The 144179-nt window shown below is 30.2% G+C and overlaps 6 protein-coding genes across 13 annotated transcripts in view; all 6 read left to right on the forward strand.

Annotated features, from left to right (window-relative positions):
* Positions 1-11169: 11169 nt before the first annotated feature.
* LOC122504079 lies at positions 11170-18831 on the forward strand. Of its 2 annotated transcripts, XR_006301802.1 has the most exons (3): positions 11170-11295; positions 14881-17234; positions 18705-18831. XR_006301802.1 is itself a non-coding variant. In XM_043614976.1 (2 exons), exon 2 carries the CDS (start codon positions 14902-14904, stop codon positions 17179-17181), a length of 2280 nt encoding a protein of 759 aa, XP_043470911.1. In that variant the 5' UTR covers positions 11170-11295; positions 14881-14901; the 3' UTR covers positions 17182-17316. The 2 variants fall into 2 exon arrangements, 1 of the variants encoding a protein (XP_043470911.1); XM_043614976.1 differs by lacking the exon at positions 18705-18831 and having other exon boundaries at positions 14881-17316.
* Positions 18832-26141: 7310 nt separating this feature from the next.
* Positions 26142-46030, forward strand: LOC122504080. The gene is made up of 2 exons (XM_043614977.1): positions 26142-27942; positions 45899-46030. Exon 1 carries the CDS (start codon positions 26347-26349, stop codon positions 27775-27777), a length of 1431 nt encoding a protein of 476 aa, XP_043470912.1. The 5' UTR covers positions 26142-26346; the 3' UTR covers positions 27778-27942; positions 45899-46030.
* A 1234-nt stretch (positions 46031-47264) lies between these two features.
* LOC122504081 lies at positions 47265-51712 on the forward strand. The gene is made up of 3 exons (XM_043614978.1): positions 47265-47322; positions 49540-49699; positions 51298-51712. Exons 2-3 carry the CDS (start codon positions 49597-49599, stop codon positions 51555-51557), a joined length of 363 nt encoding a protein of 120 aa, XP_043470913.1. The 5' UTR covers positions 47265-47322; positions 49540-49596; the 3' UTR covers positions 51558-51712.
* A 2511-nt stretch (positions 51713-54223) lies between these two features.
* On the forward strand, positions 54224-73407 carry LOC122504106 (replication protein A 70 kDa DNA-binding subunit-like). The gene is made up of 13 exons (XM_043615004.1): positions 54224-54432; positions 54518-54568; positions 60852-61030; positions 61186-61304; positions 61391-61535; positions 61832-61994; positions 67635-67839; positions 68361-68473; positions 68599-68765; positions 69097-69328; positions 69473-69556; positions 71443-71640; positions 72924-73407. Exons 1-13 carry the CDS (start codon positions 54403-54405, stop codon positions 73035-73037), a joined length of 1800 nt encoding a protein of 599 aa, XP_043470939.1. The 5' UTR covers positions 54224-54402; the 3' UTR covers positions 73038-73407.
* Positions 73408-86883: 13476 nt separating this feature from the next.
* LOC122504107 (replication protein A 70 kDa DNA-binding subunit-like) lies at positions 86884-100074 on the forward strand. The gene is made up of 12 exons (XM_043615005.1): positions 86884-87055; positions 87129-87176; positions 87523-87719; positions 87980-88119; positions 88202-88292; positions 88387-88549; positions 96208-96409; positions 96703-96982; positions 97428-97656; positions 99148-99231; positions 99324-99518; positions 99725-100074. The coding sequence occupies exons 1-12, from the start codon at positions 87026-87028 to the stop codon at positions 99836-99838; spliced, it is 1773 nt and encodes a 590-aa protein (XP_043470940.1). The 5' UTR covers positions 86884-87025; the 3' UTR covers positions 99839-100074.
* A 4785-nt stretch (positions 100075-104859) lies between these two features.
* Positions 104860-144179, forward strand: part of LOC122504074 (mucin-17-like) — a 1014141-nt gene continuing 974821 nt past the window's right edge. For 3 of the 7 annotated variants that reach the window (XM_043614969.1, XM_043614971.1, XM_043614970.1), the window contains exons 1-2: positions 104865-105866; positions 128693-130132. In XM_043614969.1, the coding sequence (XP_043470904.1) occupies positions 128787-130132 (1346 nt within the window). In that variant the 5' untranslated portion in view covers positions 104865-105866; positions 128693-128786. Of the gene's footprint in view, positions 105867-128692; positions 130133-144179 lie in introns of all 7 variants that reach the window. The other 4 variants (XM_043614967.1, XM_043614968.1, XM_043614972.1 and 1 more) reach the window with 3 other exon arrangements.

Here is a 144179-nt window from a genome sequence, read left to right on the forward strand (position 1 = left end):
CTTTCCATTTCTATCAAATTTTTTAAACAGGGTAGCCTTCTTGGTTTTATTAATACGAGAACGATCGCGCGCTGCCGCGCGCGCGTTTTTTCTCTTGCATTTTTATTCTTTAAATTACAGTCTTTTGTTTGTTAAGGTATCAATTTGAGTGACAGTTTCTGATAATAGGAATTTTTAAATATTATTCAATTTAATAAAATAATAGCCTATGTTGTGCGTAAAACAATTTTTTATACCTTTACAATTCTAGTTCTGTTTTTATCTATTTCTAAATGTATCATTTCTAAACACTGTAAAAAAATCTGGTGTAAAATAACACAAAACTTGTAATTCCACACATCAAAATTATAGGTTGTACGTAGTAAATTTATTTCGTTCCAAAAGTAGTTTTAATATTTTTAATAATTTTACATTATACGACTATGTAATTTAATAGTTTTGTGTAAATTTACTACGTCCGACGTAGGAAAATTTGATCACTATGTCCGACGTGGTATTTTTACATTGCGTGTATTTCTACACTTTGACGTAATATTACGTCGCACGATCTGTACAATTACATGGCGAATGTAATTTTCTTATTCCTTTAAGATTTTCGAAAAATTTTCAAGTTTTTATAAATAACTCTAAAAAAGTGTATATAATGTACATTTATAGAAAGTATATGCTAATTCATAAGTAAATAATAATATTACAAAAAGTTTTGGGCTATATTTCATAAATACAAAAAGTTACGACTGAAAATATTATTTCAAAAAATATTTGCAGGTTATGTAGATTACAGTCGGCGTGTAAAAATACCACGTCGGACATAGTGACCAAACTTTCCAACGTCGGACATAGTAAATTTACACCAGATTTTTTTACAGTGAAGTTTATGGTTTTGATAAAAAAAACAACACTTTTCTTTGCTTAAAGAAAAGCGTATATTTCAAGAATGGCACATTTTATCAAAAGTTTTGTACGATGAAGTTATAGAAAACCTTTTTATAATCAAAGTAATCTATTTGTTAATTAAATTTTGTAGCATTTAAAATCTTCCATAGTAAATTTATATTTTAAAAAATAGTGATGAAAGAAAAACGTTACTAAATAAACAATTTTTAACTATTTTTCACTTAGCTAGCAAAAAAACATCTCTATTGTCAAAGAAAGCCATAAACAGAGGATATTAAATTAAAAATTTACTTTTGTTTCTTAAAATCGTTCCTACTTTTGCTATAAAAAAGAAATATAAGTGTGGTTTCTGTAAATATTATACAAAAAATGTAAGTACTCCGTCATTTCGAAGAAAATAATTTATTTCAATATATGCTTTTCTATAAGATTCATACGATGCAAAATTTCGTTAATAATCTTGAGAAATATTATCTTTAAACTTTTTTCAAAGTGCATTTGGATGAACTGGTTGGCAGTACATTAAAATACGTACAAATAAGTGTCTTAATTATCTGAAGTTTGAACTATTATTTGAAATTAGGAAATTAAAACGTCTTTGACCAATTGATAAGAAAGAAACGTGTAAAGAAATCTTACGTGTGAATCTTATTACAAAAAAATGACGTAATTTACCAATAAGAAGCGTCGAAGAAAGTCTTACGCGTAAAGACAGCCATACTGAGACACACTCCTTTTTTAAGAAAAAAAATATATAACGACTCAGACATTTTTATAGAAAAAATATTTACTTTTATTTCAATAATTCAGTGTAAACATAATTCTTGATTAGTAAATTAGGTCTTTGATTTCCTAAATATATAATTAATGATTCCCAAGATTTAACTCGTGAAAATGCAACATATACTTGCCCATGATTAAATACATTTTTACGAAGGTCTACACCAATCTTGTCAAAAGTTTGTCCTTGGCTTTTATTTATTGTTATTGCGAATGCTAATTTTATAGGAAATTGCTGTCGTTTGAAAGTAAAAGGATAAATATCTTCACAATACAGCGTAATACGATTTATAAATACAATATCTCCAACCTTATCACCTGTTAAAATACGACAACGTAGCAGATTGTTTGATAGTTCTAATACCTGCATTCGCGTTCCATTACATAAACCTTCATTAATACTAAGATTTCGAAGTAGCATGACAATACAATTGGCTCTTAATCGTAATTCATAAGGCGGGAAATTTGATGGATTTAAAGTATTCAAATACTCTGGTAAAATAGCATCATTTATACTTCCATTATCACAATTTTCGGTACTATCAACACTTGTATAAATTCGCTCACTTTTATTATCAAACAGTTCGAGTACCTTGTTGTTAATTTCATCAACATCAACATTTCGAGCAGACAATATTGCTACTTTTGCTAAATCATCGTATTTATTATTGATAATTAATTCTCCAAATATTTTATGAATGATATCACCATTTTCTACACATTGCTCTGGTGCTAGTATATTATTATCATTATCATTTAAAGTACCATTTCCAACTGATAATAAATATTCTGAAAATTCTTTTTCACCAGGTAAAGTTCTCATATTTTCTGTTAATGATATCACCTTAAAATGACTCCATAATGTGCTAGATTTAATAGATAAATTAACTAATTTGCTTCTAGTAGCATTAACTTTAACAGGCAATAATTGTCTAAAATCACCACCCAAAAGCATAGTTTTTCCACCAAATGGCATATCAACATTCATAAAATCGCGTAATGTTCTATCAATTAATTCCATAGCATATCTTGGCGCCATTGGAGCTTCATCCCAAATAAAGACATCAACCTCTTTCAAAAATGTAGCTTCCTTAGATTGACTTTTAATATTTGATGTAGAATCATAGAACAATGGAACAGGCATCCCAAATGTTTTATGTACAGTTTTACCACGGGGAAGTAATATTGCGGCAATGCCTGTAAATGCCATAGTACAAACACATTTTCCTTTACTTCTTAACCCCTTCAGTGTGTAGCTAAAATATAACAAAATGGTCCCAAAATGTGTAAGACCTTCTTGTAAATAAATTTTCATGACAATAGGTACTAAGGGGTTTTTGGGGTCGCTGATTACGATTCCGGTGTTAGTTTTCAAAAATTCAAAATGGCGGATCCAAAATGGCGGACACGATTTTGAAAAATTCATTGGATTCGCTTAAAAATCGTTACTCGGGGATTTTCGTGGTCGCTGATTACGAATCTGACATTAGTTTTTTAAAATTTAAAATGGCGGATCCAAAATGGCGGACACGATTTTGAAAAATTCATTGAATACGCTTAAAATTCGTTATTCGGGGGTTTTCGGGGTCGCTGATTACGAATCTGTTATTAGCTTTTCAAAGTTTAAATGGTAAGAATTGTTAAAAGAATTTATCCACTTTTAAAATTTTTCAAAATTTTTGGCGACCATTTTAGATGAAAAATTATTTGTTTCTAAAATCTTACTTCAGATTCGTGATCAGCGACCCCAAAAACCCCCGAGTAAAAATTTTTAAAAGAATTTATCCACTTTTGAAATTTTTCAAAATTTTTGGCGGCCATTTTGGATGAAAAATGATTTATTTTGAAAATCTGACTTCAAAATCGTGATCAGCGACCCCAAAAACCCCCGAGTAAGAATTTCTAAAATAATTTATCTACTTTTGAAATTTTTCAAAATTTTTGGCGGACATTTTGGATGAAAAATGATTTATTTTGAAAATCTGACTTCAGAATCGTGATCAGCGACCCCAAAAACCCCCGAGTAAAAATTTTTGCGAATATACGTTAAGATGTTTTCTTGTTCGGGCCATGACGTGTATACACGTCATCCACAGTCAAGGGGTTAACAAATGGTATAAAGTTGTATAAACAAAAGTTTTTCCGGATCCACCTGGTCCATCAATGTAATAACATGAAGAAGATGGTATTCTTTTATCTTGAATAACTACATTTAATACTTCATCAACAATATCCTTCTGTTTGGAATTCAGTTTCACATATTGCATTTCACCAATCTCTTTATGTTGTTGCAATGACATTTCGTTGTTCGTTTGATTTTCTGTTTCAATACTTATTTCATTTAACTGTATCATTTCAGGAAAATTGCGAATATTTGATCCTTCATGCAACAGAAAGTTAATTATATCATTATATGCTCTTTTATGAGCTTCATTAGATGGATAATTTTTCTGATAATCTTCAGACATAGCCTCTTTAAACTTTTCCCAAAGTTCGTTTGGATGAACTGGATGGCAATAAATTAAAATACGCGCAAATAAACGTCTTAATTGTTGTGGCATCATCCATACTTCTCCTTCTGTCAAAGCACGTTCCCATTCTCCATCATCTTCAATAAGGCCTAATGCTAAACATGCACTACGAAAAATGTCATGTACAATATTGTTGACAGTTCGCAGATGATCATAACTTGTAGCGCCTTTAACTACTATTAAAAGTAATCTAAGATGAAACAGTTCTGATTGACTGGGCGAAATTGAATACATCCGTCCAATGACATTAAATGACCCTTTACGCTTCACCCATTTTAATGCATTTTCACCACGTTCTTTCTTAAAAACATAATAACATGGAATTTCTGCATATGTATATTGTCTAGCTTGTGGATCACGCCTATTTAAATCGAAATATTCTAATAACATAGTCCGTTTCTGTAAAGCTTCATTTATAGCATCATCATTTGCTTCTTCACTAATGGTTACAGTATGCCGATTAATTAAATGAACAGGTAATCGGAGAATAGAATGACTTTTACTCTGTAATGGTCTACCAAATATTCTATCACATGCTTCAACAGGACTAACATATCGAGTTTCAATAAAGTTTTTTATTTCATCATATTCTAAAGAACTTGTATTATTACTACTATCGGTAATTACTACAGCAGCATCATGTCCCTTAAAAATATATTTATACAAATATTTTACGGATTTAATACTTGAAACTACTTCTACATTAATATGACAATTAAATAACTGAAGTAATGTAGGATTGTATGGAACAACGTATTGATTATCTGTAGTTCCTCCATTTAGGCGATCGTATTGTCCTGTATTAAAGCAGCGATACGTTGGGTATCCGTTTTTATCCATTATTGTCTCAGAACAGAATTGTTTTGGGAAACCTTTCAAACATTTACTATTATTATCTTTACACCAATTTCCACATGGGCCATGAATCATATTTTTCATAACGATGTCATGAAGTATAACATTTTCTGATTGACTTGGAATTTCTGCCGAAATATATTTGTGTACAATCTCGGGTGTTGTTATTTTATAATTTTGTTTCAAAGTCACTAATAAATGCATATGCGGCAATCCACGTTTTTGATATTCAATGACATACACATAAGCAATCACTTCGCCAAATAATTGTTCCTTTACAATAGTATTAATAAGTTTATCTTTTTTTATGGTAAAAACACGCGATACAATATCTGGTCTGTCAAAGGCAGTTTGGTTAGGTAATAAATTTTCCTTTACTTCACGCCAGTTTGGATTACACGTCATCGTAATAAAAAGATCAGGTTTACCAAATTTTTTCACAATAGCCATTGCATCTTGGTAATGCTGTAACATATTTCTCGGAGAACCTGTGAAAGATGATGGAAGTATTACAATTTTCCCAACTTCATTGTTCGAATCATCAGCTCTTCTTTGTAAATGATCAATTAGACCTTCGTAAGTATGTGCACGAAGTTTCTTTTGATTATTTCGACAGAAATTTGTCCTACCTTTTTAATTTTCACATAACTGTCGACAATCCATTGCTGAAATAATCTACCACCCTTTAAAAATACATTGTTGTCCCTAGAAGCCATTCTATGCCTGATGTATGCAGCTCTTGATACACGTTTATTTGTATTAGCGCAGGTCAGATTTTTATCCCAACCTCTTGTTCCATGTGGATAAAATAAAGGATATATCCATGGCTCAACATTGGGATTCATAGAACTTATATATTGTAAACTTTTTGTATTCTTATTATATACGGTAACATATGATTCTGGAATATCACCATCAGCAGTTGTAGTAAAAATTGCTGCAACTTCATTGACACTTTGTAAATTATAACGTCTACTATCCATCCCAGGCTTTAATGAAAATAATAATTGCATCTCAGGCTAAATTTCTGCATTATTTTCAGTCATTGTTTTTTTAATTTTTTCATGCATCATACGGTAGGACTGTGCAAATAGGTTACAATCCCGAAGGGCTGTTTCAATTCCATCAACAATATCTCGGTTTAATTGAACATTATTCTTACAACAAATTTCGGAAGCTTCGTTTTGATCAACAATAAATAACTGTCCAAATGAAGGAGTATCCTTTCTGCATACAAAGATGTATTCATTTGATAATAAACCTGACCATGTATTTTGAAACAATATGGTCCTGGTCGTCTATTGTTAAAATTAACTAAGTTAGCGTTGAAAGAACCAAAACCAAATGAATTATTGTAAGGTCGTATATTATGAAAAAAATGCCCAGATAATTCGTGGGTGCCATCAAATAAATTTTGTAATATGAGTGGAGGAGCAGGTAGATCTTCAAGAATGACTTCGCCATGTTTACAACAATCATGAAATGAATTTTTTTTATTAGATACTCTTTCTGCTTTGAAATGTTTAGCATTACAATGCTCACATGAAATGTTCATCGCACCAGCAAAATGTTCTTCTATATGCGAGACTGAAATACTGTCAGAGAAATTTTGATTCTGTGCAAAATCCCGTTTTTTTGGCTATGAGTTTTTTGATAAGCTACATTTTTTTGACGACCGGAAATATTAGTATTTGCTAAATTTGCTGTAACAGTTACATTATCTTTTGCCAAAGATGTAGTAACAGTTGTAGAGGATTTTTCTGAATTTATATTTGATTTTGACACTGTAATAATACTGTCCTTTGTTTGAAGTGATTGAGGGTTAAGAATTCTATTATTCTCTTGTTTTTTTGTCGAAACTTTCTTTGATAAGCAGCTTTCTTTTGACGTTTCATGACTTGATGTTGTTCTTCTTCCTCTAAAGAACGTATTATTGATCTTTTTTACTTGATTTTCATTTTTTAAATTAGTATATTTTGTAACATTTCTTGAATCATTACAATCATCATTAGTTTTTGATTTTATAAATAATTCACTGTTAACTTTATGTTCACAAAGTTTTACATAAGAATGATCACGTGTAATGTTCATTTCATTACAATATAACCTATCTCTATATGTGACTTTGAAATAATATCAGACTGATTTTGTTTTTGAACAGAAGTATGTTTATTTTGTCGAGAGGTGCGCTTGTAAGTAACACTTCTGTCACGAATTGACGTTTTAACTTTAGAAGTAGAAATATTTTCTTCTGCTGATGATAAAGCTGTAGATGTGCTTTGGGGCCTCGTATTTAAAGTTTGCTCTGCACTAATGAATTCATTAGAATCCAATGATTCAGAGCGAACAATTTTATTATTTTCTCGCTTTTTCTGTCGATATTTTTTTTGATAAGCAGCTTTTTTTTGACGTTTTATGATTTATATTTTCCTCTTCTTTAGAAAAATGAACCATAGCTATTTTTTCTCCTTGCTTCTCAGTTATTATTAATCTTATATCTTTCATTCCATTGCTTGAATCAATAGAAATATTATTAACATCATTTGCTGCAATTAAAGGCAAATCTTCTAAACAACTATCAACAAAATTTTTTTTACAAACATTGCTGGTTGAATTCAGCGATGATAAATTATTGTCAACAATTTTATTTTCTTCATTTTGGAAACTTTTTTCTCTAGCTCGATTCCTAAGAAGACACTCCCAATTATATTCAACAGTCATAGTTCTAATATTAGTCGACCTTACTGACGGAAATTTACTTAAACGATTGTTTTTGAACATTAACATTAAATGATTTCTCATGTTATAATAATAGTAATTGACAGAGTGGGGCATAATATTAAAAAATATCGATGTTGCGAATGCTATTGCATATATTCCACAAGCAAGACTATTGTTTGGTTGTTGATCAACAGTTGTGAAAACTACTGGAGGTTTAAAAGGATATAATCTACTTAAATATTTCCTTTGATCTTCATTTAAACATCCTTCATTAAGACTATCATAAATATAAAGTCTCATTCCATCATAATAAGTGCAAATCCAATGACCTTTCTTGATAGGTCCACTAAAAAGTATTTGAATATGCTTTTTACCTTTTTCAATCGGACTAATAAATTCAAGCGTATAAAAATACAAAGTGCTTTGCATGCTAAAAGCAGAATTTGATTCCCTTCTCAATAATTTTTCGAATTCATCAATATGAGTATCATTTAACATTGCTCCTTTAGTAAGTATAATATTAAAATCTGTAACACTATTAAATTAACAGTTCCTTCTTTGTTCGACATGATTTCTTTCAATTTATTGAAAAGATATCGCTTCTAAAAAATAGTTTTTCATAAAATTAATTAATTCAGAACACATGTAAATAATGTTACTATTGTCACATTTAACAGTAACTGGAATTTTTATCTTATCCTTTCTTATTAAAGATTATTAAGAATGTAAAGAATGTATCTTCATCTATTAATATTATTAATATTATTAAATATAAGTATATTTTTGGTAAATTTTTCTGTTTTGTATCTGTTAATCTAGTATCTGTTAATAGAGTATTTGTTAATCTAGTACCTCTTGACTAAATCTCTGTTTATCAAGTATCTGGTATCTCGTAATCACATGTTATTTTTAGTACATCTTTAATATTCATAAAGTTTTTTCCAAAATAATAACTAACTACCAAAATGTTAAAAAACAAAATGTTAAAAAATCAATAATTAAGATTTAAAAAAACAAATATTAATCAATATTAAATAATAATTATTACCACTATAATATAATTATGTACAAACATCAGAATTTAAAAAATTAATATTCTACATTTAGAAATCAAAATAACAGGCAAATGTCCTTTATTCCTTTAAACTTTAACTTTAAAACTTTAACTTTAATTAAATTAATGTATTTAACTTTAACCTTTAACTTTAATTAATAAAATTAATTAAATCCTTTAAATTAATAAATCAAATAATTCACACATTATATTTACAAACTCTTCCTAATAAATATATATATACAAATAATATTAACAAAGAATTTAATTTGTATTTACATGTATTTTAATTTTAATACTTACGTACGTAACGTATGCAATGTACTTTAACTTTTTTCAAATGTACAAAACCTAGGGAGGGATTCCCTCTACGGTTTCAGTATTTTTTAAATAACTTTTGTTTTCCTCATTGCAAAATAAAATCAGTTTCTATACCTTTCGACAATTTACTCCTCAACACATTTCTAAAAAAACATTTAGTTTAAACATAATTATAATATTTAATTATGAAGCTTCAAAGCCAGAAGAAACTCGAAAAAGTGAGGTTATGTTAAATAAAAAAATCAAGTTTTAAAAACGTTTTTTGTTCCACTGTTGGTTGATGACAAAATTATATTATAAATATAATTAACCACTTCACTGGCGGGGCGTTCCAAATGGCGTTTCACGCGCCGAGGCCCAGACTGGCAAAAACACCGAAATGGCGTTCCTAATAAAACTTTATTTTTAAAGAGTGTACACTACTTTTTACTACTACAAAACAATATTTCTATAGTTTAGACATCAGGGAACAAGATTATCACAATGAAAATTTCAGTTTTTGAGATTTTCAATGTTTCTTCGAACGTTGAAATAGTCGATTTTTAACACTTTTTAACAAATGGCGTTCCACTTTTGTTATTATTAATAATTATTATATTTTATTTATTAATTATTTATATTTATTTTTTACTTATTACATTATTATATTATAATGTTTTGTATGTAAATATATTTTTTAAATAAAAAATATGAGTTTTACTGCGTAAAAATTGAAAAAAAGTGGAACGCCATTTGGTGAAAAGTGGTAAAAATTGACTATTTCAACGTTTGAAAAAACATTAAAAATCCCAAAAACTGAAATTTTCATTGTGATAATCTTGTTCCCTGATGTCTAAACTATAGAAATATTGCTTTGTATAAGTTAAAAGTAGTGTACACTCTTTAAAAATAAAGTTTTATTAGGAACGCCATTTCGGTGTTTTTGCCAGTCTGGGCCTCGGCGCGTGGAACGCCATTTGGAACGCCCCGTCAGTGAAGTGGTTAAAATAAATTGTTTAATGATTTTTTTGCTTATTTGTTAATGTTACATTATTTTTACATGTCGAGTGGAATTTCTTTGAAGATGTGCATTCGTGTAATTAATTTTTATTTTTGAGACCGAAAATTAATTTGATTAATTTTATAATTTAGAATAACCCAGATAACAATCGTGCGTCGCACGTACTCGCATCCAGCATGCGAGTCACCGAATTCACTCACGCAACCTTCACGTAGCCTTCACGCAAGATGAAAAAAATGTGTGCCTGCGTATTGAGTGGCACAGGGGTAGCACTTGTGATACCGTAGTTCATCGCATGCGTGAAGGCGTGGTGTGTGGTGTAACACCCTACAATCGCGTTCTTGTAATAATAAATATTATATTTTTATTAATAATATAATTATTTATAAATAATATATCTTTATATTATTTATAATTTATATATTATAATTTATTTATATTATAATTATTATTATTATTTTATTTATATTATAATTTATTTATTTATTTATTTATAGTATTTATAATTTTTTATTAATATATTTTTTTAAATATTTATATTACAATATTAAACAATACATTTTTAGGTAAATGAAAACAAATAAAACATTTTTAAAAATCAAAAAAACAAATTTTTTTTCTTGGAAAAATTTTTCTGAATAAAATACATCTATATTTTACTTAAGTATTAATTTTTTTAAATAAATAAAATAGTGCAAAGTAAATTTTAATATAATTATATATTTTTATACTAAAAATTTGTATTATTTTTAATGTAATATTATTTCGAACTCATAAAAAGATAAACAGTATGTAAACCCTATACAATTTTTTTTGTGAATAAATACAAAAAATATTTAATAAATTTTTATTAACTCATAAAAATTATAAAAGTGTATTTGTTCGTTTCAAAATGTGCGCAATTTTAATCATGTGATTTTTGTGTGAATTCTGCGCATGTGTCATAGAAGTCGGGCCTCAGTGGTATATATTGCGAGATTGAGTACCTAGCCAAACCTGGACGTGTTTGTTGCAACGTTTTAGACGGCGTCGGTTATCAACAATTATCTAAATTATTTTGAAAAAAAAACATTCCGACTAGACAGAAGTGCAAGTTAATGCGGATTTTTTTTCTACTCAGCTGAGTGTTTCTTTTGGTAAGTCATCATTATATTATAGATTAATCACATTTTATCAAACCTAACCCTAAAAATTTTGCTTCCGGATTTTCTTTCATTTTAGTGAAAAAGATTTTTTCTTTTATTTTATTTGCATCACAAAAAGCATGACATTAAATATAATTTTATATAATTTTCTAAATTGTTTTTATATTCCGGACATGGTTTTAATTATATTTTGTTTGTAATTTCACTATTTCTTTTATTCAGTAGAACCTGTCCGGATTTTCACAAAATTAATTTTTAGTGTTTGTGTTGTTTTAATGGCCTCTTGTATATACATGTAGCATGTACAGGGTTTCCACAGGTCAGGGAAATCAGGGAAAGTAAAATTGGCCAGAGATTTTTAGTTAAAAGTACTGGAAAAAATTGAATTTTTAAAATTCATGAGAAAACTCTGAATTTTGATGTTTTTTTTGTTTGCCTCGTAAACTATGAAATTACTACGAATTTTAATACAAAGCCTTCATTTTTTTCTATTTCTGGCTATAATTTCTTTTTAAATAACTTAATTTTTCAAGAATAATTTTTACAATTTTCATAAATATGTACTAGATTGATAGAAGAATTTTAGTTCAAAATACTAAACAAATTGGATTTTGGAAAAGTTATGATCCTAAAGTTCTGAACGTTCAAATGAACGAAATTTATTTATTTCTTCTTCCAATTAAATTTGTATTGCAATAATTTTGAATTGCAGTAAAAAAGAAATAATTAACTAAAATTTCGGAATGTAAAATTTTAATTTTTAATTTTTACTGCAATTTTTATTGCAAAACTTATGAAAATATTCTTAATAAAAAATATTTCGTTCATTTGAACGTTTAAAACTTGCGGATCATAATGCTTCATCGAAATTCAATTATTTTAATAAATTTTTTAATAAAATTCTTGGTAAAATTTTACAGGAAGTCAATTATTTTCATAAGCAATAAAATTTTCTCAGGAATTCAATTATTTAAAATGCAAAATTTAAAAAAAAATTTTGAAAAATATGAATTTTTAAAAAAGATTTTTATAAAATTCGTCGCAAGAATTCAATTATTTATATAAATAATAAAATTCTTCACAGAAATTCAGTTATGATAAAAAAAATTCTTGTCAAAATTTTAAGTATCTTTATAAATAATAAAATTCTTTTCCAAAATTCAATTATTTTAGAAAAATTTTAATAAAATTCTTGGGAAAATTTAAATTAATTTCATGAATTATAAAACTCATCGCAGGATTATAATTATTTTTGATACAATATTTTAATCGAATTTCTCGAAAAATGTAATTATTCTTAAAAATTTTATTAAAATTTGTCAAAAGAATTGAATTATTTAAAAATTTGTTGTTAAAATTCTTTATGAGAATTGAATTTTAACAAACATTCAATTATTCAATAAATTATTTCTTTTGTAATTTAAATAATTGAATTCTTCTACAATTTTCTAATAAAAATTGTGTTAAAAATAAATTACGGAATAATCGATTTATTATTTATGAAAACAATTGAATTATTGCAATGAATTTTATATATTACATTTTTTTTAATAATTGAATTTTTTTGAGAAATTTTACTACTTGTTAAAATAATTAAATTCTTGCGAAGAATTTCTGTTAACAATTAGCTTTTTTTGAAAAATTTTATGCTAATTTAAATTGAGATTCTGCATGCAACAACTCGCCGAGCGCTTTGGTGAACTCTCTCACTGCCAGTCGAACATAGGAAATGTCAGGGAAATAAAATTAAATATTTGTGGCTACCCTGATGTACTAATTTTTACTGCGTTTCATTTCCGCATTTTCATCATGTATAATATGAAAATGTACATTTTGTATTGTCTTCTAACAGTACAGGTTTTCGTCTAGTATTCATTATAATTGTATTATCAATGAGCGTTTTCCATAATATTTTTAATTTTTGTTTTTTATATTTATAATTCAATTTTATATATTTATTTTATTATTTCTTTTTGATTTCACATTTTTTGTATTTTTTAATAAATGCTTATGTTATATAACAATTTTCGATTCATATTTAATGCCTAAGCAAAAATTTATCGAATTTTGTATATATGCGGTTTAATTTCATTGGTTCTGTAGAAAAAAGAAATGGACCCATTTTGTCGGTCCTTTGCAAAAGTATTCCGTATTTTCAAAATTGAGGGGGGGGGGATTTCAAATCGGTTGGGTTTTCATCTTTATGGTGCCCTGGACTAGAAAAATTCTTATCTTCTCTCTAAATCTGAATTAGTAAAAATGTTCACTAATTTGAATTAGTGACTGACTTTTTGCTTTTGAATTAGTAAATTTTACTAATAAATTAGAGAAATAACTATTTAATAGTAAAATTTACTAATTCAAAAAGTCAGTCACTAATTTGAATTAGTTAACATTTTTACTAATTCAAATTTAGAGAGTGAATAATAATCTTTAATCCCGTTTTTCTCAAAATGAGGTTTTTGTATTCATTTAATTATATATTGTCTATTTTATTATTATTACAAAATACATTCTAAACTTTAAAATTCTGTAACTCGTCGAATTTTTTCAATTTTGCAAGGAATTCGCCCTTCTTGATAAGTCCAATAGTGCCAAAATGGGCCCTTTTCATGTGGACGTTCACATATTTTTAAGTTAATGGTGTAAGTTGGTCGAAATATGGGAGGTTCTTGGTCGTGTGTAAAACTATCAAATAATCTAATTATGGTGAAATGTTATAATTTTTAACTTCAAGTAACTTTTTTAAGTAACTTCATTCTACTTAAACGTTTTAAGTGCTCTTTTCTAATTTTAAATATTTTTCTTACTGAAGGAAATGTAGAATAAGAAAAATTGCTTTAAAATCATGCAAGTTAATTAACTTTAAGTTATACATTAAGTATTTCAATCGGCGCTGTTAAATATGTAGTTATTTTATTTTTTATGGAAAATGAAGAAACATGTTGTTTTTCAGTGACAACTTTAATAACTTTATTTTTTATTAAAAAAACGATATTTTTTTCGTCACTTAAATGTACAATTTTAAATATATTGACCTGCATGTTTTGAAAACTGTTAAAGTTAATAAAATACTTTATATTCTATTTTGCATTATTTCAGGGTTGCCACGGGTTAAGGGAAATCACGGTAAAGCCGAAGAATATTATTGAAAGTACTAAAAAATGTCTCAGAAATTGAAATTCTTCGAAAATTTTGTGTTTTGAAAACTTTAATTCAAATGTCTACTTTTGTAAAATATTGTCCTGTTTATTAAAATTGCAAACTTTAAAAAAAAATTTGAACTTTCTTTTTAAGGTCAAATAGAAATCAACATTTGAATTGGAAATCATGGAAAAATGCAATAAAATTTTTGTGGCATCCCTGAATTTGGAAACGGCATGAAATTCACTTTTACATATTTCATTTTTTCTCCTTCTATACTCCTTGAATTAAAATTAAAATTTCTAGAATGTTTTGAGTTTTCGTGTATCTAATTGCACTATTATATTTTAGTCTATTTATGTAGAAAAATGCTTAAATCGTCACCTTAGTCTCTTCTGCTTACGTAAAACAATTTCTAATTACTGTTAACAGGATTAAATATACCGAAAAATTATGTCTGAAAAGTTTAAAGGATTGTTTGAACTTAGCCGCAGACAAAAAAGGAGAAGATTAAATACAATTATTGAGAATAAACTCAACATCGATGAACGTGCATTGCAGGATGAAGAGCAAATTATAGCAAATGATGATAATGGTTTTCATGGTGGTGGACAAGGTGTTGCAGATCAACGCGATGTTGATGATGTTGATGATGACGATGGTGATGATGTCGATGGGGGTGACGATGTCGATGGGGGTGACGATGATGATAGTGGTGATGATAGTGTTGATAACGCTGGTGATGACGATGATGATAGTGGTGATAAAAGTGTTGTTAACGATGGTGATGATTATGATGACAATAACGATGCTGAAGTTGGTGGCGATAGTGTTGATAATATTAATGAATTAAATGCTTCAGAAGATGAAAATGAAGGAAATAATTATCAGGATAATGCTGTTAATCTACAAAGAAGAGCTTTAAAAAATGCCTTTTTATCAGCAAACTTAAAGCACAGCCAAGGAAATATATTACTCACTACATTGCACCAATTCCCTTTCAACTTAATTGAACTACCGCAAGACTCGAGGACACTTTTAAACACGACGACTGTTGTTGCCAGTACAAGAATCCAAAATATATGTGGAGGTCAATATTTGCATATTGGATTCAAAAAGACTTTGATAAAAAAATTAGAAAGTATTCCTGTTAATTTGTGGCCGGAGTTTTTAGAAATTGATTTTAGCACGGATGGTGCTAAAGTAGACAAAGGCCCACAACAATTTTGGCCTCATCAGTACAGAATATTTAATATCGCTGATAAACGACCAATACTAGCAGGGATTTTTCAAGGACAACATAAACCAACTAATCCTTTTGATTTTTACGACGAATTGATCCAAGAAATTTCGGAAATACGGCGTGAAGGTGGCATACTAATAAGGAATCGACGTTTACCTTTAACATTACGATGTTTTATTGCCGATGCACCGGCAAGAGCTTTTGTCTTAAACCATTATGGACATAATTCTGCTGATCCCTGTTCTAAGTGCAAAGTAGAAGGTCGTCGATGTTTAAATGATGGTTTTCAAGGAACAATGGTTTTTCCAGGCAATGAGCACGCAGGTCGAACAGATGATGATTATAGGAATGTTACTGATGAAGATCATCAAAAAGGCAGATCTCCTTTGGCTGATGTTTTGCCTATAGTAACTCGAGTTCCATTTGAAATAATGCATTGTGTTTATCTTGGAAATGTTAAGAAATTGTTATCAGCACAAATTGAAGGAAAATTTGGATTCTGCAGACTATTAAGAAGGAAAAGGGATGTACTTGATGCAAGAATGGAAGAACTTAAATTATATTGTCCATCAGACTTTAATCGGCAACCACAAAAATTAACCAACTTCAGTAATTTCAAAGCTACAGAATTGCGACAATTTATACTTTATACTGCTCCTGCAGTTGTAAAAGATATCTTCGGTGAAGAATACTACCAGCATTTAATGATTTTGCATGCAATTATGCGTCTCTTGGAATCTGAAGAAACTCTACAAGACATGTTTCCTTTTTGCAGAGAAGGTTTAAAACAATATGTGAGTTTGTGTGAGTTGTTGTATGGTGAACAATTCCTTTCATATAACATTCATTGTTTGCTTCATCTGGTAGACGATCGTGAAGTTCTCGGCCCTTCAGAAACACATAGCGCATTTTGTTATGAAAATAATTTGCAAGAACTGCGCAAATATATACGGAAACCAGACTTAAAACTACCTCAAATTTACAAGAGAATTTCGGAAAGAGAAGATTATGCCCTAACACCTCTTGACCATAATATACGAATTCAATTATCACTCAGACATAACGATGGTCCTCTACCAGAAGACATTAATGCAAACCATTGCCAACAATTTAATAAAGTAGAAATTGGAAAATGTGTACTTTCTACAGCACTACGCAACAGCTGTTGTTTTTTACAAAATAAGAAAATATGCATTATAAGAAACATTATTCAACAAGAAAATCAAATTCGATTAATTGTCCAACAATTTCAATCAACTGGCGAGCTTTATGAAGCAGGAATATCCTCTGTCTCTGTAGATATCTATCATTGTACAAATTTACAAGATAGTTTGACAACAATTCAATTAAGAGACATTAAATGTAAAATGTATATCATGCCAAAATGGAGTAACGTAAAAGATCAAGAAGATATCGTTGTTCAAAATGAATGGATATGTGCATCATTATTATCACCGTTTCATTTACCTGACAATATAAATATACTATAAAGCCCCTCAAAACAACTTGTCGAATTCTTTAGAAGGAACATGCAATTTATGCAGTAAGTTTCTTGTTTTACCGAAGTGTAAACTAAATTTAATTTTATTGAAATTTTTTCTTAAGTAAAAAGTTATTAAACATTCTTGTTATAAAAATATCTAAAAAAAAGAAGCGTTAACTTTCGCGCTACTAACGATTTTTTATAACGCGGACTCCGATGCGGTCACCCGGAATGACCAAATATCTTTTTTATATTTTTTCATATAATAAATAAACGTTTTTATTTAAGTACTTTTATATTTTAAACCACACTAATAAATAAGTTATAAAATTTTTGTTAAGAAATATTAAAAATCATAATTTTAATCGAATATTATTCATTTCGCTGCGTATAAATTCTCAAGCTATGACATGGTTGCCACACAACCTGCAAAACCTAGAAATAGCATGGAATTTGAACGAATTTCTGGAATTTTTTTGGGTTAATGAAAAATTCCATTCAACATGTTATTTTCCTTTAAAAATGTTAACATGCAATTTTCCTTTTCCATGATATCTTCTCTTTAAATTAATTTAATTTTTTTTTAATTATTGACTAAAACTGTAAAAAATGTTGTTAAGATTGTTCTAAAAAAAGGATTTTATATCTTTATTAGTATTACGATTGTCAAAATTTTTTGTTACTAGTTGCATTTTGTTTAAGATTTTGAACAAAGTTTAAAGATAAAAATTATTTAATTCAGACATGACTTCAATGTTCTAATTATGGCTGATTCTTCTGAAAGTGAAATTTTTGATATCTCGATTACTTTTATAGAATCTACTCTCTAATAATATTATTAACCATTTTCATAGTAAAAATTTATAATTTATAATTTATGAGAGAACTAAATTTTTATGGTTTTTTTAAACTCTTAGAAATTTTTTAAAAATAGTGCCAAAAAATAAATATTTAAATTTTACATATTAGCCCGAGTAAAATTCAAAGAAAAAAGACTTTAATATATTCAAATTAATTTTGCGAAACTTAAATTCTTACTTTTGAGTATTAAATAAAGTAGTTTCAATAGAAAAAAACATATAATTTAAAAAAAAATAAATTGAAAAATCGAATATCAAAAGTATCACTTTCAGAAAAATAAACATAAAAATGACAGTGATTTTAACTGTTTAAGAGAACTTTAATTTATAATTACATAATAATGAATATTGTTAACACTGTTTTGTAAAATACTTGTTTTTTCATCACAAATAATTCATAAATTTGAACCTGGAATTTTTAATATTTTAAACCTGGAAAAAGCCTGGAATTTTGAAATCTAGATTTTGTGGCAACCGTGTATGAAGTCTAACAAGAACGTTATTAAAAATTTGTATATTATTTTGAAGACAAAAATCTATTTCAAATTCTTTCAAAGAAAAATTCCGTTTACTGCAATAAAATTTTAATAAAGAATATTAAATTTGTAGTCTACTGAAATTAAGAAATATGGGATATTTTAATTGATACAATTGTTATGTATGTATATAGACAAGATAATGGATAGATTACTGCAAAGGCGAAGCGAAAAGCATCCTCCCAAAAATTCTAGTAGTGGAAGAAGTATAAATGTCCCTTTAAGACTTGTATCGTCGTCAGATGAGGGGCCTCCAAAAAAGAAGACGAAAAAACAGTTGGAGGTTGCAGAATCGTTAAAACAAATGAAAGCACAATTACAAAATATTGAAAATCGAAGATCATTAACACTCGGAGATAAATCAAATTTCAACTTGTAAGTACAAAAAAATTAAAATTTTTAAGAAATATGTTCAAATTAATAATTTCTGAATCCATTTTTGATCTACCTTATGTGATATTAATTCTTGTTATGTTATTTCCGTAATCTGACAAATGTTATGTCTCTATCAATTTAAGAAAGTATCAAACTAATCAATTATTTATTTATCAGAGTGAATCCTAATGAGTCAAGTTTTGTTTCTCAACATCACTGTACTTCTCTCATCGTGAAAATAATAATAATAATAATAATAATAATAATCCCCGCCGATGGTTGTCCACTACCGAACATCATCGATGTCTTTGACGTACTGGGAGAAGCGGATCCACTGCCAAATATCATTGGTTTCTTTGATGTGCTGTGAGAAGTGGATCCACTGCCGAACATCATTGATTTCTTTGATGGGCTGGGAGAAGTGGGTCCGCTGCCAGACATGATTGATTTCTTTGATGAGTTGGGAGAAGTGGGTTCGCTGCCAGACACGACTGGCATCTTGGATATGTTCGGTAGACCTTGCCGTGGTGGCGGGGCTTTTCACTAAAGGACAACCAACAGGGTGGTACCCTGATTCTAAAACCAAAAAAAAAAAAAAAAATGATTATGAATCATAATATAAATGAATTACCCCAAGGAGGAACCCCGAAAGGGGACAATACTCCCGACGGTGTCTCTTCGAACACCGCCGCAGGCCCCACGGATTTTGGGGGGGGCCAAAACAATAATCAGCCGATAATATATGAGACAAATGTCTCAGACCAGTTCCTGGCTATTCCGGGAATCTTCAAAAGCTTGCGCCAGGGATTCAAGCGCCAAAAGAACGTCAGTCGGGAAATCCAGGATGGCATGACGGTTTTGGAAGGTGCGTTTGAGATAATCTGTAGGAATTTACGTTTTATCCCCAAGCCTTTCATAGACCAGGAGCCGCAACACCCAACTGTGGTAGCTCCACAGCAGACGGAGAGCACTACTGCACCTCTGAACGGCGCAAAAAAAAGTCCTAATAAGGCAAAAGGCGTTAATAAACGCCCCAGGGAAGGTACAAGCCCAGATGCGAGTCCGCGACGGGCGACTCAAGGCGGGAAGAGAATTAAGCGAAAGGAGGCTCCACAGCTTGGTTCTGAGTCGCTGGTTGGAGCAAGAGAGGCGCCCTCAAACAGTCCTGGCAAGTCGTATGCTGAGACCGTCTTGAGGGACGGAGCGGACAATGGAGACGGTTTCAAGGTTGTTAAAAACAAGGAGAAACGGACTCCAAAAGAGAAACCCTCAGGTGAGAAAAAGGAGCTTCCGAAGCCCCCTTTGAAGCTAAGGAGCACGGAAGCTGTTAAAATTACGGCAAGCGACCCAAAGTTTTATGAGGGTATCTTGCCGCTAATAAAAGCAAAGGTAAACCCAGAAGATACGGGTACCGTGATCCGGAAAATCAGGAGAACTTTTAAACAGGAGGTTCTCGTGATAGTAAAAAGGGGCGGAGAGACCTTAAAGTTTGCAGATGCACTGTCTTCGGCCCTGCATGGTAAAGCTGAGGTCACACCTCTAGTGAATAAAAGGTCTCTAGAGATTAAGGATTTGGACGAAGCCACCTCAGAGGATGAGGTAAATGCAGCACTAAGAGAAAAGCTGGGTAAACCTGACCTGAAGATGGAGTGTCGACTTTTGCCGCGCTACAGAGGAACTAAGGTTGCTCTAGTACGTCTGACAGAGGCAGAAAGTAATACTCTGCTAAAGCTTGGTAAAATAAAAATCGGATGGATAAATGCTCCAATTCGCAAGAATGTTGAAGTAGCTAGGTGCCAAAAGTGCCTAGCATACGGACACTTAACCCGAACCTGCAAAGGCCCCGACAGAAGTAAAAACTGTCGGAGATGCGGCGGAGAGGGACACCTCGCGAAGAGCTGTAAAGTTAAGCCGAAGTGCCTTACGTGCTTGGACCTGGGGAAGCCAGAGACGGATCACGATTCCGGAAAGAGAGCCTGCCCGGTTTACAGAGAAGAACTGCAAAAGATTAAAAGGGCAAATCCTTAAAATTTTTGCAGGTCAACCTGCATACAAGAAAGGATGCACAGTTGCTCCTAATGCAAACAGCAAGGGAAAATGAGGTCGATATCCTGTTCTGCAGTGAGCAGTATCAAGGAAGCGACCTCGCCCCTTGGTATCAGGATAAGGCGAAAAGAGCCGCCATAAAGCTGTGCAACCCAGAATTGCGGGTTGACAAGTTTCTGGAGACGAGCAGTGGGTTCGTGTGGATAGAGGTAGCTAATATACGTATGTATAGCTGCTACTTCTCACCCAACGACCCACTGACAAACTTCGAAGCCAATATCGAAGACCTAGAAGCGAGCCTCACAGAATCCAGGCTGGATGTCATCATCACTGGCGATTTTAACGCAAAGTCGCCAGAGTGGGGTGAGACGAGACTCGACAAGAGAGGAATTCGTATTGTAGGAATGATCTCCAGAAACGACTTATTGGCTGTAAACCGAGGCAATACATGGACTTTTAGAAGAGGTGCGATCGGATCAATTATAGATCTAACGATCGCATCGTCTAAACTATTTAGCCGCATAACCGACTGGCGGGTCTCTGAGGAATATACCGCAAGTGACCACCAGTACATTGAGTTCTCAGTCTCGATGGGAGACACACGAGGAGGAAAAAGACAGGATGTTCCTAGTCGCAAAACCTCCTCGTGGAATATGAAGAGACTCGACAAGGAAAAGTTCGGCCGGTCCCTAAGAGAAGCCCTTTTAATTGAGGACTTGGGCTGGGTGAAGAGGCCGAGCAATCTGGATGGGGAGGTGCGAGCGGTGAGGAACATGATAGTCACCGCTTGCAATGCGTCAATGCCACGCAAAGGCGCCACTCCCGTAAGAAAATCCTTGCACTGGTGGTCAGAGGAGCTAGCCTCCTTGAGAAAGGAATGCCTCAAAGCAAGAAGGACATATACCCGATCTAAGGGAGATCCCTTGCTGAAAGAGGCTTTCAAGGAGGCGAAAAAGAACCTCAAGAAAGAGATCCGGAAGTCGCGACGCCATAGCTGGAAGGACCTAATCGAGGAAGTCGATAAGGACCCATGGGGACTGGCTTTTAAAATCGTAACTAAGAAATTAGTGACGAGGCAAAAGACCCCCGGCCTGGACAATCCCGATTGGGTCAGAAAGATAATAAGTTCTTTGTTTCCTCCTGCGGAGCCATACCTTAGAAGGGACTGGAGTTTTTGCAAAGTCGAAGAGGAAGAACTATTCACACTTAGTGAACTGCAAAAAGCAGGCAAAAGATTGAAAACAGGCAAGGCGCCTGGAATCGATGGGATAAGTAACGAGATCCTAAAGTTGGTAATCGACACTTCACCCCAGATTCTGCTTCGATGCTTCAATCTTTGCCTTGAGAGAGGAGAGTTCTTCCGCGACTGGAAGCGACAGAGGTTAGTCCTCCTAAGGAAAGGTGAAAAACCTCTAGATAAGGTTTCATCGTACAGGCCTATATGCCTGCTAGATACGATGGGTAAACTTCTAGAGGATATGGTTCTGCAGAGAATGCAAAGCCACTTGACCGAAGAGAATCGTCTATCCGATCACCAATTTGGTTTCCGTAAAGGCAAGTCCACGGTTGATGCCATCCAGGCAGTTGTGGACATAGCCAAAGCAGGAAAAAACAAATTGGGACCTGGGAAAAAGAAGAGCTTCTGCGCGTTGGTAGCAATTGACATACGCAACGCGTTTAATTCCGCAAGATGGAAAGATCTCATCGAGTCGATGGAAAAGAAAAACATGCCGCCCTACTTGTTGCGGATAATGGATAATTATCTTAGCGACAGGTGGGTTATATATGAGGGAGACACCTGCACTCTCAAGGAAGAGATGCAGCGTGGGGCTCCTCAAGGCTCGAGGGTGGGTCCATTTGTATGGAATGTATCTTACGATGATTTTCTGCGAATGGATCTGCCCGAAGGTGCGGTGATCATCGGCTTTGCGGACGACGCGTTATTCGTGTGCACTGCCGAAAGTGAGGAGGCTCTTGGGACATTGGTGAACGAATGTCTGCGACTAGCAAAAAGCTGGCTGGATACCAGAGGTCTTGAAATGGCCCTGGAAAAGACCGAGGCACTGCTGGTCACAGACAGACGTGGTTATGAGCTCCCACGAATCGTGATAGACAGATTCGAGGTCAAGTGGAGTAAACAAATTAAATACCTTGGTGTGGAGTTAGATAGAAGGTTAAACTTCCACCACCACATGGCTACGGCGTCAAATAGGGCGATCGAGTGTGCGGCTAATCTTTCACGGCTAATGCCAAATGTTGGCGGACCCCGTGAACAAAAAAGAAGACTGGTGGCGAGTGTCGCCCACGCTAAAATGCTCTATGCAGCACCAGCGTGGGCCCCATCCCTGAGGAGTAAAAGATGTGTGACCATCTGTGAAAAGATACTGTCAGCGCAGAGATCGATAACAACGCGTATCATCTCTGCATATAAGACGGTATCTACGAGTGCTGTGCAGGTCCTTGCAAGTGTCCCGCCAGCAGATCTTTTGGCGAGGGAAAGGGAAGAAATGTTTCTCTTTTCTAAAGAAAGCAGTTCCTTGAATGAGGAATTAAGACCAAGCAAGGGCCTGATCCGCAAAGAAGCGAGGCACAGGCTCATAGAAAGATGGCAAGAAAGATGGGATGGTGAGGAAAAAGGTCGATGGACTTATCGCCTTATCCCGGCACTCGCCACCTGGATAAATAGGAAACACGGTCAGGTTTCCTATTACTTGACTCAGGCGTTCACAGGTCACGGGTGTTTTAACTCGTACCTGTGTCGCTTTAAATTACGCGAGAACGAGGTGTGTGCATATTGCCAGTTCCCTGAGGACAACGCGGAGCACACCCTCTTCTCATGCAAGAAATGGGACTTGGAGAGGCGGGCCATGTTCGAAGGTGTAAACAGTCAAGTTACACTGGAGAACATGGTATCGCTGATGACCCAGTCAGAGGAGAATTGGCGGCAAGTCGAGAACTTCATAATCTTGGTTATGTCGAGGAAGGATCTCGACGGCCGCCAAAAAGCGTAATTTAAACAGCTTTCAATTTATTCGTTTGTTTTTTATTAATTTATTTTGTGATTTATTTGTCCTTATACAATTTTAATTTATTCCGTTTTATGTTTTTAATATTATATACGCGTTTTTTTTTTTTTTTTTTTTATATCCGTTTGCAATTTTATCTTTTGACTGTTTACACTTGATTAAACATTTTTTTTATTATTGTTGTGCTGTTAATTCCGCTTTTATATTGAAATAGTTTTAAATTTTTAACTATTAACGCAGGATAACCGCAGAGAAAAGCAGAAAGTCGCATTAGCGACAGAGTCGGGGCGCCACCCTCGAAGGCTAAAGTCTTACGACAGTTCCGAGGGAGGGTAAAGGGCTCCAAAAGAAGGGTTACGGGTTTTAGTGGGTCGGGCTGGTAGTAGGTCGCCAGTTTGTTAAATTTATTATAACATTTATTTTTCTTTTTTTTTATATTTCTTTTTGTTTTTTTATCATACCAACCCCACATAACCTTGGAGTGCGGAATCCAAGGTATCTGTAGGCAGATTTCCCAAAAGTCCCTAAGCAAAAAAAAAAAAAAAAATAATAATAATAATAATAATAATAATAATAATAATAATAGTAATAATAATAATAATAATAATAATAATAATAATAATAATAATAATAATAATAATAATGACGTGCTGGGAGAAGCGGATCCACTGCCAAATGTCATTGATTTCTTTGATGTACTGGGAGAAGTGGACCCACTGCCGAACATCATTGATTTCTTTGATGGGCTGGGAGAAGTGGGTCCGCTGCCAGACATGATTGATTTCTTTGATGAGTTGGGAGAAGTGGGTTCGCTGACAGACACGACTGGCATCTTGGATATGTTCGGTAGACCTTGCCGTGGTGGCGGGGCTTTTCACTAAAGGACAACCAACAGGGTGGTACCCTGATTCTAAAACCAAAAAAAAAAAAAAAATGATTATGAATCATAATATAAATGAATTACCCCAAGGAGGAACCCCGAAAGGGGACAATACTCCCGACGGTGTCTCTTCGAACACCGCCGCAGGCCCCACGGATTTTGGGGGGGGCCAAAATAATAATCAGCCGATAATATACGAGACAAATGTCTCAGACCAGTTCGTGGCTATTCCGGGAATCTTCAAAAGCTTGCGCCAGGGATTCAAGCGCCAAAAGAACGTCAGTCGGGAAATCCAGGATGGCATGACGGTTTTGGAAGGTGCGTTTGAGATAATCTGTAGGAATTTACGTTTTATCCCCAAGCCTTTCATAGACCAGGAGCCGCAACACCCAACTGTGGTAGCTCCACAGCAGACGGAGAGCACTACTGCACCTCTGAACGGCGCAAAAAAAAGTCCTAATAAGGCAAAAGGCGTTAATAAACGCCCCAGGGAAGGTACAAGCCCAGATGCGAGTCCGCGACGGGCGACTCAAGGCGGGAAGAGAATTAAGCGAAAGGAGGCTCCACAGCTTGGTTCTGAGTCGCTGGTTGGAGCAAGAGAGGCGCCCTCAAACAGTCCTGGCAAGTCGTATGCTGAGACCGTCTTGAGAGACGGAGCGGACAATGGAGACGGTTTCAAGGTTGTTAAAAACAAGGAGAAACGGACTCCAAAAGAGAAACCCTCAGGTGAGAAAAAGGAGCTTCCGAAGCCCCCTTTGAAGCTAAGGAGCACGGAAGCTGTTAAAATTACGGCAAGCGACCCAAAGTTTTATGAGGGTATCTTGCAGCTAATAAAAGCAAAGGTAAACCCAGAAGATACGGGTACCGTGATCCGGAAAATCAGGAGAACTTTTAAACAGGAGGTTCTCGTGATAGTGAAAAAGGGCGGAGAGACCTTAAAATTTGCAGATGCACTGTCTTCGGCCCTGCATGGTAAAGCTGAGGTCACACCTCTAGTGAATAAAAGGTCTCTAGAGATTAAGGTTTTGGACGAAGCCACCTCAGAGGATGAGGTAAATGCAGCACTAAGAGAAAAGCTGGGTAAACCTGACCTGAAGATGGAGTGTCGACTTTTGCCGCGCTACAGAGGAACTAAGGTTGCTCTAGTACGTCTGACAGAGGCAGAAAGTAATACTCTGCTAAAGCTTGGTATAATAATAATAATAATAATAATAATAATAATAATAATAATAATAATAATAATAATTCCGTGCCCGGTTGGAACTTTTGTTCTAATTGGAACTTTTGTTCTACCCGGGGCGCATTAGAACCTGTTCTTTTGCGCGGGGTTGCTGGTCCTCTATCGGACGCGTGCCAGGTGGCGGATAGGTTAGCTTCCTAGAAATAGGTGGTATCGAGGAAATCAAATACTCGACGCGGACCAAAACCAGCAAACAAGAAACATCCATCATGAGCGATTGTAAAAACGAGGAAGAGTACCTGCGGGGTAATGCTACGGCTAAATCCCTCACTGGTTCCGATCGTCAAGCGCTTTCGAGCGTGAGGGCGGTGGCCAGTGGCCCAAGGATGCAGGAGGGCAACAACGCGTTGGTAGTGCCACAGATCATCGTGGACAGGTCGGAGAGACGAGGGAGTACGAGCAGCGTGACGAGTCAAGCCAGCTGCATTTCTGTCTTCAGTAATGCCTCGGCAAAGGACATTGCAAGCTGCAACCAAGATCGAGATGAATGCGTTAAGCTGCGGGAGGAAGAGGCAGCGAGCATTCTAGAAATGGAGGAGGAGGTCAGCAAGATGCTGAAGTCCTGTGAAGTCCAGAAGAATGTCAATAGGACAATCAAGGATGGACTCAAAAGCTTAACATCGCTCATAAGGGACGTAAAGGAGAAGCACGCAGCAGCTACGAAAAAGGACGAGAGTTTCTACCAGGGTTTGACCTGGTCTGAAGAAGCTAGACAAGATCGCAGAGCTAGACGAGATCGCTGTAACGCGATCGTGTTGAGAAACGTCGTCTTGGATGCTCAGAAGCGGAAGAGAAGTGATCCTGAGCCTGCGAAGGATCCAAAAAGGAAAAAGGAGGAGAAACCAAAAAAGACTGGAGGCAAGGGGAACAAAACGGTTCCAAAGCCAGACCAGGTCAAGAAGGGAAGAGCCACAGTGATCGTTAAAGTGGCCGAAGGAAAGACTTTCGCTGAAGTGCTGGCGAAGGTTCGAAGGGAGGCTGACCTGGAGGCCAGCCAGACAAGGGTTGTGGGAGCTTTACCCACTAAAAAGGGAGACCTTCTCATTAAAATTGGAGGGTCTTCAAACAAGAAACTGTTCACCGAGGAGGTGACAAAGGTGATCGGCGATTTGGGTAAGGTGCAGATGGCGGATCGGCGAACTACGCTGGAAATCCGCGACATGGATGCCCTTACTGAGAAGAAAGATGTTGAGGATGCCCTGGAGAAAGTTTCCACAGTTCCAGCTGGAAGCAGAAAGGTGACGGTCCTTGGGCCAAATAAGCGAGGAGTGAAACTCGCTGTTGTGGTCACCAGCCAGGAAGATGCTGATAAGCTGGAGAAGGTGGGTCACGTAAAGATTGGATTCGTGTCCTGCAGGATCAGAAGTAGAGCGATGGTCAAAAGGTGCCATAGGTGTCTTGACTATGGTCATATAGGTCGAGACTGCAATGCAGTAGATAGGTTGGCTGCGTGCTTTAAGTGCGGAGAAGCCGGCCATAAGGCAGCAGACTGTAAGAAGAGCCCATGCTGCTTCTTATGCAAGGAGAAGTTCGGCGAAAAGGAGAACATCCAACATGTCGCCGGATCAGGGAGTTGCAAGGTCTTCAGAACTGCCCTCGAGGAAGCAAAGAAGACTTTGTCAAGGACAAGGAGAAAATAAGGCCAGAACAAGAGCGGCACGGGAGAGTTGCGCCAGCGACTACATGGAACCATTCATCTACGAAGTCTGAAGCCACTAGGTAGTTCCGTAGGTGGATAGAAGGTTCGAAACCCAGGGGAAACAAGAAGAGGTTTTAGTCGGTAGGGTGACTGCCGTTAAAAGCAGGTATGTGAGGTTTCTTTTTTTTTCCTTGCATTTTGTACGAGTCCGACATACCCCAGGTAAGTGGGATCTTCCTGGGGATGCGTAAATGCATTTCCTCTTCTCCCCCGTGAATAAAAAAAAAATAATAATAATAATAATAATAATAATAATGATAATAATAATAATAATAATAATATTATAAAATATCGAAAGAAAAATAGTCTTAAAGATAATATTAAATATGTTATAAGTTATATATAAATAATAATATTTTATTCTATACCCCAGTAGCACGTAATGTTCCAGTAACATTGGCAACATTGAGGCAATATTGGTAATGCTAAGGCAGTGTTCTTAATATTGCTGTAATATTACGTGCTACTGGGGTATACTTTTATCAATAAGAAAAAAGTCAATGCGGTAAACAATTAAACGTAATGCAAATCTTATTTTCTTCATAAGATTGATAAATAATTAAAAGAAATCCTTTTACAATTTTGAAAATATTTTTAAAAAAATTGTAGTTTTTTATAACGTTTATAACTTTAGAGCAATTCCACGCCAAGTGATCATAAGAATTTTCGATGATTTTAGCAATATTAAAAATACTTTCAGAATTTGTTCCTTTTTATGCATGGAATAAAAGTGTATAAACCTGAAGATACAGGCACCGTGGTACAGAAAATCAGGAGAACTTTTAAACAGGAAGTTCTCCTGATAGTGAAAAAGGGTGGAGAGACCTTAAAATTTGCAAAAAGTCTGTCCTTGGCCCTGCATGGCAGGGCCGAGGTCATACCTCTTGTAAATAAGAGGTCTCTAGAAATCAGAGACCTGGATGAAGCCACTACAGAGAGTGAGGTGACTTCAGCATTGGAAGAAAAGCTGGGCAAGTCCGACCTGCCTATAGAGTGCAAATTACTGCCGCGCTACAAAGGAACTAAGGTTGCTCTAATCCGCTTGGCAGAAGCAGAAAGTGACATTCTGCTTATACTTGGCCGAATCAAAATCGGCTAGATAAATGCTCAAATTCGCGAGCATGTTGAAGTAGCTAGGTGCCAAAAGTGCTTAGCCTATGGACACTCTACCCGAACCTGCAAAGGCCCCGACAGAAGTAAAAACTGTCGGAGATGCGGCGGAGAGGGACACCTCGCGAAGAGCTGTAAAGTTAAGCCGAAGTGCCTTACGTGCTTGGACCTGGGGAAGCCAGAGACGGATCACGATTCCGGAAAGAGAGCCTGCCCGGTTTACAGAGAAGAACTGCAAAAGATTAAAAGGGCAAATCCTTAAAATTTTTGCAGGTCAACCTGCATACAAGTAAGGATGCACAGTTGCTCCTAATGCAAACAGCAAGGGAAAATGAGGTCGATATCCTGTTCTGCAGTGAGCAGTATCAAGGAAGCAACCTCGCCCCTTGGTATCAGGATAAGGCAAAGAGAGCCGCCATAAAGCTGTGCAACCCAGAATTGCGGGTTGACAAGTTTCTGGAGACGAGCAGTGGGTTCGTGTGGATAGAGGTGGCTAATATACGTATGTATAGCTGCTACTTCTCACCCAACGACCCACTGACAAACTACGAAGCCAATATCGAAGACCTAGAAGCAAGCCTCACAGAATCCAGGCTGGATGTCATCATCACTGGTGATTTTAACGCAAAGTCGCCAGAGTGGGGTGAGACGAGACTCGACAAGAGAGGAATTCGTATTGGCGAAATGATCTCCAGAAACGACTTATTGGCAGTAAACCGAGGCAATACATGGACTTTTAGACGAGGTGCGATCGGATCAATTATAGATCTAACAATCGCATCGTCTAAACTATTTAGCCGCATAACCGACTGGCGGGTCTCTGAGGAATATACCGCAAGTGACCACCAGTATATTGAGTTCTCAGTCTCGATGGGAGACACACGAGGAGGAAAAAGACAGGATGCTCCTAGTCGCAAAACCTCCTCGTGGAATATGAAGTGTAACGTGAATATTTTGCACGTTACATCCGAGTCAAGTTTTTTTTGAGTATAAAATTTAGAGAAATTCCAGCTCTCCTTTTGGACACTTTCTGCGAAAATCTCTGCTCCGCGACTCGACCACGATTAAATTATGATTTATTCTATTCTTGTTTACTGCCCTGCTTTATTTTTTTTTATGTTTGCCACGAGCGATTCTCTTTATGGATTTGTGCTGTGAGACCCGAAGGAGGAACGATTTTGGATTTTGAGAGACTGACTGTTCAACCTCACATTACACTGGCTGTTCGATGCTCTGTATGGCTGTTCGATGCCGCACAATTACACTTTTGACAATCTTGGCTGTTTGACGCCGACCATTTGGCTGTTTGATGCCGACCTTTTGGCTGTTTGATGCCGTACTTTGAGCAATCCACGCTCATTTTATTTTGCTGCTCGAAGCTGCATTTGGGACGTATGCCGCCCGATTTTAACCTCCAGTCGTGTCAGCTCTGTTTATTCGCTGGACACGTGGATGCTGTTTTGCGTTTGGTTTTGGACCAAGCCTTTTATTGTTTGATGTTTTGACACACACACACACTCACATTCATGTGGAAGGACACTTCCTCTGGTCACCGCCACCAATTGTCGTTGGATGTTCCAACTAATTTGTCAACTTTGACCGAGTTGGCCGTTTAAGATCGAAAGCCTTGATCTGATTGGTTCCCGTCTTTTGGAATACTGTCTCTCTTTCCAATCTATCGTTCCGCAATTAAAGAAGAGTTCCTGATCGTCGTCTTTGTAAATCGCTCGTTTAAATTCGCTTAAACTCTTTAAAAACTAATTTTGCTTTGCTTTCGCTCTAATTTTGCTTTTGTTTTGTATTTTAGTTAGTTTGAATATGCTTGCTATTTTGAAAATTTAACTTCGCGTTAACCTAATTTTACCAATTAGTTTAGTAAAATTGTTAATTTGGCATTAATTATATTAACTGTTGAGATTTTGATTTCGCTTATTTTGAGTATTGCTTTGAATCTTGTTATCGCTATTATTGTTATGTTATTTCATCGAAAATAAGATTTTCTATGTTATTTTAGAAATTTAGCTTGCTGTGCGAATATTTTGTAGAATGAAAATTAATTACTCGTAACTTTGTTAAGAATTGTAATTTTGAATTTGAATGGATTTGCCGCCGCGACGCTGCCACGAAACAATGGCGCGCGCGACCGCCGTAGGTCAGGTTAGATAGGGAACACGACGCTACCGGCGAATTAATGAGAAAACGTGACAAGCACCGGCACTTGCTTCCGAGCACTCGATAGTTGCGTTTTTCCAAAAATAATTGTAAAAAGTGTTCCGAACGAGAGGACGACCCCTTTGCCGAGACGCTTCCCGTCAACACTTCGTTTCATATAATTTGGTGAGTCGTCAGTAATATTTGGAAAGAATGCATATTCTCGATCTTTCGTTTGTTTTGATTGTCTAAATTTAGATTGTTTCGCGTAGAGAATATGTATTCTTGCTTTCTTTTCAAAATGACGCCACTTTTCGACCTCGTGGTCCTTTTCTTTGCGACAATTTTCGGTTTTGTCAATTAATGTTCAATTTAAAGTCTAATTATAAAGGCTTCATTGCGAATCTCTGTTTCAATTTTGTGATTTTACCATGCATTTCGACGAGTTTGTAAAATTTCGTAGTGCCTCGCGTTTTTCTCCCGTTATCATTTTCGTGAAAGAATAAATTCAAAATGTCGTGAAATAGTAAATTGGATTAGGATATCTAGTGTGATAAATGAGTGAATTTAAATTGAGTTAGTTATAGTTAATTTTAGATTATTTTGCGTATGATTTAAATTTTGTCGAGTAGCAGAGAATTTTTTTTTGTTTTGAAATTAAAATTTAGTCGATTTCTTATGAAGTATCTTTTATTAATTTTGTAATTTCTATCAATTTCGATATAATGTCGCGTATCAAAATTTGAAGATTTTATTTATGTTTTATTTGTCACAATATTTCTTGGAAAATCACGATGAATAGTCGAATAAATTTAGTTGGTAGTTATAGAATGTTTTTTTTATTTGTTGAAAATACTCTCTCAAAAACCCTAACCCAAATGTTCTTTATGATTTGCTAGTCGAATTATGATGTTGTAAATTTATTCCGGTAAACAATTTTCAAGCCTAATTCTGTAGATAATTAGTTATGAGTTTTATAGAATCTTGATTGACTATGATTTGGTTAATGTTAAATTTGATTTGAATTGTGATTATTGTCAGTGGATTAACCTGGTGGTCTCGTTCCATTGAAATAATGTTTTAAATATTGTTTTGCGAAGATTTTGATGCTGACGTGGTTCACCCGTGAACCTGGCGCTCAACACCCTTTTGATTTAGTCTTTTTTTGGCTTGAATTTTGTTCCGAAGGTGATCGCTAAAAATCTTATGGCAGAAAGATAGCGATATTATTTTGATTTTGCTTTTGGTCAATGAAATTGTTATACTAGTCTAAAATAATTTTATTTTGCCATTGTGAAATTAAAATATCTCACAGAAGAGACTCGACAAGGAAAAGTTCGGCCGGTCCCTAAGAGAAGCCCTTTTAATTGAGGACTTGGGCTGGGTGAAGAGGCCGAGCTGTCTGGATGCGGAGGTGCGAGCGGTGAGGAACATGATAGTCACCGCTTGCAATGCGTCAATGCCACGCAAAGGCGCTACTCCCGTAAGAAAATCCTTGCACTGGTGGTCAGAGGAGCTAGCCTCCTTGAGAAAGGAATGCCTCAAAGCAAGAAGGACATATACCCGATCTAAGGGAGATCCCTTGCTGAAAGAGGCTTTCAAGGAGGCGAAAAAGAACCTCAAGAAAGAGATCCGGAAGTCGCGACGCCATAGCTGGAAGGACCTAATCGAGGAAGTCGATAAGGACCCATGGGGCCTGGCTTTTTAAATCGTAACTAAGAAATTAGTGACGAGGCAAAAGACCCCCGGCCTGGACAATCCCGATTGGGTCAGAAAGATAATAAGTTCTTTGTTTCCTCCTGCGGAGCCATACCTTAGAAGGGACTGGAGTTTTTGCAAAGTCGAAGAAGAAGAACTCTTCACACTTAGTGAACTGCAAAAAGCAGGCAAAAGATTGAAAACAGGCAAGGCGCCTGGAATCGATGGGATAAGTAACGAGATCCTAAAGTTGGTAATCGACACTTCACCCCAGATTCTGCTTCGATGCTTCAATCTTTGCCTTGAGAGAGGAGAGTTCTTCCGCGACTGGAAGCGACAGAGGTTAATCCTCCTAAGGAAAGGTGATTAACCTCTAGATAAGGTTTCATCGTACAGGCCTATATGCCTGCTAGATACGATGGGTAAACTTCTAGAGGATATGGTTCTGCAGAGAATGCAAAGCCACTTGACCGAAGAGAATCGTCTATCCGATCACCAATTTGGTTTCCGTAAAGGCAAGTCCACGGTTGATGCCATCCAGGCAGTTGTGGACATAGCCAAAGCAGGAAAAAACAAATTGGGACCTGGGAAAAAGAAGAGCTTCTGCGCGTTGGTAGCAATTGACATACGCAACGCGTTTAATTCCGCAAGATGGAAAGATCTCATCGAGTCGATGGAAAAGAAAAACATGCCGCCCTACTTGTTGCGGATAATGGATAATTATCTTAGCGACAGGTGGGTTATATATGAGGGAGACACCTGCACTCTCAAGGAAGAGATGCAGCGTGGGGCTTCTCAAGGCTCGAGGGTGGGTCCATTTGTATGGAATGTATCTTACGATGATTTTCTGCGAATGGATCTGCCCGAAGGTGCGGTGATCATCGGCTTTGCGGACGACGCGTTATTCGTGTGCACTGCCAAAAGTGAGGAGGCTCTTGGGACATTGGTGAACGAATGTCTGCGACTAGCTAAAAGCTGGCTGGATACCAGAGGTCTTGAAATGGCCCTGGAAAAGACCGAGGCACTGCTGGTCACAGACAGACGTGGTTATGAGCTCCCACGAATCGTGATAGACGGATTCGAGGTCAAGTGGAGTAAGCAAATTAAATATCTTGGTGTGGAGTTAGATGTAAGGTTAAACTTCCACCACCACATGGCTACGGCGTCAAATAAGGCGATCGAGTGTGCGGCTAATCTTTCACGGCTAATGCCAAATGTTGGCGGACCCCGTGAACAAAAAAGAAGACTGGTGGCGAGTGTCGCCCACGCTAAAATGCTCTATGCAGCACCAGCGTGGGCCCCATCCCTGAGGAGTAAAAGATGTGTGACCATCTGTGAAAAGATACTGTCTGCGCAGAGATCGATAACAACGCGTATCATCTCTGCATATAAAACGGTAGCTACGAGTGCTGTGCAGGTCCTTGCAAGTGTCCCGCCAGCAGATCTTTTGGCGAGGGAAAGGGAAGAAATGTTTCTTTTTTCTAAAGAAAGCAGTTCCTTGAATGAGGAATTAAGACCAAGCAAGGGCCTGATCCGCAAAGAAGCGAGGCACAGGCTCATAGAAAGATGGCAGGAAAGATGGGATGGTGAGGAAAAAGGTCGATGGACTTATCGCCTTATCTCGGCACTCGCCACCTGGATGAATAGGAAACACGGTCAGGTTTCCTATTACTTGACTCAGGCGTTCACAGGTCACGGGTGTTTTAACTCGTACCTGTGTCGCTTTAAATTACGCGAGAACGAGGTGTGTGCATATTGCCAGTTCCCTGAGGACAACGCGGAGCACACCCTCTTCTCATGCAAGAATTGGGACTTGGAGAGGCGGGCCATGTTCGAAGGTGTAAACAGTCAAGTTACACCGGAGAACATGGTATCGCTGATGACCCAGTCGGAAGAGAATTGGCGGCAAGTCGAGAACTTCATAATCTCGGTTATGTCGAGGATGGATCTCGACGGCCGCCAAAAGGCGTAATTTAAACAGCTTTTAATTTTGTTCGTTGGTTTTTTATTAATTTATTTTGTGATTTATTTGTCCTTATACATTTTTTAATTGTTTGTGTTTTTTATTCATCTTTGTACAGTTTTATGTTTTTTGAATTTTTTATACGCGTTTATTTTTTTCTTTTTTTTTTTTATATATCCGTTTATAATTTTATCTTCTGACTTTTTACACTTAATTACACATTTGTTATTTTTAATTATTGTTGTGCTGTTAATTCCGCTTTATAGTGAAATAGTTTTAAATTTTTAACTATTAACGCAGGATAACCGCAGAGAAAAGCAGAAAGTCACATTAGCGACAGAGTTGGAGCGCCACCCTCGAAGGCTAAAGTCTTACGACAGTTCCGAGGGAGGGTAAAGGGCACCAGAAGAAGGGTTACGGGTTTTAGTGGGTCGGGCTGGTAGTAGGTCGCCAGTGTATTAAATTTAATTTTTTATAGATTTATTTTTCTTTTTTTTATATTTCCTTTTGTTTTATCATACCAACCCCACATAACCTTGGAGTGCGGAATCCAAGGTATCTGTAGGCAGATTTCCCAAAAGTCCCTAAGCAAAAAAAAAAAAAAAATAATAATAATAATAATAATAATAATAATAATAATAATAATAATAATATTATAAAATATCGAAAGAAAAATAGTCTTAAAGATAATATTAAATATGTTGTCCAGGACGGAATGTTGGCGTTGGGAAAGGTGCACGAGATAATTCGCAAGAACATGCGATTTATCCCCGAGCCCTTTATAATCCCAGAGCCAACAAACGCGAACTGTGTAACACCATCACACAAGCGTGCTGCGGCGGGTCAGAGCGGTGCATTTAATGATAAGAAGCGCCCAAGAAACGGGAATAGTCCGGATGCGAGTCCACATCCTGATGGCCAGTCTGAGAAGAGGAAGTGCGAGGAAGTACCTACGCAAACCCTTCCGTTGGAGCCAGGTAGTGGAGGAGCAGCCGAGAAAATAGTCAAAGAGACTCACGCTTCAGTGGTCTCAAAGGATGACAAAGTAGATGGCGACGGCTTTGCCGCTGTCATCGATAAAAAGGCAAAGGCCAAAAAGAAGGCCTTAAAAAAGAAAGAAGATAGGGAGCCCCAAAAGTATCCTTCAAAGCCGAGAAATACAGAGGCAGTAAGGATCTCAGCGAAAAACCCAAAGGCTATCGCTGAGATCGTGACTGAAATGAAACGCACTGTGAAGCCTGAAGAGTCAAATATAGAGGTTCTCAGGATCAGGAGGGCACTTAATAAAGATGTTCTCCTGGTCGTGAAAAAGGGAGGTGACACCTTAAAATTTGCGAGGGCTCTGGCCTCGGCCTCGCATGATAGGGCCGAGGTTACGGCTCTTGTAAACAAGAGGTGTCTGGAATTGAACGGCCTCGATGAAACTACGACCGAGGAGGATGTGGTTTCGGTTTTGAGGGAGAAATTGGGGAAGCCTGACACGGACATAGTGTGCAGACTTCTGCCACGTTTTAGTGGCACAAAGGTTGCGTTGGTCCGCCTGGCAGAGACTGATAGTCAGACTCTGCTGAAGATCGGCAAGGTAAGAATAGGATGGTTAAACGTCCGAGTCCGAGAGCATCTGGAAGTTGTGAGGTGCCTAAAGTGCCTTACATATGGACACGTGACCCGATCATGCAAAGGCCCCGACAGAACTAAAAACTGTCGGAGATGCGGCGGTGAGGGTCACATGGCAAAGAACTGTTCCGTCGAACAACCTAAGTGTTTAACATGCACAGATTTAGGAAAGACAGATATTGTCCATATATCCGGGAAAAGCTCTTGTCCGGTTTACAGGGAATTGCTGCAGAGGCATAAAAAGGCAAACCCTTAAAGTTTCTGCAGGTCAACCTGCACACCTGCAGGACGGCGCAGGCCCTCCTGATGCAGACGGTCAAGGAAAAAGGGATCGACATCCTGTTCTGCAGCGAGCAACACAGGAAAAAACGATCTCGCTCCCTGGTACCAGGATAAATCAGGTAGGGCCGCTGTTCAAGTGTGCAATCCTGAGCTGCGGGTTGCAAGGTATCTGGAGACGAGCAGTGGATTCGTTTGGGTAGAGGCTGCGGGCATACGTATGTACAGCTGCTACTTCTCGCCAAACGATGCACTGACGGACTTCGAAGATGACATTCAGGAACTCGAGTCGAGCCTTAGAGAATCCAAGCTGGATGTACTCGTCACCGGGGATTTTAATGCTAAGTCGCCGGAGTGGGGCGAGTCAAGGCTCAATAAAAGAGGCAGAGTGATCGGAGAAATGGTCTCCAGGAGCAATTTAACGATTGTGAACCGGGGAAGGACATGGACGTTTAGGAGGGGTGCAATTGGATCGATCATTGATCTTACGATTGCATCATCTCCTCTATTCAGACGCATTAACGAATGGCGAGTCTCTGAGGAGTATACCGCAAGTGACCACCAGTACATCGAGTTTTCAGTCTCAGTGGGAGACACAGGAAATGGTGGAAGACAGGAAGCACCGTGTCGAAAACGCCTCTCCTGGAATGTGAAGAAAATCAATAAGGAGAAATTTGTCCGATCCCTGGAAGAATCCCGCCTCATTGAGGAATTGGGTTGGGTGCAGAGGCCAAATACCCTGGATGCAGAGGTACGAGCGGTGAGGAAAACCATCACCGCTGCCTGCGATGCATCTATGCCGCGTCGCAGGTGTACCGCTTCACGAAAAAGCTCGGTGCACTGGTGGTCGGATGCTCTGGCCTCCTTGCGAAAAGCGTGCTTCAAAGCTAGAAGGAATTATACCCGTTCTAAGGGAGATCCTTTGCTAAAGGAAGTATTTAAGGAGGCCAAGAAAAGCCTGAAAAAAGAGATTCAAGCGTCACAACGCCGTTGCTGGAAAGACCTAATTGATGATGTCGAGAAGGACCCATGGGGTCTGGCTTATAAAATCGTTACTAAGAAATTAGGAACGAGGCAAAAGACCCCCGGCCTGGACAATCCCGATTGGGTCAGAAGGATTATAAAAGCTCTATTTCCTCCTGCAGAACCGTGGGTTAGGAAGGACTGGAGTACCTGCGAAGTCGGTGAGGAGGAACTCTTCACTCTTACAGAATTGAGAAATGCAGGTAGAAGATTGAAAACAGGCAAGGCGCCTGGAATCGATGGGATAAGTAACGAGATCCTAAAATTGGTTATCGACACTTCACCCCAGATTCTGCTCCGATGTTTCAATCTTTGCCTTGAGAAAGGAGAGTTCTTCCGCGACTGGAAGCGGCAGAGGCTAGTCCTCCTAAGAAAAGGCGAAAAACCTCTGGATAAAGTCTCGTCGTACAGGCCTATTTGCCTGTTAGATACGATGGGTAAACTTCTAGAGGATATGGTTCTGCAGAGAATGCAAACCCATTTGACCGGAGAGAATAGTCTATCCGATTACCAATTTGGTTTCCGCAAAGGCAGGTCCACGGTTGATGCCATTCAGGCAGTTGTGGACATAGCCAAAGCGGGAAAAAACAAATTGGGACCAAAGAAGAAGAAGGGCTTCTGCGCATTGGTGGCTATTGACATACGTAACGCGTTTAACTCCGCACGATGGAAAGATCTCATCCAGTCGATGATGGAGAAGAGAATACCGCCCTACTTGTTGCGGATAATGAATGATTATCTTAGCGACAGGTGGGTAATCTATGAGGGGGACAACTGGACTCTGAAGGAAGAGATGCAAAGTGGTGCCCCCAAGGCTCGAGGGTGGGACCATTCGTGTGGAATGTATCCTATGATAACTTCCTGCGACTGGTGGTTAGTGTTGCCCACGCTATGCTGTTTTACGCAGCAGCAGCGTGGGCTCCCTCACTTAAAACAAGAAGCAAAACCATTTGCGATAATATGCTGTCTGCGCAGAGATGTGTTACTACCCGTATCGTTTCTGCGTATAAGACGGTCTCGACGAGCGCTGTGCAAGTCCTTGCAAGTGTCCCGCCGGCAGATCTTATGGCAAGGGAAAGGGAGGAAGTATTTCTTCTTTTTAAAAGAAGAAATAATCCCGAGTACCCAGAAGAGAAAAGACCTAGCAAGGACTACATCCGCAAATACGCGAGAAACAGACTTATCGAGACATGGCAGGACAGATGGGATAGGGAGGAAAAGGGTAGATGGACCTATCGTCTGATTCCAACACTCACCACCTGGATAAACCGAAAACATGGAGAAGTCTCCTATTATTTGACTTAGGCGCTCACAGGTCACGGGTGTTTTAACTCGTACCTGTGTCGCTTTAAATTACGCGAGGACGAGGTGTGTGCATATTGCCAGTTCCCTGAGGACAACGCGGAGCACACCCTCTTCTCATGCAAGAAATGGGACTTGGAGAGGCGGGCCATGTTCGAAGGTGTAAACAGTCAAGTTACACCGGAGAACATGGTATCGCTGATGACCTAGTCAGCAGATAATTGGCGGAAAGTCGAGAACTTCATAATCTCGGTTATGTCGAGGAAGGATCTCGACGGCCGCCAAAAAGCGTAATTTAAACAGCTTTTAATTTGTTTATTTGTTTTTTATTAATTTATTTTGTGATTTATTTGTCCATATACATTTTTTAATTGTGTGTGTTTTTTTATTCATGTTTGTACAGTTTTGTTTTCAATATTTTATACGCGTTTATTTTTTCTTTTTTTTTATATATCCGTTTGCAATTTTATCTTTTGACTGTTTACACTTAATTAAACATTTGTTTTATTATTGTTGTGCTGTTAATTCCGCTTTTATATTGAAATAGTTTTAAATTTTTTAACTATTGACGCAGGAGAACCGCAGACACAGAACAAAGTCGCAGCAGCGATAGAGTTGGAGCGCCTCCCTCGAAGGCTAAAGTCTTACGACGGTTCCGAGGGAGGGTAAAAAAAAGGGAGGCTCCAAAAGAAGGGTTACGGGTTTTAGTGGGTCGGGCTGGTAGTAGGTCGCCAGTTAATTAAATTTCTTATAACATTTCTTTATTTATCTTTTTTTATATTCCCTTTTTTTTTCTTATTTTACCAACCCCACATAACCTTGGAGTGCGGAATCCAAGGTATCTGTAGGCAGATTTCCCAAAAGTCCCTAAGCAAAAAAAAAAAAAAAAAAAAAAAAAAAAAAATATTAAATATGTTATAAGTTATATATAAATAATAATATTTTATTCTATACCCCAGTAGCACGTAATGTTCCAGTAACATTGGCAACATTGAGGCAATATTGGTAATGCTAAGGCAGTGTTCTTAATATTGCTGTAATATTACGTGCTACTGGGGTATACTTTTATCAATAAGAAAAAAGTCAATGCGGTAAACAATTAAACGTAATGCAAATCTTATTTTCTTCATAAGATTGATAAATAATTAAAAGAAATCCTTTTACAATTTTGAAAATATTTTTAAAAAAATTGTAGTTTTTTATAACGTTTATAACTTTAGAGCAATTCCACGCCAAGTGATCATAAGAATTTTCGATGATTTTAGCAATATTAAAAATACTTTCAGAATTTGTTCCTTTTTATGCATGGAATAAAAGTGTATAAAAGTTTTTTTTTAATTTTCAAAATTTTTTGAGTTACCTCTTACTCAAAATTTTGGTCGGTTTTTCAAAAAATGCACATAACTTTTTTTCTTGTTAACCGATTAAGATAATTTTTTTTGGAAAATACTCATAATAAAAAGTACTTTAAAGAAAAAAAATAAAATTTAATAAAAAATTTTTTTTTGCCCGAAAAAATTTAAAAAAATTTTTTGAATTCAAATTTTGAAAAAAATATATCTTCGATTTGAAAATTTTTTTTTGGTAAATATTGTCAATTAAGTAAAGAATACTTCTTGTAAATTTAATTATGGGACAAAAATAACTTTACGAGAAAAAAATAAAGTGTGCAGCGCGGCGTGCCGGGACTTGTGCATGTATTCACTTATGGCCGCGCAAGTTTCGTTTCAAATCACACTATAGGTCACAATTCTTTACCAAAACGCTTTTTCTTTTTTTCTAAATCTTCGTAATTAAATTCTCTATGGATCTCTTGAGCCTTATTTTTGAATTTTTGTTTTTAAACATTTTTTAAATAACAGTAAGTATTAAAAAAATCATAAAATCGTAAAATATATTTTTTTTAGTTTTATTGATTAAGAAAATTATTTAAAAAACCTATTAAAATAATGTTTGATTGATAAAGAATAAATTAATTAAACACTTTTTAATTAATTAATTGTTATTTTTTATAAACTGTATACTTAGGCCTAGAAATTACTAGTTTCTTCTCAATTGTACAATTTTTCATAAGTAATATATCTACTGATGATAAAAAAACAATTATTTATTAAAACATTGTTTAAACAATTAATTGTTGCTATTTTTCATAAACTATTTATACTTAGTGTTACGTCAAAACGAGAAACCTTTTTAAATATACCTAACGTTCCTCGTTTTAAATTGGTTTCATAAATGAATCCAATTTGGGATGAGGATAAGTCAATGAGCCTACTAAATGTGAGAGAATAATTTATTTAAAAACCAACAAGAAAGAAAAGAGTTGACAAAATTACAATGAGTACAAAAATTATGAATCTTACTTAAAGAATAACGATTACTGGTGGTGTGATGATAATCTGTTGTCCGATCTCAATGGTGATGAGCGGTAGACGAAAAGGGGCCTTTTGTTTGTTGTCCTTAGTGGTTGGGTATTAGACCTCTTGTTTACACTAATGAGCCCACATAGCACAATAGTATGAGGTAAGGTTATGTTGAGTACTAATCGTAAGGCACATAAGGTTACACAATATTGCTGCGGTAGACCTGAGGTGAACTAAAAACTTCCGCCATGGAGGTAAGGTTACATGTTAGGGTGTGGTGAGTATATATGATAAGGCCATGGTAACCTTACACGTTAAGGTTAAGGTAACCTTACACGTTAAGGTTGATGTAACCTTACACGTTAAGGTTGAGGTAACGTTACATGTTAAGGTTGAGGTAAGGTTACATGTCAAGGTTGAGGTAAGGTAATTATTAAGTTGTAAGGTTGAGGTAAGGTTAAGGTAAGGTTGTGATAAATTTACCAGTTATGGAAAATATTGAAAAAATAATTAATAAATAAATATTCAATTAAAAAGTTAGTTTGTTGCTCCTCTCTATTTTGGAAACCTGACATGAAGCAGAAAATTTTGAAAACAAATTTGGGGGGACTGGGATTTGAACCCGGGATCGACGCGCATAAACCTATCATTCTAACTAACTGAGCTAAGTAGAGAACTGGTAGAAGGAAAATTAATATTGCCTTTAAGGAGTTAATCATCTTCTTGGTTCACCTTAAAGGCAACATTAATTTTCCTTCTGCCAGTTCTCTACTTAGCTCAGTTAGTTAGAATGATAGGTTTATGCGCGTCGATCCCGGGTTCAAATCCCAGTCCCCCCAAATTTGTTTTCAAAATTTTCTGCTTCATGTCAGGTTTCCAAAATAGAGAGGAGCAACAAACTAACTTTTTTATTGAATATTTATTTATTAATTATTTTTTTAATATTTTCCATAACTGGTAAATTTATCACAACCTTACCTTAACCTTACCTCAACCTTACAACTTAATAATTACCTTACCTCAACCTTGACATGTAACCTTACCTCAACCTTAACATGTAACGTTACCTCAACCTTAACGTGTAAGGTTACATCAACCTTAACGTGTAAGGTTACCTTAACCTTAACGTGTAAGGTTACCATGGCCTTATCATATATACTCACCACACCCTAACATGTAACCTTACCTCCATGGCGGAAGTTTTTAGTTCACCTCAGGTCTACCGCAGCAATATTGTGTAACCTTATGTGCCTTACGATTAGTACTCAACATAACCTTACCTCATACTATGGTGCTATGTGGGAGATAGTGTATTGTATTGTTAAAATATCTGCTTCATTCCAGACGGTTGTCGCCTCTTGAGCAAATTTCGATGGTTCGAAATTTGGAATGTGTTGTTTCAATATTAGGTCTTCGTTGATAGTTGAGATTATTTCCAATTTAATATTTTTGGAAATTGTTTAAAATTTATACTTTGCAAATTTATTATAAGAGGTTGTTTAAAGTTCACTTCTTATTTAATACTTGGGGAAATAGTTCACTTTTAATAATGTACGTTCAAAATAATACTTGGGGTTATACGTTTCACTTTCAAAGATGTACTTTTAATTCACTTGTAAACTATGCGATGTTTACTTGTAGACAATTTGATAATGACTGAGCGATGTGTACAGGTTGATTCCCAAAAAATTACTCTCTGATATCTGCAGAATTTGTATCCCTTTTATATAAAACTGTCTTCATTAATGTAATGCTTTGAAATCATTCAAGTGTGAATTTTAAGTGGGGGTCTCGGCGACGGCAATGCTGCTGCAATTCGGGGCGACTGTTGACTCTTCTACACGTGTCGATTTTGGGTAGATTTTAAGTGGGGTCTCGGCGACGGTCAATGCTGCTGCAATTCGGGGCGACTGTTGACTCTTCTACACGTGTCGATTTTGGGTAGATTTTAAGTGGGGGTGTCGGCGACTGCAATGCTTGTTTGTTTTCCTGCCTGTGGCGAAGATTTTTTGAAGGTCGTTTAACTGATGCACTATCGTTATTCTTTTTACAGGATTTAAAATATTACCCAGGCGCGAAAGACCAATGCTGACGATGGATTGAAGATTTATTGAGCCTTGAACGCCCAGCCTGGGTAACCCAGTGTTGAAGCAGTCTTTATACCACTGTCACTCAATGTTGATTCAGCATTGGACACCAATGTTCGTTCCATGCTCGATTCAAGACTCGGTCAATCTTCGTGAGTGAAGCTCAAACATCTGATCTTTATTCAAGCCTGAATCAATCTTGACAGTGTGCACTTAAAAATATTAAATATAAATATTTATAAATTAATTAATATTAAAATATTTTTTATGATAATTTTGTATACTATTTAAAAATTATTATTAATTATTATTATTAAGATATCAATTGGTAAATAAATATTAATATTTATTTAGTGTATATTATTCTTTTTTAATTATTAATTTATTAATAATAATAATAATAATAATTATTATTAGGTATAAAAAAATATTAAATTAAAAATAAATATTAAATATTATTTTTTTTATAATAATAATAATAATAATAATTATTATTATTAATTATATAAGATTTATATAAATAAAGTTAAATTATACATTATTATTTTTTTCTTGCACAGTGTCAAATAATTGTTTTCAAAGTTCAAGAGTTTCGTTTGTCTGAAAAATTTTTAGTGAAAAAATATGTTCATTAGGGTGTAATAAATATTTATGCCTAGTAGTTTTACACTAGGAATAACTGTTTAGTAAATATGTATTATCAAAAAACTATTTTTTGTCAAACGCGTGCGATTAAACACAAATAACCTTGAGACTTTAACATTGCCAACTCAAGAGTTTAACGTATGTGTTGAGTTGGTAATGCTGGAGTTTCAAGGTTATTTGTGTTTAGTCGCGCGCGTTTGACAAAAAATAGTTTTTTTGATAATATTTACTAAACAGTTAATCCTAGTGTAAAACTACTAAGCATAAATATTTATTACTACCTAATGAACATTTTTTTCACTAATAATTTTTCAGATAAACGAAACTCTTAAACTTTGAAAATAATAATTTGACACTGTACAAGAAAAAAAAATAATATATATAATTTAACTTATAAAATTATCATAAAAATATTTTAATAATAAATAATTTATAAATATTTATATTTAATATTGTTCAGTGCACACGGTAATAAAGAAAGTGAATATTGTATCAAGATTGACCGAGTCTTTAATCGAGCATGGGACGAACATTGGTGTCCCATGCTGAACAAATATTGAGTGACGCGCCGTATATACAGAATATACTGCGCTGGCATTGAAATAGTAGATTAGGCGAGGTGCCTTCCAGCCTTCTGTGGCCGAGCGGTTTAAATGCGTGCGTTTAGGACTTCCGGTATGCGTTAGGGACGGGGTGCGTGAGTTCGATCCCACATGCGAGCGAATATTTTTCATTCTTTGTTTTAAGCGTTATATAAAATAATAAAATTGTGTGTTGTGTGTTGTGAATAAAAACTTGTGAAAATGTTTGTAAATAATGTTAAAAAGTCTGCTAAAAAATCGAGAAAAAAATGTGTCGATTAACAGAAAAATTGTCTTTTTTTACTAAAATTATTTTTTTAATATTACTATTTCAAATGACATTTATTGTTAGTAATATATTATTTATATGAAAATAATATAATTATTATAATAGTAACTTATTTCCAAACAGACGCATATAACATGAATAAAAATAATATCAATAATATTCATTACTATAATAATAATAATAATAATAATAATAATAATAATAATAATAATAATAATAATAATTATTATTAAAATATTATTATTATATACAATTCATATATTCATATTATATTGAATGAGCGCGAGAGAGGCGTAAATTTTGGAACAGTGGAAGCAGCCTTGTTTCAGTCCTGCATTATAGGGTTCCGCAGCATTGATTGAACATTGAACGCCAATCTACAACAAAGACTGGAGCGTCAGTCTTAAATAAGTGTTACATTATAGCTAGAAGCAACCTTCGTTCCGCCGTCCCACCAAGGCTTGATCAATGTTGACCAAGCCTCAACGAAGGTTCCGTAAAGCCTGAATCTAGCGTCAGTTCTCGCCTGGGTACTCATCTTTCTTGAATTCATTATACTTGCAAATTGTTTAGATACATATAAGATATATAAAATATGCTAATTATAATGCAATAATATGAAATACATGGAATAATAATACAACGTATAAGTAAAATACAATATCAAAAAAAAATAGGAAATACATTCTTAAGTATCGAAGTTAAATTAGGTATATTAACAAGAAGTTACGGACGTAACGTTAGGGTAAGAAATTTATATTTGTTTCTTATGTACTTTTTTCATTTTTTCATAAGTTTCATTTGGGTTAGAAATTTCTTTTTCATGTATAAAAAGGAAGAAATTCTGAAAGTATTTTTAATATTGCTAAAATCATCGAAAATTCTTATGATCACTTGGCGTGGAATTGCTCTTTAGTAATATTAGTTATAATCATAATTGTACTTATGTTTTAGAGAAAAGAATGCTAAAAAAAAGTCTGGAAAATCCACAAATGCAGATTTAGAAAGTGATAGTTCAAAGTCTTCTAAAACAACGAGAAGAGACTTTAACTATGGCTCTGAGCCGGAGCTATCAAATGATTTGCAGTAAGTTTTATAATAATTTGTTAAAGTATTAAGAGAAAATATTTTCAAGTTTCGAAATAGATTAATACTTTATGAAAAAATACTTTATAATATTGTATATATACATTAAAATGTTAATCGAGTTAATGATATTAATATAAATAACTAACATTTTTAGAGAAAATCAAGATCACAGAATATCAGCAAAACCTGCGAATATGAACTTGGAAAATAATACTGTATCCAACTCTAGTGAAACGACCGAAAAGGGACACTCAAATTATTCCAGTAAGCCGGAAGTATCAGAAAAATACAATTATCGCAATGAGTTAGAAATGTTTGAAAAATTGGAGTAAGTTCTATATTACTTTTGTAATTACAAATTTTGATTTCCATTTGTTCAAGAATTTAAAAAATTATAAACTATATAAATATAAAACATAATTATTATTTATATTTTTTGTAATTAAAAAAAATATATCTGCTTTACAGCTTTCTCGAAGCCCAAAATATTCAGATTTTAAAACAACAGGACAAGATTTTGGGACAACTGGAAAAGATTTTAAGCCAGCAAAATTTAATGTCTGAGCAACTGACGAAACTTCAAAATCAGAATCAGAAGAATGCCTCAGAAAAATTACTATCTCCTCTAACTGGATTTCCTATAGATACGGTGGAGGAATTCTCGAAGATGGAATCTAAAGAGGGGGAAGAGATACGCAATTCACTTGTATGCATATTTATTTTTTTTAGTTTTTACTATAATCTCAGTAAGAATAAAAGTTACTGCGAAATAAGAGGAATCTTTTGACATTGTAAACTTTTTTTTTTTTTTTTTTTTTTTTTTTTTTTTTTTTTTTTTTTTTTTTTTGTTTGTTTATACTCCTGCCCTATTGGCCTTACGCACTTCGACAAGAGTCCCCGAGAAATACTTTTTTTTGGATTAAGCATAACCATTCTACTTTAGAAATTTTCTATATATTAACCTAATTTGCGTCTACAGCCGACTTTATTAGGAGTACTCGCATTGCGCCTGGACCACCCGTCAATGGGTTTTCTCGCCAGAGAAGAGGGAAACTGTAGAAAACCTCTCCTGAGTACAACCGGTTTATCGACAGTCGAGTTCTAATGGTGTGTACCGGACAATAATCGACGGTGCACATCATTATACCTCGACGTCAAACCTCCCGCTCAGATTGTCTCACGTGCCGGAAAAATACCAAGCCAAGTGGGCGCGAACCAAGGGTACTTATACCCTTGGTCCTTAAACGACCACCAACGCCAGGCATCTATCCGACTGAGCCAATCTGTCGGTTTGTAAACTTTTTTCAGTAAATTTATCAGTTCACTAAAGTTTTATCATTTAATGAAAAGTTATATTGGGAATACAGGGTTCGGATTGTGCGACTTTTTCGACTTTTCTGAAAAAATGCGACTAATCGACTTTTTGGAAATTTTTTTTTAGTAAAATGTGTCTAATCGACTTTTTTCCCATTTTTCAATTACTTTTCGACTTAAATTGTAAATGGCAGAAATATTTTTTTGTAAACAATATTGTTCACAAAATCATTCATCTCTTTGGGGGGAAAAACAACAATATTATCCCGTTTCTTAATATTTTTGTAGGAAATTCTCAATTTTCATAAGGAAATAATTTGCATAATTTCTATTTCTTAATTACAATTGCTTTAATAAAATTTAATGTTTTTAAAAAATTAATGAAAAAAAATGTTTATAAATTCTATTTGTCAATTAGAAAATGAAACTTTAAAAATTTTTAGAAAATTAAAGGAAAAAGTTTAAGTCAAAAAAATGTTTTGTTACATTTATTTACAGATTTCTTTCAAATTTTTCGAAAACATCAATAACTTCTTTTTTAAATAAATATTTAATTATTATTAAATTTGAAGAAGCTAACGTTAAAGTTAACGTTAAGTTAAAGTTTAATTATTATTATTTTTCCATAGGAATTAAAATTCTTCAAAAGATTCGAATTCAAACCTTATTGAAATTAAACAACTTAAAAAAAATTGTTATTAAACGTGAAGAAATCGATCATTTCGAGTCCTCGAATCGGAGCAATCGATGTCTTCATGTTTTATAATAATTGAAGGTGACCGAGTTTTGCAGAAGAATTTTGATATTTACAAAAATAATTGAAATTTTGAGGAGAATTTAAAAAAAAATTTGGAAAATAATTGAATTTTGCAAGGAATTTTATCAGAACTTTTAAAAATAATTAAATTTCCTTGATGAATTTTATTATTTATAAAGATAAATAAAATTTTGACAATAAAATTAAAAAAAAATTTGAAAATAATAGAATTTCTAGGATGAATTTTTTTATTTATAAAGATAATTGAAATGTTGACAAGAATTTTATTAAAATTCTTTGCAAATAATTGAATTTTAGAAAAGAATTTTATTAGATATAAAGATAATTGAAATTTTGAACAGATTTTTTCAAAAATGTTGAAAAGTAATTGAATTTTGCAGAAGAATTTTGATATTTATAAAGATAATTGAAATGTTGACAAGAATTTTATTAACATTTTTTTTAAATAATTAAATTTCGGAGAAGAATTTTATTATTTATTAAAATAATTGCCATTTTAAAGAGAATTTTTAAATAAATGTTAGAAATATCTAATTAAAAGTTTTCTATGAATTTTATTAAATTTTATTCCGGATTGTTTGATATTAAGGGGCACACCTAGTGTGAGCGCCTAAAAAAACGGTGATTTTTAGGAATTTTTTTTACCTTTATTTGTCAAAAAAACCAAAAAGATTATTAAACTAGAAGACATTTGCCGTACTATGACCCTCGGATGGAAAAAAATATTAAATTTCAAAAAAATGGCGGAGTTTTGAAAAAAATCTATAAATTTCGACTAAAAAATTCGATAGTTTTTGGCATCCCAAAATTTTATTTTTCATCCAAAAAAAAAAAAACTGGAGCCTCATAGTACGGCAAATATCTTCTAGTTTAATAATCTTTTTGGTTTTTTTTATTTCAGTCACTCAGAAGGCCGCAATAACTGCAGCAGTGGAGAAACTGGTTTTTTTTTATATAGCGAATAACTCTTTAAAAAAAAGATATTTTTCTTTGCAAAAATTACAAAATGTTCACTATTTATACAAATATACATGTACAAAACTTCAAAAAAAAATTAGATGCAATAATTTCCCTGAAAAAAATTTCTAAATATCGACGTTTTTTTCAGTCACTCACACTAGGTGTGCCCCTTACAGTATGTGTTGGCAAAAACTGTGGTTTTTTTTTACAATTTTGACAATTTCGTGTTTCCTTTTTGTACTTTTTTTCTAAAATTTCATGCGAATTTTTTCCGACTTTTTCGGCAATTTTATGCGACTTTTCGTGACTTTTGTTGTAAATTTATGCGACTAAAGTGACTTTTTCTATGTCTTAAAGACGATCCGAACCCTGGGAATGCAAAAAATTTCCAACGCTTGTATAAAATAATTAGACGACATTCTTATATATTTGTTCCGTTGCTTTTCTGATATAGATTAGCCATCTGATCAATTTGGGAGCAGCAAGTATTAGGAACTTTTTATCGACGGCAATGAAGCAAACTTTGACTGACAAATTGGTTTATTCGTTTACATGGAATGGGGGAGAAAATTCCTTAAAATTTGGTGACACAACAGTTGCCAATGCTTTCTATCGTAAGTTTTCTTATTCTCTATTTTAGAAAAAAGGACTAACGGGTTTTGCACTCAATAATTGATTTTAAAAAAGTAAAAAACGTATCTTTAAGACTGAAAAAAGTATTATAAAGTAGTTATAGAAAAATTAAATTTAACAAATAAAAACTCGTTTTAGTCGATTCCCAAAAATTTGATTTTGTATTTTCTTGACATTTGTAGATTTGCAAAAAAAAATTTGGCTAAAATTCATCAAAAATTCTATTATTATTAAAAATAATTTTTAAAGCTAAAAAAATTAATTTTTTAAATAAAGTAAATTTACTTTAATTAAATTTTGTAAAATTTTCAATGATATGTAAATTAAAATAAAAAAATTTTATTTCTACGATAATTTAACTTATTTAATATTCCAAAAATTGTATTTCATATGTTTCAAAGGATTATTTTTTTATAATTTCTAAATTCAATTATTTGTATTTGAATAATTTTTGTTAAACAAGTATATAAATACTTATTTATTTGTCCACAGGAATGAAAATTTTGAATAATTTTAATGTAAAACCATTTTGAAATTTTACTACTTATTTCTAAAAATATAATATGTATTATAACTCATTCAATATTTAATTATAATCTGAAATTTTAACTAAAATTCATTTTTAAATCTATTTTTATTAAAAAGTTCTACAAAAATTTAATTAATTATACACAATTTTCATTTTTCGACAAATTCATTAAAGTTTTATTAAAAATGATTGAAATCCGATGAAAAGTTTTGTTACTTATAAAAATAATTCAATTCTTGCATTAAATTTTATTAGAGTTTTTTAAATAATTGAATTTTTGAATCATTTCATGAATATTTAAAAAAATAATCCAATTAATTCGAAAAATTTAATTAAAATTGTATTCAAAATAATTGAATTCTTGCGATGAATTTTTTTATATGAGAAAATAATTTAATTCTTATAAATAAATGTTTTTCAAATTGTTAAAATCATTAATTTCTTTTAAACAATTTTATTATGTTTTAAATAATTGGTTTCTTTGGAATAATACTCTTGAAAATTGCATTTCAAATAATTTAATTCCTGTAAAAATTTTATTATTTATAATATTAATTGAATTTTTGCGAAGAATTTTTCTTAAATTTTTTCTAATATAATTGAATTTTTTAAAGAAATTTTATTAAAATTGTAGATATTGCAAAAAATTGAATTACAGTAAAGTATTTATTATTTGTGAAAATAATTAATTTCTTGCAAAACATTTTTTAGAATTTTTTGAAAATTTTAAAGAAAAATTTGTTTATTGCAACTATATGGAGCAGATTTTAAGTAGTGCAAATTATCACAAAATTAAAAAAGTAGCTTTTAGTGTCGAAAATTTAAAAAAAAATATCGAAATAGTGGCTAATCGTAAAAAATTAGTGAGTAGTAGGTTTTAGTAGATGAGTGTGAAGCCTGATAGTATGTTTTTTAAGGCAAAGTGTATGTATTCAACAATTTTCGAAAATTTTAAAAACATAGAATTTCTATTGATTTTAATTCATTTATTAAAAACATTCTTAATATTTAAACTTTTAAGTGTATTCAATATTTATATATATTTTTTAGTTTCGGCGAAAAAGTGTTCAAATTTTGATGGACCGGCAAATAAGGAAATTTTTAAAAGTCATATGTTGGAAGTACTGCGGCATACCAAACAAAGGTACAAAAAATATTTGAAAAAACATCTACCTGATTATTCACCAGAAGATGAAGCCGAACTAAAACAGAAAATCGCTGAATTAGAGAGTCAACAGATGATTATCTCAAACGAGAAGGACGATTTGTCGGGTGATTTGGCAGATGATTCGGCAAATGATTCATCTTAATTTTCTTTCTATTTAACTTTTCCAAATTAATAATTCAACAAGTTTTTTATATGATATTAATTTAAAATAAATATCGTCGTAGTTTTTGGTTACTTTCAAAGTAATAATTATTATTTATATCAGAGCTTTTATACAATTATTATTAAAGTTTTTATGTCAACGTACACAAAATTATAAACATTCATTATAATAAAATATTTCATTTTGGTTTTCTATAAATGATGTATGATTCTTTCCTTTTAATTTAATTCTAATAAAACTGAGATTAAAAATAAATATAAAACACGCATTTTGTCGTCACGCGTGCGACCTTCACGCGTGCGAGTCAAATGCGTAGCATTTGAGGACGCATCTGTTTGATTCAGTCATGCGTGCGAGCTTAGTGTCTGACACTGTGACCGCATTTTGTTATCTGGGAATTTACTACATATTTGTAAGTTTGTGTTAAAACTAAATTTTTGTTGATTCCTTTGTTTATGTTGTAATGTTGCTTATTTTACAATGTGGTGAGCGATTCCCTCTGAACGTGTGTAAGGTCGGAATATTTTCTCATGTGTGTGACGGAGGGTTAATGGTATTTATATTATCTAAATTTGTTTTCTTTATTTTAAATATACTATTTATCTATGACTTTCCTTTAACTTTTATTATAAATCAGTTTATCTGATAATTTAAACGATTTAAACGAAAGTCATCAGTTTATTGTACAACACATTTATGTATTTTCATACTAATTATTCAATTGTTCTATCATCTTTTATGAGTTAAAAATACAATATTATTTCTTATCGTGTATTTTTAACATCACTAACAACAAGATTTCATTATAAAAACAAATAATTTATTCGTTTCTATGATATTTTTCTATTGCTTTAGTGAATTTTGAGCGAGTGTTGAGAACAGCGCCATCACGTGTTACTTTTTGGCACATGAAAACGCAAACCACTAAGCTGACATATTTTTCCTTCAAAATACATAGGAGTCGGACTGGGGTGATAAGGCCAACGCAGAATAGATCTGTAACCGGAACCGCAATCGTAACCGTAAGCGTAAGAATGAGTTAGAGAAGGATAAGCAATATACCTATCCTTCTTTAACTCATTCTTACGGTTACGCTTACGATTGCGGTTCCGGTTACAGATCTATTCTGCGTTGGCCTATACATTCGCTTGCTTCAATTCTGCCCATAACCTAAATGAATTGTACCTAATTTTTATTTTTTATAGAAAATTACCAAAACCCCAAAACCTTAAAATTTCCTTAATTATAATTACAGATCGACTTTAAATACAAACAAAACATCTTAATTACAAGAAACATTGCAATTGATATTGTTGAAATAAATTTAAATTATATAGTTTTATTTGCTACACTGTAAAAAAATCTGGTGTAAATTTACTATGTCCGACGTTGGAAAGTTTGGTCACTATGTCCGACGTGGTATTTTTAGGCCGCAGTCCCATGGCACCGTTTTGCGTTGCGTTTTGTAACTAGGCCATGAGTGCAAATATAGCAAACATATATCTCCATCTCTCTCACACTCATTGCCTAGTTACAAAACGCAACGCAAAACGCTGCCATGGGACTTCAGCCTTACACGCCGACTGTAATCTACATAACCTGCAAATATTTTTTGAAATAATATTTTCAGTCGTAACTTTTTGTATTTATGAAATATAGCCCAAAACTTTTTGTTATATTATTATTTACTTATAAATTAGCATATACTTTCTATAAATGTACATTATATACACTTTTTTAGAGTTATTTATAAAAACTTGAAAATTTTTTGAAAATCTTAAAGGAATAAGAAAATTACATTCGCCATGTAATTGTACAGATCGTGCGACGTAATATTACGTCAAAGTGTAGAAATACACGCAATGTAAAAATACCACGTCGGACATAGTGATCAAATTTTCCTACGTCGGACGTAGTAAATTTACACAAAACTATTAAATTACATAGTCGTATAATGTAAAATTATTAAAAATAGTAAAACTACTTTTGGAACGAAATAAATTTACTACGTACAACCTATAATTTTGATGTGTGAAATTACAAGTTTCGTGTTATTTTACACCAGATTTTTTTACAGTGTATTCAAAATAATCACTTTTTACTTTGCGGTTATGTTTATGTCAAGGTATTGAATTGAAATTTTCGAGCAAACCAATGACAATATATGCAAAATAAAAGACTGGAAATTATTTTAATAAAACATAATTCGATTAGATTTATTCCAATTTCATAAATAAAATACTCAGTAACAAAATATTTTCAAAACTCTTCTGCTACAACTAGGAACGCTACTAGGCACGTAGGGAGGCACGCATCAAGGCGAGAACAGAATAGCCTACGTGAACGTGTAACGTGCTGACGTCACAATGTTAACTAAATGGGTGACGTCATACGTTTACGTTCACGTCGCTCGCGTACCCATGGATTGTGTTCTCGCCTTCAAGACGAACAGGCCGGTTCCTCTCTACCTGCCGCACAACACGAGTGAGTGCCGCATGGTGGCGCGTAGAAGCTTCCGTACTAAAGGCCTTTCTCCAATAGGTTCCCAAAACTCTGCGTCTGCGTCGGTTGCTATAGCAACACATGCTAAAATCAACGCAACGCAGTCATTCGCAGACAAACGCAGAGTTTTTGGATCCTATTGGAGAAAGGCCTTAATTTTCTATTAGGGTGCAGTCCCATGGCAGCGTAAAGAAAAAAAACATACATTTCTGTATGTTACATACAAATTTATGTGTATTTTTCATCGATATGCAATGGTAATGAATTATTTATCTAATATTTTCTTTTAGAAAAGACATTCTTTCTTTTTTCTTGAATTACAATGGAGCAACTATCAACCGGTGTTTTGAATGTGAGTTTTTTCTTGTTAATTACTTTTTGTTATAATATAAATCATGTTTTATTATTTAAATTAATATTCTTAATTTTTGCTCTAGAGAGTTATAAATGGAGAAGCAATAAATGATCCCATGTTTTTACAAATTGTGGTAAATATTTACACTCTTTCTTTCAACATATTTATTTAAAAAATTAATTTTTCCCCACTGACTTCATTTACTTGCTGTTGAGAAATAAAACAAGTTTTAAAATCTTTTCAACATTTTGTTTCTTTAATTCTGAATTTTTGTGTCTTTTTTGTTTGCCTTATAAACTATGAAATTACCACGAATTCTGATATAAAACCTTAACATTTTTTCTATTTCTGTCAATAATTTTTTAATTATTTCGAAGTGTCTATACGTCCGGCTAGTCGGACGAAATATTTCGTCTAAACGTCCGGATATACGGACATATAGCTCCCAAAATATTTCATCCGGCTATTTACTGTATGTACTGGTGATAAGCGTTTGACAGTATCCGGATAAAATAATGAACTTTATAATTCGTCCGTCTATTAGATTTTTACAAGTATAATATATTCCTTGAATGTTTTTGACATTTTTAGGTTATGAATTATAAAATTAATTTGATAACTAAATGCGAAAACATAATATGCATAATAATAGTAATAACAATTATAATTATTGTCATTCTATAATTATTATATTAATTTTTCGGAGTGTCTATTTGGCCCGTCAGCGGGCCAAATAAGTTACTTTTATTATTTGGACCGTCACCCCGGTTCCATACATTTCAAGACGGGCCAAATAAAAAAAGTAGTTTATTTGGCCCGTCAGATAACAAATTAGCTGTAATTAATAACAATAGATTATTATTATTACTATTTTTACAAATAGATTAATTTAATCACCAGGTACTATTTTTTACATGAATTTGACATGCAGGTAATGTATATTTTAACCTCAAAGTAAAGATGCAAATTATAAACATATTTAGTATACATAATATTATAAATTATATTTAAAAATAATTTTTAAAAGTAAACAATAAAATTCTTTAAAATATAAATGAATCATAAATCATAAAATATCAATGAAAATTTCCAATTTCCAATTTCATTTTTTAAAATTATTTACGGGAATTTAACTAAAAAAAATTTCAATTGCTTTTCTTGAAAAGGCTAATTTTTATTCATAGTTAAATAAATATTTAAATACTTATTTACTTTTTCAATAATTTCACTTTTTCTCACTTTAACTGTAATTATTCTAAAATTTAACTTTTTAAAAATATAAAAATTAAAATATTATTTTTACAATAATGAAAATTTCCGAAGTATACAATTTTTACATTCTCATAAAAAAATGAGAAAGTCTTGGATTTGTGCGATTTTTTTTAATTTAATTATTTCTTAAAATTTTGTTTATGAATTCTTCCAAAGGACTTTATAAAATTTTTTTAGAGTTATAATTGCTGTGAAAATTTTAATATTTATAAAAATAATTCAATGTTGGAGAAGGATTTTATTTAAATTTTTTAAAATAACTGAATTTCTGAAAATAATTTTTTTATTTATAAAAATAATTGAACTCTTGCGAAAAATGTATTTATTTATGAAAATAATTGAATTCTCACCTCACGTAGAATTTTATCAAAATTTTGTTTATAAATAATATTAAATTCTTTCGTGAAATTGTATTAAAATAGTAGATTTTTAAACTAATTGAGTTTTAGAGAATTTGATTATTTGCTAAAATAATTTATTTTTTTGTGAAAAATTCGTTTGTTTTTTAAAAATAATTCAATCGTTTCAAAGAATTTTATTAAAATTTTTAAGAAGAATTTTCTTATTACATTACCTGTCAAATTCATGTAAAAAATAGTACCTGGTGATTAAATTAATCTATTTGTAAAAATAGTAATAATAATAATCTATTGTTATTAATTACAGCTAATTTGTTATCTGACGGGCCAAATAAACTACTTTTTTTATTTGGCCCGTCTTGAAATGTATGGAACTGGGGTGACGGGCCAAATAGACACTCCGTTAATTTTTTGCTTTTTTATAAATATTTACAAAAAATATTTTATAATAAATTTTTTTCAGATAAATAAACATCAAAATATATTCTATGCAGAGTTTACAAACACATATTTGTTAAATAAATAATGTAAATAGAAGACTAACATTTATTTATGTATATATCTTTTTTTTATTTATTTATTTAAAAAATGTCTATAAATTAAGAATACAATATTTTTTAAAGATTGTAAGTCTTAAAAAAATTATTGTTCACAAAAATATTTTGGGACGCCTGTATATTTCCGGAATTTAAAAAGTTCTAATCGTAGTTTTTTCCATTTAAAAAGTTTTAAATGTTAATGAAGTGAGTTTATCATAGAATTTATTTTTCAGCAAATAAGCAAATTATCCGATTCGCATTTACTAAATAATATAATTTATTTAAGGGTAACACCATTCTAGAGCCAGAAAAAGAGACCTATATTTTTGATGATTTATTTTGAGAAAATGAAAAATAGAATTGGATTTCTTTTTGGAGGATTTATTAATTATACATATTGAAGTGTGGAAATTTTTTTTTAAAATTATATAACAAAATGGCGGCGGTAAATTTCATATTCAAAATCGACTATTTTTTATGGCCGGAAAGGTTTCTTGAAAAGTTTAAGTCCTGGAACAAAAAGTAAAGAAATTTTACAAACTAAATACTATAAACTTTGGAACTACATACAGATTTTTTAATTTGATGTAAACTTTATTTTTTATAAACAATTTACTTTTTATTACTCTTTGGCAAAAAATCGATTATTGTACCCAAAAGTGCGCGATTTTTACAAAAATTGATATATAAAAAACCCTTATGCACTTCCAAAGTTTACATGGAGAAAAATATAAAATAACTTTTACTACTTTTATAGTAAAAAATTTACCGAAAATTTTTTTCTATAAAAGTAGTAAAAGTTATTTTATATTTTTCTCCGTGTATATTATATACATCATGAAATTTCTTTGTTTTCTGTTCCAGGACTTGAACTTTTCAAAAACTCTTTCTGGACGTTTTGTTAAGAAAAAGATTAGTCGATTGTTACTATAAAATTTATCGTCGCCATTTTGTTATAAAATTTAAAATAAAAATTTTTTTCTACACTTCAATATGTATTTAACAAACCCTCCAAAAAGAAAACCTATTCCTTTTTTCATTTTCCCAAAACAAATCATCAAAAATTGGTCTTCTTTTCTGCCTCTAGAGTGGTGTTAACCCTTAAATAAAATAATTTTTTTGAAGAAGAGTAATAGTTCTATATAAATGTTACAGTTACTATAAAAGTTTAATCAAAATTATAATGTTGAATAATTTGAAATTTATTCATTTATTCAAATGCTGAATTTTTCAAAAGATAAGTTATTAAAATATTTATGATATGCAAAACTTTATTTTCTCGAACATTTATGAACTCAAATGTCCATAAAATATATTTTTTAATATTATTTTATAAATGTCATTTGACAGAATGTTTACTGTAGCAAATGTTAATTGCAAATAATGTTTTTATACTCGAATAACCAATTTTACAATGTTAAAGAATTGACTATTCTTCATTATAAAATATTATAGTCAATTATTGTAATAATAATTGGTAGTCAATTTTTTTAGATTAAAACTCCATTTGGATTTTTTAACATTGTAAAAGTGGTAATTCGAGTATAAAATAGTATATTTCGTAACGAGTGCGAGCAGTTGTCAATTTTTGAACGAGCACTTTTTTTGGAACAAACTGTAGGCGAAGCGAAGCTTCGCCTACAGTTTGTCCCAAAAAAAGTGCTCGTTCAAAAATTGGCAACTGCTAGCACTAGTTACGAACGATATTTTTCATAACAAGGTGCAAAAAAGTGCCCTTTTTTGCACCGCGTTATGAAAAAATTATTTGCAATTAACATTTGTTACAGTAAACATTATGTCATATGACATTTTTATAAACATTAAAAAATATATTTTATGGTAATTTGAGTTAATAATGGTTCGAGAAAATGAAGTTTTGCATAACATAAATATTTTAATAAGTTACCTTTTGAAAAATTCAGCATTTGAATAAATGACAACTAGATAATATAGAATATATAACAATTTTACCAGTTGAATTTTCATCTTCTTCAGGATTACACAAGTTTCAAATTATTCAACATTATAATTTTGATTAAACTTTTATAGTAACTGTAACATTTATCTATTACTCTTCTTCAAAAAAATTATTTTATTTAAATAAATTATATTTTATTACATTTAGACTTAACATATTAATGTCAGAAGCCATTTAAAAAAGTCCAAGAGGATTCAAGGCGGGGAAAGAAGTGATTTTTGTTTTTTAATTGTAATTCCGGGATTTTTGGAAAATCTACGACAAAAAATTCAAAATCACTGCTTTCCCCGCCTTAGATCCTCTTAAAATCTTTTTAAAATTGCTTCTGATATTAAAATAAATAATTATCAAAAGAAAAAAATTGCTTCCAAGTCAAGAAAATTAATTAAACTAAATAATTAAAATAAATTAACAACTTATTTGAAATTTCGGAATTTTCGTCAAATCTGTGACAAAAAAAAATTCAAATTCACTGCATTCCCTGCCTTACATCCTCTTGAAATTTTTTCTAAATGGTTTCTGACATTAAAATAGATAATCGTGAAAAGAAAAAAATTGCTTTCAAGGCAAAGAAACAATAATTTTGGTTTTAGTTGAAATTTCGTGATTTTTAGAAAATCCGTCACAAAAAAATACGAACTAATGTTTCCCCATCGTTTACATGAACAATTTTATTAAGAAAAATTTGTATCCTGAACTTTTCAGAGAAACATTTTTTCGTTGAATCAACATTGTTAACTTCAGTTTCATTTTTACTATATACAGATAAAATTTCTTTCATTAATTTATCGGGACGTTTTAGACTCTAAACATTTTATCCGGCTGACCGGCTATTTAGTTAGTATTTTACTAGCCGGACGTTTAGACCCAGCTGTGTTATGCAGCAAAACGTCCGGCTAGACAGTATCCGGACGAATTTATTGCGTCCGGCTAACAGTACCCGGACAAATTTTTTTATTCGGCTAGTCGGACGTATAGACGCAGTGTAATTATTTAATGAATAATTTTACTTAAACATTTCAAAATTAATTGAATGAATTTGATTAGAATTTTTAATGGAACTTAGATTAACCTTTAAAGTGCTAAGTGTTGAAAAATCACGCTCAGTGCTAACCCCGGTCTGTCAGACCGCTATTCCCTTTTGACAGTTTTTTAGTCATTTATAATTTTTAAAAGACAACTATTATAAATATTTTTTACTTTTTAACAAAAAAAGTCATTTCTGTATTCTGCATTTATTTATTTTATTTATTTTATAAATGCAGTCTATGAGAACTGTCAGTAGAACTAGCTGCGCGTCAAGTTGCGCAGACGTCACTCATTGGAATATACTGGAATATACTTTCACTTAAAGCTAACCCCGGTCTCACAGACCGCTATACTTCAAATATTTATTTATATTACAAAATTTAACGAATAAAAATTTTTGAAAAAGTTGTCTCCTAACAGATTTTCATAAAATATGAAGCTACTAAAAAGTTCAAGTTCTTATTATACATTGAAAAAAAGTTTCAAGCAAAGAAAATTTTAATAGCGGTCTGTCAGACCGGCATAGCACTTTAAAGGTTAAAAAATTTAAGTTCCATATATTTTCGTAGAATTTTCTAATAAAAATTGATTTAAAAATGAATTTTAGTTTAAATTTTAGATAATAATTGAATTTTGAAAATGTTTTTCTTTTTAAATATTTTCAATTTAAAAATTAATGTATTGAAAATCATTGAATTTTTGCAAAGAATTTTATCGAAAAATTTTATCAAAAATTAAAAAATAATTGAATTGTTTCAAAGGATTTATTAAAAGTTTAGAAAATAATTGAATTTTTTCGAAAAATATTATTGAAAATTAAAAAACAATTGATTTCTTTCACGAAATTGTTATTAAAATTGTATTAAAGATAATTAAATTTTTTCAAAGATTTTACTTGAATTGTTTCGAAGGATTTGTTAAAATTTTAGAAAATAATTGGATTCTTTCGTGAAATTTTATTAAAATTTTGCTGAAAATAATTGAGTTTTTGCAAAAAATTATATTTTTTTTGTTAAAATGTGGCAACCCTGATAAAGTATAATTAAACAAAATTAAATTAATTAATTAAAAATTAAATAATTATGATTCATAAGTTTAAAGATGAATTCAGAAATAATTTCATGTTTTCAAATGAAAGAATAGTCACTTCTTCCTGATAAATATTTATTTAAAAAAATAAAAATTTTTGAGGTCTTTAAGAAAAATGTGTAATAATTGTTTGTTTTTGATTTTATGAAGGGATCGAAATTACTTAAGGGCGATAAATATAGGCTATGGTTAAGCGATGGGGTTATGATGACAAACTTTGCACTTGCATTATCCAACGAAATGGAATTTCTAGAAAATGAAAATTTATCAAAATTTTCTATTTGTAAAGTTAATAGTTACGAATTGGGGACTCTTAAAAATTTGGTGAAGTAAGTTTTTATTTGAATACTCATTTATTTAAATTTTGAAAAGAAAACGATTTCTCATTGTTAATTTGCAAATGAAGAATTTATTTTTAATTATGAAATTCACTTTAAATTATTATTATATTATTAGTATTGTTATTAATAATATATTTTTTCAGTTCTGTTATTATGGTGAAGAATGTTGAAATTGTAACATCCGGTGAGCAAATTGGAAATCTCATTGGGAATCCATATACCTATGTACCGAAAGGCTTAAATATTAAAGATCAACTTCCAGGTTTTAAAGAAATTTGAATATTGAAATTTTTGAAATTTTCATTTTATTGTTGAAAAATATTTAACTGCAAAAAATTTCTCTTTTAGTTGTGGAAGAAGTTAGAGCAAATCCTGTGAATAATAATCCAGAAAGTGGACAAAATGAAACTGAAATTGTTCGAGCTAGTCAGTCTTCAGTTTATCAAAATATCTACACTGTCCCGTTAATAAATTTAAGTCCCTACTACGGAAAGTTAGTATTTAACTTTAAATTACTTTTTTAGAACTTATTTAAGTGGTAAATAGTTTCTGAAATAAATATAAAATAACTTATAGTTTAAAATTTATATATGATAATAAATTGTCAAAAAGAATTTTAAAACATAAAAAGTAAATATTAAAACATTTAGAGAAAATATTAAGAAAAAAATAAAGTAAATAAAATAAAAAATTAGAATGTAAAAATGAAATAAATAATAGAAGAAAAAGAATTAATTATTACTTGGTAAAGTTAATAGTTGTCACTCCTGGATTTTAATAATATTACAGATGGATAATAAGGGCAAGAGTTTCAGCAAAGTCTGACATTAGAACTTGGAGTAATGCACGAGGCGAAGGCAAATTATTTTCATTAGATTTGATAGACGAATCCGGAGAAATTCGTTGTACCGGATTTAATGATCAAGTCGATGCATTTTATGATCTCTTTCAAGTAAGTGAATTTTGCGGATAAATTTTATTATTTTTATACTTATTCTCGACATATTTTTTTTAAAAATGCTATTTTTTCGACTTTTCTTCCAAATATTACAACAAAAATACCACATTTTTTTAGTATAACTCTTTGCCGTACATAAGTTTTCCCCACCTCAGAAACAAGCAGTTTGACAGTTGAATCACGTGGACAATATCAGGGCCGGAAGTTAGCTTGATTTTGAGGTTATGTTTACATAGGATATTTATGTTTGATAAAAGTTTTTAACAATCAAATTTACCATTTTTAAATTGTAATAAATTGCAAATATACATTTGCACTTTACACAAAAAATTGTATTTTTAGTGATCAATTAGTATAGAGTCATTCCATTATATTTCGACTAAAGTCGTTGCTGACTAATTTTAAAAAATTGTAATATTTGGCAGGAATGATGTTAAAGATATTAGAAACACCGAACAAAAAGAATTTTTTTAAATATTTTTGATATTTATTGTAAAATAAGCATCTAAAGTATATGAAGTCGTAAAAACTGACACTTTTTCATCTATTAGAAAATATTAAAGAAAACACATAATTTACTATAAAAACGTAAAAAAATTATAATAATTTATTAAAAATGAATTGTTTTATTATTATAAATTGATAAAAACAATTATTAATAAGAAATATTAAATAAAAAATGATTTTAAAGTTCACCTGCCAAATAACCTAAATTTGCCAATTTCATTCACTAAATGTGAGAAAGAGAAATCATTAAATTGAATAAAACCTTATGAAATATAAAGTACCTGTGATTAACTTTTAGTTTTCCTTATCACTTTCTTCCTTTTTTCTTCACAAATGTGAAAAAATAAGCAATTAAAATTGGCACTTTGCTTATTTTCATGATTTTAAAATGTAAATAACTTCTGCCCAGAAAAATGAAAAATTACGAAAATTGGGCAATAATTTTTTAAAGGACGAAGTTAGCTCTTCTTGTTTAATCGTTTTGAACCAACTTCAGTTTTAAAAAAATCACATGTATTAACCTGATAAAAATAGTAAAAAGTTTAAAGTTAATTAATTCGGAAAATAGCTTCGGGACCAAAGAAAATCTTCTTCCAGTGAGTGTATCTAGTGATCAATTAATTATTGCCCAATTTTCGTAATTTTTCATTTTTCTGGGCAGAAGTTATTTACATTTTAAAATCGTGAAAATAAGCAAAGTGCCAATTTTAATTGCTTATTTTTTCACATTTGTGAAGAAAAAAGGAAGAAAGTGATAAGGAAAACTAAAAGTTAATCACGCAGGTACTTTATATTTCATAAGGTTTTATTCAATTTAATGATTTCTCTTTCTCACATTTAGTGAATGAAATTGGCAAATTTAGGTTATTTGGCAGGTGAACTTTAAAATAATTTTTTATTTAATATTTCTTATTAATAATTGTTTTTATCAATTTATAATAATAAAACAATTCATGCTTAATAAATTATTATAATTTTTTTACGTTTTTATAGTAAATTATGTGTTTTCTTTAATATTTTCGATATTTTCTAATAGATGAAAAAGTGACAGTTTTTACGACTTCATATACTTTAGATGCTTATTTTACAATAAATATCAAAAATATTTAAAAAATTCTTTTTGTTCGGTGATCCTAATATCTTTAACATCATTCCTGCCAAATATTACAATTTTTTAAAATTATTCAGCAACGACTTTAGTCGAAATATAATGGAATGACTCTATAATTAAATATAATTTATTGTAAAATATAAATCGGTTTCAATTTTGAGAAGGTACGATGCTGCAAATTTAGACACTTACATACTCACACATAACTAACTTATCAACACAAGCATAAACGCCTCTTCTCATTGGCTGTTCCCCCAAAAAGGACTCAAGACGACATTTCGTAACATATGAACGGCAAAGAGATAAAATGCAACTTATTTCGATTTTTGTAGTGTGAAAAATAACTATAGACTAATCTTTTAAAAATTATTTTAGAACAAATTTTCTAATTAAATTTTTGAAATATACAATTCAAAAGATTTTGAATAATTTAAATTTTGTTAAATTTTATTGAAAATAATTGATTTTTTCAAGTATTTTATTAAAATTTTTGAAAATCAACTTTTGAAGAATTTTAATTGCAAATTGTGGAAATAATGGAATTCTCATAAATTTTAATGAAAAATCTTCTAGCGTAAATTTAGAAATGAAAAATTAGGAAAATAGTTTCTACCTATAAAGTTATATTAAAACTAGCAAATAATACGCGCGGAACGTGTGATTCCATTTATTACTTCCTCTTAGGTATTGTAATACCAAAATTTTTCGAGTTCGATTTTTTGACATATCTTTATGTTATTCGACCTCAGGAGTTCAAAAATGACATTTTTAAAAAATGTCATTCCGTGTGTGTGTGTAAATATTACATTTTCATAAATATCTCAAGATTATGAAGAGCTTCAGGGACGAATTTTTTTTTAAATTGTAAGTCTCACGTGCGGATATAATATAAGAGTATTTTCAGCCCGATTCATAAAGTTTAACTACATTTTTTTTGGATTTTAAATTTTTCAAAAATCGTTTTTTGCCCATAACTTAAAAAAAATGTTAGGACACCTATAAATATTTTTCTCTAATTTTCTAGAATTTTCCTAGACGCATCTTTTGAGCGCTTATTCAACATTTTTTGCTTATATTATCCGGAGATATTAAACTTTTAAAAATCAAAATTTTTGGAAAATAAGACTCGTTACCAATTTGTAGAGCATTAAAAAACGCTTCGATTGGCCTATTTTTGAACCTAATTCGATCATAAATTTCGAAATTATTGGTATTTTAAAAATCAAAAATTGTGAAAAATGACACTTTTTTTTACTTTTTTGTTTGAAAAATTTTGTTTAACTATTAAATTATTATAACTATCTTGTAGGGTATTTAAAAATACATTGATTGAACAAAGATTCAATCACTTTTACCATATTTATGAAACGTTATTCATATATTTCTATTATTATTACTATTATCTCTATATGAGAAAGCAAAGTGTTCATGAAATGAGCACCAAAATTTTAATTACCTATTATTAATACATATTATTAATTAATTATTTTTATAAAAAGAACAATTTTTTGCAAAAATTCAATTGTTTTTAACAAAATTTAAATTAAATTTCAAGAAATTTGAAGAAATCCTTTGAAACAATGCAATTATTTTTATAAGTAGTAAGTAAAATTCATCGCAAGAATTCAATTACTTTCATAAATAAGAAAATTCTTCGCAAGATTAAAATATTATCATAAATAACAAAATTTTTCAAAGGAATTCAATTATTTCCATAAATAATAAAATGTTTCGGAGGAATACAATTATTTTTAAAAATATTGTTTTAATTAAATTATTTCCAGGAGTTTTAATAAAAATTCAATTATTTTCAACAATTCTGATAAAATTCTTCGAAACAATTCGATTATTTTTGTAAGTAATCAAATTCTTCTGAGAAATTCAATTATTTTCAATACAATTTTAATAAAATTTCTAGAAAAAAATGCAATTATATTCAAAATAATTTTAATAAAATTTCTCTAACAGATTCATTTATTTTTAAAAATTGTAATAAAATTTTTCTAAACAATTCAATTGTATCGAAGAACTTGTTCGACCCCAGAGGGCTTTGGGTCGTTCACTGCTCCCGACTGGTATTATCCCTTTTTTTCGCGCGTCGAGCGAGTTCATCGATACAGATCCTCAATTAATAATAAACAGGATTATTTTAAAAACTTGAAAGAAAATTTTCAGTAAAAATTATTTTAAAAAAACTACATTATTTTCAAGAAAATTGAAATAAATTCTTCAAAACAATTCAATTATTTTACGGAATTTTAATAAAAATCTTGCCAAGAATTAAATTATTGTCAATACAGTTTTAATTACATTTTCTCGAAAGAATTCAATTATTAAAAAAATTATTTCCAAATTTCCTGATAAATACTTTGCAAGAATTCAATGATTTATAGTACATTTATTTTAAAATTGAAAACAGCAAACAGCAACTAACTTCAAACTGCAAACAGATTACCGGAATACAAAGATTATTATCCAAATAATATAGATATGTTTGAAAATAGTAGGGTCATTTGGGGTAAATGTAAACGGAATATCTATTTTTCAAGAAAAACATTATTTTTTGTTAAAAGGTAAAACGGACGGATTTCTTTTGCATGAACTTGTTATTAGAGTTCCCTAGAAAAATTTGATGAGGTACAAAAAAATATTGATGCACCTGAATCGCCTAAAACTAACTGTTTACATTTACCCCGAGATTTTGAAATTTTCCTAAAATTCGGGGTAAATGTAAACACCACTGTAGTTAAGCGAGGTTTAAGAAACAAGTTATTTCAAGTATACTACTGTTTTAAGGGATGGAAAAACTGAAAAAAAATTCTTCGTTGATGTATAGTAAATCAACCAGTTGACTGATAATGTATCATATAAGATAAACAATCAACCCTTACAAAATTAGTAATGTAAAAACTTGAATAACTTGAACAAATTTTAATATATTTTCATTCAACTTAGTAAGAAGAAGTTTTTAAGGTTGCTCAATAAGAATCTAAAATCGAATTTTTAAATTTCAAAATGGTGGATTCAATATGGCGGATGAACCTAAAAATAATATTTTAAAAATTGTTCAAATTTGCTTGAATCTGGCTACTCGGGGGTTTTTGAAATCGCTGAATACGAATTTGAAGTCAAATTTTAAATTTTCAAAATGGCGGATGAACCTGAAAATATTTTTAAAAATTGATCAAATTTTCAAAAAAAATTTTTTTTTTTATCCAATTTTTTTTTTAAAGAGGACTTAATTTCCTTTTTTATGTAATTTTACATTGCCAAATTAATGAAATTGTGAAATAAAAGCAAATTTATTCAATTATTTTCTTTTAAAATGTAGCTCAACTTCTGTTTACATTTACCCCGAGTTTTCGAATTCTCGGGGTAAATGTAAACACTTAATTATTTATTAACTAAATTGACGAAAATCAAAAATCAAAGTCAATTTTTGTTAGGGCATTAATAAGGAAGAATTACATATTTTTGTTTGATTATGTATTTTTAAATTTATTTTTATGCAAATGCGAGACAAAATACTGAAACAGTAAAACATTGATTTTCAATCTTTTTTGCATTAAAAGATAACTTACACTATGGCATTGCCAATTGTCAAAAAAAATATTGGCAATACTTAGAGCATCTTGTAGGTGAGCTGAGGTAAAAATATTGACGTCGTACTTATTTTTAAATTTGTAAATTTAGCTGAAACATCTACTGTTTACATTCACCCCAAATGACCCTAATTCTTTAAATTTTTTATTCCAATTTTTTTAAATTCAATTATTTTCAATATTTTCAATTACATATTTCCAAAAAATCCAAATACATAGGTTCAAAAAATAACAACTTGAAATATTTTTAGAATCATTTTTAACATTTTGGAGAAAACAATCATGTTCGAAATTTGTAATTTAAAATCATCAAAAAAATTCTGGTATTCAAAGCTACAAAATTATAAGAATTTCTTGTAAAATATCTTATAAAATAAAAAACAATTTATACAATTTGCTTTCTTGTAATTTCAGATTGAAAGTATATATTATATTTCTAAATGTCAAGTGAAACCGGTGAACAAAAGGTACACTACAATAAAACATGAATTCGAACTTGTATTAGGTGCAGAAACATCAATTCTGAGATATGAAGGCGAAGATCTTCATATTCCAATGATACAATTTGATTTCTGTGTCATTAGTGACATCGAATTTAAAGAAAATGGTTATGCTGTTGGTAAATATATTTAAGTTTAATATTAATAAATTTAATATTAATATATTTAAGTTTAATTTTTAGTTTAATATATTTAATATATTTTTTTTGGTTTAATATATTTAATTTTTTTTAAGAAAGCTAATGCTTTTTTACATGTTTGGAAAATTAAAATATTCTGCCTAGTTAAAAATTTTAAAGATTTGAATTTAAATATTAAATATATGGATAGGTAGTGTTCCTCAAGTTCTGAACGCTCAAATCAACGAGAAATTTTTTTGTCAGTATAAATATTTTCAAATATTATTATGACTGTTACAGAAACTAAAAACAAAATTAAACATTTAGAATCTTTATAATTTATTTTTTCTATACTTGACGCAAAATTATTAAAATAAATTTTTAGTTTCAAGTAGAAATAATTAAATTTCGTTCAATTGAAAGTTCAAAACAGAAAAAATGAAAAAATTTTATTTATAAATACGAAATAAGAATAGAGGACGTATTTTGTAATTGATAATTAACATAAAATTAATCTTTAGATATTCTTGCAATTTTAAAAAATGTCGGAGAAGTTGTGAAATCTACATCACAAAGAAGCGGAGTTGATTTTGTTAAACGTAATTTACTGTTAGTTGATGACAGTAATACTATGGTAAGCATAAAATTTATTCGAACAAATTCAACTTTCGAAAAATATTTTTTTTTCTTTGTGTATTTGAAAAAGATTTGTCGTCAATGAAAAGAAAGGCAAAAAAATAACATTTTCTTTGTTTCAAGGTAACATTAACTTTATGGGGTGCACAGGCTGAAGCGTTCAGTGAAACTGAAGGTACACCACTTGCTCTTAAAAACGTAACGGTTAAAGAATTTAATGGAGATAAATCACTTTCAACAGTTTCATCAACAATCGTACAAGCTAATCCAGCAATTCCAGATGTCGACAGGTAAATTAATTAATTTCAAATCGAAGACAAATATATTTGAAAAAGTGAAAAAAGGTGAAAATTTATATTTCAAAAATTTCGAACGTTCAAATGAATGAAATATTTTTGTAAATTACTCATTAAAAAAACGAAAAACATTTATTAAAAATTTTAAAAGTTTACAAATTATTTTTTAATACGTGACTGTTATTTATAATAAAATTTAAATTTGAAAAGGAAATAAATAAACTTCGTTTCTTTGAATGATCAAAACTTTAGGGACATAAATATTAAAGCAAAGATATTATTTTTTAACTATTTTATCTAAATTTAATAATTTATGTTCTTTCAGAATAATAACGTGGTACAATGACACTGAAAAAGCTAAAACTGCCAAAATGATTTCAAATACAATAAGTGTTAGTTCTTCTAGTTTGTCATGGTTGAATTTCCTACAAGTGCAAGAACAAAACATTGGATTACAAGAAAAAAACAATATGTTTTTAACTAAAGCAGTCATTGGCTCCTTAAATCATCAAAATTGTTTATATAAAGCTTGTCCTTCTGACAATTGTAATAAAAAGGTATTTTATTTGTGAATATTAAAAGAAATTATAATTTTGTTTATATTACAAAAATATTTAATTTCTCCTTGCATACATTTTCTTTGCAATAAAAAACGTATTCTTTTTACTAAAAATATATTAAAAATGTTCTTTTTTTCATAGCTTTTGGATCCAATTAATGGAATGTACAGATGTGTTAAGTGTAATGCGGATTTTCCAAATTTTACTTACAAAATGATTATTCAGGTAATTTCTACATTATTATTAAATTATTATTAAACTAGCATAACTACGTGTAATTTTTTTCTTAGAAAATGCAGGTCGTCAAACTTGGACCAAAAAAAATTCAAAAAATTTGAAACAATCTTATTACCAGAAAAATAATTTCGAAATTCAAACGTCAATGCCTATAAGTAATTCTCATACTGTAGAAAATGACCTATAAAAAAAGGCTAAGATGATTAAAAGCGTTTATTATTTTAGAAGATATTCAAATTTTTGTAAAACATTGGAAATGACGATTTTTTTAAAATATCTAAATAAAATATTGGCCAAATGACTTCTGAAAGATCTTATTCTTTTCAAAATTTTACTATCTTTCAAAAAATAAAAAGAAAAAATTTTTAGTTTCCATAAATTTTATGTTTTTCATTCATTTGAAAATGGGTGATTTCTCAATTTTTACCGGTAGTGTACTTCTACATTTTTCAACAAAATTTTCAAAAAAGTCTTATTTTCTAAAACTTTAGATTTTTAAAAGTTTAATAACTCCGGTTAATATGGACGAAAAATGATGAATTAGTGCTCAAAAGATGCGTCTACAGGGTTGCTACAGAACCTGGAAAACCTGAAAAAGTCAGGGATTTTTTAAAAAAAGGTCTGGAATACCTGGAAAAGTCAGGGATTTTTTTAAAAATGGTCTGGAATACCTGGAAATGTCATGGAAATTTGAAATGCCTGGAATTTTATTCCACTTAATATTTTTTCCCACATTTTTTCTTTTAAAAAATGATGTCCTGGAATTCCTGGAAATGTCCTGAAATATCCTTGAATTTTCCATATTTTGCTTTTAAATATTCAATAATTTAAAAATTTTACTCAAATTTAAAAAAATAATTTTTTTGATCCATCAAAAAATAATTTTAATTTGTCGTTTGATTAAAGAATCTGATATCTATATATAATATTGATTTTGAACTCTTTTTATAATAAAATAAATATTTTTGTTCAAGTATAGATAGGTTAATTTAAATTATGTTAATCGTAATATGAAATAATATTACACATGTAAATGTCCTGGAAAAATAAAAAATCTGTCCTGGAATTTTAAGTCATATTTTCAGTAGACACCCTGTCTGTGCTTTAATAATCAAATAGAGATAATCTAACGTGAATATTTTTATAATACAGAAAAATTCTAATTTATTATTATTAGGCCAATTTTTCTTCAAAAATTGCTCTAATTTATAATGTTCAAAAGGTGACCTGGAAATTTATCAGATTTGGTACTGGAAAACCTGGAAAAGTCATGGAAATTTAAAAACAGACTTCTGCAGCAACCCTGGTCTAAAAAAACTCTACAAAATTATGGAAAACCATTTATAGGTGTCCTAACATTTTTTTAAAGTTATGGGCAAAAAACGTTTTTTTGCAAAATTAAAAAAAAAAAAAATAGTTAAACTTTATTAATCTATCTCAAAGTACTCTCATTTTATGTCCGCGCGTGAGACCTACAACTTCTGAGGTCAAATCACTTTAAGATATGTCAAAAAATCAAACTCAAAAAATTTTAGTACATATTGCAATACATCCTCTATGAGGAAGCAAAGGAAGCAATATAATATATTCTAAAATTTTGTTGCAATATTTGAATAAAAAGTCGAAAAAGTCACATTTTATTAAAAAAATTAATCGAAAAAAGACACCGTTTTGAAAATAGTCAGAAAAAGTTCAAAAAGTCATAAAAAAAGAATATGTAAAGATGGATACACTTTTGTAGATCAGGAATGAATTTAAAAAAAAATGCAGACTTGTAGTAATAACAATAAAAAACAATAAAAAATATTATTAATATTATTATATAATATGTATAAAAACATGTTTTTAATGTAAAATTTTTATTTACTTTTTAGGCATCGTTACTTGATTACACTCAGGAATTAAGAGTAACTATTTTCAACAATGAAGCGGAACAAATTCTGAATAAAAGCGCACAAGAAGTTGGAAATATTCAAGAAAATTTATCAATTGATGCTTATGGAGATATATTTGAGAATTGTAAATTAAAGTATTACAATTTCAAAATATTAATGAAACAGGAGCATTTCAATGTAAGTAATTTCCCTGTTTTTTCTTTCATATTTTTTTCATATGTAATTTCATATTTCATAAGCATGATATTCCATTTATTATTATTATGCAAATTACAAAATGTTTTTACTTTAAAATATAAATTTTTGAATTATTATTTCTTAATCAAAATTTAAAAAATCCATTTTTTAAGTACTAATTAATTTTTATTGTTTATATTTTCAAAAATTTTAATATAATTTTATTCTTCACAAGAATTAAATTATTTTCACAAATAATAACATTTTTCGGAAGAATTCAATTATTATTTTTGTAAAAAGTAAAATGTTTTGCAAAAATTAAATTGTTTTCAACAAAATTTTAATTAAATTTGACAACAAAATTCAATTATTTTCTAAAATTTTAATAATAATAAAATTTACGAAAGGATTTAATTTTTTTCTTAATTAGTTATAATATTTTTTGAAAAAATTCAATTATTTTCCAAAATTTTAATAAATTCTTCGAAGCAATTTAATTATTTTTATAAACAGTAACATTTTTTGCAAAAATTCAATTATTTTTAATACAATTTTAATAAAATTTAATAAAAAAATTTATAATATTAATAATATTTTTCGAAGAAATTCAATTATTTTATAAAATTTTAATAAATCGTTCGAAAGAATTGAAGGATTTCAATTATTTTCAGTACAATTTTAAAAAACTTCAATAATCAAATATTTAATTATAATTATTAACAGACAAGAATATTTTTAAAAAATGAAAAAAATTCTTGGTTTAATTCAATTATCTTTAAAATCTTCAATTAAAATTATTCAAGAAACTACATTTTTTTAAAAAATACTTAAAGAAATTCTTCAAAAAAATTTAATTATTTACAAAAACTCTAATAAAATTGTTTAGAAGAGTTTAATTTTGTATCAATAATTTAAATAAAATTTTAATAGTTAAATTATTAATTACAATTATTAACAAAATCGATTATATTCAATAAATGAAAGAAATTTTTTGAAAGAACTGAATTTATTATTACCAAAACCTGTAAAATTTTTCGAAAGAATTAAATTATCTCAAATCTTTTGATAAAATTTTGGCAAGAATTCAATGATTTTCGATACACTTTTTTTATTTTAAAAATTAGGAAACCCAGAGTTTTGAGTAGGAGGTAAATGTAAATGCTATTTTAAATTTAATCACCCATATATGAACATAAATTTAAAGTAATAATATAACGAAAATAGTACTATTAGTATAATTTTTTGTCCCTACAGTAAATAATAATACGTTTTTAATTTTACAGAATATATCCAAAGTTAGAGCTATCGTACAAAGTGTTACGCCAGTGAATTTCTTAGACTACAGTGCACATCTATTGAAGGAAATTAAGAACACTATGGAGAAGCCATCGGCTTGAGAAATGTGCCTTAAAAGTGTTTTTTTTGTTTCGATTACAAATGAATGTTATCAAAAACCTTGATGAAAATAATTTGTTTATAAAGGTTATTTTTCTACTTAACAATAATATTTTTATATATATTGCATATATAAATAGAAAATTTATATTTTAATATTAAGTCTCAGTATTAAGAAAATATGATTTCTTCATTTTCTTTGCACGAAATAATGCGGATTATGTCTTCAGAATTGCAAGTTTAAAAAAAAGTTTATACGATTATATATTATATTACCTACTATATATTATTACCATATTCTTATAATAATATATATTATCGAACATGTTATTGTAAAAATTAATAAATCTTTAGTTTCGATTTATAAATGAAGAATGTTTATGATTTGAAATAATTTTAGAAATTAAAGTTCATTAGTTAATTTCTTAATAAGTTAATATTTTATTATATGTATCAAATATATTATATTTCAATATTTAATGTAATAATAAATTCTAAATTTAATTACATACGTATTACAAAGATGAGAAATCAATTAAATTAATAGAAAACGATTTTTAAATTTAATTATCTTCAAATTTAAAAGTAATTTAACTAAAATTTAATAAAATTTAAAATTATAGAAAGTGAATTTATCATTCGGCAGTTAAATATTAAGAAGAAAGAAGCTATCAATTATCCGAATCAAACTTTTACTAAACAAAATTAAATATCTTAAATAAATCTCTATAAGCTCTTAGATTTCATATGTATCGACAGCACAGCTGCCCGAATACAGAAACCTCCTTAATCTGAAAAATATTTTCGAAATTAATTAATAATTTCAAAATTATCAAAGAATCCAGAAAAACGGTAGCATGGTGGGATACGAGCCCACGACCTTTCTATTGCCGCTAGACTGCTCTGACCACTGAGCTTATAGAGATTTATTTAAGATATTTAATTTTGTTTAGTAAAAGTTTGATTCGGATAATTGATAGCTTCTTTCTTCTTAATAAAATTTAAAATTGTTAAATAATATTTTATGTTTTTTCAAATATTACAAATTCTTTTTAGAGAGAGAGAGAGAGAGAGAGAGAGAGAGAGAGAGAGAGAGAGAGAGAGAGAGAGAGAACTCTCTAACTCTAAGTTAAGTTAAGTTAAGTAAATTAAGTTTAAATTAAGTTTTAAATTAAGTTTTAAATTAAGTTTTTACTCTCTAACTTTAAGTTACCGTTTTCAAGTCATCTTTTTGATAATGGAAATTGTCAACAAAAAGTTAACAAAATGTAACCATCAAATTGTTGACTTTGAAAAGTTAACGAAATGTAACCATCAAATTGTTGACTTTGAAAAGTTAACATATATTTACCGAAATCTTGTTAACAATTTGCAAAGTCGTAAAAGGTAACAAAAAGTTATTGAAAATGTGTATGTAAATTTGACAACAATTATCTGATTGATAATCCCTACTAAAAAAATAATGAGGAATCATGACAAAACATCAGAGTTCTGATTATTCGTCAGATTTTCTGATGCTTCTTCTTGACTCTGATGATTTGTCATTTTTCAGATTATTTCTGACAGAATTTTTAGAATGGATTTGATGCGTTTTGTGAGAACTCTATCAGCTTCTCACTTCACAAACCAAGCTGACCATACTTGAAGCGTATCTTTTAATTTCTTCAAAATAAAGTTTCTTAGAATAAATTTTAGATATTTGGAATCATGAAATATCACAGATTCTGAATTTTTAAATTATAAACTTCAATTAGTTAAATTAAACAAATTTCAAGTCATAAAATTTTTGTTTAAAAAATCATAAACCTTCAGAACAATGCCTTTTTTTGCCCACTCGACTCAACTCAGTCCCAATGACCAATTCGCGGTGCACCTTTCTTTAACAATAGATTTTCCGAATGTGAATGTGAAGATTTAAAAACAAGAATTTTATAACTTTAAAATTCTGCATTTTAACTAATTCAACTTTGTAACATAAAAATTTAGAATCTATGGTATTTTACGATTCCAAATATCTAAAATTTATTTTAAAAAACATTTATTAAAATAAATTATAAGGTTTGGGTGATAATTAAAAAAATGATTTTTAAAATAAATTTTAGATATTTGGAATCGTAAAATACCATAGATTCTAAATTTTTATGTTACAAAGTTGCATTAGTTAAAATGCAAAAGTTTTAAGTTATAAAATTCTTGTCTTAAAATCATCACAAAAGACTCGGAAATCTATTGTTACAGAAAGGTGCGTAGCGAATTGGTCATTGTGACTGAGTTGTGTCGAGTGGGCAAAAAAAGGCATTGTTCTGAAGGTTTATGATTGTTTAAACAAAAATTTTATGACTTGAAATTTGTTTAATTTAACTAATTGAAGTTTATAATTTAAAAATTCAGAATCTGTGATATTTCATGATTCCAAATATCTAAAATTTATTCTAAGAAACTTTATTTTGAAGAAATTATAAGCTATCTCGTGAACTATAACTGATATGTAAAAACTGATATCATTTTTGAATTTTAATCCAAGAGAGTATAAGGTATACGTAAAACAGTCTTCAAAATAATCTGAGTTTATAAACATTAAATATAATGTTGAAATGAACAAAAATGATTTTAAACATTAAAAAATGTATAATGGTTTCTCGATGGTATACCTAAGTTTTAAAAGGCGTGACGACCCTTTTACATAAAGGAACAAGAATACATCCCCAAAAAAGATTTTTTGCTGTGCTATAAAAAAATTCGGTGGCAGTCATAAAAGTTTTCATGATTCTTGGCAGTATTTTGAAGGGTTCTATTTCTTTTTCATGTTTTTGAGCTGCAATTGTAAGAAAAACTGCTCAAAAACACCAGAAATTCTGATTATTTTTCTGATGTTTTGTCATTATTTTTTTAGTAGGGATATTTTTAAGTTGACATTTTTGTGTAGTATAATAGTAATTAAAACGATAACTATTTAAAATCATCATTAGTTCAACGATCTTCAGATAACATTTTGTTAACTGTTTAAAATTATCATTAGATCAGCGATCTTTAGATAACATTTTGTTAACTTTTTTAAAGTTAACTTAATGACAGGGTTGCTACAGAACCTGGAAAACCTGCCCAGCGGGCACACTTCTCTTTTTGATAACTTCAAGTTATCGTTTTGAGTAGATATCAACATTTTAATGCCTTTTAGTTATCGTGTGCCCCTTGGGTGGAAAACCTGAAAAAGTCAGGGATTTTTTAAAAAAGGTCTGGAATACCTGGAAATGTCATGGAAATTTGAAATGCCTGGAATTTTATTCCACTTAATATTTTTCCTACATTTTTTCTTTTAAAAAATGATGTCCTGGAATTCCTGGAAATGTCCTGAAATATCCTTGAATTTTCCATATTTTGCTTTTAAATATTCAATAATTTAAAAATTTTACTCAAATTTAAAAAAATAATTTTTTTGATCCATCAAAAAATAATTTTAATTTGTCCTTTGATTAAAGAATCTGATATCTATATATAATATTGATTTTGAACTCTTTTTATAATAAAATAAATATTTTTGTTTAAGTATAGGTTAATTTAAATTATGTTAATCGTAATATGAAATAATATTACACATGTAAATGTCCTGGAAAAATAAAAAATCTGTCCTGGAATTTTAAGTCATATTTTCAGTAGACACCCTGTCTGTGCTTTAATAATCAAATAGAGATAATCGAGACGCATGATTTTCCCCTAAACGACAAATGGTCGAATGTTCAAATGGTCGAATACCAAGTAGTCGAATCGTTAACTGGTCGAATGCTAAAAACATCGAATGCTAAAAACGTCGAATGTTCAAAATATCGAATCGTCAATTTGTCGAATGATCAAAACGTCGAATTCTCAAATGGTCGAATGCTAAAAACATCGAATCGTCAAATGGTCGAATGCTCAAAAGGTCGAATCGTCAAATGGTCGAATGCTAAAAACATCGAATTCTCAAATGGTCGAATGTTCAAAACGTCGAATCGTCATTTAGTCGAATGCTAAAAACGTCGAATCGTCAAATAGTCGAATGTTCAAAAGGTCGAATCGTCAAATGGTCGAATACTCAAAAGGTCGAATCGTCAAATAGTCGAATGCTAAAAACGTCGAATTCTCAAATGGTCGAATGTTCAAAACGTCGAATTCTCAAATGGTCGAATGCTCAAAACGACGAATCCTCAAATGGTCGAATGCTCAAAACGTCGAATTCTCAAATGGTCGAATGCTCAAAACGTCGAATCATCAAAAATTCGAAAAATTTGCTTGGTTTAAGTCAACATTAACTTAAACCAAGCAAATTTTTCGAATTTTTGACGATTCGACGTTTTGAGCATTCGACCATTTGACGATTCGACGTTTTTAGCATTCGACCATTTGAGCATTCGACCTTTTGAGCATTCGACCATTTGACGATTCGATGTTTTTAGCATTCGACCATTTGAAGATTCGACGTTTTTAGCATTCGACCAAATGACGATTCGACGTTTTGAACATTCGACCATTTGAGAATTCGATGTTTTTAGCATTCGACCATTTGACGATTCGACGTTTTGAACATTCGACTATTTGAGAATTCGATGTTTTTAGCATTCGACCATTTGAGCATTCGACCTTTTGAGCATTCGACCATTTGAGCATTCGACGTATTGAGCATTCGACCATTTGACGATTCGACGTTTTTAGCATCCGACCAAATGACGATTCGACGTTTTGAACATTCGATCAATTGATGAGTCGATGTTTTGAACATTCGACGTTTTGACTATTCGATGTTTCTAGCATTCGACCAGTTAACGATTCGACTACTTGGTATTCGACGTTTTGAACATTCGACCATTTGAGAATTCGATGTTTTTAGCATTCGACCATTTGACGATTCGACGTTTTGAACATTCGACTATTTGAGAATTCGATGTTTTTAGCATTCGACCATTTGAAGATTCGACGTTTTTAGCATTCGACCAAATGACGATTCGACGTTTTGAACATTCGACCATTTGAGAATTCGATGTTTTTAGCATTCGACCATTTGACGATTCGACGTTTTGAACATTCGACTATTTGAGAATTCGATGTTTTTAGCATTCGACCATTTGAGCATTCGACCTTTTGAGCATTCGACCATTTGAGCATTCGACGTATTGAGCATTCGACCATTTGACGATTCGACGTTTTTAGCATTCGACCAAATGACGATTCGACGTTTTGAACATTCGATCAATTGATGAGTCGATGTTTTGAACATTCGACGTTTTGACTATTCGATGTTTCTAGCATTCGACCAGTTAACGATTCGACTACTTGGTATTCGACCATTTGAACATTCGACCACTTGGCGTTTAGGGGAAAATCATGCGTCTCAGATAATCTAACGTGAATATTTTTGAGACGCATGCATGAGACGCATGCATATCCCCTAATCGCCAAGTCGTCGAATGATCAAATAATCGAATGCCAAGTAATCGAATGGACAAAACGTCGAATGCTAAAAACATCGAATCGTCATTTAGTCGAATGATAAAAACATCGAATCGGCATTTAGTCGAATGTTCAAAACGTCGAATGATTAAAACGTCGAATGCTAAAAACGTCGAATCGTCAATACGACGAATGTTCAAAAAGTCGAATTATCAATTCGTCGAATGTTAAAAACATCGAATTGTCAATACGTCGAATGTTCAAAACGTCGAATGATAAAAACGTCGAATGCTAAAAACAACGAATCGTCATGTAGTCGAATGCTAAAAATATCGAATCCTCAGTTAATCGAATGCTAAAAACATCGAATTCTCAATTCGTCGAATGTTCAAAACGTCGAATGTTTAAAACGTCGAATGCTAAAAACGTCGAATGTTCAAAATGTCGAATGCTCAAAACGTCGAATGATAAAAACGTCGAATGCTAAAAACTTCGAATCGTCATTTAGTCGAATGATAAAAACATCGAATCGTCAATACTTCGAATGCTAAAAACATCGAATTGTTAATTCATCGAATGCTTAAATCATCGAATTTTTCATTCGTCGAATGTTCAAAACGTCGAATGATCAAAACGTCGAATGCTAAAAACGTCGAATTCTCAAATCGTCGAATGCTCAAATAATCGAAACGCCATCTGTTCGAAATGTCAAGTAGTAGAATGGTAAAGTAGTCGAATGGTAAAGTAGTCGAAACGCCATCTGTTCGAATTGCCAAGTAGTAGAATGGTAAAGTAGTCGAATGTTCAAAACGTCGAATGATAAAAATGTCGAATGCTCAGAACATCGAACTGTTAATTCATCGAATGCTCAAAACGTCGAATGATAAAAACGTCGAATGCTAAAAACATCGAATCGTCAAAAGTTCGAAAAAGTTCTTTGTTTTAAGTTAATGTCTACTGAAGACAAAGAACTTTTTCGAACTTTTGACGATTCGATGTTTTTAGCATTCGACGTTTTTATCATTCGACGTTTTGAGCATTCGATGAATTAACAGTTCGATGTTCTGAGCATTCGACATTTTTATCATTCGACGTTTTGAACATTCGACTACTTTACCATTCTACTACTTGGCAATTCGAACAGATGGCGTTTCGACTCCTTTACCATTCGACTACTTTACCATTCTACTACTTGACATTTCGAACAGATGGCGTTTCGATTATTTGAGCATTCGACGATTTGAGAATTCGACGTTTTTAGCATTCGACGTTTTGATCATTCGACGTTTTGAACATTCGACGAATGAAGAATTCGATGATTTAAGCATTCGATGAATTAACAATTCGATGTTTTTAGCATTCGAAGTATTGACGATTCGATGTTTTTATCATTCGACTAAATGACGATTCGAAGTTTTTAGCATTCGACGTTTTTATCATTCGACGTTTTGAGCATTCGACATTTTGAACATTCGACGTTTTTAGCATTCGACGTTTTAAACATTCGACGTTTTGAACATTCGACGAATTGAGAATTCGATGTTTTTAGCATTCGATTAAGTGAAGATTCGATATTTTTAGCATTCGACTACATGACGCTTCGATGTTTTTAGCATTCGACGTTTTTATCATTCGACGTTTTGAACATTCGACGTATTGACAATTCGATGTTTTTAACATTCGACGAATTGATAATTCGACGTTTTGAACATTCGTCGTATTGACGATTCGACGTTTTTAGCATTCGACGTTTTAATCATTCGACGTTTTGAACATTCGACTAAATGCCGATTCGATGTTTTTAGCATTCGACGTTTTGTCCATTCGATGTTTTTAGCATTCGACGTTTTGTCCATTCGATTACTTGGCATTCGACTATTTGATCATTCGACGACTTGGTGATTAGGGGATATGCATGCGTCTCGCATGCATATCCCCTAAAGGCCTTTCTCCAATAGGTTCCCAAAACTCTGTGTCTGCGTCGGTTGCTATAGCAACACATGCTAAAATCAACGCAACGCAGCCATTCGCAGACAAACGCAGAGTTTTTTGGATCCTATTGGAGAAAGGCCTTAATCGCCAAGTCGTCGAATGATCAAATAGTCGAATGCCAAGTAATCGAATGGACAAAACGTCGAATGCTAAAAACATCGAATCGGCATTTAGTCGAATGCTAAAAACATCGAATTGTCAATACGTCGAATTATCAATTAGTCGAATGTTAACAATATCGAATCGTCAATACGACAAATGTTCAAAACGTCGAATTATCAATTCGTCGAATGTTAAAAACATCGAATTGTGAATACGTCGAATGTTCAAAACGTCGAATGATAAAAACGTCGAATGCTAAAAACATCGAAGACGTTTTGTCCATTCGATTACTTGGCATTCGACTATTTGATCATTCGACGACTTGGCGATTAGGGGATATGCATGCGACTCATATTTTTATAATACAGAAAAATTCTAATTTATTATTATTAGGCCAATTTTTCTTCAAAAATTGCTCTAATTTATAATGTTCAAAAGGTGACCTGGAAATTTATCAGATTTGGTACTGGAAAACCTGGAAAAGTCATGGAAATTTAAAAACAGACTTCTGTAGCAACCCTGTAATGTAATGGAGCTCTCACAGCTCTGCCTGCCTGCGCAGGCAGTAATTGGAGTAAGAGAGAAAATCAATTAGAGTGAAAGAGATAGTAAATTCAAATTTGTATGCTGCCTACTAGCTGTGAGAGCGCCTTAAAGGTGCTAGCACAGCTCCTACTGCCTGCCTGCAGGTTGACATGGTAACACATAGGAGTAAGAGAGTAAGAAAATTCAAATTAAATGTTTTTTCTCTCTCACCTCACTACCTGCCTGCCTGCGCAGGCAGGCAGTGAGGTGAGAGTGTACCTTTATATGTAAAAAGTTAACAAAATTCATATATAACAGCGAGTCAAAAAAAAACGGTTTATATTGCCTTTTAGGCCAACGCAGAATAGATCTGTAACCGGAACCGCAATCGTAACCGTAAGCGTAAGAATGAGTTAAAGAAGGATAGGTATATTGTTTATCCTTCTCTAACTCATTCTTACGCTTACGGTTACGATTGCGGTTCCGGTTACAGATCTATTCTGCGTTGGCCTTTTCGATCAGACACTACCCCAGAGCGTTATAACCTAAAAATCGTGCAGCGTGGGTACGTACAACATATCGTCAGCACATCAGCTCGCTGGTAAAATATATTTATAGAGGTTACGTTTTGTTTTACCATTGAAAAAAAGGTACTTTTATGTATTTTCAGATCACTAATTGTACTTAAATCGGTTTTTATTTTGTTTTAATTATTTCTGTATTACTTGTAGGCAAAAAACATTTTTTGATCTGCCGAAGCGTCAGCAACTCAGCCACGTGGAAATGAGAGAAGTTTGCACGATATTAATATTTATACATGTATAAAATCTACCTATTAAGTATAATTATTAATATGTAAATATATAAAAAATGAAATTTATTAATTATTTTCAGTTTTAGGGACCAAGTTGAAGTCCACAACGTTGATCAACGAAAAAAAATTTTTCACTTAGTAAATTAATTAAAAATGACGCAGCAATATTGACACAAAAATATTTAGAAAAAAAGATTAATGTTCATATTTTGCTAATAATTATTTTACAATTAAATATTAAATTAAAAATAATACTTGAACCCTACTGAAAAAGAACGACTGTAAATACACTGAAAAAAAAAATTTATTTGATTCAAATAATTCAAATTATTTGAAAAATATTTAAGGCCAACGCAGAATAGATCTGTAACCGGAACCGCAATCGTAACCGTAAGCGTAAGATTGAGTTAGAGAAGGATAAACAATATACCTATCCTTCTTTAACTCATTCTTACGGTTACGCTTACTATTGCGGTTCCGGTTACAGATCTATTCTGCGTTGGCCTTTAATTGATTAGTTTTATTAGTTGGATCAAAAAAATATGTATTTGATTTAAATATCTGCAATTATTTGAATTATACTTATTTGAACCAAATAAATCGTACTTGATTCAAATAAATAGTTAATTGAATTGAATAAATAAATTTATTTAATACAAATATTGAATTATTTGAAACTATTCTTTCATTTATTTCACTCAAATACTTCGTTAATTTGATGCAAATAAAAATTATTTGACACAATAAATTTATTTTATTGATTCTAATAAGCGGAATTATTTGCTCCGAATAATTTATTATTCAAAGCTAACATAATATTTTATCAAGACAAATAAAAAAATATTTCAATCAATTAAATAATTATTTGAAACGAAAATAATGAATTATTTGAAACTGCTCTTTCATTTATTTTACTCAAATACTTCATTTATTTGATGCAAGTAAGAATTATTTGATTCAGTAAATTTATTTTATTGATTCTAATAGACTGAAATATTTAATCCGAATAATTCATTATTCAAAGCTAATATACATTTTATCAAGATAAATAAAAAAATATTTCAATCAATTAAATAATTATTTGAAACGAAAATAATGAGTTACTTGAAACTATTCATTCATTTATTTTACCCAAATATTTCGTTTTTTTGATGCAAATAAAAATTATTTGACACAATAAATTTATTTTATTTATAATTATTACAAATAAATTTATATTATTACTATATAAATTTATTATTATTGACATAATATTTAATATTATTAAAAAATATATAAATAAAAATATTCCAATAAGTTGATTTTTTAAAGAAATATTGAAATATATTCGTAAATATACATTGAATAAAGTATTGAAAATATAGCGGCAAAATTGTTCACTGCCTTGTAGTAATTCTACAAGTTTTATTTGAGCTAGTGACACTTGAGAGTATTTAAGATTTGAGAGTCCCATGCGAGCGTAGTATAGTGGTTAGCGTGCGTGACTTCGGTGCGTGAATATTCGGTTAGGCGTGGGTTCGTACCCCCAAGCGTTAGGATTTTTCAAATGTGTATGTAATAAAAATTGCGTTTAAGTGTATAAAAAAATGTGAAAGTGAACTATCAATGAATTGTCATCAGTATTTATCTTTTGCAATTAGTTATTTTTTTTATTAATATTTGTTGATGTTGAAATTATCAATATTGAATGAAATGATTTTCATACTTGATTCAAATAATTATTTATTACATTAAAATATTCGATTTATTTGATTAAAATAATTTGAATTTGATTTAAATAAATAGTTATTTAATACAATTAAATAAAATATTCAGGTCAAATAAATATATATATATTTGAGTTGAATATATTTTGAATTTGATTCAAATAATCATTTATTAGATTCAAATATTTTATTTATTTGATTTGTATTAGTTGTATTTGATTCAAATAAATAGTTATTTGATACAATTAAATAAAATATTCGGGTCAAATAAATATATATTTGAGTTGAATATATTTTGAATTTGATTCAAATAATCATTTATTAGATTCAAATATTCTATTTATTTGATTTGAATTAGTTGTATTTAATTCAAATAAACAATTATTTGGTGCGATAATATAAAATATTTAGTTCAAATATTTATGTATTTGGTTCAAATACACATTTATTGGATTACAACCAAATAAATAATTTATTTGAATCGAATAATTTTTATTTGATTCAAATAATTTTTTTTTCAGTGTACGAGCGTAAATATGACTGTGAATATGACCCTAAATACGAGCCTTAGAAAGGTAGTGTAATTGAAACAGCAAATACAGCCGTATTTATGCCCGTATTTAGGGTCGTATTTACGGTCATATATGAAAACCATTTTTAAAAAAAAAATATATATATACCCCCACAGCACCGAAACTTTCCTAAAAATTTATTGAATATTTACTTGTAATATTCGGCATATCTAACTGAAATGTTTAGTGAAAATTGTTCTTTACACAACTTTCAATAAACATTGCAATTACATATTCCGAACATTTCAAGTAACTGTTTAATAAATTTTTAGGAATGTTACGGTGCTGTGGGGGTATATATATATAGGTAAGTATTGAAATACGATTTATTCTTATAATAAATGCATAACAAACAAATATATAAATGTCACTTTATTTTAATCACAAACACACATATACACATGGTACAATTATTTATTAAAAATTGTAATTTTTATTATTTTTATTATAAGAGAAAAAATACTTGTACGCACAATAAAAACACTTGTACATTTTTCAACAGCTAAATAAAAACCACAAATGACGCGAATCACATGTATAAAGGCCTAAGCACAATAGGTTCGCGAAAGTCGTTCGCGAACGCAAAACATGAGTTAGAAAAGGACAGAGATATATTTGTGTCCTTGTCTATCTCATGCGTCTCGTTCGCGAACGACTTTCGCGAACTTATTGTGCGTTGGACTTGACTCTGATGTGTTACGTGCACATATGAGTTTTATGCGCAAACTCAGCGTGCTCAATTATAATTCGTTGAGTTCAAGGTTGAGTTCATACTTTGGCTGAATCCTTAAGAGGAACCGGGAATTACAAATGATAAAACAATAATATTCCGTTAAAACGGAGGGAAAAACCTCTCAAGCAGAATGGATCAATCAATAATTAATAATATTAATTATTGATGGAAATCAGTCCTCTTGAGAGTAAACCCAAATAATTTATTTAATAAAAAGTTCAAGAGTACAAAATGACTAAGGAAACAAACGAAGCAACCTTGTCAGTCAACCGTCAACTTAGATCTAACTTCTAGTCTTGTAGTTAAGGCCTAAGCACAATAGTTTCGCGAAAGTCGTTCGCGAACGCAAAGCATGAGTTAGAAAAGGAAAGAGATATATTTGTGTCCTTGTCTATCTCATGCGTCTCGTTCGCGAACGACTTTCGCGAACCTATTGTGCGTTGGACTTTATGGAGAATCCACAATATGTGCAAATATGTAGGTAGCAAGTCCAAGTGCAAGTGCGATTCCTATACATTTAGCATTGGTTCGCACTTGCACTTCTTGCCTTTTGCACCTATTGTGGACTCTCCATTATAGTCTAGCAGAGTTGTTCTCAGCTGTTAGTCCATGTTGAGGGAAGTGCGCATGTTCAAAGTGACGCGCATCCCCCACTTTACTATACACTTTTATGCACTTCACTAACACAAATACAGTCTCATACGTCATACTTATTGGTGTAGATACAGACACATTCGTCATAATAATATTATTCGTTATCTTTATCATACTATAACTCTTTCAATAATTTAATTTATATACAAATAATAAACTAGTAAATATATATCTATAATAAGCATATTTACTCTTATATACAACACACACACATACGTTTACAATTATAGTAAATATTGTATAAAATAATACAGCGCTGATAGTCATGATAGTTATAACAAATTAATTGTTAAACTATAAATCTTGAAAGTATTTTATTTACAAATGTCACCTCATTAATAATTATAATAATTGATTAAATGTTAGATTAATATAAATAGTGAAATACATAAATTGAGATTATTTATAAAATTATTAGAATGATTTTCATTTCTAAAAGTAATGTAAAATTGGGTTTTTCCAATACGTGACAATTTTTAAGGTAAAAGGATCGAAAGTTTTTAGATGTACAATTTCGGTAGTTATTACCTGAATAGAGGATCTGGTCTATAAAACTAAGCTGTTCTGATTTTATGACTTTCTAAAGGAGTATACTTTTGGGTATATTTTACAATTGTACATAGTGTTAGAAAAACAGATAATTTTGGAAGGAATCGAAGAGTTTAGATTTTATAAGAAACACATTTTTCTTAATCCAGATTAACTTTATGATGTTTTAGAAATACTTTTGGGTTTCTTAAAAGTGGAAATATTCATTCCTTAAGCTATATAAAATAACATCTGTTAAAACATGAAAATATGTTTGGGTATTTTATTATTACTATATTCTTTAGTCGTTCTCAGTCTCAGGTTTATATTTATTGAAATATAAATGGAAATATCCTTTCTTAATAATTTTGATTTCACCGCGACATACAATCGTGATTCGATTAATCTCGAAGTGTGATTCGAGCGAGATAGTAGTCGCTCGTCACACTGCCTGCAGGTTGACATGGTAACACATAAGAGTAAGAGAGTCAGAAAACTCAAATTAAATGTTTTTTCTCTCTCACTCTTATGGCGCCTGCCTGCGCAGGCAGGCAGGCAGTGAGGTGAGAATGTACCTTAAAGAGGGGAAACAACAAGGCCGATTCTCACCAATCATTAGGCAACATTAAGCCTACCGCCACAAAATGTTTGCTATGATTGGTTCACAATCGTGTTAAGTAAAAGTTTACCCAATTATTTAGGAGTTCGTTGAGAAAGGACAATTCTGATTGGTGGAAAAAATGTTATTCACTAGGAAAATTACAGGGTCCCGGCAAGTCCCGCCAATTTAGGTTTTTACCTATACAAATCGTGTTTCAGCCTGCAACTGCATCCAATTGTTTGTGGTTTTCATGCGTTTTATTTTGTGTAATCAAAATTTTTAATTCTCCTGTATTTAATAATTCTGTATAGTATTGTTGTATTTAAAAAAATCCTCACAATGTATGATTTAACAGAAGGAGCGATTATAGTGAGTATATTATTTTCCAAATTATTATTTAAAACGCTATTCTTTGTCTAATTATATACGTTTTATTTTTCAGAAAATAATGAACGGTGTAAACGTTGATAAACCGATCATTCAAGTTTTGGTAAGTTATTTATTCTGCTTTTTAATCTTTAAAACTTAATAATTAATATCTATTTCTTTGTCATTTGGTTTTTTCGTTTTTATGCGTATAGGTTATGTTTGGTACGCGTTACAAACTTTATTTGTTTTTGTGTTTACATAATATTTTACATATATTTTTCTACAATTTTATAATTTTATGTTTACTTTCCTATTTATTGAATACTTAAAAATAAAATTGTTCCTCAAGCAATTTTTTTAATAAAGGATTCTGTTTTTATGAAATGTATTTCTGAAAAAATGGAATAGAAATTTCTCTTTTACTTCGACGATATGGATTGAATATTGTAATTATTTTGCATTTTTAGGGTCAGAAGAAGCTCTCGAGTACGAGTAATGTTGAGCGATATCGTCTTCTAATTTCCGATGGAAAACATATTAATTCGTTTACAATGTTGGCCACTCAATTAAATCATTTGATCACAGATGGTACAATGACGGATTTTTCCATTTGTCGAATTACTCAATACACAATTAGCAAAGTTAACAACAATGGTCAGCAGAAGTGAGTTTTATGGAGAAAGTTTATTATTAATTTACTTATTCATTATTCAGCAAATTTTAATAATTTTAAAGAATTGTATTACAATTTTTAAAAATTTTTTTTTTGAAGAAAAATGTGAACAAAACAAATGTAAACAATTTAAAAAAAATGTTTTGAAAACAATTGAATTTTACAAAAAACTTAGAATTGAAGTTAGGTATCAGAATAAGGTAAAAATTTAACAAGTTATTAATTTATTGTTTAATGAAAAACATTTTTAGAGGTGTCATGGTAATTTTGGGAATAGAAGTATTAGTTTCCGGTTCTGAAGTAAATCAGCAAATTGGAAATCCAACACAATTCGAAAATACTGGAACTAAAATTGAGAACGCTCAATCTGAATCGAAACCATCAATGAAAAGTATGAACTTGAATATTATTTAATTTTTAATTTAATGTTTTACTTTCTTTTTTTTTTAACAAAAATTGTTTTTTTGTAATAGCGCCAGTATCGCATAATTCTGTAAATACAACAGCGAACGACAGTCAAATTATGACAAATCCAATATCAAGTCTCAGTCCTTATCAAAATAGGTATGTATTTTTTTTAATGAAAGAAATATTTTTTATTCTTCTTAAGCTCATAAATATTTGATTTTTATTGAATTAATTTATTTCTCTATTAAAGATGGGTCATTAAGGTTCGAGTTTCTAACAAATCGGATATCAGAACGTGGAATAATTCTCGCGGTGAAGGAAAACTTTTCTCAATGGATTTGGTCGATGAAAGTGGAGAAATTAGATGCACAGCTTTTAAAAATGAATGTGATAAGTTTCATTCAATGATCGAGGTATGTATTCCCTATTTATTTAGTATTAGCAGACTTACAACAATATTTTTTAAACGAAAATTACTTTTTTCATTTTTTAAATAATATTCAGGCCTTGGATATTATGACAGGGTTGCTACAGGTTAGAAAAGTCAGAAAATCAGGGAAAAGTCAGGGATTTTTATTAAAAGTACTGGAAAAAGTTAAATTTTTAGAATTTATAAGAAAAGCCTGAATTTTGGTGTCTTTTATGTTTGCCTCATAAGTTATGAAATTACCACGAATTCTAATTCAAAACCTATAATTTTCAATATTTCTGATAATAATTTCTTTTTAAATAATTTAATTCTTGAAGAACTATCAAAAAATTATTACTTAGAAATTCTTTAATAATAATTTTACTCAAACATTTAAAAAATTATTAAATATTTTATAAAAGTTGCGTTTACAATTTTCATAAATAAATAAACTTCAAACGGTTTCAATTTGAAATTTTATAAAATTTCAATTTTGAATGAATTTAATTAGATATTTTAAAGAACTTAGATTTTTGAAAAATTTTAATAATTCATATTCTTCGGAAATTAGTTAAATTTATTAATATATATTTACTTAATTATTAAAAATAATGGACGTATAGAAGAATTTTAATTAAAAACACTAAAAAAAAATTAAATTTTGGAGAACTTACAAATGATTGCAGAAATTTAATTATTTTCAAAAGTAATAAAATTCTCGTCAAAATGTCAATTATCTTTATAAATGTGTACGTCCACATGAAAAGGGCCCATATTGTCGGTTCTAGTTTTCGAGATAATCGCAATTTAGTAATTTTTGAGCAAAATCTTAATTTTTTTTTATTTTTTATTATCAATCTACATGTTTTGACAAGTCGAATCATGCGGTTTTCATTAATTTATCGATAATTTAACTGTTTGATTTCATTGGTTCTTTAGAAAAATGAAAAGGGCCCATTTTGTCGGTCATTTGCAAAAGTAATCCGTATTTTAGAAATGGAGGTGTGGAAAAATTTAAAACCTCTTGATTTTTCATCTTTAAGGTGTCATGGACTGTAAACAATTCTTATCTGAATAACTTCCCAGAAGAACCAGAGGTATTGACGTTAGAGTCTTTTTTTTCGTAATTGTCGAAATGAAAATTTGGATATTGCGTACATTTTTTCATAATAGAGACTGTCAAAAAATTTTAAATAAGTTTAATATCTATTCTTTTTCTTCAAATGACACAATGAAATTGTACCTAATCATTAATCTTGTAAAAAAAATGGTTTTTTAATAGAAAAACTGTCCTTTTTAGAAAAGGGCCCATATTGTCGATTTTTCGTATTTTCAAAATTAAGAGGGGGGATGGTTTTAAAAATTTAAAACCTGTTGGTGTTTTATCTTCAAGGTTCCCTGAACTGGAAACAATTCTTATCTGAATAACTTCCAAGAAGAACCAGAGATACAACAATTAGTTGGTATCGCAAACTTTAATTCCGTTTTTCTCGAAATGAGGTTTTTGGCGTTCTAAACTTTGAAATTCCGTAACTCAGCGAATTTTTAACCAAAAAAGTTCTAAGACCACTCAAAATTTTCCAAATTTTGCCAGGAATACGCCCATATAGATAACTCCAATAGTGCCAAAATGGGCCCTTTTCATGTGGACGTCCACAAATAATAAAATTCTTCTTCGAAATTCAATTATTTTCAAAAATTTTAATAAAATTCTTGGCAAAAATTTAATGATTTTCAAAAATTTTTCTTAATTCAATGATTTTCAATATTTACTATGTTAATAAAATTTTCCAAAATAATTCAATTATTTGAAAAAAAATGTAATAAAATTCTAAGTAAACATTTAATTATTTTAAATTCTTTTCAATCGAATTAAATTATTTTCATAAATAGTAAAACTTATCGCACAGTTTCAATTATTTTTAATACAATTTTATTCTTAAAAATTTTATTAAAAATCGTCGAAAAAATTCAATTATTTAAAAATTTGTTTAGAAAATTCTTTATGACAATTGAATTCAATTTAATAAAATTCCTCACAATAAGTTATTTTCAATACAATTTTAATTAAATTCCTCGAAAGAATTTGATTATTTTCAAAATTTTTGGCACGAAATTCTTTATAAGAATTTTATTATTTTCAATACAATTTTAACTAAATTCGTCGAAAGAATTTAAATTTTCTTCAAAATAATTATTTCCAATTATTAAACAATTATTTAACAAAATTCTTGTCGAAAATTCAATTCTTTTTCATAAATATTAAAATTTTTTAGAGGAATTAAATTATTTTCAAAAAATTTAATAACCTCTTTGGCAAGAATTCAATTATCAGCATAAATAATAAAAATTCTGCTCAAAAATTCAATTATTTTCATGAATATTAAAATTTCTCTGAGGCATTCAATTATTTTTAAAAATTGGTAGAATTCACTTATAACTAAAAATATTTAACACTAATATCAATAATATAATTTCTAATTGCAATTATTAACAAACACGATTCTTTTAAAAACTTGAAAGAAATTCTTCGTAAAATTCATAAAATTTAATTGTTTTCGAAAACTTATAAAATTCTTTGAAACAATTGAATTATTTTCAATAAAATTTGTCGACAAAATTCTATTATTTTATAAAATTTTAATTAATTTTTTCGAAAGAATTAAATTATTTCCATAAATAATAAAACTCATTGCACAGTTTCAATTATTTTTAATACAAATTCTTTTCTTAAAAATTTTATTAAAATTTGTTGATTTGTCAGTCCATTATATTTCACCTGAAGCCGTTGCGGACTATTTTTAAAAAATCTCAAAATTTGTAAAAATGATGTTTAATATTAATAGAATTCACTTTTGAGAATAATTTTATAAAATTTTTTGAATTTAACTTAGAATTTTAATTTTTAAGTTGAGTTGCACAGAAAAAAGGTTAGATTGACAGTTATGAAAATTTAATAAAGAAGCATGGAAATAATTTAGATAATACAAATTTCTTGATTGATATTTGTTAAAAATGAGCTAATTTACTTGAATAGATAGATTATTGAACAAACATACCCAAAATAATAGATCAAAATTGATTTTAAAATTTACCTATGAAATGTCAAAAGTCACTGCATTTTAATTACATTTTTCTAAAAAGTTTATAAATATTAAAAAAAATTTATTACTACATAATGTAAAGTACTTTCAATGCACTTTCATATTATGTGCTAACTTTTTAATTTTATAATAAAGAAATATGAAAAACTTTACCTTTAATATTAAGTGTTTCATGATTTTCAGTGATTTTAATCACTTATTTCTTCTCAGGTGCAAGACTAAATAATCCAATTTTTGTCTTAATATTTAAGTTTGACCTTCTTTTCCATTCTATTAAATTTTGGTGATGGAGAACGAGTACTTTTCAGTTTAAATTTAGTTTAAAAAATCTGCTGAAAAAACGAATTTGTTGGTTAAAATGCAAGTACCTAGATTTTTGCAAGACTATTGTGATAGCCAACTTCAGTTTTATAAAATTACCTGCAATTTAACCAACAAACTCGCTTTTGTAAGCAGATTTTTTAAACTAAATTTAAACTGAAAAGTATAGCTCGTTCTCCATCACCAAAATTTAATAGAATGGAAAAGAAGGTCAAACTTATAAATATTAAGACAAAAATTGGATTTTTTAGTCTTGCACCTGAGATAAAATAAGTAATTAAAATCACTGAAAATCATGAAACACTCAAAGTCAATATTATATATAAAGGTAAAATTTTTCATATTTCTATATTATAAAATTAAAAAGTTAGCACATAATATGAAAGTACATTGAAAGTACTTTACATTATGTAGTAATAAATTATTTAATATTTATAAACTTTTTAGAAAAATTTATATAAAATGCAGTGACTTTTGACATTTTATAGTTAAATTTTAAAATCAATTTTTATCTATTATTTTGGGTATGTTTACATAATAATCTATTTATTCAAGTAAATTAGCTCATTTTTAAAAAATATCATTTAAGAAATTTGTATTATCTAAATTATTTCCATGCGTTTTTATTAAATTTTCATAACTGTCAATCTAACCTTTTTTCTGTTCAACTCAACTTAAAAATTAAAATTTTATGTTAAATTCAAAAAATTTTATAAAATAATTCTCAAAAATGAATTTTATGAATATTAAACATCATTTTTACAAATTATGAGATTTTTTAAAAAATACACTGAAAGAATTTTAGGCAGGCTGCTGGCTTTTCATGTCCGAAATTAGTGCCCCTTGCACAGGGCTCGCAGCTCACCTCAAAAAAGCGAGCATCTACTCCCGAAAGGTGAGCAGCTGCCCCTGAGGAGTTGCTGCTTACTTTTCAGGAGTAGATTCTAGCCTTTTTGAGGTTAACTGCGAGCTTGAGGCAGCGAGCTCTAGCGGCACTCATGTAAAGCCTGCAGCCTGCCCAAAATTCTTTCCGTGTAGGCCGCAACGACTTTAGATGAAATAAAATGGACTGACCCTGATAAAGAATTCAATTTTAAGAAACATTCAATTATTCAATAAATTATTTATTTTTGTATTTAAATAATTGAATTCTCGTAGAATTATCTAATAAAAATTTATTTATTTAAAAATGAATTTCAGTTACAATATTAACTATAATAATCGTCGTATTCATTCATTCTGTCCAGTCTGTCCACACCTGAAGTTAGTCATGGTTATTCTTTTGTTTTTTATTCGTTTTGATAAAAAATAGAAATAAAATATGAAATAACGATTTTTCAACAAAATTCATGCTTTTGTTTTTTTATATGTTTTGATAGATAATATTACATTTCTTTATTTTGTTATTATTCTTTTAATTTAATAATATTATTTTTATTTTTTAAATAATTCAAAAATATTTTTATTAATCTAAAAAAATTATTAATATTATTATATTATTCATTATTTCCTTTGTTTCTAAAAAATTAGCATTTTGTAACAAACAGTTTAGAAAATTAACAAATGTAAAACCTGTGAAATATTTTCTTTTTTTTAATATGAAAAACTTTATTACTTGACAAAATTTTGACTTCTTCCTTGACTCTAAAGAATATTCTGATAAAAATATATACTCTTTTAGATACTCTAAAAATGATTAGATACTCCAAAAAATGTTCCATTAAATTTATTTACGAATTTCCTTAATTCTAAAATCAGTAACTTCTTTTCTAAATAAATTTTAATCATTATTATTTTCCCACAGGAATAAATTATTTTTAATAATTTTTGAAAAAAGTTCTTTGAGAATTTTAAAATCCATTTGTTTACGAAATTTAAATTATTTAGAAATTCTTTAACTAAATACGAATTAAAAAATAAATACTTCAAATAATTTCAGAAAAAAATTCAATTAAACTTTTTAAAAATAATTAATTCTACACAATTGTTAGTTATAAGTATGAAAAATACAAATTTTTAAAGAATTTGATTTGGAACCATTTTAAAATTTAATTATTTCTTAAAATTCATGCTATAATGCTTTTAATATTCAATGATTATGTAGAACTTTAACTGAAATTCATTTTTAAATAAATTTTTATTAGATAATTCAATAATTTAAATGCAAAAATAAATAATTTATTGAATAATTAAAATTTCTTAAAATTTAAGTCTGATAAAGAATTTTATCAAAACATTTTTAAATTCATTTTTTGAAGGCACAAATAAAAAATTTTATGCAAAGTTAGCAAAGCAGTGATATATTTTGTAAATTTCAATTTTTAACGAAATTTTTTTTAATTTTTGTGATTAAGTAGTTAAGTGATTAAGTAACAGTTTTTATTGTTAATAGGCATTATTATTAATTATCTATTAATACTAGGAGAAACTACACGCCCGCTTTAGCGCGCGTTTTTTTAGCTGTCACCTGTAATAATTTCAAAAGATAACATTTTTGTAATTTTTCATAAATTTTTCGAAGAATTTTTTATTGAAATTTTGTAAACATAATCGAATTTCTTTTGAGTAATGATAATAATTATAATAAATTAAATACTTTGTTTGGCGGGCGTGACATTTACTACTTATTTATATTATTTATAAAAAAATTTTAAATACAAATTTCATAAAATTCAATTATTTTTTTAATTTTTAAATAAAAAATTATTCCAAAATAATTAATAAAAAATAATTTTTTCTCGATAGTTTTTCAAAAATTAAATTATTTAAGAAAATCAATTTTAAATCTGTAAAGTCTAATTATTGTTAAAAAGAGGAAGAGTTTGAAATATATAAAATCTTTTTAATGCTGAAGAATAACATTCAGAATTTTCTTATGAATTCTTGAAATTGAATATTATTCCAGCACTTTTGACAAAATTGTCATGTGATTTTGTGTAGAATTCTTCTGAATAATTGAATTTTTGAATGTTAATGACATGAAAATAATATTAATTAATTTTGACTAGCAAAATATTAGAAACAAAATAATAACAAATAAATAATTAATTGTAATTAAATGTAATTTATTTTTGATAATTAATAAGTCAAAAATAATGTAAAGAACATATTTTTCATTATCGTCTTATTGGCATTCACGCTTTCATTAATTTTCATGTGACATGTAATGTAAAAATTACATTATTGTCATATATATATGTGTTAAAAGTGAAACAAGAAACTTCACGCGGGCTTTAGCGCGCGTTATTTGTGCTAGTTACATAATAATTGAATATTAAAAGCATTATAGCATGGATTTTTAGAAATAATTGAATTTTTAAAATCTTTAAGAATTTTTTTGAAATTATTTAAAGTTTTTATTTTCTAAATATTTATTTAATTAAAGAATTTCCAAATAATCGAAATTTCGTAAAATTGAATTGTAAACAAATGGATTTGAAAATTCAGAAATTATAAAAATAATTTTGAAGAAGTTCCATTAACAATATTCTTATAATATAAAATAATAATTTTTTCACTCGATCATCTTTAATAGTTATAAAACATGAAGAAATCAATCACTGCGAATCACTTCAACTCGGAGTGATCGATATCTTCATGTTTTATAGTAATGTTCTTAAAAGTTGTTGGATTTCAAAAAGATTTGAATTTGAAATTTTTGAAAACCTTAATTCCCATGGAAAAGGAATCAGAATCAGAATATTCTTTAGTGTCAAGTAAAGAGTCTAGATTTTGTCTCAAAATTAGGTTATAAATTATAATTTTTTTATTATATTTCCCATAGAAAAACAAATAAGAAGTATTTAAAAATTTATTTAACAAAATTATTTAATTTTTGAATAATTAAATTTAAAAATCAGTGAAAGGGGAAAATCAGGGAAATACAAATTAAAATTTTTGTTACAACACTGAATTAAATAAACGACTTTTTTTTATATTTCTAATCGACTAAAGCGACTTTCTTTACGCCTTAAAATCGATCCGAGGCCTGAATATTGTTCATTAATAATTATTATTTTGTATATGAATAAATAAAGGGGCCGTCCATAAATTACGTAAGTCACTTTTTTGGAAAATTTGACCACCCACCCTCCTTCGTAAGATTTTTTACATACATTAGCGCCATTTTTTCTACGGTTCGTAAGATTTAGCAGATCCACCCCTCCCTCCAAAATGTCTTACGTAATTTATGGACGACCCCAAATAAGAAAATATATATATATTAAAATAATTTCAGATTGGAAAAATCTATTATATTTCTCGTTGCACTTTGAAACCGGCAAATAAGCAATTCAATAATTTGAAAAATGATTACGAAATGACATTAACTGCTGATTCAGAAGTGATTCCTTGTCATGAGGAAGCCGACATTCCAATGATTAATTTCAATTTTATTCCAATATCGTCAATCGAGCAGAGAAATAAGGATGAGATAATAGGTAAATATTTTCAAAAAGAAAATTATTCACAGATTGATCATTTAAAAACGACTTGCCTTCTTTTTGTAATAATTTGGGAGATAATAATATCAGAGTAAGGAGAATCAGAATATTCTTTAGGATCAGGGAAAAAGTCAAAATTTAGCCTGGAAATCAGAAAAAGTCAGGGAAAAACAAAATTAAATTTTTGTGGCAACATTTTTGAATTTTTTTATGTTTATAATATTTGTATTCTCTATAATTTGTATAATTTTTTGAAAAGTTTATACTAAAAGAAAACTTTGTTTCCAAAGATATTTTGGGTATTGTAAAAATGTCGGGAGAACTTCAAGAATTGACGGCAAGACAGACTGGCAGACAATTGAAGAAAAGAGATCTCACAGTTGTTGATGAAAGTAATGCAGCTATCAGTTTAACTTTGTGGGGAACTCAAGCAGAGCAATTCGATAGTTCAAATGCGCCAACAATAGCAATTAAAGGTGCACGTATTGGAGAATTTAATGGGGCGAAAAATATTTCGACTCTCAGTTCGACTGTTTTGCAAATTGATCCTGACATCGAGGAAGCACACAAGTTGGTTTCTATTTGAAATTCTTTTGTCTTAGCGCAATATTTACCTATATTTCCTAAAAAACGGATGATTTATAAGTTCATAACTTTCAAAAATTTCAAATGAAGGGAATTTTTTGTCGAAATAAATATTTTCGAAAATTATTCATTGTAATAAAAAACAAAATTGTTAATTATTAAACATTTAGAGATTTGTTAATTTACTTTCTGATGCGTTAGGAATTATTATTAAAGTAAAATTTGAAGGAGAAATATTTATTTCAATTTCGTTTATTTTAACTTTAGAGAACTTTAGAGACTTAACTGATTATTTTTTACTAATTTCTCTCTTTTGATAAGAAATTTCTCTCTCTAAACTAGAAACGTTTCTAATTGTAAGTTCTTTTGTTAATTTCTTGAAATTTAATACTTGGTAAAAATTAAAATTGATGCTTTTAATTTTATGCAGATTGCGAGGTTGGTACAATTCAGGTGGAAAGGATCAGGAAGTGAAGCAAATTTCAAGATCTGCTGGTGGCGATATGAATGCACCATGGATAACGATTCAGGATTCAAAAGATTCGCAATTTGGTTATCCTGGACAACCGAATACGTATTTGGTTAAAGCGTGTATTTCAGCTGTTAAAGGCAGCAATTCAATCTATAAAGCATGTCCCAATGAGGGCTGCAAGAAAAAGGTACAAAAGTTAATAACTACAATTTATTATCTGAATGAATAATAATTTTTAAATTTGGGTAGTATGACTTTTTCAACTTTTTTTCGATTATTTTTAAAATAGACGTTTCTTTTGACTTAAATGGGTTCATACCACTTCACACGCTTGAAAATGAAGCTATTTTCTAGAATTTTTTTTACGATTCCTATGGATTAAATTAATCCGCATTTTTTTTTGTTCAATAAATACACTCTTTAACTTTATAAAAAACCTTATTTTATTTAGAAATTATTATTTGTTTATTTAAAATTAAACAATAATTTTAGACCTGCTAAAAATACCGATGCCAGCTGCGGGATTGATTTCTTAGGTTAGAAAAATCTAAAACACAAAATTCAAATTGATTTATCTTCAGTAGGACTGTGCCTATCGCCCGAATTAGAAATTTTAATTTTTATGCAAAAATAACAAAATGGCAGCAATTTAAAAAATTTTTTTCGAAAATTAAATTTTTTTTGGCAGTTTTTTGGTTTAAAAAAATAGTAAAAATTAATATTTTTAAATAATTCTAGTTCCGGCGATAGCCAACCATGTGACGAAGATTTTCGTAAAAAAATTTTGAGAATCGGTCCAGTAGTTTCCGAGAAAAACATCCCGCAGCATGGAAAAATGTGGTTTTGAGAAAAACGCGTTTAAAGTTTGTGCTTTATACTTACATAGCCGTGTACGCGCTCAAATAGCATTGAAAAAAAAAATATTTTGAGTGCTGGGATCTTTCTAAAAATTTTACACCACATTTTTGACATATTTTACTTTCGAAATCCATAATACAAAATTTTTTGCTTTTTTGAAGATGACAAAGTGGTATGAACCCTTATTTTCAAAAAATGCGACTTTTTCGACTAATCTTTTAAATTTCGCAACAAAATACCACTTTTTGGTTTAAAATCCAATGTATCTTGAACAGAATAAAATAGAATTTAATCAGGGTGTCTACTATTTTTCAGTTTTTGAATTCCCGGTTTAAGATATTAACATTTTTTTCACTACAAGTATATGATGAAGCCAATAACACCTTCAATATTAATGTATAAGTGATAATTTAATGTTAATCATAATCAACAAGTATAAAACAAAATTTTAAAGAAACTAAAAATTTATTTTTGTTTATAAAATAACACCGTTTCATTGTATACAGAATTTTATATATAATTTATTTAAATTTAATTAAAATTTTGGAGAAAAATATCATTTTAGCAATGTTTAATCAATATTCTTAAAAAAATTAAATTAATTTTTAATTGTAAAAAATTCCTTTCTGTTCATTTATTTTATTCTTAAAAACAGTTTACAATTTAATAATTTCCAAAAATAAAATTTAGAATAACAAATTTAGAAAGATTTATTTAATTTATTTATTGCTTGAAAAAAATTAATTACACATTATTTATTAAAATTATTAAAATACTATTTCCATAGATATTGAATTTTAATCAGTTCTTTATTTTTCAGGTTGTTGATCAGGATAACGGAATGTATCATTGTGAAAAATGTCAAACAGAATATCCAAACTTTAAATATCGTTTATTGGCAAATGTGAGTATACTAAATAATTAATAATTGAAATTTTTGATTAAAAATAAAATAAAAAGTATTGAATATTTTGTAATAATTTTGTTGGATTTCAGGCAAATTTGGTAGATTCCACAAGTAATCAATGGGCAACTGCATTTAATGAAGAAAGTGAAAAAATGTTGAGTTGCACTGCTCAAGAATTGGGTGAATTAAAGGACCACGATTCCAATGAATTTCAAAGAAAAATGAATGAATGCACTTATAGAAACTTCTTATTCAAAATTCGAGTCAAACAGGAAACATACATGGTTGGTTTTTGTTTTCAGAATACTCTTTTTCGCAAAAGATATTTTTAATTAATTTTTATTTTTTTAAGTCACAAAAATTCTTATCATTTGTAGATGTTCATTAAAAACTTTTTTTCATAAATATTAAAATTGTGTTAGTAAGTTTTTCATTCAATTTGTTTCAATTAAAAATAGAAATTGTATTTAATTTAATTTTTCAATTTCAGGATGAAACCAGATTGAAAGCTGTGATAATGGGCATTTCTCCCCTTGATCATAAGGTTTATGCAACACATTTGTTAAAAAAATTGAAAGAATTCACTGGTATTGGAAAAGCATAAGAACCATTTTTTTTGCCGACTGAACTTTTGTAATTATTTAAATGTTTGAGTTAAATTTACGTTCCTTGATTTTTATTTAAATATTATTATTATTATTATATCAACGAAAAGCGAACTACGAGTCAATCAACTTTAAAATTTTACATTTTTTAAATTCTCAGGATAGGTAGTATAATAATTTTGAAATTGTTTTGTTTGTAATTAATTTAAAATAAAATTTATATTATGTAACAGTTTTTACTCGCAATGACAATGTTTAAAAATAATTCAAAGCGCTTAATTACAGTACAATATTCTTTTCTATTTATAAGAAGTAAATATAATAATTGAATAAGAAAATATTTCGTGTTTATTCCTTTTTGTAAAAAAAACAGTTAAAAAAATAAAGTACAATTTTAATGCAAAAAATCACTTATCTAGTTCTACCTATTATAATAATATTTCATTTTAATAATTTAAATATTTTGTATATTAATATTTTGAATATAAATATTTTAAATATAAATGTAAATTAGAGAAAAAAATAATTTTCTCCAACACTTGCTCTGAAAGGAGTACTTTTCTTGGTAGAAAAGTGTGGCGAAAGTAGAACTTTTCTAACTGCTCTGAAGAACGTGGCGAAAGTAAAATTTGGCGTGGCGAAAGTAAATTCAGCGTGGCGAAAGTAAATTTGGCGTGGCAAAAGTAAATCATGAATTTATTCTTTTTTCTTGTTCTTTGACCGAGATTTATTTTGTATCTAACTTCTTCCCCACTCAAAACATTCGTCTTTTATTATATTAAACATAAGCAGACGTTAAATTAAAATTATACGAAACTCACGAAGAAACCTTTCCTCGCAAGGCGTTGGAGAAAACGTAGTGCACAACTCGTGGTGAAAGAATGATTTTTTTCGAGTGATTGCTGCTCTCGCTACGCTCGAGCCGCAAACTTCGCTCTCGAAAAATCACACTTTCGCCACTAGTAGTACAATGTACTATTTTTCAACTAAATATTAAACGAATAATTTATTTAAATAGTTTAATTCTTTTAATAATATGTTGTTAACCTTATGTTTCGTAAATATTATACTAATAAATATCACTTGTTAATTTTTTTAAGGCTTATAAATGCTTTCTTTTAGAAATATAAGCGAAAACGTCGCTGCCCCAGCGTGTGGGACAAAGGCATTTTTTGCATTGTTTTTAAATTTCATTAAATAATGTATTTATAATTATAATATACTAAATAACAACTATTAAAATTTCTTTTTGATTAGTTTTAGAATAATGAAAAACAAAGACCGCATAAATTAATTGATTAATTTAAAAAATATACATCGATAAATGTAAACCTAGCGCCTTTGCCCCACTCTCCCCATCAATCGATTCGTTTTCTTGTCAGGAATGTAATTTTGAGAATAATTAATAAAAATATTAACAAATAAAAAAATTATTTCAAAAAATACAAATAAAAATTTTTTCTGAATTTAAAAAAAATTGTATAAATAGAGACACATATTTTATGCAAGTCGCATAATCGCATAATGTTCTCAAACTGAGCATAATTTCTGTATTTTGTGAATTATTAAGAATTCATACAAAATAAATGTGATTTGTGATCGCATCCAATTGAGCGGATGGGAAGAAGAACTCGCCGAGCGCGCGGTTGTAAGGGATAATATCAGTCAGGTAGCAGTGAGTGCCTCTGGGCCACACACTGCTACCTGACTGGAACTATCCCTTTCGGTCGAGCGCTCGGCGAGTTCTTCTTCCCATCCGCTCAATTGCATAATTATACTTTCAGTGCATAATTTTTTTTCATTGCATAATTTAACACTATTTGCATAATCATCGCATAATTGTTAATTTTTTGTTTAAAAATACTATAAAGTATCTTTTTTATGATTTTAATAAATTTTTAAACGTTGTTACTTCCCGGTCAATGCAGAGGCTATGCTAAGTTTATATTTTTGAGACGATTTAAACCAATTTCTAGACTGATCTCGTTACTTTACTTATTTCTATAAAGAAAATTTTACATTTTAAAAAGATTAAAAGTTTTTCATAAAAAAATCAGGGACCGTTACGAAAGTTTAGTTTCGTTTTAGTTTCGGGATTGATACAAAACTAAATTAACAAACTGAGTTTAATTTTGTGTCGACTCGAAACTAAATTAACGTACTGAATTTATTTTCGTGTCGACTCGAAACTACATTATTAATTTAGTTTCGAATCGACACGAAACTAAACTAAAAAAATTAAATTTATTTCAGTGCAGATCGAAAACAAGTGTCTGAGAAACTCAATTATTTAGTTTTAATTAAAAAATCACAGCAAAAAACAAAATATTTAAAGTAATAATATTATTATAACTTTAATAATAGATATAAAGCAGTATAAAGAGACTTCAATAGAAAATAAAGTGGAAAAAGTAAATCTAACTTTCATCAATATTAAATATTGAAATATTTCGTTTTTTTAGTAATTTTTTTACTGACACTAAATATTTAAGTTTATCGGACTTTAGTTTTGAATTGACACGAAACTAAATTAAATTGAACGTAAATTTTGAATTTAGTTTCGTTTTAGAATCGGTCCCTGACAATAATATAAAATGCGTTAAAAAAGAATGTTACATTTTACTTAATTATAAAAATAACTTTATGCACGGGAAAAAAATTTTACTTGGAGCAATTACAATTTTCATTATATTAGTGAATTTTTTTATTAATTTCAGTTAAAACTTTCGCTATTCTAGAGAAAATTATCGCTGTTCCAAATGAAATTTTCTTAACTAAGAATGTAACAATTTTCCAAAATACACGATTGATGCCAAAGTTAAACTTCTATTATTGTTCATTTAATTGTTTTTAGGTTAAAAATTATTTATTAACTATATTAAAATCGTTTAAAAATTATTATATACAAATTAAACCTAACCATGCGTCATAGCATGATTTTATTTTCATCGCATAATTATTGCATAATATTTAGGTTTTTATTGCATAATTTCAAAATTTTCATTGCAACAAAATGGTGTCTCTATATGTATAAAAGAAAATTTTGTAGATATTTTCGAAAATCCTTGTGTCAGATATAAGGTATTAATGACTGCAATAAACCTGCAAAATATCAGGACAATCCATCAAAATTTGTCTGAGATAATTTGTACACAATTTTTTGTGACACACACACACACCCACACACACACACCTTGAATATACATAATTGAACTTTTTCCTAGAAATTTTATTAAAATTGTATTGAAAATAGTTGAGTTTTTCAGAAGAATTTTATTATTTACAAAAATAATTGAATTTTTGCCTAAAATTTTACAATTTATAAAAATAATTGAATTTTTAATCAAACTCTTGAAAATAATTGAATTTAAATAATATTTTAAAAAATAATTACATTTTTATTAAAATTGTATTAAAAATAATTGAACTCCTCCGAAACATTTTATTATTTATGAATATAATTGAATTCCTTTGATGAATTTTATTATTTATAAAAATATTTTACATTGCGAAAAATTTTCTTATTCATGAAAATAATTAACTTTTTTGAAGGAATTTTATTAAAAATTTTGAAAATAATGATTTTGTTAAAAGAGTTTCATCAAAATTGTTGAAAATAATTGAATTTATAATAAAATTCTTTAAAATAATCAAATTGAATTAATATTTTTAATAATATATTATTAATAAAAAAATTTGATTAATTTTAGATGTTATATTTATTTAAAATATTTTAATTTAATATTTATAACTGAGTTTCGTGATTTATTTATTATATGTAGACATAGAGATAAATAATGAGTTTTATTATACAATAATATTCAATTTAATTTAATAATTTTAATATTTTTAACCTAAATATTTAAAAATTGTTTAAATTTAAATTAAAATAACTAGGGGAGACTGGGGCGAAAAGTTAAATTTTGCATAAATGATTTTTTTTAGACAATATAATCCGCTTAGATGCAAATATTTATACATCAATATTGTAGGGCAACTTGTGCCCTACAACTTTCAATAAAAAAGTTTCTGATATTTTCGCATACAATACATGTTTTGTCCTTTTTTGAAAATTTTGTTTTTTTTAACTTTTCGCCCCATGCTGGGGCAAAAAGTTAAATTCTATTTTTAGCCAACTAAAACTATTTTCTGATAGGTGTTAAGTAGAAGATAAGTTAAAGTATACGTAAACAAGTAATTTAGTTAATAAATATCTTTGTTCACTTAACAAAAGCTTTAGAATAGTTATAAAATTAATAAATTGAAATTTCAAAAAAAAAAAAAAATTTTTTTTTGGTTTATTTCACGTGAGCGGTCTTGTTTTTTGATAGAGTACTTGCCTAATGTCAAATAAATCATTTTTAAACAAATAAACCCAAAAAAACGAAAAATAAAAAAAAAATTTTAATAACATGTAAAATACATTTACCTTTTCGCCCCAGGGTGCGTTTTTGGCTTTAACAACAAATATAAAAAATCTGACTAAAGATATTTAGCAAATACCTTTAGGTATCTCTTCAGGGGACCCAAATAATGAAGTAAAAAAATCGCGGTGAGAATAAATGCAAAAAATATACTTAAAAGTTGATATTTTCTTTTACGAAAAAATTTTCAAAAGTAGGGTGAAAAAAAAATTTAAATATGGACACCACAAAAATTAGCAGAATGTCACATAACTCCGGGCATTTATTTAGGGTGATAACACCCTTCTATAATTAAAATTGCAATGCTCTAACTATTTCCGTTCGAAAGATAATGAATTTTAAATGTTTTCACAATTTAACTTTTCGCCCCAGTCTCCCCTACCGATTGAACAAATAGAGTATTTTTATTTGAAAGTATTTCAAAAATTGTAGAAAATTTATTATTCTTCTTTATTAATTAATAATTAAAATGAAATTACCGATTGAAGAAAATTTGAAATTTTCGCGCACTTGGAGTGAAACGTAAAGTCACTTGGAGCTTAAAATGTAGACGGTGAGATGGCGCGCAAGTGCCGGTCAAAGGCTCAATTTGTCTGATGTTTTTGTGAAATGCATCATCATATAATCCACGAAAGCGAGCGAGTGAGTGAGATGCCGCAAAGGTTTCTGGGAATGTAGAGGGAGCCATATTTTTTCCAATATCAGTTACGCGAAAACAGCGTACGTTTTAACAATTACGGAAGGAATGTAGTCGTAGTATATTCAAGTGTTGTCTGTCAACCAGCGGAGAGTTAATATATTCATTGAAAACGTCTAAAAGTTGAAGTGATTGGTGGAATATTGAAATGAACATGAAATAATAGTGGGCACTCGGAAATCTTGTTGCAATCAAGTTTTGAGGTCGGTGATAATAATTGTCCATCTTGACATAGCCTGAAAGTGAGCTCCGGCGTAAAGAGGAAGAGTGTGGTGCGCGAGCCGCGCAGATGTTCAAAGTCGTTCGGTGTATAGAGGGTTAGTTAGCTTAAATCCAAGTTCATACGGTGGTCGTGCTGGCACGGGGCAACAACGGTGGTGGTGGTGGTAGTGTTGACAGTGCATTTCGAAAAAGTGGTGTTGAGTGGTCGCGTATAGTGATGATCGGTGTTCAACTGCCGTTGTAATAATATGACATACACGTCATAACAATTTGAAAAAAATAAGGTTTTGTAAAGAATTTCTTCCCCGATACGATAGTTTTTATTCTTGTCACGACATCCTTGAAAATTGACTCCCCATTATTGTGAATCGTTTCGGAAAAAATTTTTCAGAATCTGTGGAGAATCAAAAGAGAACATTGCGTGCTTAAGTTATACGAGAAAAAGGTTTCTTTTGGAGTACGGTATTTTGTATTTTAGCGGTCAATCAAGATCTTCCGACGGCGCTATTGGGATCATTTAAAGTGCTTTTTTTGAGTGCGTGTGGTGTGAATACCAGTCGGTAAATTGAGATTAAGTGTTAGTGTTTCGAATTTTTTATCGCGTGTGATGTCAATGGGATTCGCGGTTCGCGCCACAGATCGTACATATGCATCTAATGCACAGTGCTGGTCGCTACACCTTAGGTATGTAAAAACTTTTTTCTTGCATTCAATTTTATCTCTCGGTCGCCTTTAATAAGAAAACAAGAATATATACCCCAAGGACTGCAAGTCAAGGAACTTTAAAAGTTCCTAAACTAACATTTATTTCTCAATTTTTTTTTATTTACAAAAGCAAGTGAAAAGGATAAATTCTTCTTATGTGACAGTTTTTGCAATTCTCAAAAAATTGCACTTTCTTAATTCTTTCTTTTTTTTGGGGGAAATCTTGTTTTTTAAGAATATGCCACTGGTTAGTGATAAATTTTAATCGTATAATGTAAACAATATCCATCTGACTTTAAAGTGTCAAGTTACATAACCAAACAAATTCACATCGCATTCCTACATAATGTTTCGAGATAAGAATATACTTATTAAAAGTACATTACAAAGATTATTTTTCTGTTTTTTTCCCGTTCTCGTTTTTCAGTTTAAATTCACACAATTTCCGCATATTTTCTCCTCTCTTTTAAAAGACAAAAATTATTTTCTATTGATTTTTGTAATTTAATTACTTCCTATATCGTAGTTTAGAAAAAAATAGAATGGTCGTTAACGAGATAAATTTCTCTGCTTTTAAAAATTTTTTTATTAAATAATAAAGTAGAAATTTCAGGCAATTGAGTGTTAGAGAGAAAGCACTTTCATATTATAAAAACGAATATTACTCACTCGTCTCAACTTCCGAGTGAGAGATGAAAAAGCAGTTGATTTGGAAAAGCTCAGAGAGCGCATTTCTGTTTCTATTCTAGAAATATATGCAGATTTTTTTTCTTTTTTTTCCGTTTGATGCACGGATATAAAACGCCATAGAGTTTCACACTTTGACGGGAAAAAATATATTCAACATTGCACACATATATATGTATATAGGAAATATACATAATCATGTGAGATATATTCGTTGACATAAAGTGAAATGGATCTGTGTTATATAGCGCGTTTTAATTGAGTTCACGATAAACAGCTGTAGGCGTTGTTTACAATCTGTTCATGTAATGCAGTTATCAAAGTCAACTTGATACTTTGACTTAAATTAAATAATAATATAAAAAAAATATTTTTCAAGTAACATTGGTTTCCTGATACGATTACATTTCGTCAATAAGACACACATTGCACGTGCTTGTGATAAGAAATAATTTTGAGATAAGTGTTGAACAATTTCCTCTTTTGATGAAATAAAAAAAAAAGAGAGAAGAATTTTCTCTAAAATTAAAAACTTTAATAACTTTAAATAATTTTTTATTTATTTTATAATTTCTTTATTTTGTCCCAGGCAAGCCACAAAAACAATAATCAGGGTTGTCATGTCATTACTATTAATGAAGTATTTTTTAAAAAATTTTAATTTTAATTTTGTTGAAATTAATTTTAATTTTAAAAATTTTAACGCAATTCTTTAAAAGAATTCAGCTATCTTAATAAATATCAAAATTCTTTGCAGAAATTCAATTATTTCCAAAAATTTTCGTCAACATTTCAATTATCTTTAAACATTCATTGCAAAATTCAATTATTTTCATAAATAACAATATTCATTACAAGAATTCAATTTTTTTCCAAAGTAATAAAATTCAATTATTTTCAAAATTCTTTCTTAATTCAATATAATTTGTATATATCTATTATTTTACTAAAATTTTCCAAAAGAATTCAATCATTTAAAAACAATTTTGACGAAATTCTACACGAATTTCAATTATTTTCTAAAATAATGAAAATTTCACAGGAATTCAATTCTCGTAGAATTTTCTAATAAAAATTGATTTATAAATGAATTAAAAATAATTAAATAAATAGTAAAAAAATAATAATAAAATAAAAATAATTAAAAAGTTTTAGATAATTATTGTTATAATAAAACATGAAAAAATGGACCACTCCGAGTTGAAGATTTGAAGTAATCCATTTCTTCATGTTTTATAATATTCTTTTAAGTTGTTGAATATCAAAAGGTTTGAATTAGAAATTTTGAAATTCTTAGGTCCAATGGAAAAATAATATAATGATTAAATATTTTTTTAAAAATGAAGTTATTGATGTTTTAGAATAATTTTACATTTAAAGAACTTCGCAAATTAATGTAATAGAACATTTTTTTTGAGTATCTAATAATTTTTAGAGTGAATTAGAACATTCTTTAGGGTCTGGGAAAAAGTGAAAATTTTGCCTGGAAATCAGGCAAAAGAAAATTAAATATATTTGGCAACCCTGATCAGTTAAATCATTAGTAACAACACAACAGTAGTCAAAATGAGGAAAATTCAACTAAGTAACAAGTTTTATCCGAATCTCAACAGTACACTGAGAAAACTGGATAGTCAAACTTAGAGGGTTAGGTTTTGAGTGTTAAGCCTGATTTCTGGATAGTTAACTTTTCCCTCCGAGTCAGTCAAATTAATCATCGGAGTGTCTATTTATCCCTCCGAGATGGTTACGAAAAACTTAACCTCAAATATAGTCTGTTTGTCCCTCCAGATAGTTAGTTGAATACTCCAGTTTTCTCCGTGTAAGGGCACCTTTATTCCGCTTAAATTGTGATAAAGTTGCACAAACACTCTTACAAATTTAAAATTCTTATTTATAAATAAAAATTTATTAAAAAATAAAAATTTAATTTTTAAAACAGATTTATTAGCATTATTAGCGTATATATTTTTACACAGTGTATGTGTATAGAGATTAGCAATTAAGATGATTAGAGAGATATTAGAAACTCTTTTTGAGTGTCGTAATATAACCGATTTCTTTTTAGACTGCAGAAAGTAATTATTGATGATGGTACTAAATATATAAAAGTGGCTATTAGATTGGAGTTTCTCCTTTGTTTATTTATTTGTTTTGTGTACAGCACTTTTACTTTTACCTATGTCGATGTGAATTTCATACCTTGCGGGATGTGAATTTCATGCGCATACATAGAATCTTTTCAAGTATCACTCTTTGACATTTTTTTCTTTTCGTTTTTTTATTCATTCAAAAAGAATAAAATTTTTGTAAAAGAGAATTATACTTTTAAAATGCGATACTTAATTTTTTATTGCGTACGTATCTCAAAATTATTCGTGTATTTAATGTTAACATTGCCGGACAAGTAGTTATAGTGATAAGAACAGTATACTGAGAAAACTGGAGTGTCAAATTCGGAGGTTCAAAAAGTGTATGTTTCCTTTGCTTATGAAGAGAGTTGAATAGTCCTTCTAAAATAAATTTTGAATTGATAATGGAAATCTACTTGTATATCCATGGATCTGATGCGCGCGAAATTATTTTTCTGACATTTTATGTATTTAATTTAGAGGTTAGGTTGCCATATTTATTCATTTCGCGCCGGATAAGGAAGGGATTTCTCAAGATGGTTAATTTGTCCCTCTGTTATAAACTCATTTTCCCTCCAAGAGAAATGGCACGAATATCTGTCAATAGTGTATTTAAACATTTAGATTGTTATCCAATAGCTACACTGAGAGAAATGGATAGTCAGATTTTGATGTTAAAAAGATGATGTTACACGATACTATCATTATGCTACTGCCAACCATCACAGATGCTAAAAAAAATATAGTTATGCTACCCCTTACTACCAAGATGTTACTCCTGATGATATTGATGGTAACGGTGACTATCTAGATAGCTGTCTGTATACGTAGCATTAAAGATGGTCACCCTAACCACAATTATGTTACCCACTACTATAAATTTCTCTCCGTGTAACTCTCAAATATCAACGATTTGTCCCTCCAGATGTTTAGTCCATTACTCCAGTTTTCTCAGTGTAATAATATTAATAGTTTAAACACAAAATATGTTCCTTTCATCTCTTTGTGTGAAAATATTCGAAATGACGATAAAAAAAATCTACACTGAAAAAAAAGTTCTGGTTGGAATTACCAGAAAACCTGTTTTTAAATGAAACTGAAGTTACCAACGTTTGTTCGACGAAAATTATAAAACGTAACAATTTCCCCGCCTCAGATCTAATGTTTTTTCCACATTTATTATAGATACTAATATTAGAAGCCATTAGAAATTATTTTCAAGTGGAACCAGGTCGGGGAAGGCAACGATTTTGATTTTTTGGCACGGATTTTTCGGATTTTTTAAAAAATCCGCGACAAAAAATCAAAATTATTACCCTCCCCGACCTGGTTCCAGTTGAAAATAATTTCTTATGATTCCTGACATTAGTATGTTTAATAAATGTAGAAAAAAAATTGGATCTGAGGCGGGGAAATAGACATTGTTTCGAAATTTCTGAATTTTCGAAAAATCGGTAACAAAAAAAATGTCAAAATCGTTGCCCTCCCCGACCTGGTTCCACTTGAAAATAATTTCTAATGGCTTCTAATATTAGTATCTATAATAAATGTGGAAAAAAAATTGGATCTGAGGCGGGGAAATAGACATTGTTTCGAAATTTCTGAATTTTCGAAAAATCGGTAACAAAAAAATGTCAAAATCGTTGCCCTCCCTTACCTGGTTCCACTTGAAAATAATTTCTAATGGCTTCTAACATTAGTATTTTTAATAAATGTGGAAAAAAAATTGGATCTGAGGCGGGGAAATGGAAATTATTACGTATTATATTTTTCGTCGAACAAACGTTGGTAACTTCAGTTTCATTCTATTTCCCCGCCTCAGATCCAATTTTTTTTCCACATTTATTATAGATACTAATATTAGAAGCCATTAGAAATTATTTTCAAGTGGAACCAGGTCGGGGAGGGCAACGATTTTGACATTTTTTTTGTTACCGATTTTTCGAAAATTCAGAAATTTCGAAACAATGTCTATTTCCCCGCCTCAGATCCAATTTTTTTTCTACATTTATTAAACATACTAATGTCAGGAATCATAAGAAATTATTTTCAACTGGAACCAGGTCGGGGAGGGTAATAATTTTGATTTTTTGTCGCGGATTTTTTAAAAAATCCGAAAAATCCGTGCCAAAAAATCAAAATCGTTGCCTTCCCCGACCTGGTTCCACTTGAAAATAATTTCTAATGGCTTCTAATATTAGTATCTATAATAAATGTGGAAAAAAATTGGATCTGAGGCGGGGAAATTGTTACGTTTTATAATTTTCGACCCAATGGGAAGTAAACGATTGGTTCAATAATGGGCCATGCTTGGCGAACTCCGTTCCATTATTGGAACATTAATGGCAACCATCATTGGACCACCAATGGTTTAAACTTGGGATGATCACGCTACTGCCAATGATCGGTAGCCAAGCATCGGGCCAATATTAGTTGCCAAGGAATTGCCAAGAAAACAAAATCGATTTTTAAAAGCTTGATTTTTTATTGGCATCCAACAAAAAACCAAGGTTTTGAAAATTGATTTTTTTTAATTATTAATTAAAATTTATTTTCAAAAAATATATTTTTCAAAAATTAATTTAAAAAAAATATATTTTTCAAAAATATATATTTTTTTAAATTAATAGAACATATTAATTTAATTTGTCACCTCTGGTAAACCAAAGATGAAAGACTGATAAATTCCCTCACTTTATATCTTACAGTGGAGGGATAACTGTGAATGTCTTTGCGAGAGAGGAGCAGGTACTTATATAGAGCCAGTGAGAAAGGTCACAAGCGAGAAGAAATCACTAGCATGCACTCTGGCGGCGCTTGTCGGAAGTGGCGCAACGTTGGTTGCCAAGCGCTGTGTCGATAACGTCAGGATATGCATGCGCGCCAGAAAACAGTTCCGACAAGCGCCGCCAGAGTGCATGCTAGTGATTTCTTCTCGCTTGTGACCTGTTTCACTGGCTCTATATAAGTACCTGCTCCTCTCTCGCAAAGACATTCACAGTCATCCCTCCACTGTAAAATATAAAGTGAGGGAATTTATCAGTCTTTCATCTTTGTTTTACCAGAGGTGACAAATTAAATTAATATGTTCTATTAATTTAAAAAAATATATATTTTTAAAAAATAAATTTTTGAAAAATATATTTTTTAAAAATAAATTTTAATTAATAATTAAAAAAAACCAATTTTTAAAACCTTGGTTTTTTGTTGGCTGCCAATAAAAAATCAAGCTTTTGAAAATCGATTTTGTTTCCTTGGCAATTCCTTGGCAACTAATATTGGCCCGATGCTTGGCTACCGATCATTGGCAGTAGCGTGATCATCCCAAGTTTAAACCATTGGTGGTCCAATGATGGTTGCCAATTGTTTTGCCAAGAAAAAACCATTGGGTACCAAGCATGGCCCATTATTGAACCAATCGTTAACATTGGCAACTTCCCGTTGGGGACGAACAAACGTTGGTAACTTCAGTTTCATTTGGCAACTTCCCGTTGGGTAGTGCGGAAAAATCCATTTCTGCAGTTTTTAGGTTCAAAAGAGGATTTAGAAGTTTAAAGAGGCTTAAAAAAGGTTAAAAAGAGGTTTTTTGAGAACTAAAAGAGGGTCTAAATTTTGAATCGGGTAGCCGTGAACTTTTAGGATATTTTTTTTTTAAGAAATTTTGGACCTGACATTTTGAATTTTGAAAAACTGATTTTATATTCGTAATCAGTTATTTACCGATTTTTAATTTTAAAAATCTGACTTCATTTTTGCAATCACACGGAGAAAATTTATTCCTGAAATTTTACTGAATTTAGTTCGGTAAAACTGGGGTTGAAGTGTCAAAACAGTAATTTTTCAAGAACTAGACTGTAAAAGAAATTGCATTGAAAAATAATGTAAAAATCATAAAGCTCACGATAGATGTATTAGCGCTTCAGTTACAGTTCGGTAAAACGTAAGCCAAGTGCTCGCTACATTCATATTTATTGAATAGTTCGGTAAAACATAAGATAAAGTCTTCGGTAAAACTGACGAGTTGCAATTTATTGAATAGTTCGATAAAACGTAAGATAAAGTCTTCGGTGAAACTGACGAGTTGCAATTTACTGAAAGTTCGGTAAAACTTGAAGAACAAAAATAAAAAAAAATGTTACTTCAGTAGATCTATATTAATAATGCCGTAACTCTCAATTTACCTACTTCAATCACTACCTAAACCCCCTACAATTGTTTACGAACAAATACTAATTGATACACCTGCCTACAGTACATTCTAAACGCATACACTAATACATACATCGCACGCTTTACATTATTGCTTCAGAAAGTTTCAACTGTCCTTATATATTAATCTCAATTTTATTTCACCGCTTGTGAGAAAGATTATTCTCAAATTTTTGTGTTTAAAATTAAAAATATAGGGGAGAGTCTCCAGTTGTGAGACGGGTTTCATTTTTGACCCGTAAATTGTAAATGGGCAAACGAAATTGTAAATAAAATACACCGTTCGAAAGGTAACAGAAATACGCAACTTTTATTAAAAGAAAGTATAGTGTTTCGATGAACTCAAAAAATTTTACGATACATTTTCCGAGCACATCGCTTTTTTCAAAAAAAAAAAAATGTCTCCAGTTGTGAGACACTCATTAAAAATTGCTAAAATTTAATAAGTTTGACATAAAACGTTATGTTTAGTAGAAATAATTAAATATATTAATAATATATATTATTATATACTAAATAATAATATTTATTTGCCAAAATATGACTATCAAATAAACACAATTAAATAGCTTCAACCAGATCATTAAAATTGATTTCTTCTGAATCAATTGACTTTTTTCCACTTGACATGCCCAAAAATACTAGAAAAAAGAATCAAAACAACATTTAAATAGTATGCCTGCAAAGTAGTATTTTTTATGCTGCCCAGATGGGTGTTGACGCCGTCTCACAACTGGTGATATGCTGTGTCTCACACCCAGAAATTGGCGCTATTTTGAAAAAGGAAAATTAAATTATTTTGAACCGTAGATTGGAACAATGCAATGTTGCATCACAAAATATAAGGAAAACACTAAAAGAAAATGCATTACATTTACCTTTTTCAATTAATTAAATTGCAAAAAAAGTACTTTGCATTTATTGAAAAAACGCTTTTTAGTCGATTATCACACACAGTGTTGGTATTTAACAAAAACAGTTTATATATCCGCCTCGGTGTACACGAAATAGTTGGCTCATATAAAAAGAAATGTTTTTATATAAACCAATCGGCTTTTTAATATTGCATGTTAAAAAAAATTGACTGTCTCACAACTGGAGGTGTCTCACAACTGGAGACTTTCCCCTACATATTAAAAGTGCAAGTTGGAAATTATTAAATTAATAATTAGAAAATTAATCTTTCTGAAATATTAAATAATAATTGTGAGGTATTAAAAAGCGAAAAGGAAATAAGCAAGTAAGCAAATAAGGAATAAAGTAAGCAAGAAGGAAATAAGCAAGTAAGAAAGTAAGCAAATAAGAAAGTAAGTAATCAAGAAGGAAATAAGCAAGTAAGCAAAGTAAGAAAGGAGGAAATAAGCAAGTAAGCAAAGTAAGCAAGAAGGAAATAAGAAAGTAAGCAAGTAAGCATATAAGGAAGTAAGTAAGCAGAAAGAAAACAAGCAAGTAAGCAAGAAGGAAATTAGGAAGTAAGCAAATAAGTAGGTAAGCAAGTAAGCAAAGTAAGCAAGAAAGAAATAAGCAAGTAAGTATGCAAATAAGAAAGTAAGCTAGTAAGCAAGCAAGTTATTTCCTTTTTGCTTACTTGCTTACCTACTTATTTACTTACTTACATACTTACTTATATGTTTAATTGCTTACTTATTTATTTCCTTTTTGCTTACTTACTTATGTTTACTTGCTTACTTACTTGCTTTCTTGATTGCTTGCTTACTTACTTATTATTCATATTTAATTAAAATGAATAAATTATATGTTGAAAAAATAAGTATGTTATTGCCATTTTATATTTTCTTTTTACATGATTTAAAAGCATTTATTACATATTTGGCAATTAATAAGTGTTTAAAATAATTAATTAATTGAATTTTAATTTAAATAATAATAAAATGATTATTAATTAAGTCTAAATAAGTTGGAAAAATCAACTATTAGTGTGAAAGTCTTTCATTTGGCTGCGGGACACTTGAAATAAAGTATTTCAATCCAGAAAACTAAAACTTTAGGCAAGTCAAGTAAGTTTTACCGAACTATTCCTGAAAACTACACTGAGAGAAGTCCGGGAACGAATACGTCCCGTGCGAGCCTTGAGTTGTACTTTTGAATGCTTTTATGTGAACCCTCGAATCGGAACGTCTCAAGCCCCGATGCGAAACGTGGAACGTCCTGAAGCGAGATTACACAGAACTTTCAGTGTTTGCCACCAGTTGTTTTCTCACATGCGAGAACAATGTTTGACTGGATCGGGGAGTCTCAGCACCCGATTCGGAACAACTCAAACACGACAAGCAGAGTAGCTCATAGCGACGTCTAGCGGGAACTATTACGTCTCGGTCTTCTCTCAGTGTAACACTTTAGGCAAGTCAAGAAAGTTTTACCGAACTATTCCTGAAACGTTAGTGCCCATCAAGGAGGTATTTATTTAATTTACATTAAACATTCAGTTTCAATTTTTTTTCAACTTTTACAGTACTAGTTCTTAAGGAATAAAGATATCCTATTAGATTTTAAATATTGTTACCAAAAAAATAATATAAAAATTATTAAAAATTACGATTATGCTACTATATCCCAACTTTATTGAAAAATTCGGTAAAATGTAAGGAACAAATTTTCTCCGTGCAGCAACCTTGAAAACTTCTGAGTAACGATTTTCAAACGAATCCTATTTTCTTTTTCTTCTCTGAAAACTGCGAATAATACTTTTCGATAATGAGCGTCAACTTTAACTTTCAGGACTTCCTCCATATTTGATCTGCCATTTCGTTTTTGAAAATCGGACTTCATATCCGTAATCAGAGATTACGAAACTTCCGAACCGTGATTTTAAAGATAGAAGATTAATTTTTCTCCAAGTTGAAGTCTACAACGTTTATCAACGAAAAAAGTTTTTTAATAAGTCTTCAGGCTTCGAAGTGACACACTTTTCCACTTTTTTGACACTTTTTTTTGGTCAAGCCTACTTTTTGCTACTTATTTTGTCAAAAAGCTACTAAATGCTACTTTTTTCCAAAAAAGGTAAAAAAAATTTACAGAATTCAAGAATTTTAGTTTTTTTGGTGAATTTCGTAGATTTCAAAAAACCCGCCAAATGAATTAAATTTATTTATTATTGGACGCGTGATTATAATATATTATAATAATTACTAATAGTGGATGTTTATTTAATTACAACTTTTTAACGTTTCGAATTTTTCGTATCTAATTTTATTATTCTTTAAGCTTCTTAAAAAAATTAAAAACTAAATTTTCAATTTTTCACTATATAATTTAATAGTAATACCTTTTTTGACTTTAAAAAAGTTTCATCAAATATAGAAAAAGTCAATTAAGAATGAAAACTTAATTCTTTTGGTTATATAAATTGTTTGATTAAAAATCCAAAATAATTATTTATTTAACGTGATTATTTATTATATTATGTTTACAAACTTTATGTCAAATTTAAAAATATTAATTGTATTTTCAATAATACAGTGTTTTAAGTCGGTTGTTCAGTAATAAAAAAATCATTTATAAAGATTTAAGATCTATCTAGAAAAAGAATTATAATTTTTTTTATTGGAATTAAATTGCTCATAATTTATTATTGTACAAAATTATGGCTATGTGGATTCTAAAATTTAAAAAATTTATATGACTAAAAACAATCCATTTTTTCCATTTTGATAGTTGTTAGGGTGATGTGGGGTGATGTGCAACGTTTTTTTTCGTTGGACGAAAAACATGTCAAATAATTAAATTTTTAAATATTTCAAAATTAAATGACTTAGAGGCATTATAATAGAATATTTCTGCATTATTAGATTTTCAGAATTTTAAATTTTTCCTACAAATTTTTCGCTTTTTCAAAAACGTCTGTTTTTGCATTTTCCAAAAAAGTTGGAGTGATGTGCAACACCAGTAAAATTCAGGTATGTAATGCATAAACATCAATGAAAATCTCTTTAATTATTAATTTTAGGCTTTTTCAATGCAAACTAATCGAAATCTGACAAAAAAAATTTACAAAGGTATCCCAAGTGCGAAAACCAACGCGGCCCAACACTGGCCCAGTATTGGCAAAGCTGGCATCGAGACTTGGCAGACAATATTGGCCCGACTTTGCGCCGACTCTTGTGGTGTTAACAGCGGTTGGACGTCGGCAGCCAGATCTCGGCAGACATTAATGGCCCAATATTGGCCGCCAGATCTCGGCAGACATTAGTGGCCCATTATTGGCAGCCAGATCTCAGCAGACATTAATGGCCCAATATTGGCTGCCATTACTCCCCCAGTGTTGACAAAATTAGAAAAAAATAAAAATAAATTTTTTTTTATTCAATTAACTAATTAATTTATACCATTTATACGGCTTATTTCCCTAAATTAAACGCAAACTTACAAATATTTGAAAAATTCTTACCTCTCGCGGGGATCGATACCTAAACCTGACGCACCACAGCCTAACACTCTGACCACTCTGCTACTCTGACTTGAAGTCAAGGAAGCAAAAGGGTTCTTATAAGCTACACTACACTGGCCGATACTGTGCCATTCTTGGGCCGAGCTACGTCCCAATATTGGCAATTATAATTTGCCATCATAGATACAAAATGATAGGGGAGTTTGCTGCGAGTTGGTCACTACTGCGAGTTGGACACCCCTTGATATTTCGAGAATACATAAAGTTTATCCCAGAATTAAAATTGTAAAATGTTTGCCTTATTGATAAGATATATTTATATTTGTTTTGAAAAAAATACTTGCATTATTTAAGATTCTTATAAAAAAAAATTTTTTTAGTGTAAGAATTTTTTTGAGAAGTGGAAACGACGTCTTTTAAGTGTTAATAAAAAGACTACTATTCATTGTTCATAAAAATTTCGTACATGTATTTTTGGATTAATTTTCATGCTCTTTAGGATGCAAAAAGAATTAGCTCCATATATTGTTGCCAAAACTATTTTTTGTGGTCTAAAAAAATCCTGTTAATTCTGCGAGTTGGACACACCTTTTCGCTGCGAGTTGGTCATGATTTATATGCTGGAGATTTCTTTTGTTTTCAAGTTTAACCTATTTTATGTTTGTAAACATTGCAAAATATTTGATTCGAAATTTATAGTTTATAATATGTAAAATACATTATATTTTATAAAATACAAATTTTGCATACACTTTTTATTACTAGAGGTTTTATTTAATTTTTATGCTTTTTGAGTGGATTTTGTGAGGGTGTCCAACTTGCAGCAAAGAAAAAAAAAAGTCCAAAAATCATCTTTTTAGAAAATTGGCTACATTTTGAAAGTTTTTTCAAAAATTAAATTGCCGCTTTTACAGAAGTATAGGTAAGCTCTCTGGCTTTTAAACAAGACTTTAAACATGTCGATAGCTTAATTTAGTGAAAAGTTATAACCGAAAAACAAAACTATGTCCAACTCGCAGCAAACTCCCCTAGATATTAATGTGCCATTCCTGGGCCAAGCTACGTCCCAATTCTGGCAATTATAATTTGCCATCAAAGATACAAAATGTTTGCCATTCAAGTGCCAATAATGAGCCATTAATGAGCCGATCTTCGTCACATCACTGGCAATTGTCTTTTACCATTAAAGATTGATCAACTTTACCAATATTGTACCGTTATTGAGCCAAGCTACGTCCCAATACAGGCAATTATAATTTGCCATCAAAGATACAAAATGTTTGCCATTCAAGTGCCAATAATGAGCCATTAATGAGCTGATCTTCGTCACATCACTGGCAATTGTCTTTTATCATTAAAGATTGATCAACTTTGCCGTGAATGTGCCATTATTGGGCCAAGCAACGCCCCAATTCTGGCAATTATATTTTGCTATCAAAGATACAAAATTTTTGCCATTAAAGTGCCATTAATGTGCCTTTAATGGGCCAATCTTCCTCACATCATTGGCAATTTAATTTAAAAAATTTTAATATCAAAATTCAGCATGCTATGTTTTTAATATTTAATTAATATCTAAAAATTTGACTAGAATCCATTTTGAAATCAATTTTTACTAGAAAATTCTACGAGAATTGAATTATTTAAATGCAAAAATAAATAATTTATTGAATAAATTGAAAATTTCTTAATTTTTAGATAATAAAGGAAAAATTTTTTCTCAAAAAATGGTTTCTGTTACATTTATTTACGAATTTCTTTAATTGTAAAATGATTTGAAAACATTAATAACTTCTTTTTAAAATTAATACTTAATTCAACTTTTTCAAAAAAATTAATTCTTTAAAATTGACAGTTAAAAATATAGAAAATTCAAAGTTTCGAATATTTTAATTTGAATCCTTTTCAAGCTTATTCGATTATTTAAATACAAAATAAATAATTTATTGAATAACTGAATGTTTCTTAAAATTAAATTCTTATACAAAATTTTACCAAATTAAAATGCCATTAATGTACCTTTAATGGGCCGATCTTCGTCACATCACTGGCAATTGAATTTTCCCATTAAAGATTGATCAACTTTGCCGTGAATGTGCCGTTATTGGGCCAAGCTACGCCCCAATACTGGCAATTATAATTTGCCATCAAAGATACAAAATGTTTGCCATTACAGTGCCACTAATATGCCATTAATGGGCCGATCTTCGTGACATCACTGGCAATTGAATTTTGCCATTAAAGATTGATCAACTTTGCCAATATTGTGCCGTTATTGAGCCAAGCTACTCCCCAATACTGGTAATTATAATTTGCCATGAACGATACAAACTTTTTGCCATTAAAGTGCCAATAATGAGCCATTACTAGGCCGATGGTCGGCACATCACCGGCAATTGTCTTTTGCCATTAAAGATTGATAAACTTTGCTATGAATGTGCCATTATTGGGCCGAGAGCTGGCCCAGTCTTAAAAAATTTGAAATTCTGACCATCGGCGCCATCATTGGCCCAGTAATGGGACGTTTTGAACACCAATAATGGCCCATTAACTACTGCCAATTCTCGGCAGACATTACTGCACCAATGATGGGCCGTTTTTGCAGTCTTGGCATTTCGCACTTGGGATAGTTGACCTCAGAAAAGTGGACATTTCACCAAAGAAAAAAAAATTTTTTTTGTTAGTTGACAGCTGTCAACTGTCAAATTGTCAATTTAACATCATATTCGTAATCAGCGACCTCGAAAACCCTTACAAATATGTGTCACTTATTTATACTTATTGTTGCTAGTTAGAAAACTTAGATTATTTTTTCTATGTTTGGGGAGTTTGTTATTAATTTATTTAAACAATTATTAACAAAAAATTTTCATTACTTGCATGTTTTTTATTTTGATACTGTGATCCACGGTGAAGAAAATAAGCCTAACTTGATTAAAAAATATTAATATTTAAAAAAGTTACAAGGGTTTTTCTAAGTTAAACTTTAACTGCTGTTTTCTCAAAAACTTGTTTTCGCACGTAAGGTCCCTTTTCACTGTCCAGGTCACATATATTCACTTAATTTTCTTACTTAAAAAACTAATTTTACTTCATTTTTAATATGCTACTTTTTTCAATTTAGAGGACACTTTTTCTTCCAAAATGCTACTTTTTCACACTTTTTTTGACCTGCTACTAGACTTCGAAGCCTGAATAAGTGTTAATTAATAGAAAAAAAGGATAAAGCAACAATGTTGTCACAAAAATTTATTGAAAAGGGAGAGTTTTATTTATATTTTAATAATAATTGTTGTATATTTTACAAAAATGTAATATTCGAATAAATTAAAAAACCGTTTTCGTTGATCAACGTTGTGGACGAAAAATTAACGAAGTTCAAACTTCGTTAATTTTTCAAATATTCATCATGTTCTTGAAGTTAATGTCGACCGTCATTATCAAAAACTATCATTTGGGAATTTTAGAGATGAAATTGTCACTAATTTCCATTTTTTCCATTTATCTAGGTAGTTAAAAAAATGTTCACACCTTTTTTCAATCTGAAACCTTTAAAACAATTGTTTAATTCTTTTCGATTTCGTCGGATTTCGTGAAATGAATTGTTTTCGATGCTAACTTTGAGCAGATCGACGAGTGCTATAAAAATTCCTGACTAGTTTTGATTCGCTTTCACGCAATCTCCAGGAGAAAATTTACATTTATTACAAAAATTTTAGCTTTCCAGGTAAAAATGACAGTGTCACGAAAGGGTAGATACGATTTTGTGGTCGCGAAAGTGAAACCATTTAACCATATGAGGGTTACATGTTGCTTGTGGTTACTTTCAATTAGTGAACGTGTCCCTAAAAAGAATAAGAAAGTAGGGGAGAGTGGGGCAAAGGCGCTAGGTTTACATTTATCGATGTATATTTTTTAAATTAATCAATTAATTTATGCGGTCTTTGTTTTTCATTATTCTAAAACTAATCAACAAGAAATTTTAATAGTTGTTATTTAGTATATTATAATTATAATTATAAATACATTATTTAATGAAATTTAAAAACAATGCAAAAAATGCCTTTGCCCCACACGCTGGGGCAGCGACGTTTTCGCTTACATTTCTAAAGAAAGCATTTATAAGCCTTAAAAAAATTAACAAGTGATATTTATTAGTATAATATTTACGAAACATAAGGTTAACAACATATTATTAAAAGAATTAAATTATTTAAATAAAAAATAAAAACTTTTAGTGATTTTTACCTTAGGGGCCGTACACATAATACGTCACGCGATTTTTGACCATTTTTAACCCCTCCCTCCCCCTATGTCACACTTCGTCCCAAGTCTTGAACCCCCCCTCCCCCCTACGTCACGTCACACTCGTAAATTTCACTGTAAATTTTATACATTGGACAATATATATTATATCTTACACTCTAAATTATTGAATCAGTTAAAAATACCTGATTTAGAAGTAAAAAGTCAGTCACTAATTCAAATAGTAATTTTTTTTGACAATTTGTTGAAAATAACTGATGTTTCAATACAATTGTTTTTGATTGATTCAATTAGTCACGTTTAACTACCTACATAGCACCGAAACTTTCCTAAAAAGTTACTAAAGATTTACTCGCAAGCTTCGAAATATTTAAATGCAAAGTTTAGTGAAAATTGTGGAAAGATATAAATATCCCACTTCAATAAATATTTAGCGCGAAACTTTCCTGAAAATTTAACTTAAATTTTCAGGAAAATTTTCACGAAAGTATAGTCGAAAATGCAAATCAAATGTTCAGGAAAGTTTCATGCTATATTTTTAAGAAAATTTGACGATAGACATTTATTGGTGTGAGAAATTTAAATCTTTACACAATTTTAAAATAAACTTTGCAAGTAAATTTTTCGAATTATGCAAGCAAATCGTTAATATACAATATTTAGAAAAATTTCGGTGTTTTGTGGATAATTTTTCAGTTATTTTTAACTGATTCAGAAGCAAAAAGTCAGTCACTGCTGATTGTCAGTTAAAACCATGATTTTTAACTGATTCAAATTAAGAGAATATATTATTTATCATATTATAAATAATATACCAATAGATGTTAAACAGGTACATAATAGATATTAAATAGTTTAAAGCATTTTTAACTTGTTTTATTTAGAAAAAGTGACATTGTCACATATAATTTCTTATAATCTTTGAATTTAAAAGATTGTGACGTAACACATGAGTTCACCCCCCCTCCCCCATGTCACACTTAGTCACAATTCTCAGACCCCCTCCCTCCCCCTAGCCGCGTGACGTATTATGTGTACGGCCCCTTATATTGTGAATTAATACATAGAAAATTCGAATATTCAATTGTTTTTAACCAAATTATGTTCAATATTGCCTTTGCCCCACATAACAAACATTTTTTTTTCTTTAAATTTAAAATATTTAGATACAAAATTAAACTAAAACACCACGCTAGTTGTGTAGAGAAATATTTAATTTATTTACATGTTATTTTTTTAAAAATTAAATAGGGGAGGGTAGGCTACATTGAACCGGGTATTTTATAAAGTCCAAGAACTAATAAAATTTTACTAATTTCGATCAGGTTTTTGTATCAAAATTAACATTGAACCACCTTTAATAAAACACTACAATTTACTTCTAAAATAATATTTCCACTTACACATTGTAAAAAATCTTATTTTTCACTCAAAAAAATAGAAAATTGTTGTTAAAGAGTTATTATTTGTTAATATAGGAGATTAACCCTCAGGGTACTGACTATAAAAATGTAACGTTCCGTACTGACATGGGTTAGCGTAACCCAGCAACTTTGATCGCCTGTATCTTGGGCTGTAATTGATGAATTTAAACTCTTTTTTTTGTAATCTGTTTACAATTTCCACAGGAATATGCCGGATTTGTCGGATTAGTGATATTTTTTTATTTATAAAAGTTATTGTCAAAAATACAAATGGTTTTCAAAAAATTTTCATGAAAAAAAATATTTTTTTCAAAAGCTCGTATTTTTATGAAAAAAAAGATAAAATCATTTTATATAGGTGTTTTGGAAAGGTGAAAAGTTGATCTTTAAGATAGCGTCAGCCGTTTTTTAATTAATCTTAAAAAGTATATTTTTTTTTAGATTTGAAAATGCTCTATTTTTGACATGTAAAAAAAAGTCAAACGATAAATTCATTAAAAATATCGCGAAAATTTGCAAACCAAAATTCACCAAATTTACAAAATCCTTCCGCTTTACACTTTATGAACTTTTAAATGTAATTTATGAATAATTTTCGATTAATTTAATGAGATTTTACAATTCACAAAAACATGGATTTTATAACATAGCGTACTGACTGGGTATAATTCACCCGAATACAAATTTCAATAATTCGCAGCTTGAACAGCAAGTGCCGACCGGCTCTGCCAAATCAGCTACTTTCGGTTCTAATCTCAAAGTTTTTTCCCCCCCTGGTCCGAGCCGCCTCCATCGATTTGTTTAGAAATGGCGCAACTTTCAAAATTCGCCTGGGTTACGCTAACCCAGTCAGTACCCTGAGGGTTAATATATTTTGATGTCAGATTAGGTAGGTAAAGTGACAGTTTGAGTTTATTTCGTTCACAATTGTGATGAAAGCATGTCTTCCAGTATTTTCTTTACTAATTAGTAGAGCAGACAATTTTACAACTCTTAAAATTGAAAATTCTTTGCTTTTTCGGGTGGTTCAATGATGCCGCACTCACTGTATTCACATGACATTCACAACAAAAATTGTTTATAATAAATTTATGTAAGAGTTAAAATTCCTTATCACATCGGAATATTGAAGTTGGCACACTAAGCTAAATAAATCACAAGTTTACTAATTTTTAAAACTTCCTATTTCAAAAAAAAACTTGATTATATTTCCACAAAATTTTTTGTTTTGTACGTGAAAAACAGTTTTTTTGGTTTTTCTTTATAAATAATAAACCTACGTGCCCGAAATTTTTGGACATAGTTTGTTTCAGTAAAACTAACTTATATATTGAATAAGAAAAAATTTCACTCAGTCATTTCTCAGAAAATTGAAGTGGTTCACTGTTGACGCTGGTTCAATGTAGCCTACTCTCCCCTACTTAAACTTATGTTTTAAAAAATAAAAGTTTGTTCAGTAAAATTATCATTTTATTTTTGCAAAAAAATTTTTTTGTTATATTTCTTCAAATATTTGATATTTTTAGGTTTTTCATTTTTTAATCAATTGGCCTGATTGCATTGCAACTTAATTTTTAATACCAATTGGAATAGACAGAAAATAAAGGAGATATTTTAAAAAACGTCTTTGCCCCGCATAACGCCTTTGCCCCACTCTCCCCTACATGCAAACTTTCAGAGGATAGAGAGATTCTATACTGGAAGAATTTTAGGTAAATTTCTGTTTTTTATAGTAGGAAATCAGAACCACCATTCTAAATTATAAACAGATCTGTGAGTTTAGTATCGCTGCTAAGAAGTTGTAACCAAATAATTATTTGTTCGTATAATTTCAATATACATACAATCAAATGATCAGATAAGTAATTAACGGTATAAAATATAATAAATTTATTTAACATTCAATTGAATCTATAACCATTAATGAAACAATACAGACCAAATATGAAGATGTAAGGTGATCGCGGTCGCTTGTTGAAACGAGAAGATCATGATTTTGGTAGTCAATTATAAATTTCGTTGAGCCAATTTAATCCACATTATACTGAATTTCTTTAATTGATGTACAATACTTAAATATGAATCGGAACTCAACATATCGATTCGGTACCATTAAATAAGTAAGCATCACAGGAATCTTCGTTGATCACAAGTTTAGCCGCACATCAAAAATGTACCACACAGAGAAAAACTGAACTCAAAATGAGTCGTAAAAGTGACTCATTATGAGCTGCAACAAAAATGAACCTCACAGATGGCGCCACGTTCTATGTCATTTAACATAGACTCATTTTGAGTTGCAACAAAAATGAGTCCGATTTTTTTCTGTGCACCACTCTAATAAATAATACAAATAATGCATTTTCGTTCTTATATATATAACAATAATTTTCCATTAACGGTTTTGTAGAACAATATATATGCTGATTGAGTCCTACGACCACGAAGCTGACCGCATGTGCCACATCATCCGCAAGGTCCGGATTTGTTTATACTCTATGCGAACTTTGACCTTAGGGCAAATACGGCTACTAGGTTTTCATTCTTAGAAAATGTCGTTAATTTATTTTCGTTGCTGAGTATTTAGCACTTCTATTTAGAAATAGTTGAAGTGCTTGCTTTTTGAGGAACATTTATCACTGTTTTACCCTCTAAATGTCAGAAACAGTCACAAAGTACGTGTATCAAGTTAGCAATACAACTTTACAAAATTAAAATTTTAACCACATGGAAATTAGCCGTTAATTAGTCGCTAATTAATTGTGCAAAAATCAATTTTATCGTTTATCGTTTTTTTTATTTTTTAGGGGTGCCTTGCCAAGTTAGCAAGGCACCTTTATAACAACGATAAACCAATAGCAACAATAAATTTTTAATCATAGAAATTAGCCGTTTTTTAACCGTAAACCAACGGTCAAAACATTTTTTTTAATAATTAAAAAGTAATACATAAAAAATCATTTTTCAAAAAAATATTGAATTCTCCTTTACCCTTTAAGTCACGCAATTCAAGAAAAGTCGAAATGTTCCAAACAGAACAGTATACTACATTTCGGGGTCAGATATAAAAAATTTTTTAAATTCAAAATGGCGGATTCAATATAGCGGACGACTTTTTCCAAAAACAATCCAAATTCCTTAAGATTTTGTAATTGGGGTTTTTTTTACAGTTTCATCAAATTTTATAATTTTTGCACATTTATTTTTTAGCAGAAACCATCGACACGGACACGAAAAAACACTAAAATCCGTGTCGTATCCGTGTCGTGCATTGACACGACACAAAAAACGCTAAGTAATTCGTGTCGTGCCAAGGCACGACACATAAAATTTGTAGATGAAACACGTATGAAACACGTATAAAACACGGTGTAGAATCTTGAAAGCGACCCCAAAAACATAAAGTAGTCATAGTCTGATCAAAAGCTCAGAGCATCAATTTTTTTTGTGTGCCAGTGTAATTAGTCGTTAGTCGTTCCAAAATTAGTTGTGAGCTTTAAAAGTCATTTAGTTAATTTTACTTAAGTAGAATCGAAGAGATTCAATATTTTTCATGAATTCTAGCTAGGCAATCCCAGAAATACACTTTTACCCCAAACCGAGTTTTATAAAGTCGATAATAATTAGTCGTTAGTTGTTTCAAAGTTAGTTGTGAGTATTAAATTTTTTTTGTTTATCTTATTAAACGTAGAATTGAAAAGATTCAATATGTTCTATGAATTCCAGCTCTGGATTGTAAAAATTGGTAATTCGTATCGTGTCATGCCACGACAAAAGTAACGCTTTCAAGATTCTACACCGTGTTTTATACGTGTTTCATACGTGTTTCATCTACAAATTTTATGTGTCGTGCCTTGGCACGACACGAATTACTTAGCGTTTTTTGTGTCGTGTCAATGCACGACACGGATACGACACGGATTTTAGTGTTTTTTCGTGTCCGTGTCGATGGTTTCTGCTAAAAAATAAATGTGCAAAAATTATAAAATTTGATGAAACTGTAAAAAAAATTTGAAATACTAACGCCGTATTCATAATCAGCGACCTCATAAACCCCCAATTACAAAATCTTAAGGAATTTGGATTGTTTGTGGAAAAAGTCGTCCGCTATATTGAATCCGCCATTTTGAATTTAAAAAATTTTTTATATCTGACCCCGAAATGTAGTATACTGTTCTGTTTGGGACATTTCGACTTTTCTTGAATTGCGTGACTTAAAGGGTAAAGGAGAATTCAATATTTTTTTGAAAAATGATTTTTTATGTATTACTTTTTAATTATTAAAAAAAATGTTTTGACCGTTGGTTTACGGTTAAAAAACGGCTAATTTCTATGATTAAAAATTTATTGTTGCTATTGGTTTATCGTTGTTATAAAGGTGCCTTGCTAACTTGGCAAGGCACCCCTAAAAAATAAAAAAAACGATAAACGATAAAATTGATTTTTGCACAATGAATTAGCGACTAATTAACGGCTAATTTCCATGTGGTTAAAATTTTAATTTTGTAAAGTTGTATTGCTAACTTGATACACGTTCACAAAGTAGCTATAACACTATAAGGGTAGTTCTACAAACGAGGGAATATATGATGTCCAAGGTTGTTTTTTACATTAATTTTGAAAAAAATAAAATTATTTTCAATGGGAACTGTAGTGCTTAATGATTACTATTATGCCACAAATCGTGACCCGGTTTCAAAAAATATTTTTTGCAAAAAATAAGCATTCAAGTGCTAAATTCTCAGTTTCCTGGCATGTCCCATTGTGAAAATGAAAGTTAATAAATTATATAAATATTATTTTTAAGCGATTAAATACAAATTTACTCTTGAATTATAATTTCAAATAGTTGTACTTTACAAAGATTAAAATAATTGTTACATTACTTGATATTTCATTTAAAAAATATTATCTTGAATTTTGTCCATCGAATTAATTCTCAGTTTCCTGGCATCATAAAAAACGTTAAAATTATTAAGAATTTTCATTCCAATTAATTCACCATTTTTCACAGAGCTTAGTAAAGGTTAACTAAATATGATATCACTTGCATTTTACTTAACTTGCAGTTCAATTAACTAAAATTTTGTACTTTGTGATCGAAATAGGCATTTGGTCAGACAAATTCTCAGTTTCCTGGCACGCATTTAAAAAAAAATATTTTATGTTTTTATATTTTTGTTGTTCTAGGTGTCGTAGAATCTTATTCCCTGTTGACCAGTATTCCAAATTTTGTTATTAAGCCTTGTTTTTCAATTTTTTAGACGAAAAATAACCAAATTCTCAGTTTCCTGGCACTTTCTGACAGAATACACATGTGCTTCAGATGTAAAATTTAAAATTTTATTTTTTTGTCTGGCCACTTTTAGGTAACTTTGATAATACTTTTAACTTGAATTTAACCTACTTTTTAAAACCTGAACGTAAAAAAAATATTGTGCCAAAATTTTCTTCATTTTCGTCCTTCGTTTGTAGAACTACCCATAAGACAATTGAGCCGCTGGAAAGTATATCCACAGATAAAATTCTGACTGCCGTGCTAATTCAATGGGCGTCAGAATTTGGTTGTACTTTCCAGCGGCTCAATTGTTTTCCTTTGCGAGCCGAAACTAACCGAGCTTAGATTTTTGAGTGTTGCTAATAATAGAAAATGTAAAGATGTAAAATATGTTGTTGCAGAGGATGCCGCAGGTGCTAGAAGAGTATCGGGGGCGTGCGCTGTGTGTTCCAGTGATGTCGGTGGCGTGGAGCCCAGCACTGCTGGACCTGGATCATGGCCGGCAAGCCTGAACAGCCTCCTTATTCAGTTCCCCCAAATCAGAGTGAACGGCATCCCCAGCAGCCGCAGCCTCAGGGTGTTCAAGAGAACAGCGTTTTAGTTTACGTATCGGGGGATAATTTGGCATACGCAAGTGCTGTCGGGCAGAATGTTGTTGCCAGCGCTGGTACAGGTTACCAGCATCAACACACTCATCCACAGCAACAGCAGTCGCACCAACAACAACAACAACAACAACAACAACAACAACAACAACAACAACAACAACAGCAGCAGCAACATCATCATCAACAAGGACCCTACATTACTGGTTTGTTGCCCCAAGTGGCTTGCGGCGGATATCCCACGAAGGCGGCGACGCTACCTTCGTCAGCGACGCACGCAATTGACGTCGTGGGCACAAACTGCTGTAGGGGTCAGTTCCTAAAAACCTCAGAGTACGTCAACTCAGAGGTGGGAAATCAGCAGATTGATTGCCAACCAGAAAGGACGTTGGTATGGGGAAATGGCCCAAGATACGGAGCTGGAGAAGGTGCGACTTTATACAATTCATGTCCACAAGAGCGACCTGTCGTTTGGGGAAATGTCCCGCGATACGGAAACGAGGCTGCTGCTGGATTAACAGGACTGAACGGTATCGCTCAGGAACACGGCTTTCAAGGGAAAATGATACCTTCGGCGGTTCTCGATGATGGGACCAACAGTGTCACCTATCCCGTGCAGGTATCTCGATTGCCCGAGGCCTATGTCGCCAACAAAAGGATTGCGTTTACTTCGAATACCTCGGAACAGAGTGTAGTTGATGGTTGCGAGGGTGTTTACGGTGGTGAAAATAATGTGAGAATCGCATTTGTGCGACAAGGTGTCTATTCTGCTGATGGGGATGAACTCCAACTTCATAATAATGAGAGGAATAATCATCGTGTTCAGGGACAGGAATTAATTGAGAAGCAAATTAATTTTGGCTCTAATTGTTCGGGTAGTGTTGGACGTTGTGATTCAGTTCGATCGGATACGGCTGAATCAACTTGCAGCAGTCTAAGCAGTCAGGAGAGCCAAAGTCAATTGCATGATCCTAATAACGTCGTGACAAATAGTGCTTACGCGCAGCAGGCTGTGCGATCAGCTTCGCAGCTATATCCTCATCTTAATGTTATGGCATCCAATAATGTGAACCCAAGTGCAGTGCCGCAACGACAACAGAGACAGCAGCAACAACATCAGCAGCAACAACAACAGATTACGCAACAGCAACAACATGTTACGCAACATCAAGCGAATATCTCTATTCCGCCCGGGTGGAAACGGATCTGCACTAATGGAGTCATCATATATATCAGGTAAATGATTATACTTATTTCATTTTTTTTAACTATCCGCTTTTAACAGTGTTCAGCGGGAAATTTTACATCTACAAACATTTAGAAATAAAATTACTGCAAAAACAGGTGTTTTATCAGGGTGACCGCATATGAAATACTGGTTATTTTGATGTGAGAAAAGATAGGAACATTTATTCTAAAACTTATTAATTACATTTCATTCAAAAGGATTGAATGTTCAATAAAAACGTTTTATTTTGTAAACAACATTTAAAATAAATATTCAGGGTTGCTACAGGTTAGAGAAATCAGGAAGAAGTCAGGGAATTTTATCAAAAATAATATTGGAGAAATATTCAGTTTCTAGAATTCATAAGAAAATTCTGAACTTTGTTGTCCAACGCAACAAGCTTTAAAGAAAAGAAAATATTCAATTTAATTTAAAATTCTTTCTATTTCTAACAAATAATAATTCAAGTTTACAGATTTGAAACTGAATTTATTTTAAATAATTCTACGAATAATTTTATTCAAAAATTCAAAAAATAATTAAGGGGAGACTTCGACTACATTTTTAATTATATCAAAAAAATTATTTAAATCTTCCATAAAATTATTTTTATAGTAATATTTTGAAAGGAATAGTCAGAAAATATTCTGACCCTTTTTGGAATTTTATTCTTCTTCAAAATTCATACTCTCTAAATCTGAATAAGTGCATATGCACTTATTCATGTTTCAAAACTCTTCCACGTAAAAAATAAGTGCATATACACTTAAAATAAGTGAAATTTCACTTGTGAGTAAGTTGAATTTCATTTATATTAAGTGTATATGCACTTATTTTTTTACGTGGAAGAGTTTTGACTTATTCAGATTTAGAGAGTACATTTTAAAATTTATTCGTAATTTTGTAGAAAATATATTTTTCATACCTCAGGCACAAAATAGGCGTTTTTAGATAGCAGCCGACAGGAACTAAAAGCCATTCATTTGTCCACTTGAATGAAAATGGCGACCTTTTTTTCCCAAGGACAAAAGAACAGTTGGTCCCATGCTTTTTTGCCCAAGGTAAAAAAGGCCGCCATTTTCATACAAGTCGAACAAGTGAATGACTTTTACTCCCTGTCGTCTGCTATCTGAAATCGCCCCTTTTGTGCCTTTGGAATAAAAAATATCGTAAGTAACACGGGACTTAAAGGCTGCCAATTTATTTACGATGATTTTTGTGTCACTCGTTACGGTCTCGGGGCGCCCTCGACCTCCACTCGTGTCACAAAAATCACCGTAAATAAATGGCTGCCTTTACGTACCTTGTTGCTTAATATACTATTTATATCACTACACAAATTACCGGATAAAAAAATTGATTTTTTTATTTTATACAATTTTTGGAGCATTTTCTTATTAAAAAAACATTGTTTTTAGGTTAAAAATGCTAAAAATACTAAATAGAATTTAACATTAAGCCCCAGCCATTTAACATTTAAGTTAAAAAAACAAAATTTTGAAAAAAGGACAAAACATGTATTTTATGCGAAAATATCAGAAACTTTTTTATTGAAAGTTGTAGAGGACAAATTGCCCTACAATATTGATATATAAATATTTACATCCAAGAGGAATATATTGTCTAAAAAAATCATTTTTGCAAAATTTAACCTTTCGCCCCAGTCTCCCCTAATAAATAATTTAAAATCTATCAATGTTTAAGAAAAATGAAAATCCGAAAAGGATCAGAATATTTTTTAACCGATTTTATTTTTTGACCATTGATTTCCTCTCAAAAAATTACTGCAAAAATAATTTTATAGAAGATTTAAATCATTTTATTGATATAGTTATGAAACTGTAGCCGAAGTCTCCCCTTAAAAAAAAAAGTAAAAGTTGAGCTTTAAATATTTATAAATAATATAGGGTAAGTGTACCAATTGCCGAGGGTGTCCCATTTGTCGATGTTACCATGGTAATAACCAAAAAATATTGTCTAAAATGTCTCATTTGTTTGTGGATATAACATTAATATATTTTTTTCACATTTATAACGCATAAGAAAATTAATATTTATCACTTTATTCCATTTACAATGTGCTCCAATGTTTAAATAAAATTCAAAGTTTGTTTACTCGACAACAGGAACCATCCTCGACAATTGGTACGTTTACCCTATGAATAACTAGAAAAACTGGCTATTTAATTTATTATAATTCAATAATTATTTTCACGAAATTTCCATAAAATTCTTCAAAACAATTAAATTATTTTCAAAAATTATAATAAAATTTAAAATAGTAGATGTAAAATAGCGAAAAATAAATTAATTTATACATTTTTTTTTGTAACAATACTAGGATCACAAAACTTATTTTCTAAATTTGAATTAGTAAATATTGAAACTAATTAGAACAAAAGTGATACGAAATTTTAAAAAATTTCGAAATAGAACCAGATATTAAAATAAATAAAATTCGGTTCTTCTTAGAAAATAAATTTTTAAAAAACCGTATTTTCCATTAATATATCAATTTGTTTTTCAACAACAATTTATAAGTATAGAGGAGAACGGGGCGAGGCCCCTGGAGATAAAATTTTGAAGTTGTTCAAAATGAATTTTAAATTATTGTTTCTTGTACAGAATTTCAAGGTGAAACTTTTTTCTAATAAAAATTTTTTATATAATTTCTCGTTTTCACGTAAATTGAAAAAACGTGATTTTTTGAGTTAAGAAATTTTAATTAATTTTTTACTTCAACTCGTGACTACTTCGTTAAATATTAATATTTTTCCACGAAATTTACACACAATATTCTTCAAACTATTCCAAGAGTGAAACAATATTTGGAAATTTAAAAAAAATTGTATGTCAAGGTAAATAATTATTTAAATAATTTTGTCGGAAAAATGATTCTCCTATTTTCAATTGAAAAAGTTAAGTGACGAATTTTTGTTTTCGGAAAACTTTCAGCGACAAAAATGTTCATTAATATGTTAGGAAGTTTTTTGGAAAATATCTCGCCATTTGATAATAAATTAAAGACAATAGAGCAATTTTAACATCGTCGCGCTCTGCTGTAAACGTAAACAATGTCTAACTATATACATTGGTCTTGTTATGGCGGCCATGCTACATGTGCGCCGCCACGCCGCAATTTTACAGCAGAGCGCGACGATGTTAAAATTGCTCTATTGTCTTTAATTTATTATCAAATGGCGAGATATTTTCCAAAAAACTTCCTAACATATTAATGAACATTTTTGTCGCTGAAAGTTTTCCCAAAACGAAAATTCGTCACTCAACTTTTTCAATTGAAAATAGGAGAATCATTTTTCCGACAAAATTATTTAAATAATTATTTACCTTGACATACAATTTTTTTTAAATTTCCAAATATTGTTTCACTCTTGGAATAGTTTGAAGAATATTATGTGTAAATTTCGTGGAAAAATATTAATATTTAACGAAGTAGTCGTCACGAGTTGAAGTCAAAAATTCATTAAAATTTCTTAACTTAAAAAATCACGTTTTTTTCAATTTACGTGAAAACGAAAAATTATATAAAAAATTTTTATTAGAAAAAAAGTTTCGCCTTGAAATTCTGTACAAGAAACAATAATTTAAAATTCATTTTGAACAACTTCAAAATTTTATCTCCAGGGGCCAACTTATTTGCCGTGTGTTCGCGCGTGTGCCCTTTTAAGATCCGGAGCCTCAATTACTTCTTATCTCCGCATAATTTTTTCAAATCGTGCGCTATTGATAATGTAGACTGCTTATGGTAGTTTACTTTAGTTGCTAACAGGTGGGCATTATTGCTGCAGCAGTTTAGCAATGACAGTATCATTTATGGAAACAGACTTTTTAAATGTAACTTCTCTAAGAGTTATTTTGGTGATTTTAGTTAATAGAGTTACACGAATAAAATTCTTAAATAGTGATTTTCAATGCAGAATTTAGTGCCGAAGACGATGGTGTTAATGCAATTGCGATATTTTTAATATTACGGGTTTTGTGAATGTTTTCTTAAAAAAGTACTCGTGGGGTTAGGCAGCCAACTTAAATTTTTCGTCTTTTTGTGTTGATTTTATTAGTTCTTCTAAATGTTTTCTCTTTTTTTCCTACTCCAATACATTTTAAACTTAAAATTGAATTTTATAAACCATTTTTTAAGAATAACAAATTTATATTTCCTAAGAATGTTAAATTGAATTTAATTAATGTTATTATTATAATATTATTCAAATGTAAATTTTTGAAGTTTACTAACAAAATAAAAGTAAGTTAAGTGCAACTACCTTGTTATGTTTCAAATATTGTTATGTTACTTGTTATGTGCAAATATGACAAAATGTGGTCCTTTGGGAAAAGGGTTGTAGAAATTTTTAAGTGCAACCTACGTCAAAATGTTCTATGGCGATTTTTTAGCCAAAAATACAAGCTTTCTAACGCGATATTAAAATTAAAAAAACCTATTTAAATAACCCCATGCAGAAATTGAGATTGGAATTTTATGGGGTCCTAGCCAGAATTCCCTATCTTTAGTGGGGAACTGATTAGAGAAAATCGTTAGAACCCAACTACTTTCATAACGGTCGGCAGATGGGGTACTGACTAGAATATCTAGTCGGGAACTAGTTAGTAAAACTAGCTGTGTGTTGATAGGGCCCCGACTAGAATTTTCTAGTTGACTTTTAAAAATTATTATTTTTCAACTTAATCTATTTATAATTGAATTCTTCATTCATATTAACATTATTAATGAATGTTGTACACGAAAAACCTGAAACTTGAGTTGAAAAATCTCGTGCCCATGGAGATCGGAACCTTGGACCTTGGGGACTTCAGTCGGATACACATACCTCCCGGCCGTGATAGCTTGGAAGCACCTCCGCTTAAATTACATCCCGTATAGCAATTCACCATTTGCCCCTACCTCTAGTAGGGCTCTTGCTTGATTCTAACTAGAATCTCTAGTCTAGAAAAACTAGTCGGGTTCCAATCAAATTCTAGTTAGATAATTCTTACTAGCATTATTTTTTAAAAAATTTTGCATATTATTTAATTATTTCATTTTTTAACATATTTGAAACCCAATTTTGAATATTGTAGAACATTCTTACATAAAATTCCAATAAAACAATTTTATTAAATAAAAATCTTTTATTTAATAAGTAAATTAAAAGAATAAGACACAAATAAATATTAATTATGTGAGTATAATTAATTTTTATTACCTAAATATTGTAATATTATCCGTAAAAATAATTATTTAAAAATATATGTGAGTGCAATTATACTTTAAAATGTTTTTGACAATTCATAAAAATATTTATTTATAGAAAGATAATTTATGTATATTACTTGTACACTAGTTTGTCTAGTTGGAAATCAATTAGGTCCTAGTGAGTTTTTCTAGTCTGAATTATCTAATAATTTTAATTAATAATAATTCTTTATAATCTAATAATAATTTAAATTATAAAATTATTTAAATTATTAAAATAATAAATAATAATATCAATTAATAATAATTCTTTATAATACAAAATTAGTAATAATAATTCTTTAACTAGAATTTGATTGGAACCCGACTAGTTTTTGTAGACTAGAGATTCTAGTCAGAATCTAGCGAGAGCCCTACTGGAGATAGGGACAAATGGGGAAATTCGTTGACTTGGTTTTGATTTGAAGTAAAATGTTATTCATAGTCAAAAATAACACCAAAATGGATTATTTTATTATACAAACATTTTAACAATATTTGCGTCTTTTTAGACATTATTCTCATATTTAGAAAAATAACATAATCAAAAACACTAAAAAATAGTTCAAGTCCGACTCCGGGCATCTTTGATCAGAATTTAGCAAGGGTCTAACCAGTGATTTCTAATCTGAATTATCTCTCTAGATTTTATGCTGAATCTAGCTAGACATTTCTAGTCCGAATTTCCTCACAAGAATCTAAACAGGTTCTAGTCAGATTTTTCTAGACTAGATTTTCTAGGATGGTTCTAATCAGAATCCAACATTTGGTAGGGACAAGTAGAGAAATTTCTACATGGGACTGCCTCGCAAACCAAAATGTGCCGTCTTGGCTGCCTCGCCCCGTTCTCCTCTAACTATTTTTATATAGAATAGAATTTATTGTCTTAATGCTACATAAATATGTTTTACAAGTAACTATTTTTATATTTTAGAATGCTAAATTTATAATAATTACTAATATTATTAATATAAATTGAATTTCAAAAAGTTTCAAATTATAAACGGAAAGAAAAAGTCCGTCAATCATTAATAGACTAGTATATTACTTTGAGACGCGACACAAAATCATTGAATGGATAACATTCTTTGAGTCACAATCAATGACGAGTTGCTTGCTAAAATTTAGAAAACTGTCATCAATATATATAAAACTCGTTCACTAAAATTTAGAAAAATGTCTATTAAATTTCCTATGACTATCAAAAGCATTCAAAAAATTCAACTTCTTTCAGAATCATCCCTAATTTTAGACACTATTTGGTACAGGATGAACACATTTTTTTCGTTGCACAGTTCCGATATTTTATTTACACTCTTAGACGCTTTAGACCAACACATTTTCGCATTTTAACGCAAGTAACCTAAAACCCAAGACTTACATATATATTCGCATACTTAATAACTACACGTAGAAACGCACACTTATATCACTTTACGTTTAGAAGCGAACTGTTCTTATATACCAAATAACAAAATTTTTCACAACTTGTGAGAAATGATTTTGCACTAATAACTACTTTTTAATTAGCGAGAAATATAAAAGAAAATATATTTTCATCGAGGTCAATTTCTAGACGCAATTCAACTGCAAATTGTTGGTTAAGTTAAATATTCACATTACACATAATAGTATATAGGGATATGTATAGCAGACAGCAAAAACACATGGACTATAGAGAAACCGGAAGAAATGCGCATCGGTACACTGCGCAACAATGCGCTAGTGAAGAGCGCCGATTTAGAATACGAGTCAACTAACGTTTCACAAACTTTCACTAATGATTCGTAAACATTCAAACATCCATTGATAACAATTCAGCATTAAATCTAAAACAATTGGTCACATACTGGCATTCTAATCAATCCATGACTCGTTTTTTACACTTTGATGAAGTTTTTTAATTGTTAAGTAAAGTTAAGTAACCATCGACGGAAAAAGAGTCCCGTCTCAAAGTAATATACTAATCCATTAATGTTTGACGGACTTTTTCTTTCCGTGTAGTTTTAGAAAAGTAGAATTTTAAAAAATTTTAATTAATAATTCTGAATAAGTCAGTTTTTTTAAACATGTTTATTCACATTTTTTTGAAATTAGTTACGTTTTTAAATATATATTTAATTGAAAAATTTTCAAATAATTATTTGAAATTTCATGAAAATTGTCTTTGTAAACAAGTGAATTTTAGAAATATAATTTAGTTTTAGGTAAACTTTTTTTGAAATAATTGAATTTTTAAGGAACTTTGTCAAAAAATATTAAAAATAATTGAATTGGAGAAGAATTTTAGTTAATAGTTTTAGAAAATAATTGAATTGAAATCTCGAAAATAATTTTTGAGAGTTTTTCTTTATGAGACCGGGAAAAATAATTCATGACCGAAAAATAAACGGGAATTTTTTTTAGGAAAAAAGCGGTCACCCTGGATAATATTAAAAAAGGCAAACATGACCTTAATTGTTTATTGAAAAACGTAAACACTTTTCAAATCACAATATAATATTGTTTGCATTTACAGGCGTCGGACTGAATTTACACGGAGAGAAATTTCTGTTAATTTTTGTAAGGAAATTATGGAAAAAATTACTGTGCTTCCGTATAAAATAAGTTCGTTTTGTTGGCAAAGTAGAATGTACCATTAACCAACACAGTTTATACCTAAAAAAACGAAAATATTTGCTGTCTCTTTAACTACAAAAATTACTGTGCTACCTCAGCAAAGAAAATACACAGAAAAATAATTTGACATAAGCTATTTGTGTATGTGACATTCTTTTTTTACAATTCATGTAATGAATTAACATAAATTAAATAATGTTTGTTAATTAATTACTGTTAATATTTATTTGTTTTACATGTGACGCGATTATTATATTCCATGTATATCATATTATCAAATCAATATTTGAGGTTAAGTTGAAATTCCCGTAAACGTATTGCATGTACAAGGCACACAAGTTTGATTTGAGAATTTGTAGGTTAAGTGAAATCATGGACAGGAAAAATGATTTCATTTTCAATATATCTTTATATCACAATAAATTAAAACATAAAAACGAAAACGTTGCAAAAATTTATCTTGCCGACAGGTGAGGAAAGTACGATAGTAGCAATCGTAGCAATATTAAATGGATGTTCTTGATACTTCGGGTATCTTCGGCCTTCTTCAACTTGACTTTATGCAGGCAGCAGAGTAAAAATTTGTAAGCAGCAGTCTATTTTATTAACCTGCGCATGACTATTTCATGGTACGGTTAATATATTTTGCTTTGGACCAAATTAGAAAGTCCTGGTTCAGCAATTTTTAAGGTGCTTTCAAAGAAATATTTCGAGGCCATTTTGCAAATAAAACTGTTTTCCATATGAAATTAAATTGTGCGCAAGTCAATATTTCTATTCTTCTGATACAAATAGTTCAGTAAAAACATTTTGCACATACTTTCAGGTGACAAGCACAGTAATTTTTATTGGAAATTTCTCTCCGTGTAGAAATAAAAAATACACTCAGAAAAAAATTTGTTCGAAACAACCAAATTTTGGTTGAATCAACCAAATAAATGCATTGCTATACAGTTAACCAAACGTATTTGGTTCATTTCAATAAATATTTTTGTTTACTTAATTTTGTTATTTATTTTCCTCTAATAATATTTGAATTTCCTAATTTAATATTTTCTAGTACATATTTTTTTTATTTTTATTTATTTATTTTTTTTTATTTTATTTTTTATTATGCATATAATAAATCATTAATTAACCAATAATATGTATACTAGAAAATATTAAATTATAGGAAACTCAAACATTATTAGAGGAAAATAAATAACAATTAAGTAAAATATTATATATTTCTTCATATAAACAAAATTACTTAATTATAAAAAAACATTTAAAATATTACATTAAACATATTATATGATTTTTATACATGCACTCAGAAAAAAGTTTATTCGAAACAAGCAACTGAAAACTTCACAAAACCTTTTTGTAAATATTCTTCTCACTAGTACAAATTAAATATGCACTAAGTCTAAAATGAACACAATGTATTTATTTATCCGACATTTATAATTTTGTTTCTTTGATTTACCGATTTAACTAATAAATTTGACGCGAACGCGGACTGTAGACAAGTGAGATCGCCATTTTTAAATTCACACATGTACTTTTTGAGACAAGCAAATATTTTTGTTTGACTCAAATAAAATGATTTGGTTGAATCAATCAAATTCGTGTGTTGTGTCGAACAAATTGTATTTAACTAAACAATATTCTCTATTCAAAACACAAACTTGGTTAAATGAAATAAACAACTTCAAATAAAAAATTTCTTTCCAATAACCAAACAAATTTTACGTATTTATTAAAATGAACCAAATTTTTATTTAAATCAACAAAATTGTTTTATCGTGACAAATAAAATAGGTTAATTAAACAGTTTGGTTAAGTGAAATAAACTTTTTCTCTGAGTGAGTATCAAAAGTGTCATAAAGTGTTCGTAATGGTTGTAAATAGTCGCATATTATCTATTTACAAATAATTACGTTTCGTATTTAAATAAAAGTGAAGAGTAGCATCTCCATATTGAATCTCAAAATGTTCGTCAATATTCGTTAATTCTATAATTATTTATAATCAGTCGCTGAATCTAGAGAGTTTAGCAATTAATATAAACGGATTCCAATTTTTAATTTACCAATTTGTAGACAATTAATTAAATTGTTTTGGTTGGTTTCGGTTATATAAATGTTGTTTCTCTTTATTAACCAGTTGTATAATGTTGTTAAGAATAGCCCTTAAGTGCGACTTATCACAGATCATAATTCACACCTATGGACCATTCATAAATTTAGTCCACTTGCTTTTAAGAAATTTTAAGGATTTTTAGATATAAGTAACTCAAACCAAAAACACATAATAAAAATGAAAAAGTTATGAATTAATTTTAATCTATAGTTAAAACAGTAAATGAGGCTCCGGATCGTTAAAGGGCACTTTCAGCATTGTTTTTAAATGGTAAAAGTGGCCTTTTAAGATCAGGAGCCTCAAATAAATGTTTTATGTAAATAGCTAATGAAATATAAATAGGGAAATAAAAAATATAAAAGTATAGGTACTAAATATAATTATTATTATATTATTGAAATTATTCTATTCTTTCGAAAAAAAGGCATGTTCGAGGACTCTAGGTTATTGAACCTTCATATATAATAATCATTTATAAACTTTTATATTGCCTGCTTTTTTCTGTGGTTAATAATAATCGTCGCGTGAATTCTATAGAAAATTTTCTCACACAAGTAAAATTTTGAAATGTCCAGGAAAAATGAGGAAACTATGTAGGTATACATATATATGAAAAATAAAAATTGACACTCCTTTGATCTTTTTCGATTGAGCTGTCTTTGCAAAAGCCACAGAACAAAAAAGTCCAGAAGGTGACTTTGACAATCTCGTTCGGTGGTCCCTTGGGATTCTTCTCGCCTCCTCTCCTCTCACTCTCTCTCTTATGTGGCAATTCTAACTTCCCAACGCTTAACCTCAACGTTAAATCATATTATTTCCAGCATTACCTCTCTATTTCGTTTCTCCTGGGGATTAGTTGCTATTAAATTTGTCTCTTTATCGAGACCTTGATGTATTACAATCGAAAGAACAGAGAAGGAAACTTGTTTTCTCAGATTTTTGAAATAACAAAAAAAACACCCCCTGCTTGGCGGGAATTGAGTTTTATCCTCAATTTCTTTTTCATTTCTTTAGGATTCGATAATTAAAAAAACGCTTTTTTGTTTTTATTTTCCAAAAACGATTTAATTTCATTAAAGTTTTTCCATATAATTATGTGTTAATACAAATACTGCATTTCAATAATGTTTTGATGCATATTGCATATAAAAATTGAGGGCTTGGAACGGATAACTGCCTGCAACGCATGGTCGAAAGGGACTATACCAGTCAGACAATTGTAAGCGCCTCACTGATGTCTGACTGGTATAGTCCCTTTCGACCATGCGTTGCATACGTTCCACGCCCTTAATTGAATTATTATTTTGATACAGGCCACTGTGTGGTGGTGAGTGACTGGCTCAAAAGTGCGAGAGAAAGCACAAAAAAATGTTAATTTGGAAGTGAAATTAATATTGTGGACCAAAAAAGCAATTGAATTGAGAATTACAAAACGGGGGGGGGGGGGTAAAACTCGACGACACAAGCGACAGTAGTTGACAGAGCCGATCGGTGACGTCGACCTCAAACCCAAGCAGGGTTCTGAGAGACGGGGACCCGTCTTACTCCAGGTGTCGGGTACTTGAACCTAAGCAAGGTTCTAAGTACTGTCCCCTGGAGTCGGTTGTCACTGAGTAAAACCGTACTTATATGTTTGGTTGAAACAAAATAATCTTTCGTAAAAGATTGACAATTTATCCTGAAAAGGACTAATTGTCAATGTTTGCGGTGTTTGAACTCGTTTGTCCTGAAAAGGACAGGTTGTTGGAGATGGTGAGGATCCGTGGCCAGCGGAACAGAGATGAGACGTCGTTCCAAATAAAATATTTATTTCCTAAATATTTTTCGCTGAGGAGGACGGCAGGCAGTTGACGGTTTGGCAGGCGGCGAGGCGTCCGTGTTGAAGTGGCGGCTGAGAGCGTCACTCGGCAGAGTGACAGCGGTTCCACATGTAGGCGAAGTCGCACTGTCGTTGCGAGCGCCGTACCCCTACCACTAGTATCTATCGGCTAACTCCAGGGGTTCTCCACATTGTATCTGAGAGATAATGCAATAGGGAAAATAGTCATGTGAAGTTAGCACCACTTTTTCAAAAAATTAAAAAATCACATGAGTTTTGGGTTCTTTAGCAATAGTTCTGTAGTTCTATAATAATTTTTTCAATAGTTCTGGCAATTGACACTACAAAAAATAATATGAAAAAAATTAGGTGATAATTTCGCGTAGCACTACAATTTTCACAAAAAAGAGTTCTGACATGGTACTTTGATAGCAAATCAAGAGTTCTAGAGTTCTCTCATAAAAAATTAATAGTTCCGTAAAATACTAAAAACTACAGAACTTTGAAACATTACAAAAAAAACTTTTTTGCAAAAAATTAATTCTTTTTGAGTTCTGAGCAGAGTTCTGGTATCTGTAATGAGAGTTCTGCACATAATCCCAATAAAAAAATTTTCTAAACTTAAAATACTAAAAACTACAGAACTTTAAAAAATTTCCTCTTTTAATATGAGGCGCATGATTATTCCCGAAATCTTTTTTGGCCAAATAGTTATTTGATAACAGGGTGTCTACTAACCGGGAATTCCGGGAAAAGCGGGAAATAACCGGGAATTTTTTCAACAAAATTAAAAAAGTTTTATTCTTTTAATTTGTTTTTAAAAAATCACTTTTTAATTCAATTTTTATAGGTATTTATACTGTTCTCTAAATTTAAGTTAGTTAAAAATAATCAATTTAATGGTAAAAAATCAGTCACCAATTCAAACATATTATGTAAATAAATTAAAAAAAATTATGGAGTTAATAGAAATATTGTGCAATTCGACTGAAAATATGTAATTAAATTTGTTGAAAAATTTCATTAGAAACTTTTTAACAAATACCCAGTGAGAAATTGCCAATAGACTTTAATCGGTCCAATATCGGTCCAATATTGGTTGCCGTGCTGGGCGCCGATTGACTCCCAATATTGGACCAATATGGGCTGATGCTTGGGATGTAACGGCATCGCCAATCATCGGTTGTCAATATTGGTCCAATATTGGCCGAATATTGGCAATCAAGAGAAAAAAATTTTTTTAAATAAATTTTTTTTAATTAAATAATAATAATAAAAAATTAATGTTTATAATTTTTGTTTAATATATTTATTTGTTTAATTATTTATTTTTAATAATTCATGTAAATAATAAATAACTTATTATTTATAAATTATAATTATTTAAAAATGCAGCAGCTATTAGAAAATAGCATTCTGCAAAAAAATTCTATCATTGAAAAATCAATGATAAGCGAGAGAAATCCGCGTCTTTAAATAGATTCGCAGATGATAGACAAGAGATATCCGCGTCATTAAACGGATTCGCAGATATACTCTGGTCTCGCGACGAATTTCTCGATACTTATATACACTGGAGTCGCCGTGTCAGTTGCGAGAACGGTTACAGCGTCCCTCTTGCGGCAGAGATAAGAATTGTCACGTAAACTGCTAAATCGCTTTACCGACCGCCTTATTATACCCGCAGTTTACGTGACAATTCTTATCTCCGCCGAAAGAGGGACGCTGTAACCGTTCTCGCAACTGACACGGCGACTCCAGTGTATATAAGTATCGAGAGATTCGTCGCGAGACCAGAGTATATCTGCGAATCCGTTTAATGACGCGGATATCTCTTGTCTATCATCTGCGAATCTATTTAAAGACGCGGATTTCTCTCGCCTATCATTGATTTTTCAATGATAGAATTTTTTTGCAGAATGCTATTTTCTAATAGCTGCTGCATTTTTAAATTATTATAATTTATAAATAATAAATTATTTATTATTTACATGAATTATTAAAAATAAATAATTAAACAAATAAATATAGTAAACAAAAATTATAAACATTAATTTTTTATTATTATTATTTAATTAAAAAAAATTTATTTAAAAAAATTTTTTTCTCTTGGTTGCCAATATTCGGCCAATATTGGACCAATATTGACAACCGATGATTGGCGATGCCGTTACATCCCAAGCATCAGCCCATATTGGTCCAATATTAGGAGCCTTTATTGGACCGATGATCGGTCTCT

The sequence above is a fragment of the Leptopilina heterotoma genome, unplaced genomic scaffold (assembly GCF_015476425.1).
Source record: "Leptopilina heterotoma isolate Lh14 unplaced genomic scaffold, ASM1547642v1 Lhet_278, whole genome shotgun sequence".
NCBI classification, from domain to species: domain Eukaryota; kingdom Metazoa; phylum Arthropoda; class Insecta; order Hymenoptera; family Figitidae; genus Leptopilina; species Leptopilina heterotoma.

Bases quoted from the DNA above. Each gene is read 5' to 3' on its own strand.
- LOC122504079 (XM_043614976.1), top strand. From the start codon at position 14,902: ATGTCTGAAAAGTTTAAAGGATTGTTTGAACTTAGCCGCAGACAAAAA.
- LOC122504080 (XM_043614977.1), top strand. From the start codon at position 26,347: ATGAGCGATTGTAAAAACGAGGAAGAGTACCTGCGGGGTAATGCTACG.
- LOC122504081 (XM_043614978.1), top strand. From the start codon at position 49,597: ATGAAGCAAACTTTGACTGACAAATTGGTTTATTCGTTTACATGGAAT. The intron at 49,700-51,297 runs GTAAGTTTTCTT...TATATTTTTTAG, and splicing joins AGTTGCCAATGCTTTCTATC to TTTCGGCGAAAAAGTGTTCA.
- LOC122504106 (XM_043615004.1), top strand. From the start codon at position 54,403: ATGGAGCAACTATCAACCGGTGTTTTGAAT. The intron at 61,031-61,185 runs GTAAGTTTTTAT...ATATTTTTTCAG, and splicing joins ACTCTTAAAAATTTGGTGAA to TTCTGTTATTATGGTGAAGA. The intron at 61,536-61,831 runs GTTAGTATTTAA...ATAATATTACAG, and splicing joins TTAAGTCCCTACTACGGAAA to ATGGATAATAAGGGCAAGAG.
- LOC122504107 (XM_043615005.1), top strand. From the start codon at position 87,026: ATGTATGATTTAACAGAAGGAGCGATTATA. The intron at 96,983-97,427 runs GTTGGTTTCTAT...AATTTTATGCAG, and splicing joins GACATCGAGGAAGCACACAA to ATTGCGAGGTTGGTACAATT. The intron at 97,657-99,147 runs GTACAAAAGTTA...TTTATTTTTCAG, and splicing joins ATGAGGGCTGCAAGAAAAAG to GTTGTTGATCAGGATAACGG.